At 39.1% G+C, this 144,179-nt stretch overlaps 9 protein-coding genes across 32 annotated transcripts; 2 read left to right on the plus strand and 7 right to left on the minus strand.

Annotated features, from left to right (window-relative positions):
* The first annotated feature begins 19,817 nt into the window (after positions 1-19,817).
* Positions 19,818-63,487, plus strand: LOC1272635 (uncharacterized). 14 transcript variants are annotated; one of them, XM_061660271.1, is made up of 15 exons: positions 19,818-19,911; positions 21,408-21,727; positions 31,278-31,590; positions 35,973-35,990; positions 49,558-49,683; positions 50,993-51,324; positions 51,531-51,699; positions 52,647-52,841; positions 53,344-53,410; positions 55,959-56,150; positions 56,835-57,372; positions 57,438-57,639; positions 57,714-59,075; positions 59,165-59,556; positions 59,852-63,487. In XM_061660271.1, the coding sequence occupies exons 3-15, from the start codon at positions 31,426-31,428 to the stop codon at positions 60,843-60,845; spliced, it is 4,752 nt and encodes a 1,583-aa protein (XP_061516255.1). In that variant the 5' UTR covers positions 19,818-19,911; positions 21,408-21,727; positions 31,278-31,425; the 3' UTR covers positions 60,846-63,487. The 14 variants fall into 14 exon arrangements, with proteins under 14 accessions (XP_061516255.1, XP_061516265.1, XP_061516259.1 ...); XM_061660269.1 differs by having other exon boundaries at positions 19,873-19,990; XM_061660273.1 differs by having other exon boundaries at positions 19,899-20,004.
* A 348-nt stretch (positions 63,488-63,835) lies between these two features.
* LOC1272634 (cytochrome P450 4c3) lies at positions 63,836-74,358 on the minus strand. Its single transcript, XM_559040.4, has 5 exons — positions 73,882-74,358; positions 66,433-66,548; positions 66,070-66,349; positions 65,753-65,822; positions 63,836-65,673 (listed from the first exon to the last, which is right to left on the minus strand). The coding sequence occupies exons 1-5, from the start codon at positions 74,087-74,089 to the stop codon at positions 64,755-64,757; spliced, it is 1,593 nt and encodes a 530-aa protein (XP_559040.4). The 5' UTR covers positions 74,090-74,358; the 3' UTR covers positions 63,836-64,754.
* A 1,538-nt stretch (positions 74,359-75,896) lies between these two features.
* LOC1272633 (uncharacterized) lies at positions 75,897-78,408 on the minus strand. Its single transcript, XM_311533.5, has 3 exons — positions 77,191-78,408; positions 76,701-77,121; positions 75,897-76,617 (listed from the first exon to the last, which is right to left on the minus strand). Exons 1-3 carry the CDS (start codon positions 78,035-78,037, stop codon positions 76,020-76,022), a joined length of 1,866 nt encoding a protein of 621 aa, XP_311533.4. The 5' UTR covers positions 78,038-78,408; the 3' UTR covers positions 75,897-76,019.
* A 254-nt stretch (positions 78,409-78,662) lies between these two features.
* On the minus strand, positions 78,663-88,189 carry LOC1272631 (cholesterol transporter ABCA5). 3 transcript variants are annotated; one of them, XM_061660284.1, is made up of 10 exons: positions 88,074-88,189; positions 85,916-87,067; positions 85,646-85,832; positions 82,416-85,577; positions 82,148-82,334; positions 81,791-82,065; positions 81,564-81,719; positions 80,798-81,468; positions 80,392-80,726; positions 78,663-80,315 (listed from the first exon to the last, which is right to left on the minus strand). In XM_061660284.1, exons 2-10 carry the CDS (start codon positions 86,815-86,817, stop codon positions 80,209-80,211), a joined length of 5,982 nt encoding a protein of 1,993 aa, XP_061516268.1. In that variant the 5' UTR covers positions 86,818-87,067; positions 88,074-88,189; the 3' UTR covers positions 78,663-80,208. The 3 variants fall into 3 exon arrangements, with proteins under 3 accessions (XP_061516268.1, XP_061516267.1, XP_061516269.1); XM_061660283.1 differs by having other exon boundaries at positions 87,690-88,189; XM_061660285.1 differs by lacking the exons at positions 78,663-80,315; positions 80,392-80,726 and having other exon boundaries at positions 81,325-81,466; positions 87,690-88,189.
* A 709-nt stretch (positions 88,190-88,898) lies between these two features.
* LOC1272630 (tetratricopeptide repeat protein 39B) lies at positions 88,899-101,174 on the minus strand. 8 transcript variants are annotated; one of them, XM_311530.5, is made up of 10 exons: positions 100,777-101,174; positions 98,645-98,925; positions 92,287-92,318; positions 91,594-91,701; positions 91,173-91,514; positions 90,918-91,083; positions 90,524-90,852; positions 89,952-90,458; positions 89,737-89,877; positions 88,899-89,669 (listed from the first exon to the last, which is right to left on the minus strand). In XM_311530.5, exons 2-10 carry the CDS (start codon positions 98,723-98,725, stop codon positions 89,558-89,560), a joined length of 1,818 nt encoding a protein of 605 aa, XP_311530.4. In that variant the 5' UTR covers positions 98,726-98,925; positions 100,777-101,174; the 3' UTR covers positions 88,899-89,557. The 8 variants fall into 8 exon arrangements, with proteins under 8 accessions (XP_311530.4, XP_061516270.1, XP_061516271.1 ...); XM_061660286.1 differs by having other exon boundaries at positions 100,703-100,902; XM_061660287.1 differs by having other exon boundaries at positions 100,642-100,902.
* Positions 101,175-102,226: 1,052 nt separating this feature from the next.
* LOC3291083 (WD repeat-containing protein 19) lies at positions 102,227-108,488 on the minus strand. The gene is made up of 11 exons (XM_061656502.1): positions 108,043-108,488; positions 107,809-107,966; positions 107,028-107,750; positions 106,470-106,950; positions 106,265-106,393; positions 105,612-106,188; positions 105,242-105,524; positions 103,928-105,171; positions 103,568-103,854; positions 103,427-103,503; positions 102,227-103,360 (listed from the first exon to the last, which is right to left on the minus strand). Exons 1-11 carry the CDS (start codon positions 108,055-108,057, stop codon positions 103,252-103,254), a joined length of 4,083 nt encoding a protein of 1,360 aa, XP_061512486.1. The 5' UTR covers positions 108,058-108,488; the 3' UTR covers positions 102,227-103,251.
* Positions 108,489-109,065: 577 nt separating this feature from the next.
* On the minus strand, positions 109,066-111,429 carry LOC1268809 (rab proteins geranylgeranyltransferase component A). The gene is made up of 4 exons (XM_061656503.1): positions 111,415-111,429; positions 111,099-111,288; positions 109,847-111,016; positions 109,066-109,774 (listed from the first exon to the last, which is right to left on the minus strand). The coding sequence occupies exons 2-4, from the start codon at positions 111,145-111,147 to the stop codon at positions 109,227-109,229; spliced, it is 1,767 nt and encodes a 588-aa protein (XP_061512487.1). The 5' UTR covers positions 111,148-111,288; positions 111,415-111,429; the 3' UTR covers positions 109,066-109,226.
* Positions 111,430-112,445: 1,016 nt separating this feature from the next.
* On the minus strand, positions 112,446-116,400 carry LOC1272628 (valine--tRNA ligase). 2 transcript variants are annotated; one of them, XM_061657058.1, is made up of 5 exons: positions 116,249-116,400; positions 115,990-116,182; positions 115,600-115,767; positions 113,575-115,518; positions 112,446-113,499 (listed from the first exon to the last, which is right to left on the minus strand). In XM_061657058.1, exons 2-5 carry the CDS (start codon positions 116,158-116,160, stop codon positions 112,645-112,647), a joined length of 3,138 nt encoding a protein of 1,045 aa, XP_061513042.1. In that variant the 5' UTR covers positions 116,161-116,182; positions 116,249-116,400; the 3' UTR covers positions 112,446-112,644. The 2 variants fall into 2 exon arrangements, with proteins under 2 accessions (XP_061513042.1, XP_061513040.1); XM_061657056.1 differs by having other exon boundaries at positions 113,575-115,521.
* A 1,479-nt stretch (positions 116,401-117,879) lies between these two features.
* Positions 117,880-120,657, plus strand: LOC1272627 (pyruvate dehydrogenase E1 component subunit beta, mitochondrial). Its single transcript, XM_311527.4, has 6 exons — positions 117,880-118,312; positions 118,639-118,800; positions 118,874-119,060; positions 119,184-119,528; positions 119,626-119,706; positions 119,792-120,657. The coding sequence occupies exons 1-6, from the start codon at positions 118,130-118,132 to the stop codon at positions 119,893-119,895; spliced, it is 1,062 nt and encodes a 353-aa protein (XP_311527.3). The 5' UTR covers positions 117,880-118,129; the 3' UTR covers positions 119,896-120,657.
* Positions 120,658-144,179: the final 23,522 nt, after the last annotated feature.

Here is a 144,179-nt window from a genome sequence, read left to right on the forward strand (position 1 = left end):
ACAATTAAAAATCCCTAAAATTACGAACAATAACGGTGTTTAACAATGGTAAAGTGTTGTTCAACAATTCGACTTAAAATTTTGAACAAAAAACATATACAATTTCACCTCAGATCTGCCGACAGATGCACTCCTGGCCTATGTGGTGCGCTCTAGGGAAGAAAGAGAAACGACGAAATGTAAATGAAATCAATCGTATTATGCTGATTATGTACTCGACCGTATTACCGGCGCACCACCATTCTGGATGTGTACGTGTGTTTCTGGCATAAGACGGCATAAGACACTTTGGCAGATTTTCTTCACGGCAGCTAGCCCTCGTGCCCGAAGTAGCGCTTTCGACCCCAACCAAGAAGCGCCAAACCAATTGCCGTTTTTTTTTTAAATGAACTCGTAAATCACTTTCGTTTTAATCGAAATGGAAATCTTTGAGCCGTGTAGCAGGGGGAGAGAGGGGGAGTGAGGGGGGAATTTTCCTCTTACCATTGCAGTTCCGCGACGAGGTCCTATCTTTTCGCTCCTATCACGCCATTTCTCGCGTGGCGTTTAGTAGCAGTGGTTTCAAATTCAGCCGCAAGACGCCGGGTACGGTGTGTTATTTATGAGCGTGTCATTCTTCTTTTGCAGCCAACGAAAGAGTGCACCGCAGTTAGCAGAGAAGGGTTAGAAGGAGGCAGCCTCCAATGAATTCTGATACATATGGTCGATGCACTGTGCCGATGCCCCCTCTCTATGGATGCTACAGGTTGATGTGGTGGCCGATTGGACACGAATCATGGCGGGGAAAGAAGTCAGAAAACGCCCCCGTTAGCCGGGCCCCGGTTTCATGGAGGATGGATATGGTACGACTTTCGCTTTTCTTCCAAATATGATTTTTATTAGAATCTAACGAAATCGAACGTCGCTATTCCCTATCCATGGTGAGCGTTTCAATAGGCCACAAGAAGCGGTCCCAGCGCCAGCCTTTCGTCGGCTTTGTTGAGACGCCCACACCTCACACGATCCGCTTGGGCGTTGGTCGGTAGGGATGCTTTCGAACTCTGTGCGGAAGTGTTTGCAAAGGAGGCGGTGGTGTGATGAAAAAAAAAAAACGCGCACCATTTGTTGCGCCGCACTGACGCAAAGCGATGCGGACGCGAAACATCTCGCGTTCGAGGTGGGCGGGAGAGTGTAGTGAAAACAGGGCGGAAGAGGTAAGAAAAAAAAGGTTCGCCATGGGCGCGTAGGCGCTGTAGCAGTTTCAAGTGGGGACAGGTTTCTTGGCAACCACCAGCGGCCTGTCACCTTCGAGTCTATCAATCAATGCGCTAACGTATGACTACAGATTACTTTTCATCGCAGCTGCCTCTCTTGGTGACGATCCTCGTGATTTCGGGTTGAAGGCTGCGGCCACCACTCTTCGGCAAAGGTAAGGAAACAGTTGACCAAACTGTAGAAAAGTAGGATGAATTTCTGCGGCTTGTAAAAGTATATCATTGATATTTTTTTAAATAAAAAGTCACTATTGGTAGTATCATTATTATCTCCACTGTTTGTTCTATGACCGAGAGGCTCTTCTATGAGAAAATATTTGAACCCTTTCTTGAGATAAAATGTCCATCACACAGAAGTTTCTGGTAAACAGCTCTGGTGAAGGTAAAAACACTCCAAAGTACAGCAAACCTGACCCTGCGTACTGTGTGGGATTCGTTGATTCCAACAACGATACTGTACCAAGTGTTTTGTTTGTGTCATACCTCTTTTCCGCGGTGCATTAGCTGTCAGGGTCGTATGGAAAGTCATGAAAATGAACTTTAAGTGTGTTCAAACCATAGTCCCACAGTACAATCCACTTATGACACTTTAACATAAATGGAATATTTAATATTAATTTAAATTATTTTTTTACTATTTTACTACTACTAAAATCCCAACCAAACACCCACAACCCACCATGCACCAGACGAAGGACAAAGTGACTTTTTTTTAAATAATCCTTATCAAGTGAGAAAGACTGCTTGGTTAGACCTACTGGCTAGACCGGTCCGCTACGTGTGAAGTGATGGGTTTCGAGGTATTTTTTTTTTGCGTGAAAAACCGGCTCGCAACTGTAGTACACGAAATAATCCCGTTTGTCCATTTCATTCATATGTCTCTGGCAAACGAAAGGGATCCGGTGGAGTTGTACCCAATACTGACAGTGGCGTATATGTATTGACAGGAGGAGCTGCTGGGTTTTTTCTCTATATGCTTTGTCAAGCAAAGTAGGCCGCCATTTGAAAGGCAAAACGAGCAAAAACGAGAGTGTGCTGCGGTGGTTGCTGCGGGGTAGACAGGTACGAGCTGAATGTCAAGTTCATAGTTTTAAATTTTTATAGGCGTCAACACCATTTCATAATTATGTAAAAAAATATTATTTTTCGAAAGTAAAATCAAGTTTTTTGTGAGGAATTATTAAAATAAGATTCATTCTTATACAGAACTCCGACAAATTGGTGGTTTGTAAAACACTTGCAAGTGAGTCTGTTGTACACGCCTTTCTATTTCAAGGTATTTTATTTCTTTAAATAAACGAAATTTATAACTTTTTCATAACATAAATATCAAGAAGAAAGATAGCAAAATAAAAAAAAACAACTCCATGATGTAGGAATGAGAAAATTGACTCACGGGCATGTTGGGGGAACGTTTAGAGTTTGCGCTCGTTAACCGCCTCCTGGTAATTACAACGGACGATTGAAGGTAGTTCCTTCCAGTCGCAAAGCTCACGAAGACAAAGGCGGCGAGCATATGTTTTACCAAACTAATGAATACTTTTAAATTTGCCTCTAGGACTATGTTACCTATGCCTGTGATAGCGGTGCAAAATGCAACGAAGCATCAGCAATGGGGCCCGTTGTATGCACACATCTGGCATGTCGGTGTAATTTGGTGGCACATTTACCTGCACCGTGAGTAAGAGCACCGCGGTAAGAGTATTAAAAAGCCATCCATGGTAGCTAGTCAGCGGAGTGTCATAGCTGCTCTGCTGGAAATCTACATCTCAAGGTTGCAAGTGCAATGTAATTAGCATACCGACCGGACTGTACTTTGTGCCTGATAACGATAATGGTGATCGTTACAACAATTGTTCGTACTAGTCCAAACGCAAGGTTACTGGTCTTTTATCTGCAGAGCATGTAACCGTAACCGGAACGACAATCAGTGGAGTTTGTTGGTGAAAAAGCTACACCATCCAGAAACGGTGCTTTTGTATGTTCACTGGTAAAGATTTTCGGTAAGCTGGTGTGGCTGGTGTCATTGTGCTTGCGATTCGTACATCATAATTTGTACGCTTACCCGCACTAGAGTTACGGAGTTAAGAAGAGTGCCAACGTTGTTTCGTTCACTGCGTGAGATAACGATACATCAAAAGCCGAAACCAACCAACACGGTGCGAATGTGTCATCACCATCATCCAAAGTACCTGGCGCAACACCATCAGCCCAGTGCAATGACGGTTTGCGGAGGTACCGATGCACTCGTTTGTGCTAGCACGTTACCACTAACGTAACCTTTTGCGTGGACACGAAACGAATGGAAAGTCCAATCTACTCATCAAGTGCTGCTGGTGTTTTTTTCTTTGGTTTTGTTTTTGCTTCCAAACGAGATGCCACTCTCGGGCGCATTAAGCAGTACATAATTTATTCCTGGCTTATGAACCGCGACACTCGCTCCTCGGCTTGGCACCTCGGCTTCAACAGCATAACCCAGTGCCCAGCCAGTGCTGGGAACATACTATTTTTGTTGGGATCTTACTCTATTATGACATGGGTAATTCATCTCGTGCATTGCAGATCACTTTTAAAACACCAAAATTTAGCACGCTCTGTAGTTGTTCACACTACGCACGGTTCGTAATAATTTATTGGGAGCACCATGAAAGAATAATTGTTACTACAATAATGAGCTCGTAGTAATTATGCTAAAATTGATATTCTATATCTGAGAGCAGTAAGGTGCATGCATAAGCCCATCACATAATACTCAAATAAATAGTTTAAATTGGAATTTTATCTTTTTTACGAATTTCTTTCCTTTCTCATGCGATGAATGGTCATCGTTTGAAAATAAAATCAAAATAGAAATAATGCAGTAAATGTACCGAAACCATAGTGAACACAACCTGCTCGTAGCATTTAGTTCCCTGACCATTACATCCGTATTATATTTATTCGATATTATTGTAATTTCCTTTTCTTCCAAATGTTTTATTTTAATATCTTACAATACCTTTGGATTCTTATTTCATAAAAAAAAATTTCATCTTTTTAACATTACGATCAACAATGTCACGCCTAACCTTCGATTATCTTGACTAGAACCGTTCCTCTCATTTAGCTCATATGAAAATTTGAACGATTTTATTTGAATGAAAATAACAACAAACGATTAATTTCTTTGGAAAATGGGCTTCTTATTGGCGTACCGACCAAAACGGGCTCAAGTCAGTCCTTGTTACGGGGGTCGGTCATATGAGGTTTGAATTCACAACGGGCATGTTATTAAGTTGCGGGGCAAGTCTTACGCGATGTTGGTACAACACTCCAATGAATGGAATGATGGTCATATTATTTAACATTATTTCCACCGCTTCTGCACGACTATCACATTTGAACGGAAGTGCCAATATAATGCCAAAGAAAGTGATGTAAAGAATCTTCACTTGAATTCATATAGCAATAATAAAATAAACAAAAATACCTGTAACCTGTCGTGTACCTGTATAAGTATGATATAAGGAATTTCAAGTTAAAATCTTCATTTACTTTAAATGATTTTTTTTAAATAATCATTCTCATACACTAATACTCACTACCTAGATACAAAGGCAGCCACAACGTTTCCTGTACGCAAAGGATAGCGCTTTAAACTTTTAAACACTTGTATTATTAATGCAAACCAGTGACGCACACAGAATTGAATCCATCGATTATTCATTTACTATGCGGTACCTACAACCTCATTTGTACCTTTACTTTCACCTCAGTAACGATGGATAGCTTTATTTTAACCTGACCCGTCCCCATGACATCCCGAGACTAAATCGATCAACACATTTCCTAACAATGATGCCTTTCCACTGATTGGAACCAATCGATGTACTACCACAGCACCAGCGTGAGGTGGGAAAGTATGTAAAGTAGGATGTGGCCTACCGATGCGTTAAAGAAGCGCTATGCTTCCAACAAAGCCCGGAAGCTTCCAATGCTTGCTCTGATGCCGTAATTCATCACGAAGGGAAACAATAAATTACTCTATCATTTAACTTTATGGCACCGTTTTTCGATCAGTGAACTGTTTTACTTTTTGTCCAATTCTGGACGTGTTACGCTGGACTCTGCGCGAGGCTTTTAATTCTGATAATGAGTTCGGGCATGTTTTGAACAGGAGTAGTCATTAAACCCCTTAAACAAATTTTAAGCCATTAAAAAAGGTTGATTGTAATATGAATCTTTGACTGAAACTGTTCCCCTACAATAAAAGCTTCGTTTAAATCATATTTATTTCCCAACGTATCTCAAAAAGCTCCTACATCTTCATTGCGTAAATCTATCGACCAATGCGTGAGTGATGAATGTACAGTATGAATAAAAAAACACTCAAAATTTCCAATTTGGTCATGTATATATGGTTTTTATCACCGACTATAATGGGCAGATAACTGATTATAAACGGCGACGTCAAACGGCTTGCATAGATTTACTAGGTTTGCTAATTGGACAGCAATGGACAGGTTCGTGGCATGCGCTGCTATATCTTAATGTCATTATCGATGGATTTTAAAGTAGCGTCAGCCTTGGCTTAGGCTTAAGCTCATTAGGATTCTATTATAATGGAAAGAAATACGAGCTTACATACGAGATCATATCTTTCAAGACGAATACAACCGCTTGAAGGCGTGTGCCAAGTGTTACACCTAAGATACATTTGAATGGCATTTGGTGGTGAATTTAGTGCTGCAACTGATTCGTTCGATGATTGATTATGGTTGAATTTGGTGTTATTTCAATACCGAATAAAGTTACGCTGTACTTTGAAACAACGCAACTATGCTCCCTACCAAGATGGCATCAGTGATGTGGATGTGTTTTTGTGTCGCACTGTGAATTAAACAAGCTTTGTGCAGGTGACCCTCGCATCGACACAGTTTCCTCAATTGCGCAAATATACTTTTCCTGCTGCATTATGGCGTAATAGGGTCATGTATGAACATTTTTCATGCTTTACTTTCATGTGCAGCGTTGCTGCAGTGAGAATAGGGGTAGAGAAAATTCCTCCGCAGAAAGGCAAAACGCTATTGAAAGCGCACATCGTCAGTCGATCTGGCAAAGCCACCCATACCCATACGGCGAATTGAGACCGATCCAAAACCCTGCTGTATGAACTGTTTCTCTTCCGATGTTGGCAACAATGGCTGGTGGTAGCACCGATAGCCGGCGGATTATGTAGAGGGTGGCTATAATAGCCTGGAAGTGAAGAAAATGTGCCTCGGAGCAGATGAATAGTGAGGGGTCTGATTTTATTTCGATACATCGTCACACTTTCCGACGACCTGATTGCGGTAACGAGTGATGTTCACGAAGGTACAGAGATTCCTTACATCGCTTTATCGAAAGCACAATTCCCTTGCACTTTTTGCGCTTGTCGTAAGCTGATAACGATCGCCTACGATGTGGTGAGAAAATGCATCCGCTTTTTTTTGCTTCCCTCTTCAATCGTTGGCGTAGTTAATGCGGTGCGGAATTATTGTTTGTGATGCTTGTTCTCACACTATCGCTTATTTGCGATACTTAAATAGATTATGTTCCCAATGTTGGTTTGACGTTTAATAAGTTGACTCATTTTTACAGACGATCAAGACTTACCATTTATGAAAGCTGTTTATGCTGTCAGATAAACACGCAAATATGATTACTTCTTAACAAATAGAAAGGACTACAGAAATGACAACGAACATGTGTATATTTCGAATGAACTCTTTTAAATGACATTATAAGTTAAATGCAATCGTTTGAGCTAAGAATAATTCTATTCATGCACATGAGCTAAGGAGGAAGTAAATTTAAAACCTCTCCCACCACGTGTTTACGTAGAAACATAACACGCTTATGTCTCATTTCTATCGATTTTCTATGCATAACCTTCCCTTAAAAAAGCGATAATTTATATTGTTTTGTCATTTACTTCCTACCCTTTATTCAAATTAATAGCAATTAAATCGACAGACTGCATTTTGCTCCTATATTAGTGTAAAATAAAATAATTCGCATTGAAACATTGATTTGTACCGACAGCAAACAAGTTAAACTTATGCTTAGAGAGCGAAACTCGTCTACGTTGCAGCTATCGTCACAGAGTCGACATAAAAAAAGAGTACGATAAAACGCAAATAAACTAAGGAAGTCGCCAACCGCTTGCAAAGTTATGCTTCAGTATGCAAAAAGCTGCGGACGGACAATATCCGGCGCAGGGACAAGTCACACACCGTCATCCGTCCACCGGCAAGTCATTGAAAACTTCGCAAACGACTGAGATAGCTAGAGCAATTTGTAATATGATCGATCCGTATACCGATCCGCATAGCGAACGCCGTGGTTCCGCTGAAAGGGTAAGAGAGACATATGTGTGACACCCTCTTGAAGCGAGCACCCTCTGCGGGAGCGTACAGAAAATATTGTTTCGAAAAGTGCCATCGTCATCAAAGAACTGTGTTCTGTTCACTTGGCTGGCACCCAATGCCATGGAATGTGCGATAATGTCGACCCTAGCAATATGAGGAGGTCTGGGTCGAGTTTACATTACAGGCGCAGATCAGCAGAGCCAGAACGATCACAGAACGGAGTTTGTCACGTCAGTTTGCTTTCCGATGTCATGCCGATCGTAAGTGAAGTCGTAAGTGATATCATTTGAAAAGTACGATTTGGCGCAACACTCTCCAACGAGTGTAGTTTTAACTACTTTTGCAAAGCTTTATAATAAGATTGTGTGTTTGTGATCCTATACGGTTGTTGAGGTTTATATTGTCGATCAGTCAACGAAAGGGTAAGTATAATTTTCGCTATTTTCCAGTACAGCTGTGCGTTAGAAACACTTTTGTTATACAACAACACATTCAGAAACATTGACCGTTTTTTACAAAAAAAAAAAGATTTAATGTATTGCAACTGAAAGTGGCTGTTTATTTTCCGAATTCTATTCGAAAATTTATTAAATCGCTTAAACCGACAAATCAATTGAGGCCAAATCAATACTTATTCAATCGGTAAAAATCGGTTAGAAGCACCTCCACGGCGATGGTTCCGTGCTCCGTTCCGTGAATTATTTTTACTTTCGTCAATTTTGCACCGGTGCTTCCACAAGGTGGTTTCCGGCCTTTTGGCCTAAATTTTCTTAACCGCATATCGTGCAAGGCTAGGCACGAAATAGGTCGCTTCCCGCGCGAGGAAATTGCGAAAACGTAAACCTATTTTTCTCGCACGGGGCACAGGAGCCCTTAAGCATCTCCCGTGGTAGCAACCAGCCCGCGCCAGCCCGCGTGTTGTCACCGATGGGTGGCTAAGCAAATTCAACAAATCGCTGTGGGTGACGCCTGGAAGATGGGTATTTTCGCACGAAAGAAACCAATTTTGCATCGTTCCCAAATGGGCTGTTGGAAGTGGCGAGGGAAGTGATTTGGGAAAGAAATTATAACGAAATAGACACGACAAGGTGCGAAGAAGTTTGCTTCTTACTCATTACTCGTGGACAGGGCGAATCCTCGAGCCACAGTGAAGTGGAGTGAAAGCGAAAGCGTAGCAACCACGCCAATTGACACCGCGTTGTCATGAGAGCCGTGTTAAATGAAGTTCACGATTAAGCTAAGCACTTGGTGCGCTTTAATGTCTTCATTGTAACGGAAACGGTGGATAAAGTAGTACAGAGTGGTTACAGTGCCTGGTCAAATGCTGTTTGATCAAATGCTACAAATAATCGATTGCAGAGAGTTAGAAACGGATCAGTTTGTTCACTGTTTAGTATGCTGAATGGCTGTGAAATATTTTGAACACCAACTCTGTACTCGGTTTCGCTGAACAAAAACTTTGCTGGGTGTTTTGACTGTTGTTCTTTATTGATCAACTAGCTTCTCTGCATAATATTCATTTCTACATGAAGTAATAGGAAATGCAACCACCATTTTTCCATCGAAAGGTTTTAATTTCCTATCTAACACCCTTTTCCGCGAGGCTCTATAGATTTTGTTGTTGTTTCGTTTCAATTTACAATACCACAATCAGTGTGCAATCGTCTCGGATCACCACCGTGAACAGTTTGATGAAAGTGTCTTCCGGCATGACCGCAGCTGCGCAGTGACAGCGACGATAAACGTTGAATAATGCACTTCTGAGAGGTTGCTCTAAAGCTTTCACTGCACCCTTCCTGGGAATCTTGGGGGAGGGAGGGGGTATGTGGAAGGATTCGATCGAATAGATGACTTCTGCCATCGCCACCGCACACCGTCAGCTGACCACAAGCGATGGTGTCAGTTCACCGGCGTTCCATGCAAAGATCAGATCATACGACCAACTCGAGACACCACGAACAAACCACGAGCTTTTGACCGGTATGTTACATTGGCGTTTATGTGTTACTTTTACTTAGACACTCAATATTTCACCTATTCTTTGTTCGTCGTTGATAGTTCATGAGGCATAGGTTCGAAGCATTGTCCATCAGCGCCTGTCAGGGCGATCGATGGATAACCATTTCAGTGTGGGTTAGGTCAACGATGAGATAACAGAACTGCAGACTGCTTGCTGATGCAATCGAGGTTCACTTTGTGTACGATGTAGGATGTTGTATTATTTAAAGAAAAATCTTTTACACCAGCAACTGTAAAGTTGAAGATTCCTTTCATTCATTAAGCACCTTATAGTACAAGTGCTCTTCATTGTAGTTTTTCCTTGCAAACTAGAGCAAGCACAAAGAAATCTATGTTAATCTTTTTAAACATACACCGTGTCCAACTATGAAGCATCACTGCCCTAGGCAACATTCTTTCTAGTCACGAACATGATGGCGCTTTTAGAGCAGAAATAAACAGCGATAACCATTGAAGGAATGCGCGAAGATGCTGATCTTGATTTGGAATTTTATCACGTTCTTACTACCAGGCTTCCAGCTAAGCGTATGCCTTTCGTGAAGGAGGAAAGAGTATGAGAGTAGACATGTATAGTCTAGACATAAGAAAAAAAGATTCCGATGAGCGACCAAGAAATAGTGCACACCAAGGGTTAATAACGCATCTATTCAATCCTGATTGCACAACCATTATCAAGTATTTTTCCCAACTTCACACGACCGCCAAACACTTATATTTGGTGTTTTATGAGGAGACACTTTTGCTTTCTTGAGAAACAGAGGTAGAAAGAAAAGTGAAGAACAAATAATGTCCAGAAATCAGCAAGGAACACCAGCTTGTAGAGCGTTCGTGCAAAAGTGCAACGTCTCAATAGATACTCGATGCCAGTCGGTTGCAGAAACGCAAAGCTAACGGGGGAACAAAAACGTTCACACGAGCTCACAGACAGCTCTCCAATGACAAGGTGCACCACATAATGCCCATCATCAGAATTTTGCTATGTGGCAGAGTTTCCTACTCGTTGGTGCGGAAATTCCAAACAAGATATTCTTACCCCGTTCCTTTTTTGCCAACGCCACGATCTCCTCTCCTCCACCCATTTCTATTGGCTGTTTCTCACACCGAACACCGGGGGGAATGTTTATTCAGCAGTAGAAAAAGGAAACCTCCTCAAACACGGCCGCACTGGCTTGACGTACCGATCGGCAGGATTTGCTGATATGACAGAAGCTCCTATCCTAGAGATTGTATTACGGACGATACGAAATCTGAGATAATTCTTGGGAAACAGTGCAACAAAGTGTACTTAATGTTAATGTACATATAACCTAACTTAATGCTACCTTACTTAAACCTTAACCCTTTTTTATCGTAATCATGGGGAAACATTTATGTGATTCTTGTTACCTCTGTCACCGTTCATATTAAATGTATATTAAAATCGTACAATCACTCTTGCTTCAAAGTTTATTGAATCAAATTTAAATTATAAACACTTACTTTTTCTTGGCATCAATGCGCCAAATGATCGCGTACAGGCCCAATTGATTGTAAGATTTGTATGTTGTATGACAATTAAATAGTATCTTCTCGAAAATGTACCGTCTGTCCAGTTTTAGGACAGTTGCGTGCACACGGTCACACACGTTCGTAGGCGTCGATTAGCCCTACTTCAAATAGTAATTCACCGTGAAGAAATGTAAATTGACATCGGCGCTTGAAGGCTTCAAGCTTTGCTTGAAAACTTGTGCCTAACGTGTAGCGCCACTCACGCAGCGGCCAACCTACCAGGTTACAAAACATGTCCCCTCTGCGGCGATTGAGATTCTGGCGGTGATTTTGAACCTTCGTAATTGGATGGTGGTAGCCCCTTCTTTCACAGATTGGCTGGGTTCCCAACACGTAACCTGACGGTATCAAGCGCCACCACATTCAAGCGGCTTTTCGTGCATCGTGCAGTAAGACGCTAAATAATCATTTAAATATCGGCACAAAGTGACCGGAGGGTTCGGTCCGCAGGCTCTGGTGGCAGGCTTTCGAGGAAATGGTAAACCAGACGTCCTTGCGCAGAGCACATGATCGTTTGTAGCAATCCTTCTCCAAATCGCGCCCCGAGGCGATCTGTTTGTAGATGATCGCAGGTCTTTTTTTTTGTAAACTGATGGTACCGACGGTGAGCCTTTTTGAAGTAACAAAAAAATCTGAAGGAGCTTTATCACCCGATTATCGTTGGGGTCCTATGTTGGGATCGTGGGTTAAAATCGTCATTATGGAAAGAACCCACCAAATTGTGAGTATTGATGGTTCCATCCGGTCCCAAAAATTCAAACTTTTTAAAGATCAAACCACAACCATCGATTGGAACCGGTAATGTTGTTGTTTTTTTTCTTTTCTCACTCCCATACGAAAACCTCCTTCACCCAAGTATACCTCCGATCATTCACAGACAGCAGTGGAAGAAGGTGGCACAAACCTCACGCTGGCAATGGTTGGGGTGGTAAGGTGGGTGAGAAACACAACAAAACATTCCGATTACTATCGCAACAACGTTTAGTGAGCTCCCCAAATGTTGCCGTGGCCACCAAACACTTACCTTGGCTGCTCTACTGTTGATTGTAAGTTGGCAGCTTCTCCTACAATTGGAGCATTGAGAGTAGCGTTAGGGCAGCACACACTAGCAGCTGGTGCAATTAAATCGTTGTTATTTAAAAGCCTCAGCTATTCGGAAACTATTGCTATTGCTAGTGGCCATGTTTCCTCACTGAAATGGGTTTTTTTTAGATCGATTATTGATTGAATTTTCTCACGTGTTTCCACATGCTAAGAAGTGTTGAAAAACACCGCAAGATGTAGGAAACACATCACGTTTCTAAAAAAAAAAAACAGGGTGGTTTCGTTGAATGGTAAGGGTTAGACTAACGGTTTGGGTGGAAATCGGTGTGTTAAAACTAGCATCTAACATTTTTAAGAGAGGCGAAATTTACTTATTCTGCTGGAGTAATGCAAACTGCTAATGGGTTTACTGTTATGCAAAATGTTTAACATTACATTAAATATGTGGCAAAGGACTGATTACTATGTGGTAAAGGACTGATTGACGAAATATATTTTTCACTCACACATACATCGTACGAGAAAAAATATATAAGAAAAAGTCTACTTTTAATACCAATCCACGCCTGGGTCATTAGCAGAGAGCGTTTAATAACACTGCATTACTTCTTCATCGTCGTGCCAAATTGACCACGATTTTGTACAACCATTTATTTTTGCCTGGAGTCAACGGTCCCAAAACGATGGGCAAGTTGGACGTAATGCATCTTGACACCTTGCCACTAACAACTCTACCCGATATGGATTAGCGATCACCCCGCATTTGGGGTGGGGATTACTGCACGACTCCACCGTCAATCGTCAACCGTGCGCTAGCTCAGCCAACCGTTTGGCTAGCAAAACTAGTTCCCTCGCACACTAGTGACACTAATGATTTTTGCTTCCAAACATTCGGCATCTTCGGGGGGCCGTTTACTGAAGTCGATGTACCGTGCCAAAAGCTACCGCTGATGCTGTGTTGTTAGCAACCGGTTGGTTGGACATTGAATGAAGATCGTCAGATAGCTTGGTACTAATAGTGATCGCTTAGCGTCTAACTGACGGTGCACATTGGACGACTATTAAGTCGAGCAAATAAACAGGTTGAATGTTGGCGTTGTTGTAAACAGTTTTGTTCGCCATTGAGAGTGAATCTTGCGCTTTGCATGATGGGAATCTACCTGGTAAACATTACGGAAAACATTGTTGTTAAGAATCAAGGCAAGTAGTAAGATTGGCGATAGATTGACGTTTATTAGGAGAATGAAAAATAATACATCTGCAAGGGTTTATTCAAGAAAATATGAAGAAAACATTTTTGCTTGATGTGGGAGAACCAAGCAGGTCTGTAAGTAAAGTATAACACAGATTTTTTGTTCTTATTTGGTGTACGCTATTCACAGTAAGATGAAATATTTCAAAATACGTTCACTTGGTCATATCCTGATTGTCCGGTTTTATCCAACACCCTCAACGTCTAAAGCAACAGCGCCTGATCGATGACAGTAATTATCCATAAAGCACTGGGAGCTAGAGCACCAGACCCGCGAAGGATGACATTGGATCGTACAGCATGAAAAAGACATGAACATGTTTGGTGCGCATACATCAGATCCCTGCAAACGTTCCGCTCCCGGTTCTGCATTACCAGGACTCAACTAGTCCAATCAAGCAGCGAAACCAGTGCCAACGTTTGAGCGCCAATCTGGAAGATTTTAGCCATCTACCTAGCTCGCGAACTATCACCGATCACCGGTGCTTGACCAAACTTCGATCGTACTGTGCGGTACGCTCGCTGGTTGGTAGATTTATTGGAGCAACAGCAATGGTATGTACCAGCTATATTTTCAGGTCCGCTGAAACGCAACATGGTTTGCAATTTAGCTCGATGACGAGGTTCGTAACGTCGCTGTGTTGACTAGACCCGCGTGCCTCCTCCCCACCACCTTCACCCTATGACAGGCGGGTGACGGGCGACAAAATGCAAAACCGCACGTGTTACTGGATCGAGTCGTCCACCGAAAAAGGGCCGCCAGTAAAGGGGACTCCCAGCAAAGCGAGGCAGCTTTTGCCGCGAGTAGATTACGGTTACGGTGAAACCCTCGCTTGCGGGTTGCGCTCTGTTGCGAACTCCGGTAAGCAATGGAATGCATCTCTCCGTACTGAACGAGGCGAGCGTGTGAAGGGAGAATTTAGCTGATTTGATTCCTTTTTCGATGAAAACGGTGTTTGGCAATGGTGAATTAATCTATTATGGGATGAATGTACATCTCGGTCGGGCTTACATGAATTATTTTAAGCTATCTTTACCTGAGACTCAAAAATATCGATTGAAGACGATATACTGAATTTATGAAACAGCCACAAAAGGACGTTGGACCTTAATATATTAATTTTATGTAAAAACATTTATTTTTAGTATGCCGCATTATACAAGTATGAATAATATTCGAAGGTTTCGAGCTTTAATTCTGCTGGATTTAAAGTATTGCGTAAGCCAATACAAGCGCCTCGACCGGTTTCGATGTCCTCGTAGAACGTCCAGCCATACAGTGTAAGTGACTAGTTACGGACAGTACAGTGGCCACGGGGGTACGCCGCTACGTTGCTTTCACTTGGTACGCTCGTATAGTATAGAGCTAAAAGTAAACATAGATCCATGTGATGTGACGTAGTGGTACCCTCCCGTGTCTATCACAACATGCCCGTTGAAGATTCCCGTTCGATCGTACACCTCACGATCGGTATCCCAGCAGTCGACGACAAGACGAGGGTCGGTTCACATAAGCCATGATTCTAGCCAGCAAGAAACCAAAGAGTTGCCTGACATCCGTGCCTGTGTGCATTTAAAGTGTGTATGTTCATTGAACCACATGGCGAAACGGTTGAATGTCCGCCCGTTCGCTCGGGTCCGAGAACGTGTACCGCCCGTTTGGAGCTGCATATTTCTCCCGTCCATCCGGTTTCAGCCGGAGTAACAACCGTTCGTGAAGTTCACGCTAGAATAGCAACTTCTCTACGTCCAGCCGAGGGCTGCCCGGAGGAGAAAGATCACCGATTCGATGGTCCCGTTAGGCCGTTTGTTGGCCGATGAAGTGCCCACGAGATCGCGCACGCCACATCATCACAGACAGGCGTTGGGATCGACGGAAAGAGCCCCAATCGACCAAGGTCGGCTCGGAACAGCTGGCAGCTGAGGCAGCTGGTTTCTAGTGGAGCTGTCCGCAACAAACGGTAAGGTGATAATTTTTCCACCACAGCATCAACCCCCAACCGCTTCACTTATATGCCTAATCCCTAACCATGCTATCCATGCTATTCCAGATACTTCTCGTCGGCGGGCACTGTTTTGCGTTGTTAGTCCGAGCAACCGGGAAAGGGGATGAAAAAAAAAACGATAGCACATCAAATTCTGCTCTTCCCTTTTGAGTTGCAGCACCCGATAACCCGAAGGAATGACCCCTACAACGAGCGGCTCGGGAAGACCGCTACGATGTATTAGCGCTAGACAGTACCGGTTGATCATCATGTAAATGAGTTTAATAAGATATGATTGATCATCGGTAAGCTAAGTTACATGGATCAGTTTAAGTCAAGCTGATGCACTTAGAGTGTAGATCCTTTTGTTTTCAATTTGTTGCCAATTATCTTACTTTTACGATGAACGATCGATTGTACTGATCGTTTAAAGTTGTAAAATCTTGCCTATATTCCCACATCAGCATAAGTATTGCTTACGTATGCAGAAATGTTTGGAAACGATTGTCGTTTTTCTTTTTCATATCCAATAATTTTACAAGTATTATAAGGAAGAACTAGTTAAGAAATCGGTAAAAAAACTATTACTTCAATAAGCACGATATATCGCCGATATATTTCCTCTATATGCGTAATATATACAGTGCAATTACAATACAATCCTCAAGATTGTACGTAGCACAATCAATTTGTCTCGGTACGAAATTTCGCCTTTTTGTTGTGGACAATTTGTCGAAGCAGCGCGTAGCCGCATAAATTTCTGCAATCAAATTTGTCTTCCCAATGGTCATCCAGCCGTATTGTCAAGAGCCGATGCAGGAGAAGGACGTTGAGTTTTTTATGACATAAGAAATACGTCAAGAGAAGAAGTCTAGAACCTGGTAGAATTGAGCATTAATATTAATTTCTGATTTACATTTCGTACGCGTTCGTTTCTTCGTGTGTTCTGCAAGGTTGTTTCGACCGACCCGAACTAGGCGGCTAGGCAAAGGATGTACATCATACATGATGCGTTGTTTTGGGTACGAGTTATATGGATCCATCCAGGACCTTTCCATACGCCCGAACGGTTCGAATCATTTTGAACTATCTTGTTCATGTTCTTCAAGATAAGTTTCCAGTTGCAGTCAGTTACAAATTGGACTGGACTGGTATGAATTGTTTTACTTTAATGCATTGTTGTCCCTGTTCTTTTGTGGTTATATGGTCTCGTTCGTACAATTATAATTGCATTACGTACCCTGCCTTGGAAACTGATTTCCAGGCATCTGGCATCGCAAGACCATATCGGGAAGAATTGTGTTCGGGGTTAATGTTAGTTTTCATCCTGTTTTAATGCTAGTTTAGTGTTGAATTAAAGGGTTAAAGCTAAAAACCTGTTCGTGCCAAAGTGTGTTGATAACTTTCTATATTTCTAGGATTCAAATTCATTGCATGATCTTATGTTTAAACTCAATATTTTTCTCTTCTACATAGTCATATGAATGTCATAATACGCACAAATCGAAACATAATTTTGCAAAAAAGCCTCAATACCAGTAAAAATATTACTAATGAGAGTGTATAAATTTAACATAAAAACGATTTATGGAACTGCTAGCCAAAATTAAAGATTATTAAAAGTCATATATCACATAGGAGTAAAAAGTAGATAGTAAGTAAAAAAAGTTTAAAAGTAGCTCTCTTTACACGTCCAATGTAAAATAACTTGTATTAATTGTTCATACATTACGGGAGTAAATGTAATATTGACAATTAAAGATCTTTTAGAAATCTTATACGAAATTTTATCATTGTTTTGGAATTTAGTAATTGCTGTAAATACACGTGTAATTTCTAGTAGCCGTGTTACTGTTACAGCTTATGCAAAGTATATACTAATGGTTTGGCAAACTTATGAGGCCTAACTAAATGCCATTTGAAACTTAAACAGAGCTTGGCAAGAATAATTATATTTTAGAATCTTATTTTTTTATCCACATATTTACCCTTTCATTGTTGATTACAGTCTCAAGGGGAGTTGGCCAGAGCACAGAAAAACACAACTGCACGGTAAATCGTGTTTGTCAGGCTTTGTAAAAAACGCTTTAAATTATTGTCTCCCCACAGGAGGTCTAGCCACGAACTCTTACACACTCGTGATTCGGACGGACGGCATATCCAAAGGTAGTGCAGAAACGTTGAACGTTGATTCCGTGTCCGCCTTCTCGATACGCCGCATCCTCAGGATGGAAAAGGTTGTCTGTAAAATGTAACGTACAGCTTAATTTCCCTGAAGCACGAAATTTTCCTTGAAGCGTTGTTTGAGTATTGCTGTTTCGTTTGCCAACTGGAGTCCAAAAACGATAACTTTAATATTGTATCTTCGCTTAGCCTCGCATCGTTTTGACAGTTTCCTGGCGGTGCAGCCATCACTCGTATTCTGATTCGTAATATCGCTGAAACCATCCAAATACTGACCTCCCGTGGTGAAGCATGAATGATTTCTGGGGATATAGCATAACATTCTTGATGCAAATGCATTATTTGTTAGGGACTGTTTGAGGTCTTTCGTTGGGGCTTTTTCTAGAAAAATAAACAAACCTTAATTGCATTTTTACATACGACATGCCCTTGATCTTTCTGGAACTAGCGTGTAAAAACGCATTGTCTTTTGCGTTGTTTTGTCGCATAATGAGAGCATCTGGTAAAATATATCAACAGTAAAAGCAATTGCTCAAAGTATTTCGGTTGCACCACTGCCATTCAAACATCCATAATGTAAACGGCAGTAAGAAAATTGGAATAAAAGCTATCGATTTCATTCATAACACAAAACCGTTTCAGATGAACCCGAATCAGCTTACAGAAAGGAGAAATTTCAAGGTTACCTCAGTTTGCTTGCGGTATGTGGGAGGATGCCGTTTGCATTGGTGTATGTGTAGCTTTTCAGCCACTGCTCGGTAAAATGTTTGTTCGATGATGAAATTCGTGAAATTCACTCTTTTGTTATTGTTACGTGTTCCAGGAAAGAAATCGGATAATGTGCCAAGAGTCTATATCCATCCGTAAAGAATGGTACGGTGAGACAGAAACAATCTTGCGAGAGGAAGTAACGTTTTGACCGCACATTGATAAATTCACGTAGCATCTTTAAATTTATCTCAAGTGTCAAATTCATGGCTAATAAAGGAAATCAGCCGCTGATGGAGTGCTTATGCTTTTAAAATAAGAAAACAATTGTTCACCTTTTAACTAATAACCAAATTAGTAAATAAAATGAATAACTTTTAAATTGTGTTGAATTTAAGCTTAATAAATACCTCATTGAAATGATATTATCAGGTACACGTATACTATTTTCGAATTTTTAACATTATCACTTAATCCTTCTCATCCCATCTTCGTGGTCCATCGTTCAAGAATGCCCTGTAGTTTTATTAAACAATTTAATTTAAGAATTTATATTTATGTACTAAAAATACTCATTTAAATAATTTTGTGTCGATATCATTATTTTTGGTCGCAATGAAATTTTATTAACGAAAATATGAATCAAATAATCATTTTTAAAAAGGGAAAAGTAAATCCAAATGTACAACAAGAGTAAATAAAATTTAAAATAAGCAAAGAATTATTTTTTTTACGATTTAATTTTTTTGTTGACCATTTATTCCATAGCTTATAAAAAAACGAATTTCTTATAAGTTTACTCTAGCCACTTGGTACTGCGGCTCATGAGCAAGTATCATAGTTAGGTTATAATTGAGTAAAGTTAAGTTACGAGAGATAAAAAGAAAGAGAGAGAGATAGAGAGAGAGAGAGAGAGAGAGAGAGAGAGAGAGAGAGATAGACAAAGCAGGTAGCTCAATATAAACAACTCGTATCGAGAATTCAAGAGCGAAAATATTCCATGAAGAACGTAAGAAAGGGACCGTTTATGAAGTTAATCGACTGTTCATGGTGTCTGTCGGCGTGAGCGAGAAGAAAAAACTTGAAAAACAGGTTTGAAGGCGTTTTTGCACTGTTGAAGTCAACCCTGGAGAGTCTTTAGAGTGCGATAGGTTGCATTTTCTCTCGCAGATGGCTCTCATTTCTCAGTTTTTGCAAAGGCAAGCAGTTTTGTTGAGCTAGCATTAATTTTTCCTTGCCGTTGTTTCGTGAGCTATTTCTTGATTTTTCAGAAAATAGAAATACGTAGATCAATTTAGTAGACTCCTTCTTCATTCACATTCCGTTGCTGCACTATGGCTATATTCTGTTTAATGTGGTTTCATTCACCTGTGTCCGCATTGGTCCCACTGTTTGAGAGCAGCGGACACCGTTCGCTCACGCAGTAAGCAAAGCAACGGAGCGAGAAAGAGCGAGAGGGAATGTCATTTTACAGGTTCGAAAGCTGACTAAGAGAGGAAAAAAATCAGTTCTCTCAGCGAGTTTGAACGGTAAGGATTGTGGGTGCACGTCGGTCGCTTTTCGTTCCGCAGATAGCCACACCGTAGCAGAAGCAATAGCAAATGGATTGTGAGTTTTAATAGGTTGGCTCAACTCGATAAGCATTCTAATCGCCTGGTATTTTGCAATACCTGTACGGTTTTTGTGAAATGAGTGCGTTTATTCGAAGCTCAGTGTAAATGGCGATTGAAAAGCTCCAGACGGATAAACAACAAAACAAATTCAACACAGCAACAAGAAGGCCCTGAGCATCTGTCAATCATTTTCGTCCTCCAAAAATTAGGTGCGTGTGAACAGCCAAACATTGTTCGACGGTGTGTCGATGTGTTGTTGTTATTGTTATTGGTACTTTTGGAATTCGTGTTGGGTACGCGGCATTTCGGATTCTGCGCGACCCGCAGGCTAATGTGTATGTGTGTGTGTGTGTTTATGTGCGCGCAGGTATCGCCTGCGGGAGATGGTAGATGGGTGAGCGAGTGAGAAAAAGGGAAATGCCAGCACAGTCAAGTTGACCATAACCGCCGGTGCACCGACATCAGAAATAGCGGCCCCCAGCATCAGTAAGATGATAATAAACAGAAAAAAAGTAGTATCGTCTAAAGGATTTTTGATGAGCGTGCGTACCAGTATATTTGGATGCGTGTATGTGTGTGTGTAGATATGAGTGTGTATGTGCGTTTGTGTAGTGCTAGGGTGGCTGCGTGAAAATGCAGACTTGGTGTAATTTTATTGTGCAGAATCCGGGTGGGTTTTGCTTGCCACTGTTCATGTGCAAACTGGCTGGCGTGGGGCTTGCAAAAAATAGAATAATATACGCGCAGTATGTGCGCTGCGTACATGTGTATTTATTTACCGGGCACCCGGATCACTTCTCACTTATCGGCGGTGATAGTGTGTGTCGTGTTCTATCTATGTGAGTGGTGAAGTAGGTACTTGGTGTCGACGAAGCCTCGATGCAAATGAAGTTGGCGAGGGTACAGGGCGCAGAAGGGTCCGCAAATGGGGTGTAAAATAAAGTCAAATAAAACGATTCGCTGTTAGCCTTGCAGCCGCCGTACCGGATGGTAATCTGTGACAATGAATTTGCCAGCAGCAGCAGCAGCAGGAGAATTGATTTTCGCTTTCAAATCTATATTCTTTTCTCATCACTGTCGTTCATCGTAAAAGAATAGATATTTATCAATACAGTAAAAAATCATGAAGGTTTCATAATGCTTATTAATGCGCCCGCGCCAAGCTGGCACCTGGTTATGGGGTTTTGGCAAAGCATAATACACAACAAATACAGATGCCTGTAATTATGAGGCTATGGAGTACTGAAAATTGTGCTGAAATAAGTAAAGTGAAAAAAATCACCTGCTAACAGGACGTTTAGTGAATATTTACTCCAATCCTGTCCTGTTTAGCTTAGTGTAATTGCGTGTATGTGTGAGTATGTGCTTTTCCACTACTAATGCACAGTTGTTTGGTGGCTTGTTTCTTCTAGCGATTCGTGAAGCGTGTATGTGTGTGTTTTAATGGTCATAGTAGTGTGCGTTTTGTCATGGTGTGTTTTGCAGAAGTGTTCTAGAAATTGGTTGGGAGAAGTATTCAAACGGCAAAAGTGATTTTTGGTAAACTTAGCCCAAAGTCTACGGTGTGTGAAGTCAGCACTGATTAAAGGATACAAACACACGATCAGTGCTGTTAAAAGGTAACCACTATTGAATCAACTTTACTGCTCGTCCTTGTGGAAGAAGAATTCAACTAAAAAAACGTAGAGTTCAGTTAAAGGACAAATATTCATTCATGGATGATCAGCAATAGGTGAGTATAATTTAAGTAGATCTGTTTTGGTTCAATAACGTAATTCACTGAGTTTTTATCCAAGGTATTTGATAATTATTATGATAATATCAACAAATCGGTTCTGCCGAATTTTGTAGAATGACAATCGATCTTTTTCTTTTTGCAAGGGGTTGTCCATCCACGGTTTAATTATTTCCGCCTGAGTTCAATCAACCGATGCGCAGAGATCGGAAAATAATTCTGTTGCAAGAATTTTCCCATGACGTTCATGCAGTGTGTGTGTGTGTAATGCGCCATGTTTAACCTATCGCGGAAACAAAAACAAAACATCATGTTACTTACTGTCGGCATGTAGCATACAAACACACCAAATGCCCATCAAAGCGTGATGATCCGCTCGAATAAACGCAAGTCAATGTCAAGAACGAGGAAGCTTGATTTGATCGAGACGGGTTTAATTAAAGCACATGTGCGCAGCATTATTTTTTTTTGCTGTGTTACGGTCACTTTACAGATTGTGTAATTATTCCCTTACACCATAACTATTCTATCCATAATTTTGTTGAGAATATTCTGGTCATAATTGTGTATAGCGACATTCCTCTAATGGTGTATGGTTGTTATCTTTATACAGCTCACCTGCTCAATACCTGGCACCTGTACCGACCTTCAAGTGGGGGTGCTTCGATAACACATTTCTACTCCCTTATCACCTATAAGAACGATCGCGACGGACTGGCTTCAGCGAAGATTCGGCAAGACCTCCTAGAGACTGTTAGTAAAACAGCAGTGTGTTCTTGTTTTCTTCTTGCAATGCCCTCGTGTGTTTATATTGGGCCCCAAATGCAAAGAAATGGGTCGGAAAACAAATGAACTAAGATACACACACACACACATACACATTGCCGGCTTGGTTAAACATTTACCCAGCAATGTATGCTGTTTGCGTATGAATTCGTGTACCGCGATGATGTCATCTTACACTAAGACTGTAGAGAAAATTGTCGTTTTGCGTAGTAGTTTGACTTCTCTGAAGAAAAAAAAAACGAAATAATTTTACCAAGAAAAATGTGAAAATGCTTTACATTTTGACATTGTTATACGCTAATCTCGATATGCTAAACGAATACTAGGGACGTTAAGATGTGAAATTATTCTAATCCGACGTGTATTATATTCCATCATTTGATCAGCTGAAAATGGGTAAGTTATAGCGGAATTGAGTTTGTTTTTGTTATACATTGAGCAAATGTTCACGTTGATGTGTCATACAGCAACCCTGTGGATACACCTTACCTGTATCTATCAAACAAGATATGACCCCCACAGTAACATCCAGAATAACATAACTTCATTGGTTATTGTAGATTGTAAATAAATGGCTATATTTCCATGGAAACGGTATGACAAAGGTGAGGCACAGTCTCTGCTAATGGCCAAACAACCCGTCTTCCAGTTATATCAATGTCGTAGGTGTTGGCGTGACATATCAGCCATTATTATGTAATTTCTTCCAGACCTCGTCCATGATATGGCCCGACATATTTTGCAATACAAAATCACTCACCTACTCCACATTGATTTGAGTCAATTGCTGTCGTAGATTCTTTTCCGATGATGTGTTTGCTAGTAGTTATCTTGCCTGTGAAGGTGTACTTTTTGTCTTTGTTTTTTGAGTTGAGATAAGCTTACTTTATTGCTTGCTTTTATTGATCTTTTCGACTGCAAAGATTCAATTGATTGAAATTTTTATCATTTTTCGTTGCTATTGTGTTCAGGAAGTAGTTGAATTTTGTACGTGAATACGTGGCGAATGGAATGCGTAGGTACAAATGGTACAAATTCTACCATTGAGCGAATATTGTTTGTAATGTGTTGAATGTAGGAAATGTTAAATGTATGAAATGGGGACTATGCCAAAAATATTTTAATATATAATATATTCATGTAACGCTACAATAGAGATGCAGCATTTTTATACGGGTTAGAATGTATCGTTTCCTATGTATATTTTCTTTTTCATTGTGACAAATATGCCAAAGGTTCTTTATGTGCATATTTTTCACAAAAGTCTGTTTGAACGATGTATACATTGAAACGCATCAACCCATTTGGTGAGCGAAATGTTAATTCATGTATGTGTTTATCGGCTTCTACTAGCAATACTACTGGAGTATGTATTAAAAACACACTATACCATAAAGCTCAAATATATATTTTTATAATCAAACTAGTAAAACTTTAAAACACGTTTTAAAAACTTAGAACTAAACTAAAAAGGAATTCCGTAATGTAAGTGAGTTAAGCTTCATTTTTTCTTTTCTTTTGAATGTTATGTAGGTTTTCCATAAAAAAAAATTTCCTACTCTAATTTTAAACCCCGTAATGGATAATCTTGTATGTTGCAGTCAGTAATTATAAACTAAACAGCTAAATCTAAATAGTTTCTATTAGCGAAGAAAAGTGAAATTATTAACCCACTGTTTCAATTCCAATCATCTCTGTATGACACGAATACTTATCTCAGAAATACATTACTACTACTACTACTACTACTACCGCATTAACTATGTTTCATATTCTTTTACAAGTATTAAAAAATGTAGCTGTTACTCTTAACTTACTTTGTTTTAGAATTCTGATCCCACAAAATAAAATCATAAAAGATGGCTATGGAAATTTTGAAATAAGCAATTTTCTTTATGATTTATGATTAAGAATGTTACTTATGTTGCAGTAACATGTTTATAGATGAATCCCCTTTTAAAAGGTTGATAACTTGATGGTGTTTGTTGTATCACGAACAGTAAACAATACTTACACAAACGCAAGTTTCCGGGCAATAGCATAAAGAGGATCCGCACCACAAATGGGCGTTTGCGTTTAATACTACGTACATGTCATCACACGAAAACAACGCTCCAAAAAGGATGGATTGTAGACGTGCGGGTTTGTTAGACACCAAACACGAGTCGATAAGGATGCGTCTGCGCTTTAATAAACGCATCCCAGCTCGGTCGCTTGTCGGTATTCGTGTATGTGTATGTATGTGTACGAACTGAATGTTTTCAGGGTTTGTACAAAGGATAGTGAGCGTAACTATGTACAATTTGCTGGGGGTCGTTCATCAAGAGCACAAAAAAAAAAAACAGAGAGGGGTGTTGATTGCATTTTGCTTTTTGCCTGTGAAATATATTTGAAAGGTTCAAAATATCTAACACAATTTGCCGTGAGAAATCAATTACGTTTCCTTATTAACTTTCTATGACTTGATCAAAGTGTTATGTGTGCTAAACTAGATTTAAGTTAATAATTATTATAATTTTTTTAATAAACATTTTAATCTAATATGTGCAGTACACCATGCTCAATGTTCAAATTGTGTGTGCGTGTGGTGTTTATCATGCAGACTCTACCAATGTTTGCGTGTGCAACTTTTCATTTCATCGACATGGCTAAAGCTTGCGAAGAATGAAAATGAAGAAGATTGTTATCACAGTACATATCACAACGAAATTTTGTTTTGATAATTGCTTGTACAATTTCTTGCTTGTTTTTGATTGAAAATACTGTAACATACCATAAGGTAATGTAGTGCAATAATGATAATTTACTAATATTTCTTTGTGTTTCTTCTTTTATCGCAATAGATGTAAAATAACTTTATTTACGTTAATTTGTTCAATGCCATCATGAAGCAAATTAACCGGCATAAATAAATAGAAACCGCGCAGTGCAAAGTTCTAACACGCAGAAATACTGTTCATTGACCTTTCGTACACTACCTGGGGGATTTGTTCCTCAAAACCCATAATCATCCACCACGAAGGGATGTGTAAAGTTCTTTCAATCGAGAAGCAGAAAAAATGGAAACGGTTGTTGATACTCTCTGATGTTGAACTTTCTTAGGCGGTGTTAATGCTCTTGCTAGCATATTTAGTTCTCTTTTGTGATAGCTGAAACACTATGTATCTAGTTTGATTGATAAAATTTAAAAGTTTTAAAATGTTAACACTCTAGTACTAGATAAAGGACTCATATTCAGTTTAATATGCAATACATTACTGGTACACGTTGTATTTTTATTTTGCATTTATTGAGCAATTCGTCCAATCATTATATTTAATCCGTCCATTTTTAATGTTATGAGTCCCCTGTGTAACACATGATTTCGTTCAATCTAGTCAACTATTTACATCCTGCTTGTTTATGACACATTTTGCAGTACAGTATGGCGGTTGTACGTTACAGTGTGGCGGTGACGGACGTTAGGGTGGTTTTGCCAATGTGGTAGAATATGGAGGAAGTTGTGAGAATTAAATAGTTATTCTTTTTGTTGCTTTCGCACAGTGTGTTAGTTTGGGAAAAAGTTTCCATGGTTTTACCTTATTATGATTTCTAGTATCAGCGCCACATTGAAAGTATAACACAGCTTAAATAATATATTATCCATAACAAATTGAGTATGAGACCTATGAGTATCGTGAAAGTAATTTAGTATTTATACCATATGTCGAATTTACTTTAATTGGTTACATATTATATATGCTTTATCGTTGTTAGCTTATTGTTTTAAACATTATACTTCAAAATAGATGCTAAAACTAATGTTTTGATTAGCCAATCACGAAAATGATGCGCTTCATTTCATTTTTTCATTATTTTTTAAATAGTTTACGTAATGCTTCTGCAAGATCTCATTACCTTGGAGGAAACGGTTTGATTTACCGTAATATAATAGATGCCTTGCTACTACCGCCGTTAAATCCCGTAGTGCGACCCAACTTTAAGTTTTCTGGCGAAAAAACCAAAATCATACATTTAGAGTGGTGAGAGGCACAGCCGCGCGAGGCACTTTGGAAAGTCGGACATTCCATTGGCAGGCGTTTAATACCTTTCTCTGTTGTTTCGATCATGCCTCGCTTGGTGTGAGCATTTTTTGAGAGCATTAGTGTTGCAACTGTAAGAAGAGCTAAAGACTAAAGATTATGTGTATCCGCCGACAAAGTGAACAGCCTCGCCACTCCTGTAGATAAATGTGATAGACACATGCCGAAAGAGGAAAGAATTGTTCAAACTAACTGCTGTGCTGTCTAGTTCGCAATTACGGTGGTTAAATAATCGTGAAATTGTTTGGTTTGTTTTGCGTTTTATTTGACAGTGTAGGTAGCGGGACTGTTATGGTGGGTTACAAATTTGTTCTGTTATTATCATCATTGTATTTTTTTTTATATTATTATTATATTTCTTTTTAACAAAGGGAGCAACAAAACCCCTAATGGGTATGGACATCATGTGAAGAAGTTGTGCGGCTTGACGACAAGCTTTATACAAGCTTTTCTTAATCAAAACGCACTGAGCACTTCTAGAATAAGATAATATACACCAGTATCATAAAATGTTGTTTTTATTTTTTTATAATATGGCAATACTTTTTGCAAGTTTTAAATTACTTAAAATTAAATGCTCTTAAATTGTAACCATAAGAATAAATGTGCAGTTACGAGGCTTAAGCAATGTTTTAAATAGTTAAATGTAAAAAATATAGGATATAATTTTATGCTGTTATTATTATATGACAAATTAAAATAATATATGATAAAGTTTGATTGTTGCATTACTGTTCGGTTAGTACATGAGAAACTGTTGCATATCAGGGTTAGATGGCATGCCATCTTGGGACAAATTTGTCTATTTATTTTTTTTAGATCATATATTTTATTATAATATGTTTGATGCAAGTGTGTAAAAATCTTAAATATTGTTGCATCTCTAAACAATAAAATTTTGACACAATTATTCAAAATGATGAAACGCTACATTGCTGGCTGCAACAGTCCAATGGACGTAAAACAATAGCTTTGATGATCGCTCGTTTTTTGAGGATATCAACGTTATTCGGTGAGAGTTTCAAGCTGACCATTGGGCATCAGCGAAATGGAAAGGAAACCGCCCAAAACCTGTTGCCTAAATTGATGGTGTCCTCCAAAAGTTGTTTTTTGTTGACTCGCTCTGACTGACAGAGAAACTGACAGAGAAGAAAACGACTAGTGGCATATATGCTGTTTTTTTCTGGAATGATTAACACTTTATGCTGCTAGTATAAGTAAGTTGATATACAATAGTATTCAGTCTGCCGAGGAATCGCGGCTAGTCACGGCTAGTCATACTGAAGAGAAAACGAAGTATCAATACTAAAAACTGTCACTTCATTGAGCCGTGCGCATTTTGGTGTGTTATTTTTAAGTTTATCTTTTATTGTTGAAATCATATAGCCTTAAAATAAATGAATGTACGAAAATAGTCCCTGAAAAAGTACCTGTCCCGTTGGTGATCTATTCGGCAACGAATGCTTCCGGCAGTACTTAAGACAGATTCATGGGGTTTAAAATTGATGGCTTGTTTATTTCCGTAGTGATGCATTTTTCGCCGATGGAGCCAGACCAGCTTGAGTTAATTAGATCATTTGTTATGCTTCAATGTGTATAAATGATTGGCGGGCGTGTCTTGCTTTCGGATAGTGAAGTAAAATGCATTAGACTACATTTATCTTGCTCACTTATTTTGACATTGACCGATACTCTGTAGTACTACTTTCAGTATCAAATTGTGTTTGCGCCTATGACAGATTTTACATAGCGATCAGATTGCGATAAAACAATATGATAGACAATTTTTTTTTCTTTATTTTATTTTATTTCGTTACTTAGCATAACGCGATGAACAAATTTAGCTCAAACATTGGTTTAGATTATGTAACTTATACGAGAGTAACATTTTTGACATAACGTATCAACATCAGTAAACAGGAAACAAAACAAACAGCAGAATATAGAATGCTTGAAAAATGGAGAGCAAAACCATAGTTGTAATTGTAACGCGCACCGGAAACTCCAGATGGTAGTGCATCATGCGAATTAATAGTTGTATGATCGCTTTTTCTATTGATGATAGACAGGAGAAAAAATTGGTTTGTGTGAATGATGTTGAATAGGAAAGAAAAACAGAGCGATTCAACGGAACACGGATTATGTGAATTTATTGAATATATTTTATTGTTTTATTCATATAAAAAATTATTATATATTAATATATTTTTATTTAAATAATTTATTTTTTATCTTACTTTTTCTCATTTATTCAAGCTCTTGAAGTTGTTACTTCATCGTAACTGCTCAGCTGTAAAGAACTTTGGAAACCCTACAAATACAAGGGTCGTCTTGAGTTGCAATACTCGTTTCCTACCTACCAAGGGACGTGGAAAAAGAAACACTTGTCACTGTAATTTTACTGTTTACTGGCCCTTGAATTCCACCTCTTCATGTATTATTGGAGAAGGTCTGCACGATCGCTGCCTAACCTTTGACCGTGTCGACGTCCATTAGAACTGGTTGTTCCATTGTTGGTTCCTTTATATCCATAGCGAGCGGAATGCCATTCAATGGTTTGAATTGGAAGGCGATTGGTTTGAAAATTTTCACGTGTTTCTGAGCTTTTGTTTTGACTGCCCTCGTTAGTTCTTTAAGTTTCAAACAGGGTTGGCTTGTGCTTTATAGCTGTCTGTAATCGATCGCTCAGTAAACGATTGTCCGTGTCACCAAGATCTGGAGCAGTTGGCGTATCGGAAGGAAGCACCTTAAGTGGTAGTATTTGCCTGTTCTTATGTGAAAGTTCGTTCTTCTGTGAAAGTAAATGGGACGATTCGTTTCAAACTGTAACCGTGGCACTGAATTAGTTCCTTAGATATTCCCGCTACGGTTGCCTAATCCGAGCTATGGGTGGTCGTTAAGCTATTGTATACATTCAAGTTGCTTTTTTTGGAGACTCAAATGTGATGTTTTACCAAGTTTTCATGTACTATGAGTTTTCTCGATCAACAAAGTTAGTGAGTGGGTAATCCAAGTGTAGTTCAAATAATGTTACGGTCTATTTAAAACATTGTTACGTGCATTAAACCTTCGCAAACATGATTCAGTTTTATTGTATTTCAATTTTATTTTATAATATTTTAATAAATATAACGAGCAACGAGAGCATGGAAACAAAATATGACAATGTGGTTCTAATGTGGGCTGTCCTTACGTTATATTTCTAGTATTTATTAGTATTTTGAAATTAGTTACTTGATATGTAATATGCCTAGATATTAACGAATGAATATTCATTTGAAATATACAATTCGAAAAGGAGAGTATTACAGTATTGGTCAAAAGGCTAAAGATAGAAGCTTCGGTTCTTGCATGTTTGGGTGTGGATCCTTTGCAACAGAGATCGTTGACCGCTCTGGATCAACAACGCTACCAATTTGACTAAACCAAACTCGACACGGGAATGTAACCATCATCATTTAGCAACCATTTGTAATGAACGAGTAGAGCAGCTTGAATACTATGTCAAAAATTGTAATTATTAACTAAACTTAAAAAAGATGTCTGAAATAAAAAGACGAAGTTAATCCCTCAGCGATTAAATTAGGGCCAGTTATAGGTTATGGATACCACGAAGTCGCTTTTGATTAGTTGTAAATGCCTATCTTATGCATTACTGATCAATAATACGTTCTATAGTTAACTCTGGGAGAGTTCTATATCTTCAGTCCTGCCTGGTGTAATTGACTGATAGTCATCAGATCTTTAAATCTAAAATCAAGTTGGGATGAATTATCTGTTGCAAGTTAATATGTAGCGCAAGGATAGTGTATCAAATCATTCATTATAGTGCGTTGGGTTAGTCAAACGAATGACAGCTGCCTGGTACGCTAGATTTCCCTCACGTTAATGTTCTATTTTTAGGCACGAGATATACCAATAGCTCCAGTGTTGGTCTTCCTATAATTAAATGAATTGCTTGTGGCTGGAAATAAATATGGCACAAGTTATTAATGATTTTGAGTTTGTATGCTGTTTCAATGATTCAATAACTCTACTTACTATCACTCTTTCCAGTATTACAACTTATTACGTACCAGGGGCGGTCCCGTGGTACAGTCGTCAACTTGTACGACTTAATAACATAGCCGTCATGGATTCGAGGCTAGAATGATCCGGACGTTTACTTAGGCTTATATAGGGTGGTACAGCGGTCGGCAAATTTTGCGACCGAAAGAGCCAAATTCCCGAAAAAATTTCTTAGACAAATAGCATAGCTACACCAAGAGCAAACCTGCCAAATAGAAAAACCAAGCAAAGAGCCGCATGCGGCCGCGAGCCATACTTTGACGATCACTGGGCTGGTATATCCGCGTACGACGTTATGCCAAACAGATGACCTATCACTCGTGTAATCTCGACTTTATACTCGAATGGGAGTGTTGAAATGACGTTGAGGATTTAACTAATCATCAACAATAATTGTGAATTGTGCCTCAGCGAAATATGCAATAGATTTGCATGTAATAGAATTGTAATAGCAATTTGCATAGAAATAATGTAATAGATTTTGCATTAGGTGAACAAAAACGGGTCACGATGTCACGGAAACGGGAATAGTATTATTATGTTTTTTATTCTTATGAATTGATCTTTGTTTAATTGTTTAATGATAACACATTATTTTCTTCTCGTTGCAGTTCTCGTTGCTAAATTTAGACTTGAACGATGAAGGAGAACTTCCAAAAAACATGAAATAAGAAACCTGCGCCCAGTACTTTCGTGTGAAAGTAAATACATTCGTTGGCATCCACGGAGCGCTTTCTTGTCACTACGTCATCCTCAAAAATGGACACAATGACTTTTGACGATGAGCCACCACCTGAACCCCGGGAAGGCTGGCTGCTTGTACGTGTATTCGTCCCTGAGTTAAACGTCCATAAGAGCCTCCAATTTCCATCGGATAAGATCGTGTGGGACGTGAAGCAACAGTGCCTTGCTTCATTACCCAAGGTAAGTAATACGAAATATATTTTGTATTTGAACAGTTAACCTGCACCATGCATGGGTACATATATATTTTACGATTTATAAGTATTCGAATGAGCCATTACTAATCCAGCAGTTCAAAGCCATAACCATTCGGCATGAATGACGCACAAGGTCAGGGTGTCAATGGTTGCTAACTTCTTAGCAGGTGTGTTATACTTTTCACTCGCAGTGATAAGCGTGCTCATTAAAGGAAGTTACTGATATACATTTTGTATTGCCGCATGTCATGTTCAAGAAATGTGTTTTAAATTTGACATTACCTGCGACCATCCATCATCCATAAAAAAATGAAACCAATCATACGTTCTTCGCCTATGTGGGACGGCTGATATGTTTGAGACATCAAACAACAATCTCGTGGTTTATGGTATTCAAAAGATAACAGTTAAATGGTCCTGTCAATGATATTCGTGGGTAGAAGGCATTGCTTATTCTGTGATAGAAATTTTTAATCTTTCTCGCTGGATTTGTCGCAAGTCATTAACAAACAAACTACAGTTGTAATATTCTGATTAATGCTATGCTGGGAAATTTGTTGGTTGCATATATTTTAGCAACTATAGTGAATTAGTATTTTTTAATAAATTACTTTCCCTAAAAATATAACGCCAGATACATGTTACTCAATATGTGATGGAACTTTACTTCACTGATACAAAGCTCTCAGTTTCATATTTATTCCACAACAAACTAAATGGACAGTTTGCAGTGTGTGAGTCAACGTCAAAGTCGAGAGAAACTCTATCCTCGCAAGAGCGTATGATGCGTTGTGGCATTGATTCCGTAGATCCATTTCTGGTTAGTGGAACATTTCTCACTTTTGTTCCTATGATTAAGCCTCAAAGTGTAGCTATGGATTCCCAGTTTCTTACGGCGATCTGTTAATGGTGGTATGTACGCTCTAGAATTGCGGTCACCGCGTGTTTGCCAAGCTTTGTGCATGTATACGAGAAGGAATGGCGGAAGTGCATCCATCTAAAAGCCATCTTGGTATTTGACTTGTTGTTGGTGAGTTGCTGTGGATAGGCTTCCAAATGTGTTGTGGTTATTGGCTGCAGTCTACGGAAAAGGGTCACAAGCTTTGACTAGACTCGCGCATGAGCACGATTGTCTATTTATCGAAGTTAGTATCCCAACTGGAATGGTATCAGACATCCAGCACAAACTCGTAATTTAGAAGAGGCAATATTAAAGCGATTTTAAATTTTATTGTTTCCGTCGGGCTCTTTGATCCGAAGGGAAACTTGTGATGAAAAGGTATGCTACTATCTATTCATTTTTAGATCACACAACGGTAGCACGCTTTTAATGATAAAAATGTTTTATTTAAATTGTATTATAATTTTAAATAAAATAGAAATAACCAAAAGGATTTTCCATCATTATTTTATTCGTGTGATATCTTAAGCCAGTGCTCCAATCTTGTTAGGATCGCGGACCATTTGCCATCTAGGCTTTGAAAATACATTTGCCGCGGCCTAAATCTATTGAGGGTATCTATTGAGGGTATTTTACAGACTTAGTTTAATGTTTTTAATAAAAAATATGTTTAAATCTTGTTCTAGACGTGCCTTTGAAAATGTATTCCAGATTATGGGAAAAATGCACGACACGTATAGTAAAAAGCATTTCTTTTTAAAAAATAAATTATTTTGCGGACTACGTCTGTTAGAGCTACACACCACAGGGTGGAAACCACTGTCTTAAGCACACAAAAGATGGAATTTATTGAAATTTATAATAAAACTTATTTGCTATGTATAGCACAGTGACAGGTATATTTATTTATTTATTTATATAATTCTTATTTTTTTAAATAAATAAAGATAGAAAATAGCTTCACATAAACACATATATATGACTTTTATATACATACATATTTGCATTATGTGTTGCTATAGAATTTCCTATTCTTCGGACCTACACAAGCAACCCAATGTAGCGGCTACGCAGCAATTGAACGGCATGATTGGATTTTACCCAATCACGTCACGTCACACATATATAAAATACCTCAAAAGCATTCATGGAACAGCCGCAAATCTCGGCTAGGCTTTTGGGTTTTGATGGCTAAGTCTGTGGAGTAGTTTTGCGCGTTATCCCATTGATAGCTAGTGGAGCGTTACAAACGTAATCGTCGAGGTAGATCGTTGGTAGTGACTGCTGCTGTCCTCGTCATCATCATCTTCATGATCGTCATTATCATCATCGATGACTACATACACATACTCTTCATACTCAAACCGGCTTGGAATGCGGGCCAGCTTCCAAAGCAAACCAAATTCACCAACACTTGGGTTGCGATCATGTACGGCCTACCCAGACGGCCCGCGGCATTGTAGGGCTGTTGGACAGAAACGTAGTCCACAGCTCTGGTTCGAGAGCTTTTAAGAGGAGCTGGATGGAAGTGGGTTTTGGAAAACCGGTTTTTGGTTTGAATTTCCGTTGTTCTTTTTCGTTTCGCTCAACATCACACAAACGGTCGTACAGCGTGGCCAATCGATAGCCGTTGGTCATGTCGCGCCATGTAAGTGTGCGCGCTCGCTCGCGGTTCGACGTGTACAACGCGGAAAAGAGAAATGGGTTAAGCTACACTGGAATATCTTTCGAATGTATGTCTCCAGAAAACGGTGGACACAGCACAGGGCTTTTAGCGGCTAGACGCAAGGTGTGTAATGGCCGGGAATTCGAGCGGTTGCCTATCCGTTGAGCGACCGTTTGAACATGGGAAGAAAACGTATATGTATTTGTTTGGCCATTATAGGGAACCCGTTTCGTTCGGTGCCTCTAACGACCAGCGGTGCGAATCTGAGGAAATGGCGTAGTGTCGGTCAAAACCCTCCTACGTGAGCTGAAAAAGGAAAGAGAGATTTTTAAATGTCCAGTCCAGTATGGTATGTGGTTCTGTTTGCTAAAAAGTGTAGATAGAATTTTCTGGATGTCTACAGTTGAATAACAACAAAAAGTTATCAATGGTCAAATAAAAAAGAGTTGTTACTGTTATTCAATTAATATGATACATTAATGCTATTTTTGTCATTTGAATATCTATTAGATTATTCGTCTTAAAATGCGTAGTTTAAATTATTATTTAGAATTAAAACATAGACTAGTTCGATACGTTCAAACATAAATAAAACGCAAAACAAATAGAAATTGAGTAACTCGAGTTGTGCTAACTAAAATTTTTCATGTAGCTCACTTGCAACACTTGCTCGATGTGCTTCATGTGCTATGTTTTCCTAATCTTATCCACTTGGGGAGACTTACATGTGGATACGTTTCTAGAATAGCGGCAAATCAAACGATATTGAACGAGTTTTGGTTTCAATAAAGATAAGATTTATTCGCCTATGCTCTGTAATTACCTTGTACTGTCAATAATCAAGTTCAGGACCTGCCAATGTTTGAACAGTATAATATTATAGGGTAATCAATAAGCTATTATCCTATCAGCTGATAAGGATTGAATCTTTTGTAGATGTTGGTTTCTTAGTGTCATAGAAATATCTGCTCCGCATATTTCGGTAATCATGTTAGGAAGTATAAACTATCCTTATTATCCAATTGTAAACAAAAAATAACAATTGTATTATGAACTCGAAAATATACCAACAGCAAATCAAGGAATAAAAAATGACGGTTTTGTACACAGTACTCGTGAGTAATTTTATTCTTATTATTTGGCACAACAACCGTTTTTGATACAGTTCTGCCTTTGCCACTTAAGTGCTGGACAATCTGTGACTGATTACCCATGGCAGGATAGTTAGTCCTGAACTATGCGTATTGATAGATAGCGAACGAAATCTGGATTGCACGTCTCAAACATCCTAATTTCTACTCCAGTTGCCATGTTCTATCTCAAATCAATAGCCAAGGTCGCTCGGACTTGTCTAATCTTATGAAAGGTCACAAACATTCAATTTACATTCAAAACGGCATGATGGCAAGATGTTTCCTTGGTCTCATTCACGATTGAATGTTGTTAATTTAAGTTTGTCCATCATTATAACATATTTCATAGGATGCAGTCATTCATATAACATAGAAATTAATTATACTTGAACGACCGCATGCACTTCATTTTATATTACATATTGTTTATAAAGTTGAATATTTTGTAACGAAATCGATGTTTATTTTACTGTTATTTCAATTTCTTTTAATATCTTTTCATTTTTGTGATACACTTTTTGTGTAATGCATATGCTATAATATGTCGTAAATATCCGATGCAACGGATGGACTCAATTCATCCATGCGTCTAAAATGCGAATTGGTATTTGTCAACGTTCAAATGAACAACGGTGTATCGCTTCTATACAATATTCGTCCAATAGGTGGCTTATTGGTTTTGGGTAAGAGAATCAATGTTAATGCATGCATATTTTTATTCGTTTATTTTATTTACTTATTTTTTTTATTTATTTATCATAAGTATATTCTAAATTAATCGTTGTCGAAAGATATGCGACCTTCAGCTTCAGCAGGGTAATTGATTTTGTAAAATCTTCAGCTTCTTATGCATACAGGTGCTCTGCTTAATCATTCATGTGATTCATAATCGATTCCGATTATTTATACCACAGTTTGTAGCAGTTTAGCGCTAGAGTGCGTATTTTTTCCAGTTTGTTTCAATATTATATTTTTAATCTAAAATTTATTGAACGTCTCACAAAACCATGTAAAAACTTTTCATTTTTGACATTACTACAAAGCAACCGTTCACTGCAAATCGAATATTCGATAAATATAGGATGAGGTTACCTGCAACCTTTATCGTTACAAATATCAGAAGGATATGATCATTAATCTTGTATACCTTACATATCTCCATGCATTGTTTGTTGTTTCTTGTGTTTATTGGATTCTAAAAGTGATCAAAGTTCCAAAGGACTTTATTTGTCTCTTTACTAAAATTAACTTACTAGCAGAGGACACAATTAAGGCATAAATTTTATTATTGAGAGCACAGGCATAGAAGCAGTAATAGTTATGATTAAATTGAAGTACTATCGTCATCGTATATCTGTTTATACAAATGTTTATTCAAAGATTGTTATTAATTTAGGTAAAAATGGAAGTAAACATGTTTTAATCCTTGCTCAGCGAAAACACAATTAGCTATACAAGCATATTCGTTTAACATTATTAACATACTGTTTTGGCGAATTCTGAAATTGGCGATGTAAGAATTCTATACAGAGTGGTAAACATGTATGCTTCTATTTTTCATGTTGATTTAACTGATCAAGGATCATTTGTAGTCACTGCCGGATGTATCCAATCAATTGTAGCATTGTAACAAGTAAAATGGAATCAAACGAAGAACTCCCTTCATGATTGGCCTGGGAATTGTTTATTTCGTTGACACGATGCTGTGATGAATTGAAACAGGAGTGGTAATATTATACAACGTCAGATTTTTTAACAAGGTTGCACTGTAAAATAAAATTAATGCTGCTGAGTATGAGTTTATATCATTTTATATTATCTGCAATAATACAGGCTTTACCTCGCACGACTTAACAACATGTCTGCCATGGGTTTCAACCTTTGAATGGAACGTGCCTCCCGACCTCCTTTAAAAAAAATGCCAATATGTGAAATGGTATAAATGCATTAAAAACTGTATTTTTCTGTACAATGTATAAAGGACATTTGCGCATAAAGTAAATACTTCTTGTTAAGCAGATTAACATGCCACGATGCCATGTTTTAGTTGCCTGTGGCTTGAAGCTATGGTTAAACTCAACAAAAAAGTACGTATCGGACGGTGAAGAAGTACCTTTGAACGAAACACGAGAAGGACGATTGTTGACAGCGTTCATACTTGTCACAAGGGGACACATACACTGTATTTTTAGGTACGGTAACTCATGCTTACCCATATTATGTTACTGCGCAGGAAATGTGCACATCGGTTGGGAATCTTGTATGATTTTTGGAGATAATGTCTGCATTAAAAATTTGTTAAAATTGCTGTCGGCAAAACATGAGTGATACGTTCTATAGTGTTTAGCTGTACGATTCCCAAAAAAAAAAATCGTGATATTTTAATTTGATTTAAAAATCCTACCTTCCAAAAAACATTCTATATTGGTGGGGCGGTTCCGTGGTACAGTCGACAACTCGTACGATTCAATAACATGTCCGTCATGGGAACAAGCCTAGAACCGTCCCCCGTAGTAAGGGGGCTGGCTAATGACTTTCTGGCTGTTTGGCATTGAACAATTCTTTTGTAATATACATTTGACGCGATATCATGCTTTTATAATTTTTATAAATAAACTTATTCGTTTATTAATATTGTACATCCAGATAAAATAGATATTTAGGATGATTTTTTTTAAATAGACTAGTGTTGAGAACTGCTGCAATATAAAACAGTGTAACATTTTGAAATATGCTAAAAAAAGAACTGCAATTTCTAAAACAAACTAAATAAGGTTAATCTAATAATAGACTGTTACGACGTGTCGATATACACTTTCTAGTACAGGCTCGCTGTACAATTTTGGTCTCAAATTGGTCGATAGTTCTTTTTTCACGCTTTTCTCACATCCGCGTATAACTTGTTATTCGTTGTCCAGACGTTGTCCATAATGTGACCTCAAAAGACAGATTAGATTAAACTAGGCTAACAACAGCGTTAGTAGTGTCTAATTTTTCGTGCTACTAGTCGACATGCGGTCTGATAGGTATACTGGGCGAAGCCGAACATTCGCACCATGACCGTTGTTTTGCTTCTGCTCGCTTGAACATCAGATATCTTTGTGGTTTGCCTTTCGCTAACTTGGTGAGATTCATGGTTAGCAGAGCAAGTCTTGATGCAGTGATAAATTATGAGAGGTTTGTTTCTGGAGCATCCAAGCGGGAATTACACGTAGGTGAGATGTATCAATTGTGATGGTTCGAAGAATGTGTAGTTAACAAAATTATAACTTACGATATTTTAATAAGTGATATGAGATGTCGTCACTATGATGTTCAATATGAATCTTTGGATGTTAATCTTTTCTTAGGGTGTGCAACACGGCCTAAGGGACAGCTGAATAATAAATCCAGTCTATTTTGCCCTTGTATTACAGAGCTAATTTTAGATTCAATTTCATACTTTCATCATAAATGTTCTATTCGTTCTGAAGAAGGTATCATCGTGCTTGTTTTTTTATTTTTTTTATGCTGCAATAGCCACTGTAAGCTCAGTTTGCTATAGCTAGTATTGCATATTACATATACTAATAAGATGTTTCTGTGTTCGTTGTAGATTACATGCCAGTGTTCAGTTTATATTGTACAACAGAGCAGGATGCCTCCAATCATGTACAATAAAGACAATGTTGCCGGAAATGTCATAGAAATGTGTTTACTGGAGAATGAATACTCTGCTACCACAGCAAAGTTACATGTGGTTTTTGATATTTGAAACAGTACATATTAAGCATACAGGGGGCACGTCTGAAACTGTTTGTATGAAATATCCTCATCCATAGCGGGGGGATGTGAGAAACATTAAATTGCGGCAAATCTTATTCCGTATATTCGCACCATACTGACCATATGTGTTATTTTTTGTCTAGATGCTATGGTGTTTGTAATTGTAGTTTATTCTGGTCTATTTTGTTTTTGTTCGTTTAAGCGTTCAAAGATAGTATCTTTATTTATTTATTTACGATGCGTTGTTATTTGTGGCATATAGTAACCCCACATAATAACATTTTCACTTCAACTCCAATATACATAGATATTGGACACTGATAAGCAAATAGGTTTGATTAAAGAATGGAAGATACGTTACGTTTCACATAGAAATAATATGGGTATACAACAATTTGTTATAATGCAATATTTATTTATGGACTGCACCTTTCCTTATGTACTTAGTGATTTAAGTGTCTTGAACATAAGCAATACTCCAGCAATTACAGCATTGTTTACTATAGCGTGCTTAATGAAGATAATCAAGATGTGAATTTCAGTAGCCGGAACGATGCATCTCGCTTTTCACACTGTTCCAAGCATCATGTGCTAAATTTACAAAGGCAGCCTAAACGCAATGCACATAAAGAGAGAGTTTGTATGCAGTGCGAATAGTTTAAATGAAAGTTTAGACTGCTTTCGTGCGATTAGTATCCAGCCGTTGGAAAAGCTTGGTTTACTGAACGTAATTATCTCTACTTGCTTGAAAATAACCGTTATAAATCTGATTGGTATGATGCCTTTTTCGCCAACTGTACAATGAGGTTTGGTTGAGCGAGCGATTTATTTTTATGTTTCAACGGTTAAACCTTCTACTCTTTTTTTATTTTCCACTCTCAGGATGTACAGCTCAAATCGCTTTTATTTATCACGAATGAGTTAAGGGTCGTCACTTATCATTGCAACTAGTTAAAAAGCTATTCGATTTTGATAAAGGAACCGTGACTACTGTCTGAAAAATTGCCATCAAATTGGAATGTTGTGGACTCCAACCATATTTTATAGTGTTCCGCAAACTAGTTTAAAGGTTTAGTGTTTAAATCATTTAATTACAATACGTTAACAGAAAAAAACACGATGAGTACGATTTGCAATGCTATAACATCATGCACATTTACATTGTCAATGTTGTTGCTTATTTGTAATATCGTAATATTTACTGAAATCAAGCTCAATCCTAGTGCCTTTATACTTCATGTATCACGTCGTGTCTGCGATCGTGTTATGTGACGTACATCCACGTGATAAACACGATTGTAATTCTAAACTGTGCTCGACTAATTATCCATCATTACCATTTGTTCATTGCATCAAGTTGATCGGAGGCAAAAAAAAATCAAAGTGTCTGTAAACAGTAATGGCTTACCAACCGGTTTTGAAATCGTTGTTTGTATCAATCGGTCTTGGAACTATTAATTTGATGATTAGGGATATTAAATGCAATGAATGTTACGGATTATTTCGTTATTTTTTCAATTATCTATTTTATTGAATATTACTTGGTGCATTTAGAAGTTTACAAGCTTTAAAGGTGTAAAATTACATTATCAACCAAATTATTCACGTATTAAATATTTTTCTCGTTGAGTATTGCTCAATTACCTTTTTTGTAAAAAGTATTACATTATATTTGCCGGTCTCGTGGTCCAGTCAACAACTCGCACGACTTAACAACATGCCCGTCATGGGTTCAAGTTCCGAATGGCCCGTGCTGCCATATGTAGGACTGATTATCCTGCTATGGAGAGAAACCAATAAGTCACTGAAAGCCTAGACCACAAGTGGTACAGACAGGCCTTGACCAACGACGGCTGTTGAGCCAAAGAAGAAGGGAAGCACATTATATTCTTGTAAATATTATTATACGTTGTAATAATTATCTCTTTTTTATTTAGTAAAAACGATCCAAAACGGCCCTCTTGATGGTTGCTATTTACTCGTTACGTAACAATGATATTAATAGTACGTCATTTTTCAATATTATTTCACTTCATTTGAAAAGGTATCATTTATAAAGAGTTTAAAATTCCTTGAATCCCCTAACACACCCTATTGAAACATTTGTATGTTCACATGCTAACAAAATGTTGACCACGCAAAGAGTGGGAGAGTTCAGTTGTTAATGTTGAATATTCGGGGCACTCTCTTCATAGAGTGAGTCCTCGTCACTGTGTCGCTGTTCATGTGACGTTTCATGATTATACAGGCGCTAAACTGCACCAAGGAGGTAGTATATTGTTAGGTAACTTCATCATGACTGACGCAGTATCTCGTGAACGTTGAGTTTGGATTGAAAACACGGGACAGCTTCAAGAGTTGAAGAATGAAGAAATCTCCCAACACCAATCACCTTGAGAAGGCCAGCCGTGGGATTTCGCACGATGCTTTTTTATATCATTTCCTCAGTTGCACCTAAAACAACAATGGTCCTATTCAAGACACGCCAAGCTAATGTGACTCAATGTGGTGGTTTTGTATGTAAGTTTTTCTGCCACTTAATTTATTGAACAAGTGGTCACAAGTAGTCTATGCAAAGCAAACGGTACGACTGCAGCTGATACAGCATACCCAATTTTTTTTTTAAATTCACAGTACAACCATTGATTGATACAGCATAGAGAATAAATCTGAGCAAGTTTGTTTATTTATATGATAAGCTTCTCAATGTTATTTTTATAAATGTGCCAAACGTACTTGTACCACAAATAAACCAATACTTTTAATGTAATTATTCGAATTTGTCAAACATGTTAACATACCAGGCTACTTGAGATCTAAACGATGTCAAGATATCTGTCTATCATTTTCGTTAATCGGAAAATGTGCGTCATCAGCACTATTGCCTCATCAGAAGGCTGGTCTATAATCTGTATCGTAAATACGCTTCTCTCTTTTACACATTCATCCAAATACGTTCCGTAAAGTAAAGTAGATCAGTCAAACTACTTTTCACAGCGACTCAAATTCGTGACGAATGATTCATTATGACGCATATGCTGAACAAAAAATGTTCCGCGACAGTATTAAAAAATACCGTAAGAAGTGTTCTTCCCGTGATCAAAAATAGCTGTAATGATTCTCTTAAGTCTACTTTGTCTAGTTCCATTTTTCAAAAATATGCTTTAGTTTTTGCTATTAAACCTTAATGTACCATTACAGTACGCTTGGCTATATCCTATACAATGAATCAATTCTCGGTTCGGTTAGGAACACCGTCGGAATTACGGTTTAAAACAAACCTGTTTTTATTCGATTTTATTCGCATACCCTTTATACAAAATCCAGGTGATGTTTTGGCGACACATCGACTGGTATTACTGTTGGATGCCAAAAAGCCGCGGTTAGACACTCACCGGTCAGAACAAGCTGTCGCTGTGCTAGATCAAGAATGTGACGAGAAACGTAAAGATTTCGCTTTGATTCTCCACTTGACAAATGGACTAGTATCCGTGCAGCAACAGTGTCTCTGTAAGATTCTGGATTGGTTGATCGGATTATGGTTTGCGTCATTCGAGCAACATACCCAATTGAAACAAACCAAGAGACAGACTCGTTGTCTACCTGGTTTTGCTTAAAAATTCACCTGCACATGATCGACAATGAGAAGAAGAATGAATGTTAAACGCTATTCCGTCACTAAATTGTCGTTCGTAAGTAGCAAATCTTTGGTCTCTGTGTATTCGAAAGCACAGCAAATGAAATATAACTCGGACACGACTTATAATCGATCGATTTTACCGTACCGGATGACCAAATGATTCCTTTTTAAAAACTGCTAATATGTATCGAACTTAACAAGTAAAAACGAATAAAAAATATTTATCATCGGTCATTTCATAGCTCTCGTGGCACGAAGACTACGACACCAATGTTTGAAATGCAGTATATTGTTGATACAAAGATGATTTTTGAAATGCAATGGTTGTTGTTGCTATTTCATGTGCAAAAGACGCTACACAAAATTTTGTTAATTATTTTTGTATCGCCGTCAACCTGCCTCCTCTCGTGATCATAAAACCATCCATTCATAAATTAACACTAACACACATGGGATGTTTATGCGCTGCTTAGTGTAGCCGAAGTTATTTCTTGAGAATTATTTTGATATTCCGTACTATGCGATATATTTAGCTTGATACGGCCTAAACTAAAATACACCTTCAACGTGTAATGCGCATTTACACAGACAAAAAACTCATGATCATTATACAAGTGGATCTTTTTATCTTTTCACAAATACTATGAAAAAAATTGTATCTGCTATACACTGTAAAGTAAAAAACTTTCTCTTTTAAATGATTGTAGTAAGTATGTATGTAAGTAAGTAAGCAATTTATTGAATTAGTTTATAACAAAGTTCCGATACATTGGTTCCGATCGATTGACCTCTACCCAATAATCTGATTCTTATAACGCTTTGCGTATTTGGATAAGTCGATAATGTTACATGAAATGAAATAATTTGGGAAAAAATGAAAAAACGCTCTGAATGTGTTTACATTAAGATAAACCTATATACTAAACCTTATTCCTATACTTACATCTATATTATAATCCAGCTATTTTCAAATGTGCCTTCATTGGCATTTGAAAACTTTAGTGTTGCGAGCAAAACTTTTTACTAGTTCAAGTTCAGAATAATTCTATGAAAATCATACATGCTATGCCATGGGCGAAAAACATTGTAGTAAATGATGTTTTTTCAAAATAAAAATAATTTTTATTTGAGAATTTGAGTGCATTAGGTATTATTCGTTCCTTCCGTTAGAGGAGTGTGTTTACAGTACAATTAATAGCGAAACTAATGTATGGCATATTTGTTTTCTAATGTCTAGTTTCATCACGAAATATAATTGATTTTTTCTGAAATATGGTTTACTTGTTTTCAAACGGAAAATTACAAAAAGGTATCAGAATCAAGATTTAATGTGTATCATTTAAGACTTCCGTGCAAGGTCAATGCATAATTCGTTAGAGGAGCTCCTTCAATGTAATGGATACTTATGATTCTATACTCCTTTGTTATTACTGTATATCGTGGGAAGTTTGTTTGACCTTCTTGTTTTATTTAGTCAAGAGAACATTCTTGATTTCCGTCAACCTTGTGCAATGGCATATTTTTCTACAAATAGTTATCTAAATTATTGAGTATATTTAAGAGATTTTTGTTCTGAAAATCCTTGGCTCATAACCTGCCTTAAGATTAAAGACAATTGAATTTCAATTTAATAAAAACAACAATTTCGGTTGACAGGTTTTTGGCTCAAGACACGTACATGGCATGGCATGGGTGGTTAGATCATATATTACACTTTGCTGAGCTTGAAAGGAAAACTTAAAGATTTCTTGTACACCTTCACAGAATTACGTTGGTGTCGTTGGGACACCGTATGTGTATTTGTTACAAGCGATACAGTTTGAGTTATTCCAGTGAACGCGCAGCGGGCACCTACGCACTGATTGTGTGGATCCACCGATGACGCGGATTTGCAAACCTCTTTTGGCGTTGTTCTCGTTAGTGTTGCAGTCTCGCTTAAGAAATACTCAAAGTGAGAAGGTGTGAAGGTGTTTGTCGTTTGCTTGGAGTTGAGAGTAGGAAGAAAATTTGCAAAATCTACATATCGTATAGACAGGAATACATCTTGTCTCGTCGACTATTGACCATGATTCAAATCAGTAAGGTAAATGTACCTATAGTGGTGGTAGTACCAATAGTGGTTGTAGTGTACTAAAATACGTTCTATACGAAATTTAGAAGTAAATAAACTATTTACGCTAGTACGAAATTTATTATAGTCCTTTACAAAGAGTTAAACCTCCATAAACAAAATTTGTGCATAAACCTGTTAGATATGCAAAATGTGTAACTCCATAGAAAAAACGTAATTGCTATTATAACTCTACATTACGTTTGTAGCCGGTTACATTCGATTCTGCTGATATGTTACAATTAATATAAATGTGCGATTTGTTGTTGTTTTGTTTGCGTAAGAAGTTATATTATAAATATATTTGTAATCTAATTACCTGTGTAATTTTAATTGGCATTAGCTTGAAAAGACTGTCCATGTGTTTATCTCGCTTCTCAATTCCATGCAACAAACCACGTCATACTACATATGGTTGATATGGCTGCAAAGGCCTATATAAGAAATATTCGAACGATTTGAAATTATTCTCTCATTGTGCCCACTCCAAGTAAAGCTCTTCTCTTTCTTTGTCAAGGAACCTGTTACCGTGTAACCTTGCTGTCTGAGTAGCGTCTCGTATTCAACCTTTGATATTGCGTTTCAACACTTAAATGGCAAAACGTTTTCACCTTTCGCCAAACGTTTGTGTTTTATTTTCGCTTATAGTGTTGTGACCCTCGTAAGAAAATGGAAATATGCGCGCGGCAGCAGTACGATTTGTCGTCGTTTTGTGGGAAGTGACTCAAAAAAGCGCTGGAGCTTGCCTAACATCAATATTTTGTGAACAGACCATTTACACTGCGAGAAAAGGAGCGAGTTTCGCTCTTGGGCTTAAATGGTTCGAAAATCGCTCAATATTCTTCTCTTTTCAAAAAAAGTAGCCGATGGTGTGAACCGAAAAAGACAACATTGTTGGCTTTTTTGTGGATCATATTTGAATAAAGGTTGTTTTCCACGTGTTGGACGTTAATTAAGCAAGAACATTATGTGGCTCAGTAAATCAGTGAATGTATGAATGAAGCAAAGCTTTAAAAAAGATCATGTAAAAAGACTCAAGAAGTTTGTATTATCCTGTTCAATATTATCCAGAAACTATTGTCACTACCAATAACATTGTTGCATCTACACTAACATGGACCTTCATTATGATTCTTGGTTTAACTGAAGAACGTGAGAGATTTAACACCAGTTTGTGCATCCGTAATATACCGGTTACCGGTGGATTGAAGCAATGATTCCAATTCTGGAGCCTAATCTGGTACAAATTTGCATATTGCATACGCATCTATGAATCGAAGTGTACATAAAACCAATCAGTACCAAACTCAACGCCTCAAACGAGTACCTTTCTGAAGAAAAGTGTTTTTGTACGCGATGATCGTTAAAACGGAATAAATCTCCATGCTCGGTAGGGAGATCGAGAGATAAATGCAGCTATTGTTAAGAAAAATGTTGCGTGTCGGTATGTCTATGGTATGTTACCAGTAAAAATAATTTCACATTCGTAGGTAAAATGAATCTCGGAAGTGAACTTAATTCTAGTACTGTAAAAACATGCATTGCAATCATTGCCCAAATGGCCCGCAAATCGGAGCGAGATTTGCTTTTTCGCGCAGAGGTTATAATGTTTTACGCTTACAGTTCGACTGTCCTACTATCATGATATGCATCAGAGCTCAATGATGCGTGTAGAAACACCAATGGCGATGGGAACAAAATGCACGACAATTTGTACTACCGACCATTGGAAAATAGGGGTGTAACAATTGGCTTTATGCTACCACGGATGATTTTAGATATACCGAAAGAGAAGAACGAAAACGGTTTGCAAGCTGAGTGGAAATATGCAGTGAATGAGAGAAAAATGTTTACCAACCTTCGAACGAATGAAAGCCAATGATGCGTTACATTGCCTGAACGATGGTATATGGCTATGTTTTCGAGGGACAGGTGAGGCCAACGAATCCCATGATACATCCGTAATGGTGTGATCTCTGGTCCAAAGCAGACGGCCGGTAATTGTTTCTGTTTGTAAACGAAAAAATAAAGGGTTGGTCGCTAGGTCATCACATTCCTGCGATCAAACGGTACAATTGAACCACCCGTCTTCTCTGTTTATGCAATGGTCATTGTGACAAGTCCCTTGGCCAGTGGCAAGCATTCGGGGTAAGCCCAATTTTGTGACTGTATCGGAATTTTTGCACCATCCACAGCATCGATTGAAGATTTACAATATTTAAAATAAACTAATAATTAATATTATATTTCATAGATTGGACATATCTTACTATCATGCTATACATTAATGTTCTAGTTTGTAGTATTTTCTCTTGATCGATGTGTATCAGATGTTTTCTTAATAACATTTGAATCGTTGCACTTCGTTGTTTGCTGTACATTGACAGTTAATTAATACTAAAGGCCAGAGTGTATTGATAATTAGGTTTTATTTCAAAAGAAACAAATTTGAAAATCTGTATGAATGATACAAATCTGTATGAATATTTGTCCAATATATTTTTTTAATATGTGTCGTTTACATACATTGTCGGGTATATTTCATACAGGGTATGTTACCGAATAGTTGTGCTAACTTTTATACCTTTCTAGTGACGGAAGCAATTGTGTTTCGTTAATTTTTTTGTGTTGCATAAGGCTTAGTCTGGAATGGTTGCAAAATACTTGCAGAGGTATTGCAAAAAAAAGACCACCATCCGACGCTATGCTGTTGTGAGGTTAGTAGTTTCAGATGGTGCTTGAAAACAATAAAAACGCCACAACTTTCTGCATTGTACGTGAGCGAAATATAGAACATTAGTCGTATGACAATGCTGGTTACCGCAACGAAAGAAAAAAAAAAAAACAACGCAGCACTGGTTGGTTTCTGCTAGCAATTTTCTCAAAATCTTTATCGCTAGCCATAGTGGCAAACAAGGAGCTGTTTCAATGCCGTCGGTTCATTATGCTCCGCATCCCTAGCGAATGGTGTTATATTTGTCAGGTCTATCGCATAGGTCTTATTGTTATAATTCTTTGTTTCGAGAGCGGGTTTCACTGAACGAGTGTTTGAGAAGATGACATTGTTGTTGTAGTTTTGCATGAAGGAATGCATTTTAATAAGAGCAGGTAGTGTGGTATTGGATCCAGGAACGTGAGATACGTCTTAAAATGGTTTGATGCAGCAGTTCGCTTCTTAATATTGACAGAGCTTTAAATATATGGGGATTTTAAGCAATATGGGAGTTATAAGCAGTTTAATACATACTTTTTTGAATTGAACACTTAATTAAACACATAATTTCAACACCAACATAACGTATAAATATCTGTAAAACTGTAAAATAAAAGTCGATGTTTGAAGCGATGATATGCAAGCCCCGAGGGGCAAAATGGGCATACATCAACAAAACATAAAACTTAAAACATTGGGGCATTATGGACCACAACGACAGCGCTTTTATGCACGTATCGTGAAATGTTTTCTCTTCATATATTTTCTACATCACCTTGCACCATTTAAACGCTTTTTACACGTGTCGATAAAATCGGAAGAATTTGAACTGTGCCGTTAAGCGTTATTGTGTGTATGTATACAGCATAATAACCGCACCTAGAGCTATACGTCAAAAGAAGCTACTCATTTTGTCCCGCATCAAGCTTTTGAATATTTTTTATGATTCATCTTAAGACAAATCATATAGAAATACAATACTTTTATAAATATACCATGTAAAAATTCATTCTTTCTTGTAGCATTCATCAAAGCTTATTTTCGAAGTGGTAAACAACATCCTTTTACAGTTAAATCTTTATTCATAATTATTTTGGTTGTTGTTTTATATCAGGTTTTAAAACCTACATGCTGTTGTTATTATACTTAAATGAATACGTTTTGAAAATTTTTAGTTCTCTCGTGTCGATTTTGTTTTTCATGTCCATTTTGTCGTGTTTTTTTTACTATTTTTGAAATGGAAAAATGAATGACCAATAATGTCGTTCAATCGGCCCAAATCTTAAAGTAGGAAAATGCGTATGCATATGTCCAACAAAAGTTCTTTAATATCAAATTTCTGTAGAACGATGAGTACCGTCGGGTGGTCTACGTGCAACAAGATGTTCAATCGCTGTTTCAATTAGGCGGGCCCGGAAACAAAACAAATTGATTAATTTGTTCAGGTTTCATAGTGCTTCGAGAACCACATTTAAAAATATTCTTGACACAGCATGAGTCAAAAATGATGTTGAGGATAAGCTCTGTTTGTGTGAAATTGCAGACGGAAATGTTGTTGATGGTAGTCTGGTAGATAATTGAATGTAATCGAATCATAAAAAGCGTCTTTTTTATGCTCAGAAACTCTTCACTCATTGGTGTTAAAAGAACCGTAAATTATTGAATCAGTAGTTTTTATTATACTCCCACGACTTAACACCATGTCCGTCATGGGTTCATGCCCCGTATGGACCGTGTCCCTCATAAGTAGGATTGGCTATCCTGCTATTGATCATTGATAGTTAATAATTATTTACAATAACTCCGCAATGTTGCGATGGATCACGAATCTCAACTCAACTTTAATAGTCTATTATCCAGACTGGTGTAAATTTTTAAACAGGAATTACAGCTCAATTCGAAAAGTATTTTATTTCTTTTTTCAGTTTAATTTGTTTTGCACATTCTACATGTTTAACGCTATATTCTCCAAATAATAGTTTGAGCGGTCAACATAATATCGTTGTTTTTTTTACTTTATAGGAATTAAAAGAAAGCTTCAATTATGGATTATTCTCCCCACCATCAAACGGTAAAGCTGGTAAATTCCTGGATGAAGAACGGCGATTAGGAGACTACCCTTTTAATGGACCAGTGGGCTACCTAGAGGTATGTTTAAACAATATGTAAAAGAAGTGCTGCAATATACTTTAATGAAACATGAATTATTTTGTTTTGTTGAATTAACCGAGCACGTACGATCTCATTTGTATGATCTATCTCTATTTTACGTTCGAATTGCATGGTTGATTAGTTTAAGTACTAATTTCCGGCATCCATGGGGTCACTCACAGTTTCAGAATATGGATGCTTTCTTACAGACAACTCGTTTTAAGACATGCTAACAATGCTACGCCGTAGAAAACATGATCACTTGAGCGACGCACGTTGATTGTGTGTATTCAAGTTTCTCGTAAATGCAGGGAAAGCCCCTGTAATCGGCTGCATTAGTACGCGTGCGGTTCTATCGGATCTCCGGGCATCATTGAAGATGCAGTTCAGTGAGCGCAAAACAAATGCACTATAAGTCAATAACCGTAATTTACATATGCTCTCACGCATCTCGTCAAATAATCGACCATTCGTTTGTTGCTCTCTATAGAGGCAGCATTTTGTCGCGGACTACAGCACCGCTATCATGCGAAACGTGCAATTTATTGTTGTACGTGTTAGATATTCGTTGTTTTGTTGGTTGGTTTCTTCCCCCCCCCCCCCCCACACATTTTTGCTGCTCAAATTCAACAACTTTCTAAGTACATGCGGAAAGGTGACGTTTATCGTATCGGGGAATCATATTTCAATTATTCAAACAATTTCATGATGAAAAATACATTACATTACTCCTATACACACCAGATTTCAATTTGTTTTAAATTTATATAATGCTAAAGTTATTTCGTTGAAGTTTATCTGTGCGAGGGTGATATGTTTTCCTTTTTTGCGTTCGTATTATTTAGTCAATTTGTTTGTGATTTATTGAATTAATATTGTCCTTTTTAATTTTTTTTTAAACATTTACCAAATGTTACGATATCTGTTAGAGCAGAAGTGCATATATTGCTCCCATGTATAGCTATAATCTGTAGAAAGAAATAACTAATTTTTTTTTTATTCAGAAAGAACGGCTTCGGCCGTATTGCTTAATGTTAGGGTACAATTCAAATGATTGCGAGACATTTCCTTCTCGCAATTATGGAAGGACACCTTATTCCGGGTGTGCTCGGACAGTGCAGATATTATTCAATCCAAGTCCTTCTCGAATGGCCTATTTTTTCGTAGCAGGGGTCGAGATCGTGCAATCCGTCGTCGTCCATTCCAGTTTGTTTTGTGAAGTCCATTCGTGGCAGGGGTCGAGATCGTGTTGTACGTTGTCATCCGGCGAGAAATAACTAATTAATGTTGTGTATTTTATTCGTAGCTCAAATATAAGCGACGCGTCTACAAGATGCTCAACTTAGATGAACGCCAACTGAAAGCTTTGCACACACGTGCTAACCTTCGACGCTTCATTGAGTGCATCAATAGCGGTCAGGTGGAAAAAATCGCCAAGATGTGTGCCAAAGGATTGGATCCCAATTTTCATTGCCAGGAAACGGGTGAAACGCCACTTACTATTGCCACTGGTTCAAAGAAGCCGAACAAGCTACTGATCGCGCTCGTAAACGGTGGTGCTCTATTGGACTATCGAACCCGTGACGGCGCCACTGCGTTACATAGAGCCGTAGAACGCGACAGTCTAGAAGCGGTCAGGTAAGATAATAATTTTTCCAACATAACTGTGAATTTGTATTGATTCGTAATTTGTATTGTTGTGGTCAAACAGTTCGCATAAAATCGTTTTAATATATAAGACATTTTTTCTCGACTTTCTCGTTTGCTAGTCAACAATCTCATTACACATGGATTGATTTTATGTAAATAGATTTTAACATTATCACATTTGTGTTTCATTTTAGCACGCTTTTGGAATTAGGAGCATCTCCAAACTATCGTGATACGAAAGGCCTAACACCTGTTTATCTATCTGTTACGCGGAAAACAGATCCCAAAATCAGTGAAGTACTTTTACATGATCATGCGACACTAGGCATTCAAGACAGTCAAGGGTGGCAGGAAGTGCATCAGGTATGACAATTATTACAATTTCTTCATATTTTTTTATTTTTTTTTTCTCTTTTAAAAAAAAGTGATACTACCATGCAAATTATGGTAGCATTAAATTGTAGTCTGGGGTCTGTAATTTGTATTAGTATTGTTTTGATCTTTTAACTGATTTGTTGGTGATTGGGCATAAGGATTCTTAATGGGAAAATGAGAAGGAACTTTTAAAACTATAAATAAAATGTATCACTCCCCTTACACTCCCCCAGATTCGTAGTCGACATTTGTCTTCGATTATGAAAATGAATCCAAATAATCACTGTTTCTCATGTTTTTGTCATGTTTCATTCCTTTATTTTTATTTGTGGTATTTACTCGAATGATGAGTAAAATGAAACAGTGATGGGATGAAAGATTTATTGAATTCGCTCTTAAAAAATAGTAAAAACATTCTACTCTCTCAGGATGTATTCTATGATGGTTTAATAATGTTTTCCTTCTCCAAGAAAAAAGAGTCCTCAAAATATGTATTATCTTCCATTGCTTTCGGCAAACTACGTTGAAAGCAACTCAGTCAAAATTCTTTAGTTTCTTGTATTGTTTTTGTTCCATTATCTAATGATGCTCTTTTTTCTTCTCTTTTCTTTCTCTCTGCTTATTCTTACATCTTATTACGAAAAAATACATCACTCAAACACATACTTTACAACTACTTTCACAATCTACCTTCGACTGTTACGATTCCTTACTTTCGTCGACATTGTTGTAAAACAAACACTGAACAATGTTTGCACCACAATCAACTAAACGTTTCTTGGGAGCAACATTATTCCTATAAAACAACACGATCAACTACTTATTTCCCTCTAATTATTTCCATTTTTACCAAATCCTGTTCAACACTTGACCTTCACCTTTTCATTACCCTTAATGACTGTGGCGCGTGTGATATTGCGTTTGCGTGAGAGTAGGCTTGTCGGAACGGGTTAGTTCATCATTTAGAGCATTTATTGTTCTACGGTGCGGATATGGATGGTCAAAACGCTTCCGGCAATACGCCGCTGCATGTTTGCGCTGTTAACAATCAGGAGGCTTGTGCTAGAATGCTACTTTTTCGTGGTGCCAACCGAGGCGCATTAAACTATGCCAACCAGACGCCGTACCAGGTATACTATCACTTTACATAAATTAAAAAATATAATTGTTTCATCGTACGTATAATTTAAAAGTAGTTAAAAATGCATGCCCTGCTGATTTGTACATTTTGGAGTTTAAATAATTAGTGTGTTTGCAGAATATCAGCAAACCCAAAGAAATTAGCATTGTAGATTAGAATATGTTAAGATCATCATGTAATGAAACAATATGTTTCCCATTTGATTATATTGTCTTTTGAAATGAGACCGTAAATGAGCATTTATCGTTATTATTTTAAATATTATATTTACAAATTTTAATTATCTTTTATTTGTAGCCTCTTGTATATAAAATTTCTTCTAGACTAGTGAATAGATAAGTTTGTTATGTTTTTTTTTTATTATTTAGTATTAGAGTGTGTCTATTGTTTGTGCGTTTTTGGTTTACAATTTTTAATAATTTCTTATGGTCTTCTTAAAAATCTTTACTAACCATATAATGTTTTCCTATGTATCTTATTAAATTTCTTAGGTTGCCGTTATTGCCGGTAATCTAGAGCTGGCAGAAATGATTCAAAATTACAAAAACGAGGATATTGGTAAGTGGTATTAAAATAAAGACGAAAGCAAAATAGCAAGAAAACATAATATAATACAACCTTAGATACAAACATACTGTTAAAGAAATAATTGAAATAGGAATTGCTAACCAGAAACTCTGCCCAACTCGCTAGGCGTTCCTATTAAAGACGCATGTATTTTTCTGTAAAATACATATGTTACAAGCTTTCTTCATTTCAAACACTACAAACCAACACATTGCACATTGCACACATTTCACCATCTATCCTAAGTGCAAATTATTTGTTTATTTCGTGCAAACTGTTGTTGCATTTTCTAGTTCATCTTAACATAATTCATTTCTTCTTTACTTGTTTTGATAGTACTTGTTTCTTGTTCTGCTCGATCCTCCTACGCTCCTATCATTATCACCATCTACATCATCATCGCCTTTGTCATCATCATCATTCTTTTGAATGTTATTGACATGTTTCATCATGATTGTTTTTTGGTTAAAATTGAATCTACTATAGAATATTTTCCGATGCATTTAGTGCATTACTAGTTTTGGTTAATACTGAACTTTTTTCATGACGATCTGCATTAGATTTTTGTTGCATTTCGTTGCGATTTTGATAATACAATAACTAGAAACAGGTTTATTGGTATCAATATATGTCTGTAGGCTTTTGACTAATATTTTATTTTGTTTTAAAACCAGTTATGTTAAAATTAAACTTTGATTTTGATTAAAACAAAATATTTGTTTCCTTATGAACTCGATTCTTTATTAATTGCAATCATCAAAAAATGATACTGTTTTTTAATATTTTCATATAAAGAAGTAGCTTGCTGTTTAATTTATTTGTTTGGCTTGCAGGCGTTGCTTGATCCATGTATGTTTATAAAAAAAACAAAATACGTGTGAAATGATAATAGACTACACATTATGCACACATGCCAACCACAATAATTGTTTTTTGTATGCTCTTTTACATTTTTGTTGTTGATGTTCCGTGTTTAAACTGTTGTCTTTTATACGTTTAGGGTAGATTATTTTAAACATCTTTAACGTTACGTTATAATAAGATATGTTGACATTGAATTCAAAAGCGGATTAAAGCAAAATATTCGTTCACTATTCGCTATGGAAAATTAATTTATCAAAGGTTTACTATGTGGTTAAAGTGTTGTGGTTAACAAATGACAACAGCTGCAGTGCCGAATCTAAAATAAATATTACTTCTCGTCTACTAGAAGATTGAGCAATCTTCAATTATACGAGATCATTTGCTAGCAACAGACATAGCAAAAATTATGATACAAAATTTATGATTTAAAAGAAATGTGTGTTTTAAAGATTATTTTAAAATAATTATGATATGCGTAATATTTGAAGTGCTAATACATTTGCACTTTTCAGCTTGTATGCGCTTATTCAATTGAAAAATAAAATCATGATCAATGATCATGATCATGATCATGAAATCAATCACGAGCTGTTGTTAATACCTTGTTTTGAAAAAAGTTTCTACAATGTTTAATATACCTTAACGCTAACAAACTCTGTTCAAACAAAATCAAGGCTCTCAAAGATAACACAGATTGTGGCGCTTGTGAACTGCTTAGGAGATCGTTGAACCATTCTACTTGCAGTAAATCTGCTTCATTTTCTCGGGTGCAGATAGCTATCACTTGAACGCTTAAGTAGGTAGATTAGTTTATATGGCTCGACAAACATAACTGTTAACGTATTTAAGGCGTATTTCCATAGGTTTGATAACAGAAGAACACGTTATTGAACACGGGTTTGAGTTGTCACTGAACGGCCTATATTATGTGGATTATGTGGATGTTCTCAAAAATATGATTGAATCCTGCGTTTTTGACGATCTTAAAAAAAACTCCCCGAAACAGTCCAAAGAGCAATCCATACATGTTTTTTCCGTGGATCGAATCCGCGTACCGGGTATGCCCGTAATATATTTGATATTTTGATCTATTTGACCGTCTAATATTTTGTATCGGATTTATTAACGGTATAATCCCAAATTGCATTGATAACACTGTTCATTTGCACACTCTTCAACAATAATGGTTAATTTATCACGGTTATAAGTAATTTTCTTTAGATAACATTATCTTAATAGCTGTAAAATATCTTTTTGTCGTATTTGATTTCGACTTGTATTACAGTCACGTTATATGCAAGTAATACTGTGCTGCAGTGCCTGTTTTTCGTGATGACTATTTTATGCATTAATAATACGGATTATTGCCCCTTTTTTAACCAAACAACCGTCTATTACAGAGGCTGCCTCATTATGTTAGGCAATTTCGTTAACTTCGTGACGGTTCAATTGTTGGTTAAATGAATAACTCATTCTTCTGGTATTTCAAATAACAATATTCCTTGTTGAACGTTTTGAATGTTTGAAATACTGTTTAATGCAATCATGATGATGATGATATTTTAGCTGGGGAACAATTAATATAATACCTGAACTTGAGCAGCACAAGAAACCGGTGCTATTAATTTAGAAGCATTGGTCAAATCAAATCTTATAAATTAACTTCTACTCGCAGTCCCGTTCCGTGGACCACCACGATATAATCCCAGGCGTCGATCCGGGTTAGGCTGGGGATCGACGTTATCTCGCATATATGGTGGACCACCGTCCCCCTGCCCGTCCGAGCATCCATTCAGTTCTGCTAGTTCCAGCCTGTCTGAGGGTTCCAGCCATCGAAGCCATGAAGATGACATCAGTATCGTGACAGGTAAAACTATAGTAATAACAAGGTTATTTGACCGCTTAATTTCAACTACAAACTCTGAACGACAAGAAAAAAATGCAAGTTTTTCTTCGTACTGGGAATTTGGTTGTGAGATATCCAATTTTTTATTCTTGGGACCGGCAGGTGAGATAATACATATATAATCACCGTTATGTTCAAACGTTCGTTTGCGCAGTACTATCCATGGAGGAGACGATACTTCATGAATGTGAAAGCAATATTTTCATCGGTGTATTATTCTTACTACACATATTTATTACGAGCATTCTAATTCCTTACATGTCCTCATTTCTATCAGTGTTTGTTAATGTTGCATGAAGTGTTTTTAGATGGACTTTTTATAGAATTTTTTGAAAACTATTTAGCATAATTAGTTAACATTATTTTAAGCATTTCTTTGCCTTTGAAATATTCATTTCGAAACTCTACAACCAACTTTGCATTGCCTGTTTTGCCTCTTCATAAAAACGATCAGTTTAGGACATACTCTAGAATCGGTTTTTCAATTGAATGCCGTAGCAACACACATTTATTCATCAATACACTATACATTAAACAATTTTTTTTAAAGAAACAACGTATCGAACATATAATGTGATATCTATTGATGTAGTTGGATTATTGCTCCAGCTTTTAAAAGTTTTGTTTCTGCTTTTCTAACTGCAGATAAAAGCCTGGGAGATACAAGCGATATCATCAGCGACTCTTCTGGTGTCGGAACAAATTCTGACAGTGCTGCCTGCTCCATAGGTCATCCAAGCACAACTGTTGTTTGCATGGAAGGATACGATGCCGGGCTTTCAGGACATATACACATACAACCAGGCGATGTGATTGAAGTGGTCGGTTCCACCGACTGTGGTTTACTGGAAGGTTTTGTACGTGGTACAAACAAGACGGGTTTCTTTCCGGCCAGCTGTGTGCAAGAAGTGCAGTTTCGCCAGAAGAGTATTATAAACGTTTCCACCTCAACACCTCACCATCACTATCTGATAAATACTAGTAGTAATGAAATAGTCAGTCATAATCTACAACAACAATTGCATCAGCAACAACAACAGCAACAACAGCAACAGCAGCAGCATCAGCAGCATCAGCAGCATCAGCAGCAACAACAACAACAACAACAGCCATCTTTGTTTGAACAGCAGCAACACACTCAGCTTCATTATAACAGCCAAACAGCACCAAGAATGAAAAAATCGTAAGCATTTAACAATTCTAAATGATATAATTTCACTCACTAAAATGCGGCCTACGTGTTTTTAGAATTATTGGAGAGCCTCGGACAGTAGTGCTACATCGTGCCAAACGCGGTTTCGGATTCATTCTTCGAGGAGCAAAAGCTTCTTCGCCATTGATGCAGCTCAAACCATCGCCACGTTGTCCGGCATTGCAATATTTAGATGATGTTGATCCAGGAGGTGTGGCAGATATTGCTGGTCTGAAGCCAGGGGACTTCCTATTAGCCGTAAGTTTTTAGAGGTTATGGGTAAAAAGGTGGATACAAATTACCATTTTACGTTTATTTTACACACGATCTAGATTAACAGTGAAGATGTAACATGTGCATCACACGAGCACGTGGTTGATTTGATCCGCAATTCCGGTTCGCTGGTGTCAATGACGGTTGTTACACTATCACAAAATCTTATAAACTCTATGATGCTGGAAGCATCCGAGATAGGAAGTCAACATTCCTCCGGATCGGGCATGAGTACTCCAATATCATCCCGACAGTGTTCGACGCTTCCCCGGCGTATGAATAGTGGCCCACCGGGAAGTAACTGTAAGCAACCTGCGCCAATGCCTCCCCGTCGTGACCCAAAGACTACACTGAGCGTAGGACGAGCGCGGGCAAAATCGATGGTGGCAGGCTTAGAAGGTGGTGGAGAAAAAGGTACAGACGACGATGAACTATTGAGTGCGACCAAATCAACTTCCGCGGAATCGATTCATCAAGCACAGACTCAACTGTTGCAAGCACAACAACAGTGCCACTCGGCTATTGGAACACCCACACAGACAGGACCGGGTACGCCCGTTCAACCTCGTACAGCTAGTATCAAGTCGCGTCCAACATCTAGTCGAATAACGGCCGCGGAATTGGAAGAGCTATTCCAGCGCCAACAAGGGGCTGATGCAAACCGCTGTTCTATGCTAATGTCAAGCTCAAGATTCCAATCAACTGGATTTGACAGTGGTGCTGGTACACCGCCGATTTCACCACAAAAGGGACCGATCGTGTATGCCAGCGTTGCTGAAATGAAGCGCAAAAAATCATCCAAAGCGGGAATGGGCACGCTAAAAGGACGTCCTATACCGATACCCCAGGTCGGTTCGGATCTAAAACGGACCTTCCACAGTACACCTGATCTAGCATCAATGTCTTCGTCCAATCAGAACGGTGGATCATCGTTGCACTATGGAAGCAGTTCCGGAACTGGATCGCAGCTGGCAATCAACGCTAACGGGTGGTATAACACCGTTGGTCACAAGGGGCACCGATCTCAGGACGATATGCACAGTCTGCACATGTCCCTGCAAAGACTGAATCTTCCACCACCAAACCATCCACCTCCACCCCCGCCAGTGGGGCAAGTTGTAAAAGTGGATGTTTCTCGGGGCTCCGAGTATGAATGTCTTACCGCCTTACGGAAGCATATAGCCCAGAAAGCCAAAGTTCAATCCCAAGTGCAGGAAGCAGAAGTTATGTCCAGTTTCAAACCAGCATCGAATGCCAAACTGTACGCTTCCCCTCAGGATATTCGAAACGTTGGTTATCGTACGGTTAACGTCGCTGGGGCTACTACTTCACCATCACTCACGGGTTCAACATCGGCTGCTGGAAACAACAGTGCCTCTTCTTGTGGTAGTAATGGAAGTAACACGAACTCCAATGTGGAGGTAATGATGGTTTGTCACAAGACAATAATTAAGGAATTATTATACATATTTTTGTAATGCGTTTCATGTATTATTCCTTCTATTTGTAGCTCTGCAAATCTGGTTCACTTCGGTCAAATGCTAGCTCGACGATCAACATAAACTCTAGCGCCGTAACAGGTTCCGTAATTAATAACGTGACAACAGTAACGATCAGTGGAAATGGAAACGTTGCCACTAATAGTACGTCTTCAAATCAGTACGCTCAACCTGGTCGCCCGGGCGCAGATACTCAACAACAAATTGCCCAACCACAAGCACTTTATAAATCTCCACCTAATAGTGCACCTCCACTACCCGAGCCAGATTACAGTTTGAGTGAATCAGATCCGGATGAGGATAACTCGGTACGTTTGGTGCGTACGCATATTAAAACAAATGGAGATCTTAAAACACAAAATCCAGGAATGGCAGCCGAAACAAGTGGCAACAGTAACACAAGGTAATTGTGCTTGAATTCTTAAATTTTCAGGTTGGAATGCTCGCTAGTTGGAAGCTTTTATACTGCGAATCTTTTTAATGGGAAGACGCTAAATAGTCACACATTGACACTATTCACTTTAAGTGTCGATTTTAAAGGTTAATTTAATTTCAAAATTTTAAGATGTCAAAAGTTACACTTTTATTCAAATACGGATGCTTTACAATTTGATGCATTACTTCGACAGTTTATTCACAGTTTCACAATTGATTCATGAGAAATACAAAATCCACTATTATGTGTTATATATTTTCAGTGGTAGCTCGACCGGCTCCAGCTCTATGCCCCAATCATTCTCGGTGGAAGAAATACAGAAGATTCGCACGAAACTAAAATCGTCTAAATCGTACCCGAACGACTTCTTACGGCAACAAAACAGCCAGCCATCTCAACCGGGTGTAGAACACGGTGCATCGGGCGGTGTGCCTCACGAAGAAGGCGATAATTCATCGTCTGGTGTAAGCAGCGATCAAGAAATAACGATCACTTGTAACGATACAGCCAAGCAGCCAAAACCGTCATTCCCCAAGCAGATGGTTGGTACCACTGTTTTAAAGACAAATGTCACCACCTCTACCCTAGCAGCCGCAGGAACTGGAGCAAGTGGCTTGATTGAATCAAAAAAAGTGACATTGCATCTAGGGGCATCCGCCGATACGAAGTTGCAACACAACAACAATCTCACCGAACGAAGAAATGATGCTGCTGATAATGATGATGCTGATCAAGATGATAATGATAGTCCTAGCCCACCTGCGACTGGATTCCAGCGGCATAATTCACTCACCCGGAAACAGGCAGCCACCATTGCCGCAAATCGTGCGAAGGCAAACCAACAAAATATACAGCAACGGCATGCAGTAACGTTAGCTACCTTACCGCCCCCAATTGAGGCAGCCGACTCCGACGAAGCTGACACTTGGTCACATCCTCTTCAATCTTCAGGTGGTGATGGCGCCGCACAATTAGTCGAGGGTGCTGGCATGGTGGTTTTAGCACCACCTCCAGAATTTAGCGATTCAACCGTCAGCCATATTACTGGTCCAATTTCCGGTGGTGTTAGCATTAACGTGCAACCACATCACTCCCATCAACATACGCATCAGCATCATCAGCATCAACATGTACATCATCATCATCAACATACGGGAAGCGGCGGATCACTCGCGCTTGGTGGTCACAATCCAAATTGCAAGCGCGTCCGTATTGTTGGTGCGGTGCCGAAAGTAAATCGTATGAACAGTCAGTAAGAAAGAGTCTGATCTGTGTCAACCGAAAATTATTTGTCGGTAATGTATTTAAAGAACTGTAAAAAGACATCAAAAGAACATACTATATGACTTAAATTTAGTAACGTGATTACAATAGAAACTAGTTGTTTGGTAATAGTGATGTAAGCCAAAAATTTCTTTTAACTCATTCCTTCCTCCAGATGGATGAAAGGAATGGTGTTGAGATTAGTTTTTGTTTCACAATAATTCTGATTTTAATGTTTGCAATCAATTTGTTTGCAGGGATTGAATTATTTTTTTATATAAAATATGAAAGAGCATTCTTTATGCGTGCGTTTGTGCATAGTTTTACTCAATATTTTGCTCTTTCAGTGAATATTTTGTTTTGGGGTATGGGACTGAAAAATACAGGAATGCAACCAGATATCCTACGCACTCATTAATTACATTAATTAACAAAGTCAAATACGTGCGCCCAGGTAACTAGTTGAGTTGCTATTGCTTACCGAGCAGGCCACTAATAAGCACTGAGATGTGTAAAGAATCACAATTTTAAGACCCAATCGCGCTCCGCAAGCGATATGTATGTGCAGTTTTTTTAATAAAAGGTGTTTAAAATAAGTGTTTTAAAAGTGAAGTAGAAGCAGTCTTTTCGTAACAATAAGGGTGGCGTTATTGGTTGGTCAGCGCATACTCTCGAAAAAATATAACACAACGTTTAAGGGCAAAATTTAGTCGATGTATCACAAATAAAAGGCATCAAAGATATGTTTTGTGATAGCTACGATAAAGCAGCAACAAAGCATAGCACGATGTGACGATGCATTTGCGCAATGTATGCCAATCGTTTGACTCTTTCCAATCTCAGGCAAGATGAATCGCACTTTGTAACATTTCAGTTTGAGTAAACACCATGCTGTACACCATGTATTATTGAAACAATCGGAACCGAACCTTTTTTGATGAATCATAAAGCATAAATTAATTAATCATGGCTAATGACATGATACTTTTACGGGGTGGAATATATGGAGATAAGAAGGTATAACACAAACACACGTAATCTAAGCTAAATTTGTCTACACATGTTTCGACTGATTGGGCAGTCAGAAAGATGTAGTAACTTAGTATCGTAGTAAAACTCCCAAAAACAGCTGCACATTGTGTGTCGTTTTTGTTGAATTCTAAGTACTGCTGTAATCTTATGCACAGCATTTATTTTCGTTCGTCGCAAATTCATATCCTTTGCAAAGGTTTGTTTCAAGTAATGTTTTGATTTGAGGATAAACAGTGAATTAACATTAAAACAGTTTTGATATAAAAAATAGTCCATCACACACATGTATCGTGCAATGAGCCACTCGTTTATATATCTGCATGAACCAAACAACCCAAACAACAATAGGAAACATAATTACTATTCTGGGATATGGTAGGATCATAATCGAAGAAAACACCTTGAAATGGAAAACAGAAAAGAGGGAACTGCTAACTGCGCATCATTGTAGGGCCAAATTGATAAAACTCAGCTAGGAAGTAAAGAAAAGTCGTCACGTAGCGTAATGTAACATGGAAATGGGTGACATACATTGCGATATTTTGTTCTTGAAAAATTGCTAGGTAGTACGCCGGGAAAAGCGTAATTAAAACAAAACCGGAACTAATGTTTTTCTACATACATACATTTTAACGCGAACGTACCAAAACACACGTATTTATATAGCGAGGGAAGAGTTAGAATAGTGGTTGTCTGCATGCTAGGAATAATTATCGTCCCATTTTAGAAGACTCGATCATTCTAATGCCTATACACCACCATACACCATTAGCAAATGAATCGTAACGCGCTCCCCAGAACCTAGCAGAAATAGCTCATACAATGATTCATACAATTCAATGGAGGAATTCAGGTCGTTACAAAGTATTAGGGAAATTCGCTTTTTTATAAACACCAGCTGAGCACTTTTCTCACAACTGTATGACACAAACCGTACATGACGAAACAATTGGTTTGCAATTGGTCTTGCTTTCTATTTCCCTCCGTGACAGAGTCAGAGTAAAGGCTTCGAACTGAGCGCTCGAATGAAGCTTAGCGATTTGTAATGCAGTAGTTGAGATCGAATAGCAATAGCAACGAAATATACATAAACATAAAGAAAAAAGATAAACGAACAAACAAAAAGGTACTGCAGCGTGCTGCTCCGTCGTAGAAAATTGATAACCATAACAAACAGAACTTGTTGCGGAAAAATGCGTACGATAGTACTAAATTTTAATAAAAACCCATTTCTCATTGCATTTGCATAAGAAAAAACAAAAAGCATTAACATTTTGATCCCAACCGCCAATAGTGTATTCTGGGATAAAGTATATTCGTGTTAAAATTTCGGAAGTTTCCAAAGACGGCACAAAAGCAAACAGTTTAACAATATGGCCACATGGTAGAAAAATTAAAAACAGCATTCACTCGCTATCAGACCCACCATCCTCCCAATAAGGCAATGTGCGACATTACACAGGCAACAATCTCCTTGATACACAAGATTCACAACTCTTTGAAGTAAAAGCTATACACACACACAAATGAATATGTCAATGTTCAATTGCATATTCTTCCCCACATTGGTAAGATATTGAAATAAAAAATATTGATAAATAAATGCAGAAAATGCAATTCTTGAATCCGAAAAAATGCCATTAGAAAAAAATTGTACTACAAATTAGTAGCTGGCTCAATCAATTCAAAATGTATACTTTGTACGACTACGACTTCGTACGACTTAACAACATGACCGTCATGGGTTCAATCCCCAAATAGACCGCGCCGCCATACGTAGGACTGACTATCCTGCTATGGGGGGGAATCAATTAGTCACTGAAAGCCAAGCCCACAAGTGGGTACAGGCAGGCCTTGACCGACATCGGTTGTTGAGCCAAAGAAGAAGAAGATACTTTGTAGTAACTATTTCGGACGGTTTCCATGAATGTACTTTTGAATTTGGATGTCGTTCTTTTGTTCATAAAACCTTTATTCTTTAAAACGTGTTGAACGTATTCTATCAGTGTGGATAGTGAAGTATGGGAAAACAGCCTCTCCCACCCCTGATTAACAGCTACAGGAAGCTCCTAATACTCGATGCATGAGCGCTAGCATCAATAATGAAGGAAAAGTAGGCGCTGGTTGAAAAAGGTTTGAGAGCCACTGTTTTAATCACGCCGACAGTGTGCACAACACACGGTAATCGCCTACCCTTTTATTGTTTTATATAAAACGAAACAGTACAGTAGGTGACCGCTAACTGGATGTGTTTTAACTGGAGTGCTTTTTAACTGGAGGTTCGCTAACTGGAGTGATTCTCAGTTAACGAATACTTAAACGTCAAAACATGAAACATCCGGAATCTCATGAAGAGAAATTTGTCGCAAATGTGCATTTTTCAAACAAATTTAGGGTTTCTTGCCTACGTTTGCTATTAGTTTATGTTATTACACGAATTACTATACTTTATATCAATATAAATGAAAAAAAAGTTTGGTATGTTTATTCTAGTCAACACCGATCAAAACAATCAACCCATAGAAACGTCACTCCAGTTAGCGAACATTGTTCGTTAACTGGAGCTTGTTTACCTCTCAGTTAGCGGTCACCTACTGTATTATACGGACGTCACACGAAGCGTAAACTTTGGCGTAAACTGGATTTCAGCCATGCAACCCTGAAATCTTTTGACAGGAAGTTTACGCTCTCCCATACAAATCAAGCGTAAACTTTTTGAGTTTACGCCTCGTGTGACGTCCGTATTATACATACAAGTGAAGTGGTGAAATAATAATATTTCTTGAATGTTGGAGTTATTGCCGTTTTGCGTTTCGATTCATATTTAATCTCGATTAAATATGCTGTAAGTTGTAGGCATTTTTTTCTTACTATATTCTTCTTTGGATGCGTATCTTAAGACCGCCTTTGGTACGCATAACCAAATCGCCGTACAGTATCAGATCTTCCCGACGGTGGACTGATTCGATTTTGTAGTTTCTCACCACCGCCGATATCACCGCCTTCTCCTCAAGTGCACCAAACTTCTGTCCAATGCAGTTCCGTGGCCCGGCACTGAACGGAATATACGAGTAGGGATGACGATTGGTGCTGTTTTCGGGCAGGAAACGATCCGGATAAAACTTCTCCGGATTGGGAAAGTACTGTGGGTCTCGGTGCAATTGGTAGAGCATGATCACGGCGTTCGTTCCACTCGGTATGTGATGTCCTTCGATGTCCACCCCCGTAGTGAGCGTGCGCGATAGGATGGGAATGCTGGGGAACAGTCGCAAGCTTTCCTTGATGCAGCACTCCAAATATCTCATCTCGGACAGCTCTGCCATCGTTGGATGGCGCTCCCTATCTCCACCCATGATGCCGTCTATCTCCAGGAAGACGCGCTCCTGGATGGTTTGGTCCGTGCCGAGCAAGTACAACATCCACGCCAGTGCAGTGGCCGTCGTATCGTGTCCACCCAGTATGAAAGTGTCCACCTCTTCGCGTATGTCTGCATCGGATAGCAGCTGGCCATCTTCCGACAGCTCGAGCAATAAATCTAAGAAAGCAAGCTGTTTTCTCTGACCATGCGCCTCCTCGCTGTGTGGTGCATTATCAGCGGATCCAGTTTCCGACAGCATTGACTGCTTTCGCTGTCGATACATTTCACGGCGCTTTTGGATCATGCTGTAAGCAAAATCGTGCAGGATTTTCAAACAATGCTCGTGCTCGGTGTAAGCTTTTGTGAAGCGGAATATAAAATCAGAACGCAGCCAAAACTTCTGTAACCGTTCTAGAATAATTTCCGATATCCTACAAAATAGACAGAAATATGTAGCATTTTAGAGAGGGTCCTTTTTTTGTTTAGAAACTAAAGCGTGAAGATGTATACTTCTCATGTGCCTTCACGTATTCCGAATCGGACTTTTCCAACGCGTGTATGGGATAGCCCATGGCCGTTTCTATCAACGAAAACAATAGTAGGTAACGAAACCAATTAGAAGTGTTGTTTAAAACTTAAAACTTTATAACATAGCTTTTAAAAATTAGGTATATAAAGAAACATTGAAGGTTTAGATAATTTTGGATCAAATTATATAAATTATATATATTTAATATGTCCTAAAATCATAAAAACTCTCAAATTTAAATGATATGGGCACTGCATGATTGTAGATAGTAAAACCTGCGTTAGTTATTTATTCTTACCGCAAATAATATCCAGCGAAGTTAGCGTAGCATAGATCGTACAATCAAACCCTTCGGTGTTGTTAAGCTGTTTTTCCAGCTGCCGAACCAGAACATAGCTTTGCTTGTTCATAACCTCAACAAAGTTCGCCAGTATTTTAAAATGAAACGTAGGTGTCAGCATCTTACGACGCTGATGCCATTTGGCGGCATGACTCGTAAGCAGACCGGTACCAATCCACGGTTTAAGCAGATCATAATCGCGACCCTTTTCAATGTTCTTGGAGCTAGAGAGAATTCTCTATTAACAGTAAGAAAAACACACTTTTACACAGAGAACATTGTACGAAAGGCATATAAAGATAGCAGAAGATTGTGCAATACCTCAGCGGCAGTAGCTTTCGAAATGAGAATGTAGGGCTTCAGTCCGGCCCAGACACGATTAAATCCTTGCCTCCGTCCGTACAGTAACCTTGCGCCATTGATGGTACTGAACATTTCTGCAAACAAGAAACAATGTGTTGTTTAATTGAATATATTGTTGTTATGTTTTCTTAAAGTTGTAACTCCCCGATATTTCAGACAGTGTATTAACCTTAAGTACATATCCAAAAAAATCAGTGATAAAAGTACCTTGATATCAAAAATTGCTCATAAATTAAGGATAGGAATGAAATGTATGCTTTTTATGAATGTAGGAATGAAATGTATGCTGGCAACAGGAACCACAAAGCATTGGTTTTCTTCATTGCATGGTTTGAGTTATAGTTCATGTTGATTTATGGTTTTTCAACGCCCCAAACCATCTGCCAAGTGGCTAGCAAGATCTTTCCATAACCTCCAAATAGACACACCGGAATACCATTCGGATTATTGTTGCCTAAGGAAGTGTCTCAAGCAGCCCTCACCGCTTAAAAGAGTATGTTCTAGCAACTGGACAACTTCACTATTCAACCGAGTGTGAAGCTAGACGGCAACTAATTATTCAATTGAAATCATTAATTGAAGGATTTTCTGGGGATGCAGTATACGCTTTACGGTTGCGGGGTAAGCAGAATTATTCATAATATTTACATGTTTAGGCCATCGCTACCCACAAAGATCGCTATTAACAATGATAACAGCAAAACGGAAAAAAGAAAAAAAATATTATTTTGAAATTTATTCACAGTTTAAAAGTAGAAGAGCATTGAAATTCAACTCTAAATAATCTTGGTGTTTTTGAAAGTATGGCATGAAAAATCAATCGAGACGGGCAGTAGAAATGGCAGTAGGCTTGACACATTTCTATGGAAACCTCTTAACCGCTATTTGATGGTGTGTACAGTCGGAATTTAATAGTTTAACGCTTTTAACTGCCATGATTTTTAATTGAAGGCCATGGTCAGACACACCGAAAAACCACCGCATCGAAAACGATATGATAACCGAAAAATAATGCTTTTCAATGTCAATTACAAAAAAGCTGTGAATTGTTGAGCCCAAATGTGACAAAAAAAAAAACAATACAAAAAAATACTAGAACTAAACAAACGTTTGGATTTCGCTGCGACAATTGGTTGAACGAAATTGGTCAACCGAAAAACGAAGCGCTACGAAGCGTTACATAACACCTGTACATTTTTTCGTTACGGTGGTTTTACAGTGTGTCTGGCCTCAGCCCAACGCTCGATAGTTGGTTGACAGTGTGATTAAAAAGCATGCGTTTGTTTAGAAAATCAGGTTTACCAAAAAATCTCATGGCTCTTTACGCAGAATTTCAAATTTTTTGGTTTGAAAAACCTGCGAGCTATAAAGCACAAATTCAATAGTTGATATGAATGCAATTGAAGTTCCACCAGTGTGGTGCCACTGTTGTTTAGTTGCCAAGGTTATTTAAAAAAAAAACTAAGTTTAATTTCTACAGCGCTACAACCGAGCGCCCCATAGCTGGATGCAAATCTCCATACAGTGAGCCCAAAAAGTATTCGTCTACCTTAATAACTTACAGAAAAAGGCGAATTATGGCAGCAATAAGCATGGGTCGGTAGAAGTAATGATGATTTTTGTTAAAAAGATACACACAAGATTCTTTGTGTTTAAAGTCATTGTATAATTGTCTAGTCCGATCCATCCTTGAGTTCAGCTGTATAGCGTGGTGTCCTCAAACTATAGGGCTCTGTGCGAAAATTGAATCGGTGCAACGTAGGTTTACTAGAGTCGCGGTTCGTTGCCTCCCTTGGAGGGGAAATTTTAATATGCCTGATTACCGCACGCGGTGTTTGTTGCTTGAACTGCAATCTCTAGAACATCCGAACTTTGTGCTGAAAAGTTGCACAAAGTGTGTTTGAAGCCAAGCTGCTGAAACATGAGATTGACGCGCCTGAGTTGCTAAAAAATATCCCCATATACGTATCAGCCAGAACGCATAGACAACGTGCATTTCTACAAAATGAGTATAGAGGAACTTTAGCCTCATACAACGACCCTCTATTGACAATGTGTAGACAATTCAATTCTCATTTCGAATCTTTTAACTTCCATTTGATCACGCAGAGCTTAACATATGGAATCTAAGTAACAAGGGTCATAGTCTATGTAGTACCAGACCCTAAAATTGTCTAATCTAATCTAATAATATGAAAGTAGTCTATTAAAGATAGGAGATAGCACTAAATTAATATTTCGATGAGGAGCAAATCAGTGTAGCATATTGATTTACGAAAGGAAGGTTCACATTAAATATATGAAAAACTTGAAACTCTTGAATCTGCAAGGCAATGCATCTACAAAGTTATGGAGATGAATGAGCGCTTATGGCACGAAGTCTTAATCATTACCTTGCCAAATATGGATAAAATGCATGTTATCAACATGTTGAAACATGCTCAATAACCAAGCCAGAAACAAAAATGGTCAATCAATTCGAAGCAGTAATTATTCTAGGCAGGCCAAGACCGCAAAGCGGTTGTAGCGCCGGATAAGTAATTATTGTACAAAAATAATTAAAAATGTAGTAAATTTTGACTTCTCCTTCATTCTTGATACTTTTAAAAGATTAAGAACCTCTTAAATTATGAAAAACATTAACTTTATCTTTAAAATTACTATACTACTACTGTTGGAACCTTGCAGAAACGCTATTTGGCTGATTAATGCCATAGAGCTCATGACCAGGTTATTTAATACGCTGATGACCACCCAAACTAGTCGATTGACCTTTAATGACTGATATCAAATGATTTTAGAACCATATAGGACAATATTGGCGTGCTACATGGTCATTTTGCTATGAAATGAAGACTGTCCGGTTTTCAGTGGACCGCATAAATTTCATATGTTTTATCACATTTATGAATGGAGTTCCGGGATTTTAAACGATATCGGTCTGATTTGCAGTGACATAGCTAAAGAGTGTTCTCACCGATGGGTGAAAAAAGTTTCCCCGATAAGTGGGCTAGGGTGCCGCAAAGTCACATAATAGGTGAAAATATGAGGTGTCCGACTTTGGGTGGTCGCCACTGTATACAGTCAGTTCAAAAAGTATTCGTTTAGCTGGATATTTTACAGAAAAAGTCGAATTTTGGCCGCAATAGACATAAGGTGGTAAAAGTAATGATGAGGTTTAAGCAATTCATGTGTTTTGATGAGGAATCATCAATACCCATGTATTGGTAAAAAAAAACTTTTAATGGTTGCAATAACAACTAAATTATTTTAAAAACTAAAAACAGTTGTTTGATTGGCGCGCAAAAAATATTCGTCTATCTAGCTTTTTACTCATTTACGCTGGCCAAATACTACTAATGAACATGCATTAAATTTATTATTATCAATCATTTCTGTTGTTTCAATTGCACTTCGAGCGGTCAGAGAGACACTAAAGGCGGGGAAGTTGAAGGAATGGAACATGATGGCGAAAATCGTATCTTAATCCTATGCATAACCTATCCTACCCATTTTTAAAGGTTACAAAACATGTGGGAGGCCTCATTCCTTCATTTGATCAGCGTTTGGCCATTTTTCTGACACTAATTTTGTGTCAAACTGTCAACTAAGCAGCCATTCTTTACCATTTATCTAACGAAAGAAGCGGTTTAATGTCCACAAAATCAAATATAACCCAGGAATCAGTGCATTTTATGATGGCTAATAAGATCAGGAAAAGTTATGGGTCACATTTGGTTGATGGGTCATGTTTCAATTCAATGTATCTGGTCATGTTATGACTTGAACGCATGAGTTGTTACAAAAATGTTTTGTTTAGATAATACCATCCGACGAATGTGGCCAAATCTGGTAATCAGCATCAAATAATTAATGAATTCATTTGAAATTAGGCTCTACTAACATATTGAAACAATTATAACTCGTCAAGGTGATACCGCCGCCGTCCAGTAAAAAGAAAATAGTCTATTAAGATGCAGCAGCATAATCTCGCATAATGGTAGCACGATCGTATCATGATACTGGGGCTCAGTGAGGAAAGGTGAGCTAGAAAAATGAGTCAAATAGAAAGGAAACAAGATCCTGAAATATATTCTTCCATGTTTTATGTACTTTGAGTACCAGTTCGGAGAAATTGTGCTTAAACAGTACCACATGCTTCAAGGTTAGTAGAGCGGGAGAACATACATAGCATTGTAATTTGCCCAAAACACCAAACCAACCGAAACCAAACGATGAAAACAGTATAATAGACTCTCAATGTGATATCAGTTTTTTCAAAGGAACTTATCCACGTGGTCCGGAAATGCAATCTTTCTAACAGAGATTAATTGGAACATGTCTTGTTATAGTTGTAATAGTTGTCAATAATAAACAAGATCATGACATTTTTTGACATTTTTAACCTTTGTTGTCTAACGCATATTACGCCAAAAACCTGATAGACAAATACGACTGTTTTAGTTTTTTAAATAATTTAGTTGTTATTGCACTATTGTAATGCTTATTTTTTAGCAATACGTGTGCATTGATGGTCCCCTTGTCAAACCTCATCATCACTTTTAGTATCCCATGCCTGTTGCGGCCATAATATACCTTTTACTGTAAAATATTCAGCTAGATGATTACTTTTTGGACTGACTGTATGTAATACAAATTTAGTGACGAAAGAGTTCTTAAGGACCAAAGTCTCTTTAAATAACTTTTTATATAATCAAATGTACTCGTTGTCTCGAGCTCTATAGTATGTAAACTTTCAATTTAATTATGAGAATTCATTCAGGATCAAGTTAAGTTTGGCCATAGTTTCGTTTGTGAAATTAGTCAAAAGTGTTACTTGTCTCTTGCAATAAAGTCGGAACTCACTGGTAAGGATTCGATTGCGTACTAGTGGATTCACACTCGATAGTTTTTTTGACAGACCGCAATTGTGATGAACAGAAATAATCTAGAATAATTTTGTTCAAAAGCTTTGTGAATATTACCCGTTCTACAATAGATTGAGCTAGTAGCTTCTATTTTAGTTGAAATATGTTTTCATATGTACAAGGACTTCAGCTATGTGTTGGTTTCAGCTATGTAAAGTAATTAATTTCCACATATACTGAAACGAAATGAGCATGTAAACTCAGATAAATGTGTTAATTGTAAATTTCGTATAAATGAATGCAGATACCACCTTTTCACCGCATCATGATTTTGGCTCGCATCTCACTTTCATTGGACCAGGATGGCCCAACACCGAAGCTGTGAGGCAATGCTCTGAGGCAAAATAACCTTGCCAGTGTGCTTTAATCTCCCAAAGCTCAAGGTCGTGCAACACTTACTGCTGCACACATAAACACACTTGTTTATTCATTATTCATAACGGAAGTTACAGCAGTTATGAGTAATATACCTTAAACATTACATTGGCAAGTATTTATACGGAGTTACCTTTCTTGCACCTGAACGTTAAAGGGCTGAATGGGGCTGTTTGACCATTCGGTTAGTTTAATACCAAATAACCGTTACAAGCGCACATGAAAGCTGTGTACCATCCACAATTGATGATTACTACGGCATCACCCTGAATCTCAAGAAATCCCCAAACAAAAATCATTACAGGTCCTTTCACTTTACACCTTGTGCAATAATGTAAAAAACATAATCGGCTTTTGCTTCCTTTCATTCACTGCCTCCCGCTATCCTTACCTCACCGCCAGAATGCAAATGCTTCTGTAATGCGAACAATTGTTGTAAAACACTTTTGTATGGCTCTATTGTAAACAACATAACATGCATCTAACTATACATTTGGAACAACTTAAATTGTCGGTTATCATTGGAAGATATGTGAGAAATGATAAAGTGGGATACGATAAGAGAATGAAGGAGTGAACGAGTCGCACAACATATCGAAGGGGTCTACGCCTGTTTTACCTTGGTACATTTGATTGCTGGTGTCTCAGTTTATGAGCTGGGCGGCTTTACCAGATTTTTAACATTTATACTTTTAACTGGAACCACGACCAGGCGATCACTGCTGTACGCATATGGCTGCGACGCAATTTTGCGCACATGGTGTACACAAGTTTATGGCTGGTAGGGTTGTGTCGTTGGTAGGAAGGAAGCTTTATCATCAAAGCAATCGGGTAACGGGTCCCAAGATCGTTGATCCATCGGGTAACAGTAGTATTTTGCGAAGCGGGCAATCTCAACAATTTTTCAAGGTCCTGATGAATTTAATGCCCCTGACCGAGCAAAATCCTCATGGCGTTGCACTTAACAGGAAGGATTGGAGTAATCATTGCACTGCCAGCATTGCATTGCATTGGTTCTTTAATTGCAGTACTGGTTTTAGTGATCCAAACCACTGGCTGTTTGATACTATTTGATGAAACAACGAAAACTTGATTTGTAAAGATTTGTCAACAATATCAAGTACATTTTGCTAGTGTAATTATTAGCTTAACATTGCCACACAACTCGCAGAAAGTTATTTTCTTTTTTGTTGTTGTTGCACCAAACACTGCGTCGTAATTTCAGTATTTCAGCAAGGTGACGTTATTGGTTTTATTTTTTTCTGTTGAAAGAACCTCCTCGTTAGTGATCTCATTAGGCATTAGTTAAATAATGGGATCATCAACTTGTTTCGTAAGGCTTAGGCCGATGCAGCCTGAAAGGTGCCGATCATCATTAGTCACACCTGATGGACGCACTTCCTCCCATGATGCTTTATCACGCAGGTGAAACGTATGAGAAAATGTTTTACCACTTGGTTGGGCCAGCCAAATTATTGCCTCTTTTTTAAGATTCATTTATTCACTGTGAACGAGAGGTTTGAATTAGACGAAGCTTTATCTTTTTACTTGTAGCTGAAGCTATTTGCATACTATTCTATAAATCATGATGATTTATTTGCTCCTAAACGTCTTTGAAAAAAGGGCGATTATTTTTTCTAACATGTTGTGAATGTATGTTTTGCGTTGTTTGGGGAAGGATGTATAAAAAAACCTCACCACCTGCAGTTTTGTTGTTCATTTTCGCAGTTACATAATAATGATGCTTCACTTTGGGTATACAAAATTCTTCACGTACCACCAGCATTGAAAATTAATAAAATAAACAATTTGTTAGCGTACAAGGTTTCGCGAAAGAATCTTACATCCTGTTATCGTAATGTTTACGTAGACTGTAGAATAAACTAAGTTTTTTGCTCTATTTACCTACGATGACAAACCAAAGCGAATAATAAGGGACAATGGGATTTTTTTTGTTATGATTCTCAGACTGCGTTATTCCTCCCACACATCAATCTATTTTGCATAATTCACAACACCATGCCAACCAATTCATTCTTCAGTTTTTCTGCGCATTCTGGCGGTGGCACCGATAGGCAGTTACAACTCACGCTAATTTGCTTACCATCGCGATCAACCAACCATTGCAAACTGTTACCCAGCAAAGGTAACGCAGGAGGGCCTGGAATACGATTGATGTGTTTGGCGACCTCCGCTCGCTGACGGTAGAAGATAACGGTGGAAGCTGCTACTGTCAGCATCACTATCCAAGCAGTCGGGGACAATAGCTGAAGTGCATTTGGCACGAGATCACTCCACAAGATCGAACTCATCGCTACAATATTGATGTGCTTCCGTTAACAGAAAATGCTATTATTTTCTTTTATAGAGCCTTTTCAAACAGTCAAATAAATCATTTACACCATTCACACTATACATTCAATTGATCCTTTCGCACTGAATATACATTTGGGGAAGGACTTGTCCAGCATCCACTTTAAACTCTCCTCTTCAGCTCACTGTCTTAATCGTACTAAACGTTGCTCAGCATCTCGTCGTTGCCTTTATATTGGCGTTGCCTCTTGCTTCAGCACCATTGGCGCACTCGCGGTAGTATACGACAGCGGAATCGTGAGCATGACCATCGGGTGAGCAGCATTATTATTATTTGAGAAATGGGTGAAAATGGTATAAGCAAACGAAGCTGCTCAATGGATAATGTATAATTGTGTGTGTGTGTGTGTGTGTGAGAGAGAGAGAGAGAGAGAGAGAGAGAGAGAGAGAGAGAGAGAGAGAGAGAGAGAGAGAGAAATACAGAGATAGGGCAGAAAAAAATATCTCACCTACAATGATAAGGATTGTTTGGTACACTTTTTGGTTTCCTTGAAATTGGATAGATCTCTCATGGTATAAACAAGTTTTAGAAATTGGTTTTATTTAATCAAGCTCTGGACACAATTACACCAGCAGAGAGAAAGACACAACTTCTGTATCATGCATAATTACCCACAGCTTTCATTATCGATGCACAGCTTAGCTACAGTAATAATTAAATGAGGATGTTGCTAACGGTTGGCAAATCCTGGCTGCAAACAAAAGCTGATAAAAGATGATAAAAAAGTTAAAATTGTCCTGTTTTATTTCGTGTATTCGTTGGTAAGTTGCATTTGCACCGATTTATTTATAATCAACTTCTACTCCTAACGTAATTACTTGTTTTTGGTAAATACAAAAGCAGCAACAAATCGAAGGAATTGTGTCCTTTATACATATTACGTTGAAGCAGAGAAAAATGAAAACCAGAAAAGTAAATTGATAATAGGAGGGTACTGGTTCCTATCGCAAAGGGGGTTTGCTGATCGACTTCTTTTGTAGTGGCGCCATCTATTATAGAGTAGCTGTACTATATGCATTTTGTGCTTGCGGTTGCATGTTCATTTGCTCTATTTTGCTGCAAAGAAGATAAGACTTTTTTTTCAATATATTCCCAAACTGTACATGAGTCGTATTTCCTATTAAATATGACGTTTGGTTTGTGTAAATGCGTACAAAAATGTTCAAGCAACAAATATTCCTGCAAAAAATCTATTGGTTTGTCTTGCAGCAAAAAATGATCTTGATTGGTCTTCCATACGACTTGATAACAAATGATTCCCTATCATTTTCATACACGCAAGCCCAATCGAATAATTTTTAATGTAAATTGCTCAAAACAGCGCACAGAAGCCCTTGTTTTGAGTGAAAAGTTCTAAACAGAATGCCAAACCACCGATATCACTACCGAAACAACCGATGTCCTTTGTTACGGTTGCAGACACTTGATTCTAAACCAAAGATATCAAAAGGAAGCTCTAATATAATCTTTAATATAAGTTTGTTGCTAATAAAATAAGTAAGTAAAGATAGCGCTGGACAAATTCAAAGTATGTTTAATTACCTTTCTTTTTTTATAAAATCTATAGGATGGTCAGGGAAACTTTAACAAAATTCATAAAAGATAAATTTTAACAATCTAGAATTTGTGAATGGTATACTGAGTTTAAGCTTGCGCTGATTTCTCTATATTTTCTTCAAATATTTATATTAAAAACTAAGGATTGATTAACACTGCTTAAACAAAATGAACAAACACGAATAACATGTTTTATAGGAATTGTTTATTGAAATTTGATTCAACTGGCAAATAGTATTTTACCTCGTTTTAACCTTTTTATTTACTTACATTTTGAGTATTTACGTCCAGCTGAAGCCGATACGCCTTTCCTACCCACGTATATTATCCAAGATCCATTGCAAATACTTGCTGATAGCAATGTACTGTTCTGGAACTGAACAGTAGCTAATGCCCGTCTGCAACCCGTAGAGCAAGTATCGGTTAGATTTCTTCTCTATGGCCTGTATCGCCGATCCTGGCTGATAATCATTGCATTGCGGCGATCGGGAAGGATCGTTTATATTGCGAGCGCAAATGGTTCTGCTATCGATCTGCTTCGACGCTTCGGATGCATAGCTAGATGCTTGAAATTCGGCCCGACACTTGTTCAAGTCGATTGCTTCCAGCAGTGCTCGTTGCAGTATGCGCGCGTCAGATCCACTCTCCTTCCAGCCCGTCATGATGTACCGGTTGTACAGACGTTCACGCTGCTGAGGAGTGACCGGCAGACAGATCGACTCAATATGATCTCGCCGACCGATCACAGCGGGAACGGTTAGCCGGGCTAGTACTAGATTATCTTTGCGAAATAGTTGCCCCACGGACACCGTCTGCACGCCGGATACACATTGCTCTCGTCCGTCTATAGTGCCGCAGTCCTTTGTCTTGCTCGTATCGTAATCGCCTAGTGTCACACTGATTTCATCCCTGGCAGAAATGGCGCAAAATGCATGGTGATTGAAATTGGAGTATTATTATGGTATGACCCCTCCACTGTATCTCATACTCACTGTAAATCGACACAATTGGTCGTGAGAACGTAGTTTCGATTCAGCAAGACTCCGTTACAGGGGACGTACTCGGAATCAACGAACGGGTGGCGCAGTGTCACCATCCAAGGATATTGCTTAAAGATGGGTTTACGATCCTCACCGAACTCGTATATATGCTCGTTCCGTCCACAGTTCCCCTGGTTGATGAGGCGGATGTTGGGATGTCCCAGTATCGGATCGTCGATTCCACTGTTTGGTGTATTTTCGTACAACCAGTCGATGTATTGCGAAGCGTCCGTAAACCCGATGTATTGTTTTAGATTGCACACTCCGGTAGCATCAATAGTATTGCTAAACGAAACCACGCCCTTCAGATACCACCGGTTTTGAAACTGGAAAAACATTCCACCCCCACTGTCTCCATTGCACACTCCAGTCCCTGTCGAGGCAAAATGCAATCAAAAATGGGTTAGCATGGGTCCTGCCCACACCCACCCAGGTGACATACCATTTTTGTATCCGGCGCAGAATGCTTTGGAGTACAGCAATCTTCCGAAAAATGCCCGATCGCTCGCCAAACACGTCAGCGAATCGACTACCGGCATGAGTGCCTCGTTCAGGACCGCGCCTAGCCGATTCTCTTCCGAAAGTCCCCATCCAACTACCGTGCCCGATTGGTCGTGGACACTCGGCAAGACGAACCCATCGTCCCGCTTCCAAAGACACACCGGTTGAATGTAATCATTGAAAATGATGGGAATTTCCACCCGCAGGATGGCGATGTCGTTCTCGAACGTGGTCGGCCGAAAGCCCACGTGCACTATCGTTTCGATCACGCTAAACTCTTCCGCATGCTCCTCCGCATCGTTCGACAGATTGAACCGGCCCATCTTTAGCTGCAAATTTTCAGTTGGAATTTTCCGTCGGCTTGCCGCAAACGTGACGCAGTGTGCCGCCGTTAGCACCAGATACCGATGCACAATGCTGCCACCACACGCATACTCGAAACCATCGCTATTGATGCCCCGCTGATAGAGCGCTACATGCCACGGCCAGTCACCGGGGCGCGTAGAATATCCACCCTTCACTAGCCCTTCGCGCTGGGCCAAACGTTTTCCACACTCGTTATCATTAAAGTCTTTGATTTGTAGCTCGTCCTGTGCGAAACTGTAGCAAACATTGTGCAGTAACAGTATCGCAAATATACCAGCCACTTGCCACGGCACCATTTCACGAACCATGCTACGATCTTCTCCGACGCACGACTGACTTCGTACTGCCCATACGTCAAGTAGTGAAGCTTGATTATCGGTTTGATCGTTGTAAAGGTTACGAACCTTGGGGAAATACAACATTTACTTGCTGTACAGGTTTTTATTATAGGGTCAAAAGAAAAGAAGCTTATGAAAAAAGCAAATCTTTTGAAATTTACATTTTAAAGAAATATTACATTCGCTTTTTAGCACATTGCATTTTGCAACTGACAAAGCATGTAAAGAATTCGTCAATGTTACAAGGAGTGTTGCTTGCAAAGAGAACAAGAGAAGGTACTTTGCGTGCAACCTATACACGTTCTGCTAATCCAGTTCCATCGACAGGGCCAGACATTGTTTTGTTTGAAAGTACTTAGAATGTTTCTTTTCTTCCTTCATAGAAATAATCAGGTTTTGGTGCATCGCTTGTCCGATGCGATGCGTTGGTTTGCTCCCGATGATGACTTTGAACGGCATTGAATAGGATCGCAAGCAGCTGAGCAGAAAGTGCTTCCAACATTGCTTGAACAGTTCCCAACCATTTTAATTTAATAGTGTAGACACACACACACACACACACATCCATCTCTCTCTCTCTCTCTCTCTTTCTTCCAATGATGGGAGATCCCATCTTACTGGTTGGAAATTTTGTAATAGAGAACTTTGTTCTCACGGCGTTGTAACTGCCGGCTCCTACGTCATCTGAAATTCATTCAAACGGCAGTGGTTTTATTTCAAGTAGCTTCACTGCTGAAGATTTATTTGAAAGTGCTTTACGTCTCTCTAAACCTATCTTCACTCTCATTACATTTCAAGAAAAGCTTTCATTAACTTCGGTGACGCTTATGCCTTTTATCGATCTGCACATCTCACTCGACATGTTTCGTGTTTCGATAATGGTTTGGCATCGGTGAGATGCAACATTAGCTGGTTTTATTTCATGGTTTGCTTCAGCACTACTCTGGTTCTGTTCACGGTGCACTAGCAGTTGGCGCATCGGTTCCTTTCATGCTTACTGTTCGCTCAATCGACACTCTGCATTCATCGTTGGCGACAAGGAATTCATGTGTGTAATTTTAGTTATTAATCATTTATCATTAGTTTTATTTTCATTATTATTATTTATCTATTTTTCCGTGTCTTTTTTGTCCTGCCAAACCAATATTTCCACACTTTCAACTTTAATCACAGCTTTCAAGTCAAATTTCTTTGAAATGTGTTTCTGTTTCATTTGTCCAGATTTTGCATCGTACATGTGATAACTTCCGCAAAAGATGAATTCCATCTGCATCAACCTTCGTGTTATGATTATACCCATCCAATGCAATCATCGTATTGGTTTTGAATTTTCTTTTTTAGCACTTCCATACGCACTAAAATTCCATTGCACATCGTTTCATGCATCATTTTTAACCAGTGTCATGGTTTGCAGTGTTTTGACATCTGTATCAGATTCTTTTTCGTTTCCTGCCTTACTCCTGCACATCAGCTCACTTAACTTATTGTTTAATTCACTTGCCCCCGCTATAGCATGTTTGCGTTTTCGCTTACTTGTTGTTTAAAGGTTTTGACTAGGTTTGTTTTAAATTACAATTTAAATCTAAAAGATTCCTCAGCAAAAACTTGCATACAGAGAAGACGCTTCAGCTGCTTCACAAAAACAGCGCCGTTTTCGTTTACTGTGAAGTGGTTTGGTTTCAAATTATTGTTATATTTTACTAACCTTTTTCCCTCGCTTTTCTCTTTTTGCTGTCTAATTTGTGTGAGTGTATTTTAATGCTTATGTTAATGAGTTTTACTGTCGAGTTCACTATCCTTATCTGACCTGCAACACCAATCTGCTTTTTCGATTTTTTTATCATTACATTACAATCATTTTGTGTATAGTTTAGTTCCTTCAGATATCCCTTCTGTCACACGAAACTATTGCACAAATGGTTTTACTTTAACCGAACTCTTTTAATTCTTCACAATGCACTATATGCTTGTATTCCGCGCCCTAGGTTTATGTTTTTAATTAACTACACATGTTTTATTTTGCGTGCTCAATTGCTGCGACTTTCCTAGACAGCTGTTTCAGCTCACCAGGCGTCCTATACATGCACACAGGCAGCCACTTCCAATCATTATTTGCAAAGTGACGGTATTAAGGGTGATATTATTAACACACGCGCACCACGATAGAGCAGGGGGTTTGCCAAATGATTCTTCTGAAGGACGATTCAAAAGGATATTTTTCGCGCTGATGATCTATGATCGAGATCGGCATGATCTTACTGCACACTGGACGTTTCCTCGTCGTAGTGGGCAAACTTTAAGAACACTTGTTCTAGTGTTGTTTGGCTGAATGAGTATTCCTCTATGTCTAGCTCGGTCTTGGCTGCAAATAGAAACAATTACAATAGGAACGTTGTGCAGGTATAACAATTCTCGCTTACAAAACAACACTCCCTTACCTTTTTCGAGCCTCGAAAAACATTCAGCTAAGGAACTGACGGCTTGTTGCGGTACCGAGTATACTAGCCGATCGGCGAAACTCTCTTCCAAGGTGGCACTCGGAAATAGATCTGTTACAAAGTTGCGCAACGCCATCGAACGATTGTCAATGCAGTTGCTGATAACCGGTGCAATGTGGTCCGTACTTTGGTCGAGCTGCAGCTGCTCCTGGCTGCTGCTCGGTTGGCTTTCGATTGGTGTCTCACTATACACATTTTCTATGTGCTTCAACTTAATCTCAAGCGTGTAGCCAGCGCCGTATAGATTTTTCAGGTGTTGCGTCGACCCGAGACATCTGGAAATATAAACAAAGTGTCATGGATACCTCGCCTCACGCGCAAACAGTAGGTCGCATTTCAAACCTACCTTAGCTCTCCTTTGACCATGATTCCTACGCGCGAACATAGAGCGTCAGCTTCTTCCATCGAATGTGTCGTCAGCATCGCGCAACGTTTTCCGTGGAAGCTGGCAAGGATAGTGTCCCACAGGAATCTTTTCGATTTCGGATCCATCCCAGTTGACGGTTCATCGAGTAGAACTACTTTGGGAGCACCGACCATTGCCATAGCATAGCTAAGTTTACGCCTAGTACCGCCGGAACAGTGTTGGGTTTGCTTATTAGCATGCTCGTTTATGTGCAATCCCGTGAGATACGTCGATATCAATCTGTTCAAATCTTTGCCACGCACGCCCCGGATGCGGGCATACAATTCTAGATGTTCGCGAACAGTAACGTTCTTCCACAGAGCGTCGTGTTGGGGACAATAGCCCAATGTCTTGAATGCGTCGTCTTGATTGATAGTGATACTGTGACCTGCAACACGCACCGTGCCACGCGTTGGAGCCGTTTCACCTGTCATGATTTTCATGGTGGTCGTTTTGCCGGCACCATTGTGTCCGAGCAAACCCAGTACCTCCCCAGCGTCCACTCCGATTGAAAGACTTCGCACGGAAACCTTTTTCTTTGGTAGCTCATCATCCGCACAGCAGCAACAGTTGCCACACAAAGATTCCTGTGAGAACTCTTTACGAAGGCTCTGCAACGATTGGCATAAAAAATAAAAAAAGTAAGAAAAATTGTCGAAATTAGATTACACGTTCTCCTAAAATGGAAGAACCGCCATTTGCTTACCTTTACCAACACTACAGGCTGAGCCAACGGACCTTCCTCCTGTTGCGATTGCTGTGGGTTCGATGTAAGCCGAAACACGCGACTTCGCTCGTTGCGAACGTCTTCATCTTCATACTCCCCAGTGCATTGCTCTTCAGTCATAACGTCCTCTTCGCTCTGTGAAATAAAAACGAGGTTAGATTTTTGTTGTTGTTTTAAGTATACATCACGTCTGTACGAAAGCTTACCGCTGAACGATGAAACAGGTCCCGCATGCGACCGCCACTTTTCATCACATCAGATACCCGCAAACAGAACGCCCAAATAGGAATGTGCAAAAGGCACCCGCATGCCATCACAATCACCTCTTCAGTCATGTAGTGGGCCATTGAAAGCTCTGCACATGCGGAACTCAGCCGACAAGCAATATATACCCGATCGACGAAGTATACCGTTGCGTACGGTATGTACATTGGGTTGATCAAGGAAAAAACATAATGTAGTGCAATCGCTGCCTTCACCTCTGAATAATGGAATAGCATGTTGAATAACAAAAAATCAGAAATGGTTACAGTTTTACATTTGTTTCGGCATATCGAACTTACCAATACCCAACATATCCAGGAACACAACCAATATGAACGGAATCAATCCTACAAACGTTAGTATGTTTGGTAGAATCGATTGTGCTGAATCAGTACGATCAAAGAAGTAGGAGAAACACGTTGAACACAAAATACCTGCCGGTGAGTAAAGAAACACCAACATTCCCAGAGTAATAAGGGCCGGTGGCTGGAAAAAGAAGAGTGAAGCAGATATACTACACCATTTACCACCAAAAGTGTATGCTATTACAAAGCCACCGTAGCTCACCTGTCGGAATGAAGGTATATCGAATATAAACACTAGCCCAAGCAATGCGGCACAAATAACTAGCATCAGGCCAGAAAGCACGATAAAGTACGCCGAAAGGTACAAGGACGAAGAAAGCCCATTCACACGCAGTTGATTTTTGGCTTTCATCTCACGATCGTACACCATGTCAACGGCGAGTGAGACGGGAATCAGTACAAAGATCATGCCCACAAAAAGGGCGGACGAAAACGTGCCTATATTGAACTCCTGCGGTTGAGCAGTTTGCTGAAACGGATGGGACCACAGCTCAATTCGCAATATGGAGTCGCTAGAAGAACGATCTGGAGCCGCGGAACCAGATGTTGATGAGGTCGTGCTAAAACTTGTGCTCGAAGGTAAGGGTTGAAACGCTATATCATCCAAAGTTTCACCATCCGCGGCGTCGTCTTGGTAGTCAAACGTTGACTGCGCATTAGACGTTGGTGCTGGGCCTTTCCGACCACCGCCGGCACGCTGATACAGCAGATGCTGAGAGTTAATAGTTGCCGGCGAAAGTTCGGCATACACGCGCAAAAGCGTGTTGCTGATTAGATTCAGGATGATCGGTAAGCTATGCTGAGTGGTATCGTTGTATAGAGTGGTGATGGATACATTAGACCAGGATATAACGTTCACATTGAATGCGGCCATATGCGGGGCAATGTCCAGTAGCGAGGAAAAATTTCCACTGAAATCCTCCGTCACATTAGCCGATCGGTGCAATTCCGACAGGAAGCGACGATACAAATGAGCCGCTTCCTTCGACTGTTGTTGCTGCTGGTGGTGTTTCTGATGCAGAAACTGTGGTATCGGATCATAATGCTTCTGTGATTCACGCTTCTGCTGCTTGGGCTGATGGTGATGGTGGTAAAGATAGGCTGCATGAGACCAGACCGCAGGATTCGTATTATCGTGTATGGCGATCTTGGTGATGTTGCTCCCGTAGGTAGTATTATCTAGCAAAATGGAACGCATGATCGGAGACAACACTTGTATCGAGTTCAAGTACAGTCCCAAGGCAGTGAATGCCAACGGAAGTATTATCAGCAGATACAACCGCTGAATATCACGAAAAAGAATCGTCAGTCGTAACTTTAGCAAAGCCCCGATTGTACTCCATCTCGATGGATAAAGTGGAATGTCGTCCAGATCCATCCAGTTAGTTCGATTTTGACTATTGAGCTTCACTGCCGAAGCTGAGCCATGCGTTTGCGTCTGATCCTCGTAGACGCTCTTGGTACTTTTGCTAACTCCATTTCGCGAGGAACGATGATGTTTCTTACGGTGAATTCGTTGAACTTGTGGAGAATTAACGGTGGAGTTTTGACCACAGCCAACGCCACCCCCGCCCATCGACACAGGGTGCGTTCCGGACCCAGCCGTTCCCTGACTAACCCCGTCCGATCCAAGCCCGTTGATGGGAATGATCGTGTCAAACTGCATACGATTATCCTGCAGGGACGCTTTATTATCGGTGTTTTGTTCGTCGAGCAGGGTTTTGGTGTCATTCTTTAACGACTGATAGCTGTTACTGCGTTCCTGCAGCGACAAACTTCTGGGGAGACCGCGAGTTTTCATCACTTTGCGACTCAGATTTTCCGACACCGGGTATCCTGAAGCTTGCCCATCTTCCTCGTCCTCCTCACCTTCTCCTTCCTCGTCTTCGCCTTCTCCAGTGGCACCGGCCTTCTGTTCACCTTCTCGCTGCGTTTCCAGGTGCAGAAACACCTCTTCCAGCGTTGTCATTGACACCCCGTACGAGCAAATGCCAAGCATCATTCGTTTAGTTTTAATCTCCTTTTCGATATCATCGAACAGGGATACGAACGAGTTGACCGCATCGTGTGGCAGGATATAGCTCAGTTCACGCCCGTGTCTACGGGCTTTCTCTGCTTGCGGAACGTGATCGTTGACCAGCTTCGTGATGGACGTTTCACAGGCATTGGTATCCAACACCAGCGTCAAATGATAACCGATGCCGAACTTGTTCTTCAGAAAGAGGGACGATCCGCAGCAACGCAGTCGCCCGCGGGAGACTACGGCCTTTCGCTCTGCCAGAATGTCTGCTTCATCCATAAAGTGCGTCGTCAGAAGGATCACCTTGCCGTGCTTGCGATTTTGCAGAATCGACCACATGTGCCGCCGCGAGTACGGATCGACACCGGCCGTAGGTTCGTCTAGAATGATAATTTTGGGATCACCAATGATGGCTATGCCGACGGAAAGCTTCCGTTTCTGACCACCGCTCAGATGCTTCACTCTCGTCTCTGCCGTATCGAACAAGTCGATATCACGCAGCGTTTTTTTCACTTCACTGTCAACCAGTGATGGCGGAATACCGCGGACGGCCGCGAAGAAGTACAAGTGCTCTTTGGGCGTAAGCGTTTCGAACAGTATGTCGTGCTGCGGGCACACTCCCGTCATGCGCCGGATCATGGTCATATCGTTGGGATCGCGCACATCATACCCGAAGATGTATATTGTACCGGAAGTGGGTGACGTCAGTCCAGTAAGAATATTAAACAGCGTACTCTTGCCTGCCCCGTTATGGCCGAGTATAGCCGTTATCTGTCCTTCGTAGATGGTGAGGTTAATACCGTTGACGGCATTCACTGCCGGTTTACGACATGAGTGAAACGTCTTGTACAGATCCACTATGCGTATTGCTTCCTTTCCGCGCATCTCCCGAGACACGGGTTCCACATCGCGTGCCTGATCCTCGAGCGCATTGTTGAACGAATTGGCCGACTCGCCATTTAGCAGCGGTACTTTTGGCACTTTTTTCTTGCACCAGTAGTTCCGGTTAAAGCAGAAGCAAGGCCTCTGCTTCGTACCATGGTCTGATGGAATCACACAGTCGAAATAGAACGCCAGTGCAGCGTACAACAAAATATCCACAACGAGCATCAGGATGGAACCACCGATTGGGATGCCGGGTCCAGTCCAGAGGTTGTGCAGCGTTACACCCTGTCCGGATATGTCGAGCACGAGTATTTTATCCATTGCTAGTGCAAATCCCGTTGGAGAAATAAGTGACACTGTCCATAATGCTGCCGAGGTATGCGTATCGTCGATGAAAACTTGCAAAAAGTACAACAGCGACATAATATTCACCGCAAAATTGCCCAGTATGCCAGCGGTCTGGAAAAGAATAGACTCCACAGTTAGTATACAGCAGCATAGTACAGTTTAGCATCTTGCCCACTTACCCGCGAATTGTCAAAGAACGGTGTTATCATAAAGCCAATCAGAATAACCGAAAAGCTGTATAACAGAATAAGGATAAACACGGGCAGGTAGTTGGTATGCTGAAAAACTCCCAATGAAAACACGAGAATTACGGAAACAAAGCTCAGAAACGTTACAAAGACCGCGTAAATGATGAACCAACCGCACCTGAAAGCAACGAAGCAACGATACAGTATTAAAACAAAACGGCGCAACTAAGCATAGATGTTGCAAAGCATGAACTAACGTACCAAAAGACGGAATCTCTCAGTCCCATAATCTTTAATCCCTCCTTTATGTGGTTCTCCTTCTCGCCGACGATCAGGATCAGCAGATATGTAATGAATTGTGACAAAGCCATCACCATGTAGATCGGAATGACCAGCCTAAATGCGACCATCCAATTGCCAGTGTAGGCTTCCTTGGGAAACATCTCTAGCGTAATATGAGGTATCTGCAGTTCTTCATTTTGCGTCACGATCCGGATCTTGGTGTAATCGAGCAGAGTTTGTAGCGCAACAAAGCCCGAATAGTAGTACTGGTTCACCGGGCAGGAATCACCGGTTTCGATCGGTATTACCGCCGACCAGTAGCTATCCGATTGTCTGCACGTTACCAGAGAGGAGTACAGCTCCGTCGTTGAGGGTGTCACGAAAAACGATGGATTCGTGCGTATTTCGTACCTCAACGGACCGAACAGCGGGTCATCCGAGTGGAATATCAGCGCCAAGGGCATCTTGCTCGGGTCGCGCCAGTAGGCTGCTAGCAATTCTTCCGGCGTTTCGTACACCATCCACTTGATAGGATGTATGCCCGGTTGGTGCCGTCGATTCGACATCCATAGCTCGTTCACCTCACTCAGAAAGGGAATCGTAGTAGACGAGTTTGGCTGCGGTAGCACGGCAATGGTATGGGCTTTATGGTGTTGAAAATGTTCGAACAGTGTTGCTGCACCACGCGGCTCCGTGATAGCGGGAAAATTTGGATTCGGTATGAGAATTTTCAGCACAATCAGCGTACCCAGTGTGTAGAGGGGCAGGAATACTTCCGCTATCGTTTTTCGCGAGTCTCTGATTTTCAGTTTGAAATTACGAACCAACGTTGCGCCAAGCTGCTGACAGAAATTGCTACTGTTCATTAGTTCCTTTCCCATAGCTGAGTGGGTTGTATGCTCGGCACACAGTTACGATGAGTGGTATGAAAAAAGGGGTACGTTTGTCTACGACGATTGCTTCTCGTTCTCGTTGTAATACTGTTGAAGTAGCAGCTGGTCTTTTGGGAAATGTGGAGACACGGCGATGATATTCGCTACGGATGACGTATGATAATGGGTTGCCGTGGTTTGAAATTACTGTGTCTTACAATACTGCTGCTTCCATGTTCTTGCCTCGCTCGATTACGCACTTTGAAAGAAAGAAAGTAAAAAAAATGAAGACATGAAGATTATGAAGATATGAAAATGCTAGATTCCTAGGTTGTACAAGCATCTATAAATATACGCAGAATGGCCCTGCGTTTATTTTAATGCACTGCTTTCGTATCATACACAAACGTCCCAAATCATACTAAACTAAAAAAAATGCAAAGCATTCTTAGATAAATAACAAACAATCCACGTGCCATTTGTTTACACTTTACCACGCGGTTAGTCGTCCGCTTCGCGTGGTTGCCATAAAATTTCCCATCCCATACACTTATTGCCCGCCAACGCAACCGGTACTGTACTATAATTTTTCGCACTTCACACATACACAGACGCGCCCAATGCAAGCCTCCCTTTCACCATTCACACCCGGTGAGGCTCCTTCGTGCCCTCCCCAACAACTATCTTGACATTGCTTTGCCGATGATGGGATGATTGAAAAAATTATCGATTTTTCGCTAAGTGTCAAACACTTCCGGATGTCTCAAACGCGCCCACGGCAAATGAATTTTCAACCATGTCTATCTTATTGCACGGTGCACCACCAAGGAAATGGAGCTTATTTAATGTCGTTTCTAGTAATTGTACCACTAAAAACTCACCAATTCGTTGGGTCTGCTACGTGCTGCGTGCGCGCAGAATAGGAATGCAAGCTTAACGATTATTTCGTTAGCTGGTACAAAGAATCACAAAAAATGTTGATTTTCTTATCGGCCGAAGTGCACCTGTCTCACTATAGCTACTTCAGCTCCAATTTTAATGTGTGCATGTTCATTTACTATTCTGCACCCGTAATGGCCTGAGACTGACATTAGAATATAATTGATTCACTCTTTTCCACTGCTAGCGAGCGATGCTCTTTTGGTGACCTGCAGTATTGCAAATTTTTCGTCGGAAGTTTTCTTCGCTTAAATGTCGGAAAACAGCGCGACCCCCCGTTGGCATTCGTTGAACCGGAGATGATGATGATCGAATGAAACACTCACTGCAGGAAACCTTCCCGACGCCAAACTAACTAGAAAACACATCCCACATCACGAATCACTCGCGTACAGGACATTTTCACTGCCGATAGCTTTTCTTCTCAGGACACACAATGACAGTACACCATTACCCCCCCCCCCCCCCCCCCCTACCAGGTTTTCAATTTTCCGAGCCTCCTCCTTTTCTATCATTGCGGTGTCAAACGGTGCCCGAGAATTCTCACTAGCGTTCTCTGGTGGGGAAATTTAAACAGAGTTTTGCAATCGTTTGTGGTTTTCCACGGAAGAAATTGTAACCGAAAATTCGTCGTAATATTCAATTCGCACTGAATCTACAAGCTCAAGATGGTGCAGCAAATTGTACCAAACCATAAAACGACCATCCCATACATTCTTTGAAATGATTGTAAAATGTAAATTACATGTTTTATAGATTATTAAAAAAACTATTACAAAACGTTTACTAAACTGTTTCCGTACAGTTTCGTAACGGTAAGACATTACTACATGAAAAATATTATTATAAAAATTATATTCCAATGTATTATTGTAGAAACGTGAATTTCCATTCTTGCACCGGATGTTTATCCTCACTGGAACGATGGTAGTATGACGCATGCGTGCGCATTAAAGCTTTAGTATAATTTTGAATACATTTTGGTGGTCGCGCCGTTGTCGCCGCCTTATGTCGGTTGCCAAATGTATGAATATTCTGTTTTGTTAAGAGCAAACTCGAAATACAACTTTGTGCCAATAAGATAGCGTACGAATAACGAACACGTTTAATTTGGTTACAGCACCACATACATTCGATTACACCAATTGAAATTATAGTTTGCATCACGTTAGATACTTTATTTATTTTTCATATATACAAACAGAATACAGTACGACCCATGAGTTATGCTTTGATCTTCTGAATGATATAAGATTTTATTTTTTTCCTATCAACCAACCCTGAACATAAAAACTTTGAATCTAAGTTTTTTAATCTACTACATTGCTAGTGTTAAACCCTTGACTAGCGAAACTATGGGCTAGAAGATGTATCTACAATCTGCCACACGTACAAAGTACATCAATCAAAATAATACCTATGCCGTCAAATCTACCTATTCTGTTTGGTATAAGGATTTATGGTTTTGAATTATCTGTACCCGAATTTATAATATCGATTTAAATTGGAAAGTGAGCAACAAATAAAAACAGTTGTAATGCTAAAACAAATATTAAGAGCTCGTATCGTAAATGCTTGAGCTAGATGGTCACTCTGCGATATCATGACTAGGAATCGATTCCGTATGACGTAGAATTAGTACTATGTCCATAAGCTCCTATTCATGCAGAAATTACTTTGGATGAACTTTTAAAAAATGACACATTTGGTTTGGTCTCACTTCGAATACTCGTTGTTTGGTTCACTTTCTGTTTCGTGTTTTATTTCATCGTAGAATAGTGTCATGGTGAAGGCGTCAGGTGCTGCTCCTTCATTCTGCCCCAGAAGGAATGTTTTCGTAGCTTTTGCCCTTTAGCTCCATCAGGGCCGTGTGTATTCGGAAGTGCAACCGTGACTCGAGCGAATATCCACTGTAATTTTTCCTGCAAACAGAAAAAAAAAAACATTAGTTTTGACCAAAGCGTGCAATATTGTGCTGGCTTGGCTTACTTAGCATCCTCTAGAGCTAGTATGGCTTGATCTTTATTTCCTTGATCGATGTAGATCAATGCCAGCTCTACAATTGCATAAGGTACCAGATAATGGTCTTCTTTAATATCTTTGTACAGGGCAATCACCTCCTCAAGGCACCTAGAACGAAAGCAACCATAATATCACGGTATATTTTTGCATGTTTACGATGTTCTATTAAATGCAAATCGTACCGTGTGGCTTGCAGCGGACTGTTCATCTGCCGCAAACAGGCGCCTTTCAAAAGCAACAGCAACGCTTTATTATCCGCCGCATAAACGCCAAACGCCGGGTTTGACTTGGAGTTGACACGTTCGCCGTAATGATTGAGATTCTCCTCCACTATTCGATAGACGCCGTCCGCTAAATGGAAATGTTTGCCCAGTATCTTGAACAGATTCCACACGAACATCAACTCCAACGCGGGTACGTACAGGAACGACTGCTGAGCGAAGAATCGTTCAGTCTTTTTACAGGCAAACTTCTCCATCGGCAACGATTTGCCCGCTATCCGTTGCTTGTACTTTGGCACCTCCTTCATCAGTGTGGCGATTGTCCGAATCTCGCTCGAATGTAATTCCTCCGTCTTCAGCATACACATGATTGATGCCTTCTGATATGTGTAGATCGTGCGCGACCACTTGCTGTTCTCGACAAGGTACGTCGCGAACAGTAACGACTCACGCCAATTGAGCCGTAAGCTGCAATTCCAAAATATGTGTTAGTCATATCATTTTAAAACAACGCGGGTACGTGCATTTCTTACCAATTAACCCAAAGCAGTTCCCAAAAGCACAGATGATGAAACTGTGGCCACACGTTTTGTGACTTCCAAGATTTCTTATACCATTTAAGCGCATCGTCGAGATTGCCCTTCATAAACTCCAGGCGACCTTTGAAAAACAGGAACCAAACGCCGTCCGGATACTGATTCAGCTGTTTTACCAGCAGTTCGTCGCAAAAGCGTAAATCACCTTCCTTATGGCTCAGCACATAACACACAATCAGATTGTACCCGAGTAATGTCATCACACACAACACCTGTCGAATGCCTTCGCTTTGTGAACCGGTAATTAGGTCTTGCATTCCCGATTGCTGCAACGAACAGGATTATTATTAATATAACATCACACGATTGCGCGAACCACTTCCATATATACCTTATTGCCGGAAAAGCCAATAAACTCCAACAGTTTTATAATCCGCGCCGGTAGCAAAGATATCATAAGATTAAACGTGCCCAAGCCCATTCGCACGCCGCTCTCGAAGTGTAGCTTCGAACTTTCCGATTCCCATTGGCGATGAGTAAGAATGTTATTGCATTCCCTAAAACAATGCAAACAGCAAATAGTGACAGTTACACGTTAATTTATTATCCAGACTATTCCAGTACTCACTGGTTGTTCCAAACTTACTTGTACATCGCAAAGCAATTGCGAATCTTCATTCCGCCCTTAATCAAGCTGGTTAGAGTCTCATCCTCAATAAACGTCAGCATCGCTTTCAGTAGCAAAGCCTCGGCGGAGCAAAGCTCTGCGTGTGCTTCCAAATCAGTATACTGATCATAATTCACTTTCTTAAAGGTTTTGCCTATCGTCTCCGTAAGCGTGCTCTTCTTTCGATAACGATTGCAAACGTTTAGACACTGTTTAAGCGCTTCCGACGCGGCTGCTATGTGTTGCTGCTCGAACGTAAGCATAGCTTCCAGATAGGTGAACACACTGTGTCCAACGGAATGGTACATGCTTGATGTCGCCCTGTGAAATGTAATTGAATATTATCACTGTTTCTGTAATAAATACAATCATCAACTTCATACAATTGTGCTTCACTTACAGTGGTTTCATAAGGGCTTCTGCTTCGTTGAACTTATTGTTAAAAAATAGATCGACTGCTATCTTTGCCTCTGCTAGCGCTGTATCTAAATCTAGAGCGCAAGATCCACTGCAAAAAAAGAAAAGAAAATATATTACACGTATTACGCTTTGTTTACAAAAATGTAACATAAAAAAGGGAAATTTGTTTTCCGTACACAGCTATCGATAAGCGATCTTCCCAACAAACGCACTGATATGATCATTACAAACAAAGATGATTTATTTTCAATGTATGTACAAAACAAAGAGCATCAATCCTATCATTGGTGCACGATTAGCTGATAAGCGATGGATAGAAAACAAATTGAGAAGAGACACATTTCGCTCCGATTCCAAGAAAACCATTAAATTTAGTTTTGCGATTCGCTTGGTAAATAAAGCACAGCTAACAAATAAATAACTGCAAACATGATTTCCCTGACGACAAACGACCAACAGCAACCAAGCTGTTGCTGGCCTTTCGTCGCAGCTTCGCCGATTGTGGTTATCTATCGCAAAAAGGTCGATTGTGTCGCTTCTCAACTGGTTGAAGTGCAAACAAGCAATTAGTAGACTCATGAGCATAACGAACGGCGAGATGGTCTAATAGATTTTACAAACAGATCGTACGCCCGTAGCGTTTGTGCGTTGGGCAGTACTTGATTTTACTTACGAGGCAGTTTCAGCATCACATGCATCCTGGAACTGTAACGAAGCAGAGGAAAAAGTAGAAATGATTATTAACATTTTATGTAAATAAACAAATGAATAGTAAACATATTTATCATTGAAATATTTGGAATTAGGTCAGATGGAAGATTGATTATCAAAGACAGTCCAATAGCGTATTGATCGAGCTGCACAGCGCTGACTTTACTGTCATTGGTAAATCAATCCAGTTATTGATACCCAAACCCCATTAGTGGCCAGGACATCAAAACAGTCTACGGTTGTCGCACCCAATAAGACGCGCGTTTGGTGGATTTATTTTGTCTTATTTATTCATAGACTAAACCAATTTTTAGCTTTGATAGAATAATCAGATCAACGTACAATCAGCTAAAGGTTGCGCAAATGATATGGATATGAATGATATGAATGAAGGGTGTATGTATTTTAAAAAAATGCAATCCTCTTCCGGATACTGGTATCACATTCTATGATGGCTTTAACAGGTTTAATGTCGAGGGTATGATGAGGCAACTAAATGACCGGTAAGACAAACCTGTCAACAGTTTCACCTATAGCTAAGCTAAACTTCTCATCTAACCACACCGTTCACCGGCTACACCAGCCAATAATCACACCGGCTTAATTGTGGCTCCAATCGTGGGCTAGGTAGGTTCTAGGCAAGTTCAAGTGCAGCCGCTTCCCCACGCTGGAAAGGGGAGGTTAAATTACCTGGACCGGTCGAAGGTTACCGATTTGCAAGCTGCATCGTGTTGCACTTTCGCGCCCCACGCATAACGAAACAATACACCCGCTCCCGATACCCATATAATGTAAAAATTTCATTAAAGCTTACAACTACTGCCACGATAATTGCTGTTATCATTTGCAATGGCGCATGCATTGCTGCAAACAATCAAAAATAAGAAGAAACAAATCTGACTATGAGCCTCTGCTTAAATGTAAACTGAAAATGATGTTAATATTTATCGAGGGGCACGTATTGCAATATAAATAGTTTAACTACTATTTCTTTGTAGTACTAGCACTACAACAATACTACTACAACGTGTTAGGTACATCGAAGGATATGCCTTAAAAGGATGTGGAAATCTATTGCGTGGAAATAATTTAGCGAAGAAGGGATAATATTTTAAGAAAATGCTTTATTAACTACTTAACTAGTGACCATTTAACAACAGAGCTTATACAAGAATCGGTAAACTTTGGAATAAATAGTGAAAGCTTAAAAAAAACGCGATTAAATTTTTTTGACCGATCCTCTAATCACTACTTTATGTTGTATTCATAGTCATTCATCTTTTATTTATATCTTCATATGAATTTCATATCTAATCAACCCATTTTTCTTTTGTTCTTGAAAACAACAGAGCAGTGGTAAGAGGTAGCGTGAAATTAAAAATTAATGTTATTTTTTAATCATATTTATTTATATATATGCCATTTTATGTATTCAACAGTGGATAATTCTAATCCACATGTAATATTTTCAGTGAAATCAAACTTAGTTGTATACTTTTATAATAATTTTACAATAATTTTAAGCATACAGCAGTGTAAAAATAAGAAAATAATAATAATATAAATTTTCATACTAAAATTTTCGAAGGAAACTATTGAGAAATTGATTTCCTATTGTATTTCAGCAAGTCTACTTTTTTCGCTATTATGCCACCTTTAGTCCATGATTTGGATTGCAGTGGTGCCTATAACATTAAAAAACAAACAAACAAACAAGTTCATATTCATTATCTTTTATTGCTAAATGGACTCCAGGCAGGGCTGCAAAATGTCATGAGCATCTCGAGATATTCACCAACGAAAACAATGAACCTATCCGTGGTAGCTTGATGCTCATTGCTGTTACTCAATGAAAGGGCATCATGACATGCCGAAAACGACATGCAAGTGCTAAAGTCAAACGCAATACTGACAAGCTGAGCTTAATGCCGGTACAAGCATAATCATGATTTATTCTAGGTGTGAACAGAGCTGCCAAATGCCACTGTTTCAGTCACCAACACTCATGACTGAAACGAAGCTCAAATCAGATCACGTACACAACTGAGATGATCAGAGGTGAGACTCAAACAATTGGTCGACCAATCACATGCTTGATGACATTTTGTTTAGCACCCAACTTTTGGTCACTCACTTTGTCACGACATTTTCTGACGGTGATAATCACGACATTCTTGGCCTGTCATCCCAAGCAACAAAATGAGCATTCTTTCTCGCTCTGACTGCTTTGATTGTCTGTCGAGTCAAACAGAGCAAGAAAACATGCTAATTTTGTTTCTTCGAACCACTCGCAACCACTGCGGTGCATATCTCTCATGACTATCGTGATGATCACCGAAACAAAATGTCGCGACCAAGTGATTGACCAGAGGCTAGAGCGACCACTCCACTCACCGAAAACCGTTCGTCGCTCACTTCAAATTGAGCGTACAACACAAGAATTCGCGACGCAAACCCTCGCGGATTTCGTCCCATACAAACGGGAACGAACGGATCTCTGGAACGTCTGGGAACGGACAAATGAGTGCAGATTGGGTGTCGAACGGCTTTCGTCATGATCTGGCCGCAAGAGTTGGTCGCACAAAATGATACCAATCATGTGATGGTCACACCAACTGTTTGATTCTCACCTCTGATCATCACAGTAGAGCTCGTGACGATGACCGGATTTGGTTTCAGCCGGAATTTGTCATGATTATGGCAGTGATATTCTGCAACACTGATCACGGTGTCATTTGTCACACCAACCGTTCTGAGTATCACCTCTGATTATCACAATTGAATACGTTAGGCTGACATGGATTTTGTTTCAGTCAGATTTTTTAATGTCATTGACAGTGACATAGAAGACAGTGACATTTGCAGCACTGACTTTAGCAAAGTAATTTCGTAGAGAATATACCAAATACTAGCATATGCAAACTTTGGTTAAGAAAAAAAATCAGCAGTCTCACTACAAAGTTAACGCTAGAAGTTATAAGTCATTATGCCTCAATAACAAGCACCAAATAAGAAGAAAAGGATGATACTGCAAGCGCTCTAATCGATCTCAAATCTTACGATTTGCTATCGATTTGTATAGGCCGATCTCGTGGTACTGTCGTTAACTCGTACGACTTAACAACATGCCTGTCATGGGTTCAAGTCTCGAATTGATCGTGCCCATCCGTAGGTAGGACTGACTGTAATGTTATGGATAAAGCAATAATAAGACACTGAAAACTAATCCCTACTCGTGGTTCAGCCAGGCCTTGATCGGCAAGGGTTATTGTGCCAAAGCAAAAAAGAAAAGAAGATTGATTTGTACAACTCAATTTGCAGGTTGAAAGAAGGAAATGCATAAAAACCTGTGCTCTTCATAATCGACTAATTAGTTAACTGTATGGATAAAATAATCTCGTATGCTGTATGTGCCTGTGGGCCTTAGATTTGCCATTTTTCCCGATCCCCGATTTAAATGATTACTGCGATATTATAGATGTAATATAAAAAACTAATAACTCCAAATAATAGTATATTTTGCAGATTATATGTTGAGCGATATCTAAGAATTTGTCTCATAACAAAAAACAACATTGTCGTACGCAAATACCTCTTTGCTTATACATCAATCATAAAACAATCTGAACGACTAACCACACAGTTTCGATCATTTTTTTTGCTTTTCAATAAAACAAACGAGCTACCCTTCCCTCGGAGGAAAGCTGTAATCAAAATAGCACATACCGATTCGCGAAGTATGTACATTGTACACACCACCCGTGCAAAGCTAACCATTTCACCTGTCACTCGCGTTCGCCTGGTCATTTTAGCCATAAAGGTAAGCAAACAAAAGAGCTATCTCAGATGAAAAAAGAGGCAGTTCCGGGTGGGATAGAAAGTTTCCATGCAATGAGACACTCCGAGTAATGTTGCCTTTCAAAGCTCCTATGCTATGGATACATAAAACCTTCAAATGAATGACGTATTTAATGGCAGCCGCAACAACACATACTATTGCTATGATTTTAGAACAAGGTATATGTTGGGGATCTGTTTATTACTTTGCGTCCTGTTTTAAAACAAGATTCTTTGTATGCAATTGTTTTGCAATGCCGTAAATCCAATTTACACGTCTTACCTCAAACACGAGTAAAATTTTGTATAGAGCAATCCTTCTCTGCACATTATTATTCGAATATGAGATAATTATTGTATCCAATATATGCCTGGGAGCGGTTCGGTTTTCTTTTTTGTTCTAGATTCTATCATAAGGCAATGCCTGCACAAAGCCATAGCTTCAAAGTATTACAACGGAGTTTTGATTTAATCATACGAATTTCTAAATTAATTCAATTAAAGCTCATGTTATACTGCTACTATACTGAACAATATAGTTTTTTTTTAATTTTTTGTGGTAATTTTATTAGTTGCTAGATATTTAAATTGTATAGTTCAATATACTGTGAAATGTAAGATTATTGCTGGTTATTGCCTAACAGCGAACAAAGCAATGACCAGTACAAGAGAATTCGTAAGGTTTCGGAAACTCGTGACTGGTCGCGTCCCCCAAATGTCTCACGTGAGCTGGATAACAAAGGGAAGAAGAACCGGCCGTACGTACAGTCAGAAAATCAATCGTCCAAAAATGTGGCCGAGTGGCTCGTTCTGAATTCATTCGCTGCGGCCCGCTGTTCCAGAGGACGGGTAAGGGCGATACAAAAGGACAGGAAACATAGGTTTAGGAGGGCTGGGCAGACTGTGTCATCGGAATATAGTATGTAGGTAGCTATAAGCGGGATCCTAACTACAATCCATATTGCCTTGTTACTACGTGCCCGAAGGTGCGTCGAACGTGACCGGACACTTATAACATACCATAGTTATGAACTAGAACATAACGAACGCACTTTTATGCATTTTCCACCTAAACGAAACGAACATATTAATCTTCAATGAAGCATTTGATTTCATAAGATGGGAACAGTGCCAGGATAGACATACGATCACTCATAATGAACGATTTAATACGTGTAATGTAACAACTGAGTCGTATCTTCGTATAGAAAACTGTATACCCTAATATAAAATGTATTTCCTACCTCGATGCAATTAAATCATAAGCTACGACATTTAGTTAAATTCTTAAGGCCGGGCTACATTGATCGTACTCTCTGCTGTAATTTCAATTTTCACTAGCGCATCTGGCGGCGGCTGGAGGAAGCTTTTTTTGGTCGTCGAGGGAATGGTCGTGCCGGATCTCAAATTTAAGTTGTTTTTTCATCGTTTTTTGCCATGAAAATGGATGCAATGCGTACAAGACATGTGCATCTACCTTTTACAAAACTTTTCTTGTCCAAATTAGGTTAAAATCATAGAAAAATTACATATTTTCTGAAGCGGCTTCAAATTGTTTGGAAAAATGCTTCGGACAGCCGCCGCCAGGTGCGCTAGTGAAAATCAAAATTACACCAGAGAGTACGATCAATGTAGCCCGGCCTTTAAGGCCGGGCTACATTGATCGTACTCGCACGCGTAATTTTGATTTTCACTAGCGCATCTGGCGGCTGCTGACCGAAGCATTTTGCCAAACAATTTGGAGCCGCTTCAGAAAATACGTTATTTTTCCATGTTTTTTACTAAAAACGGAGGAGAAAAGTTTTGTAAAACGTAGATACACATGTTTTGCACACATTGCATCCATTTTTGCAATGGAAAACGATGGAAAAACTACTTAATTTTGAGATCCGGCATGATCATTCCCTGGATGACCAAAAATAGCTTCCACCAGTCGCCGCCAGATGCGCTAGTGAAAATCAAAATACGCTTGCGAGTACGATCAATGTAGCCCGGCCTTTAGGAGAAGCGTGAAACAAAGTACTGATTCTTAAGGCCGGGCTACATTGATCGTACTCCGTAGTGTAATTTTTGTGAACGCGTACGCCATCTAGCGGCGGCGGGTTGAAGTTAGAGGCTGGTATAATTTATCTGTCAAAAAACGTTTTGGGTCGAGGAGGCTATAATTTTACCCAATGATGCATATATATTGGAAGATGGGGAAAAATGTTGACCAGCGCTTTGTATGAATGACGATTTGTCCAACAACAACAATTAACGGCCTACTTTGTTGCAATTTATGGATGTTTATCAAAATTTCAAACGGCAAACAGGTAGCCTGGTCGAAAATTGATGGGACACCAAGCATGAATAATTTTGGCACTTAAATTATACCCACATCTAGCTTGCGCTGGTCGCCGCCAGATGCGCTAGTGAATATAAAAATTACACTTGCGAGTACGATCAATGTAGCCCGGCCTTTAAGCCGTGTTTAAAATGCTTACCTCGTCATCATCGTCGTAAGTTTGCAGATGCTGTTGCTGATTGCTAGACGAAGCGGACGTGGCTGCCGTTGCAGTAGCCATAGCAGCAGAAGAACGCGTTGGTTTTGACACTAGTAAACAATCACACTGCTCGCACTTTTTATTGCACCGCTAAAACAGGCTTTAGTGAAACGCTTTATTTCCAGCTGTGCTACGCGTTTCCACTCACAAACTTTAAAACGTTTTCCACGGTGTAATTCATTTACCGCCTGCACCGGCTGTTGCTACTTCCTGCACTGAAACTAGAACAGGGAAGTTTGTTTTAATAACGCACAGATCCGCCATTGCGGAGTTATATGCAGTGTTTGCACAATTTTTGAGTTTGCTGTTTTCATTCTAGGTATTTTATGGCCAGGTAATTTTTTTTGCTGACCAGCAAAAAGTTCGATACCTTCGAGCCGCGCACTTGATTTCATTATGATCATCATAAAGTTGCGAGTGTAAGTAAGGTATCTTACCTGTCCCGCTGGCAAGTTGTTTAAGCACAACGCCGTTATTTGTATCATATTTGACACGAAACACGAAGATTATTCGTTAATCTTTGCGTCCGAGTTTATTTGAATATTTAGAATAATATCCAATATTAAAATCATTTCCATTGAAAAGTGCGTGTATTAAAGAGTGAGTAAACAAAATAGTTCCAAAGATCAAATCCATGTAACCATTTTTTGCACCTAAAAGTGTCTATTTTAAATTTAGCTTCAAGTAACTTTAAAGCAAATGATATTGCTTTTTATACCAGCAAACCTTTGCCGCTTCTGCCGTATCGTGTTATGTTTCATATTTTGGAACGATAACAACTGTTCACACCTTGTTAAGCGCGGCCTATTTGGAGTTCAAGATAAGAAATCATATAAAAGCAAAATAATAATAAAAAAGCTTGATTGTCGAAAAGCAAAAAAAGGTAAAAATCTGGTATCTGACTCAACCGTACATTTTTTATAGTTTTTCTTTATCTCTGCACAGTACTTTCGGGTTTTTACCTTCGATTGCATATTGCACAATTGGTCATTCTTCTGTAACATGTCATTTGCTTCCAAAAGTCTTATCAATTGCAGTCTAGCACGAGATAGCAAACCCAGCTACGGCTACAGCCGGCTTACGCTTTTAATTAGACAACATTTGTTTTTGATCTTCCGATTTTAGTGAACAAACCAAATAGGATGCACGTGTCGTTAAAGTTATTAAAGTTATCAAACAGGCAGGAAATTGTCCACCAGCATAACGTTCTGCCATGCAAAGCTGATAAGAATCCAAAGCGGAAAACCCCAGTTTCGTCACCCTGCGGAGCACACGCAATGCTTTATACTAAGTTTTTTTTTTCTTTATTACAACAACTAGTGCAGTGATATTTATTTTTGCGAATAAATATTTAAAAACATGGTCCTGTTTAACATTAATTTTAAAAACATTGCGTATAAAAATTGGTTCTAGTAGCAATAAACAAATACTTCCATCGGGTTCAAAATCGATAATGCCTGATGCTTCCTGAACGAAACTTTTAGAGGCCCAATGAAAGGCTAATGTCCTTTTGAAATGTTAGGTGGCACATTATACTCTGTAAGTCTCTTTACCGTAATGTAATTTTGTATGTTTCAATCGTTTTACACGTCGTCCATAGATTCGCCACAAGAAACCAACATAACAATAAGCAGAAGAAAAACGAAAAATTGGTCACTAGCATAAAGCGCGATGTAAATATCATCTATTTTCCTCGCATTTTTCCATCCTGACCTTGCACTACACAACGCATGCTTTGGGTATCGAATTTTCCTGACGTATTTGTTCGGGATTTCCACAACAGAAGCAAAAAAACAAAAACACTTTTCACCTTCCTACTCACTGTCCCATTACACTCTTGCCACAACTTGCCGCAAATTTGAGTTGAAAATAATCCCAGCAACCTTGGCTGGTCATGCATTCACGGTGAAGTAAATATTTAAATAACACGCACGTACAGAGCACACCCAGCGAAAATAGTATCCCTGCCGATATCCTGCATTCACATCTTTTGCACACCTTTGTTTTTGTGTTACTCTCTAAGTAGAAAATGTTCCTACGCCAAGCTCTCTTTTTATGCAACTTTTCATTACATTTCACGGTGGACACTTTTGTTGGAGTGTCGTTTTAAATGCCGCTTCACGGTATAGAACAAACACGACGAACATACGAACACGTCCGTCCGGTTGCACTTGCTATATTTTTCTGTTTTCATCTCCTTTTGCGTTTGTGGAAGAAAAGTATTACAGGGGTTTTCAGCGGTGCTCATAATTTTGTGACACTTTCTTGATTCTTGCTTATAGGAAGTGATCTTTCTTTGTCGGGAATTATTATCTATGGTACCCTTTTCGACAGGCTCATTTGGAATTCAAGAGGAATTTACAATATGCCTACCTAAAATAGATGCCGTAGTGTCCAATTCCCGTCGCATAAAGTTCATTTTCCGTAAAAAAGAGTCCAGAAAGCATCTCAAAATTATGAGAGCCCCTGTAAAGTGAGCTCGCGGCTACACACAGACAAAACACAGCAGCGAAACAAAACATTTGACAAATCAATTGCGTCTGCGTAACTTCCAAAGTGACCAGACCTTACCTGGTAGGGTATTGTTTAGATGTTTTGCCATTTTTGCCAACCAACGAGGTAGCTTTTATAGAACGAACGCCGAAATTAGGTTTGGATCACAAAGTATACAAAAAAATGCATATTCCTACCGATGATTTACAAAACAATCTGGTCACTCTGGTCATTAGAAAGCTTGTCAAGACTCTGCTATACGTGGCGCAAACTAGGGGAAAGCGGGGCAAAATGGGCATGTGGGGCAAAATGGGCACCCTCTATTTAAGCATTATTTGACTACAAAGCTACTTTCCAATACTCAAAATGTATTCATTAGAGTGTTTTATGAACACCATGTAAGTTTCATAACCCTAACACAACAAATAACCAAGAAAAGTGCAAAATAAGGTTTAGTAGCATATTGATGTAATTTTTGTCACTTCGAAAATAAGCTTAACCCAGTGTCACAGGGATGCGTTGAAGTTTTACATTATATACTATTAAAGATATGATATTTCTATACAATTTGTCTGAAGAAAGCAAGGCGATCGAATGCGTATTTTTACTAATATAACATAAAATACAAAAATGCTTCACGTGGGGCAAAATGGGCAGTTACGCTTGGGGCAAAATGGGCAGATACTTTTGACAAATGGCGTTTGGTGAGGCTATGGTGTTGTATTTGTCGCCTCAATAATGATAACAGACACAGCTTCAAAAGAATCGATTTTGTAGATTTAAACGTGTAAAAACTGTTTTAATTTTGATAACATATTTTTGGAAGAATTTTAAGGGCTTTCCTGACCAGCAAAACAAAAGATAGAACGAAAATACAATTCACGAAACGGTGCGCAAAAGCATAGACCATTACCTAAGCGCAGTTGTTGTGGCCCATTTTACCCCAGTGTTTTGACGTTTCACAGTTTGTTTACATATGCCCATTTTGCCCCAGGGCTATGCCCATTTTACCCCGCGTGTCAAAATAGCTTCTCGTAAAACATCAACTTTTATTTTACACTGTTTTCATGATTTTAAGTTGTTTTCATTCTATGTGGCAATTTTAATCCATAGATAAATAGTGGAGTCATACAATAATGCATGAATAATTGTGTTTTGTGGCATATTCAATGGAATATTCAGTAAACTGCTTAACATGCCCATTTTGCCCCGCTTTCCTCTACATATAGTGCATCTATGCACCAAGGAGCATCCAGACAGGAAATGTGTGCGTGATAGAGAGCGTTTTAGCTAAAATATGTTTATTCAATCCAGTTCAATGTAAATTTATGAAAAAGTACATATACTCAGAGAAAAGGCTGTGTGGAAACAAATTATTTAGCTATTTTAACATAAATATTTCATGTTTCATAAATAAGATTATCCAATAATCAGTTGTAAAAACTGTGAAGTCATTTATTTCCCAACGAATGTGTAAAGTACAATAATTATTATTGTTTTTTTTATGTTTAAGAAAACAAAGAATGTGACCGTTGAAACAGTTTAACATAATAACGGCTATTAGTAGAGCCATTTTTTAAATAGTTGTCAAAACTAGAAAAATTGATTTAATTTTTAATTTGAACATTGCAGTTTATATTAGATTTTGCATTATACAGTTTTAAGCTTTCAAACTTGCTGACTACCCGGATAGCCCGGTTGCCTAAAATATGATGTTTTTTCGGCTGCCGCTGGCAAAGTTAGTTCACTGTGATGAATAAAAATTAAATTAAATGAATTATTTAGATTAGTAGACGTTTCTGAGCGTTTTTTGCAGTTAAACGATCATTAAAAAACTTCTTTATAATATGTATTACCGTTATCGTTACCGTTACCGTATTTAAAACGATGTTTCGTAGTTAGAGAAACATATATTCTCGTTTTCATGGTTTAGTTTTATACATATTATACATTTAAACTAGGTTGTGTACTTTTAAATATAAGAAATAAAAAACTTGGTACGAGAGCTACTAATATTAATTCAATTTTCAATCACAAACACATCATGTGAGATCTTAAGTACCAGCGTTAATGTAATGTTGAATGTCATCTATATCTACCAGTCTTCCAGCATCTATTTCTTCTCCACACATTGCACATTGATTATTGGTTGTTTCGAGTATCCTGTAAAAACGGAGACAAGAGCGAAATGAGCAATGGGCTGGATGTATAAGTAACAATAATAATTACTTTATAAATTCCACTTTCATTGCAGGGAAATCACACTCGGGGCATGCTGCTACTTCATCACGAACAATGTGCTGTCCCTAGAAAGTAAAATGTTTCCACTATTATTTCAATGAACTCATCTCACATTATGGAGGATAGTACCGTCGCAATACAAATTGGTAATGTTGTTTTGCACTGCCCGCAAACTATATGCATGTTGGGTAGCGGTGTTTCACAAACTGGACATGGGCTCGACTCTTGCTCGCCGTCATCCTCCATCTGTCCACGCGGAGCCTTTCTCACTATGGATTCAATTTTCTTGATGTATTTACTGTCGATATGGCTCCGATGTTCGGAGCGCATCAACATGACCGCGTACTCAAAGGCAGATTTTCGAAGCCCAGTTCTATGGCATTCTATGACGGTAGAGGTCAGAATAGGAACAACATCTGAAAAGATAAGGAAATGTTGGTTAAAATTGTGATACATACCTAGATCACCCATGACTCCGCGTATACGTACGTGAGGGAAATTGAGAGATGTTGTTTGCGACCTGCAGCAATAACTTTGCTGCCAGTAAATGGTTTCCCCGTTTCACATGAATTCTGACCAATGTGTATCGGTGGAGTAGACCGAGCGTCGTTTTCATATCCGTTGCAATGGCCAGATGGTTGCGTTTCAATTCTTGATACATAGAAAAGAGCAAGTCGTGGGCACTGCGATAGTTGCCGGCAATCTGCTCTTGATTGGCAATAATCATTGCTGCCTTTGCCGCCTCCTTGAACTGGCGTTTGGCCATATATAGCCGAAACAACAACTTTGGATCTTTCGGTACACCATCCGATTCTCCCAGCAGGTACTCAATTAGGACGTTGGACAATTTTTCGTCTCCTGCCGATGCAACGCAATCAATGGCTAGCGACAGGGCTGTATTTTCCTCATTTCCCACCGAAGCAGCTTTCAGTAGCAGTTTGAGTGCTTTGGAATATTCCTTCCCAAGGAAATAGTACTTGCCGGCTAATAGCGTGTACTTCTCAGTATCAAAATGTCCGCCCAATTGCAGAAAATCGCCCGGTTTCGCAGCAGCGCTCTGCTCTAGTACCTCTCCATAGTACACTATTTTGTTCTGCTTTTGGGCTATGCTGAATGCTTCCGTTATGCATCCGCACAGTATTAGAAACTGTATTGCAGATTCATAATCACCGTGTTGCTCAAAATATTTCGATAACATCTTGGAACCCTCTACCGATCGCGTCTCAAGCAAAATCTCCGAAGCCGAATGGGGATCGTCTAGGTGCTGTAGATATATTCGAACTACACCGTCCAGATCTCCGGCCAGCTGGTAACTATTGATTGCATCAGCGTAGTGGCCTTCAGCTTCTTTTGCTTTACCGTAAGCTGCATGTAATTTAAGGCTCACAACGTTGGGCAAGATATTGTCGACCTTTTTCCACTGTTTCAAGTTAATGAATATTTCCGCTGCCTTGTCCCAGTTTTCTCCCCTTTCCAGCATAGATGCTGCCTCAGCCATGTGCCCTGCTGCGACCATTGCTTCACCACAATCGTTGTACAGTTGTTTGTCGTTTAGCTCCAGTGCCAGCTGAAGTCCGCGTCGCACATCGCCACATTTGATGCTCGTTCGAGCAATGCCGGCCTTGCAGAGCTTCACGTGCTGCTCGTATTGCTGCTGTTTCGATTCCGGCGATCCTGTCTCAGTATGCTTAAGGCCACGCTCAAAGTTCATTAACGCTTCTGCGTGATTTCCTCTGTGAACAAAAACATTTTCGTCTTTACAATTGACACGAAAGTAAGCAAAACAATTTCCACAATGCTTACGTAAATTCTAATTGTGCTCCATATTCTCGCGCCAGAAAGGGTAGCTGTTCTGGAGCAAGCGTACTGGCCAATGCCATGGCTTGTTCCCATTGGAGTAGATCCCGGCACAACTCGAGCGCCTCGGACGGGTTGCCACTTTTAGCGAACAGTGTTTTAGCCTCCTCGATTTCGTTCCGAAGTACAGCACAAAAACCGGCCAGCGTGTTAAGGTCTTCGATTTGGCTGAGGTCCTCTAGCGCATACACCATTGCAACGTCCCCAATGTTGCGAAAAACTTTCATTGCTGTATAGGTTTGATGAACAAAAAAATATGCAGTAAACACTCACTCACTTGCTTCACAACAACCGGTTTTGTCGATTTCTTACTTACCAAATGATATGTTTAAATCTGCGATTGCAGCCATTCCTAGCTCCCTCCATTCGTCAATATCATTCATCAGTTTACATAATTCCCAGGCATCCGGGTACTTGCGCATGAGTTTCGTCGTACGTAGCTGCTCCTTCACATCCCGGCCCGGCTTGTTGGCGTGCGTGTCCAGTACGATCGAAGTTAGCTTTCCTCCGCTACCATGCAGGCACAGATCTCCATCGTAAAGCATGAGCGGTGTCTGTTCACTGATCAAACTTGTCGTACCGACCTTTTCAACCATCTTCCCTTTAACAGACACTCGCACAAATGCATACGTGGTGCATGTGTTTCGATCGTTGGCCACAAAAATGTGTGGCTGAGAATAGTCCCATAGTACACCGGGGCAATGTTTGGGGAAATCTGGTATTCTCAACGTTTCGTCACATGCTGCAATAAAAAGATAACCCTGACTGTGGTCGTCGATAAATACCAGCCGAGTGGCGTCAACGTCCGGATAAATTGCACGAATGCCAGCTTGATGGCGAAACTGCAACACTGTGGACCAGTTTTCAAGCGAAAAGTAAATAATATTTCCAAGCTGAAATTACAATAACAGCACAAGGTTTATGACGAGCATTTGCATAATTAATAGCCGTCGACATAATTTCACTTACGTCTGTAGCAAAGCATAGAAAATCATTCGTTAGCCCAAGGCACGTGATAACCGACTCTGCTATACCGCGTATTTCGTCGGGAAATATTTTTGGTTCTCGATTCTGCGATGTTTCGGTGGAAGATTCGATCTAAATGTAATGTTTAAAGTCTAATTATTAACTTCTAATTATTACTAGTTTTTTACCGCGCCCTTCCAAATCTTACCGTATGCAACATAATCTGTCCACCACAAAGAACAGCACAATATTCTGAGCTAAGAGCGACCTGTTTGATCTCCGACATGTACTCTCGATCACCAAGTAGTAGCGGAGTGTCAGTCATCGACCGGCCTAGATCGTAGAACCAAACGTGGTTGTTCATACCGCATGCCATGTGGTATGGACCGATCGTCAGGAAAGATGGTTCAATTTCCAGCGTTATGAGCACCGGTGGCGATTTCTGACGATCGGGCGTGTAGTGATAAATTGCAATCTCCGCCAAACTCGACAAAAGCGCTATCCGTGGTGGAGCAACGGCGTACAGGGAATGTAGCTTCGTTACAAACACGCATATTGCTCCTTGTGACGTAGTAACACCAAGCAACTGCCCGTCAGCGCTCCATTCGACGTGCTTTAGCGCTGCTTGGTCCGGTAAACTGAGAATCTTGACAGTTTCTTGTAGATTAGTCATGGAATGGATTTTTACACTACAAGTGGAAACCAAATGGATAGATTCTGGCGGTTAGATTCATACAATTCGGGCATACTAATAACGCTTGCTTACTTGTTATCGCCGCAAGAAGCAATTAGCTCCAGCTCCTTGCATACTGCAATACTGTTGAGCGAATCGCGATGGTTTTTTACCTGCCATAGCTCCTGTCCTACCTCACGCGGGTGAGTCGAAATAGCTACAACATGACCAAGGCTAAATCCCAACAATATATACCCATCGGCAAACCATTTATGCTGCAGTAACGATCCGTAGCGCTGCTGAAACCCAAGCTCCGTAGGTGAGTCCGGCTCGGGCAAGTGGTAGAGAAAGAGTGTCCGTTTCCCCAGTATCATACTGATCGTATTTTCTCCCGGAACACGTTCGTCCGTTTTCATTTCGGCAAAGTACATATCGCTCGGACAATCTCGCAGCTGGATCGACCGCAACGTGTCGCCCTCTTCGTTGCTGAGCGTAAGGTACTTGTCCTCACTGCCCAGAGCTAAAATATTCTCCGTCGACCATGCACCGCAGGTGATGCGTTTTGTGTGCTTGCCAAGTATCGGTATGCGTTTCGTGGAGATGTGATTGTAAATCGACAGGTTGCCGCGAGCCGTACCTACTGCAAGAATGGCTATCTTTTTGGACCATATTATACAGCTTGGTAGATCGCGAAGTCCTATGTCTACCGTTTGTTTTTTCTGCGAATTCGAATCCCATATAATAAGCTGGTGCGAACTGGCCGTTATCATCGCTAGAACGTCACCATCCCGATCCCAGGCAAATCCAGCACATAGCCTAGAAAGTATAAGGAGGTTAGAATATTGGTTTCAAGTGAACCCACAACGCAGCATACCCTTGCAGTACAATCCGTTCCTGTAGTTGCCCCTGGCGGTTGTATATAGCCACCGTGCCATCGCTACCGGTGCTAGCCAACAGTTGTGCCGAGGCGCCAGTTTGCCACAAGAAGTATACATCGCCTTGACCGTGCGGCTCCTCATGACGATAAAGAACCTATACCAAGCGTATAATGAACCCCGCTACGTTAATTGCCTGTCTAAAATTACCGGATATGCTGTGCACCAATTACCTTTTCGCTGCTCATTTTTATCTTTACGCTTAGTTGGAGATGATTCTAACACGGCTCTTTTTTGGTTCAACTATTTCGCAATATTAATCATATTTCTTTAAATTTAGTTGTTTAGCCGATACCGAACGAAAAAAGGTTGCGTATCCAGTCAGACTGAAAATATTCTGTTTACTTCGAACCATGAACATTGGGTTGCTATGGTAGCGATGTTCTGCTTGCCGAGCTGGACCGCCGATTGATTGATGAACTGAATGTACTTCTTGAAAAACGGCTCATTTGTCCGCTTAACTACTCACTGTAAACTTTTCAAATAATTATAATTACGTACAACACATAACTTTAATTCTCTATATCGTTTAGAAACACTTTCAAGTTGTTTATTGAATGAGCCGCTTTGTTTGAACGCCACCAAACAGGTGCAAGCCGAACACAAACAACAGGTAAACAGGTACAATCATCCGATTAACTTGACAGGTATCGCATCTGACATTTGGAAATTCAAAATTTCAAACTCGGATTAGGAAACTATTTGTTCGTTTTTATTTTCTGTCTTCTGCATCTGCTTGTAGAGGGAATAATGCGAATTAATAAATAAAACCAATCCGTCGAACCCATTGTAAAAGACCCTTCTTTGCCTTTATGGTGATTATTTTGACACTGGGCTAGGTGAAACCCGTTTGTTTTCTGTTTTAAGTTCCTTCTTCTAAACTCAAAGCAACTCAAATAGTTCTTCTCACAAATACATTCTTTGTATATGATCTGTCTATGATTTGGTGAAAGCAATTCCTAAATACATTCGAGAAAAAATGTATTACCAGACCATTCTTCCCTTCTCTAGCTCACACCTTCTAGTTACCTACCATATATTTCGTCTGTCCATTTGGAAAGCAGAAAAGCCAGCCATTGGATAGTGAGCTACAACTCAAAGCAATTGCCATCGCTGCAGAAGATATGTAGGTAGCAAAATGTACCATAAATAAATATTCTGCAGCACTAGTATCTATGTATTATAGAAACACGTTGTCAAATATTGCACAAGCTCAAATGCTCACTTTATTTAGAATATCGGCGATGCTGCGACGAAGCGATAGGATTTTTATATCTCCCACTTTATGTTAATAATGTTAAACAATGTGTATAGTTGGCAGTATATTTTTTTATCTCCCGACTATGGTCTTTTGCCATTACTTTTGCTCAGTGCACTCTTCCGCTTTATCGACGGCATCTTCCTTCGCTTCCTGCGCGTCGGTAGATTCAGATTCTAATTCACGACATTCACTCGCATTGTCAACCGGTTCGTTGCTGTCTTGGAGAGAGTCTCCCTGGTCCGGTACCGGCTCTTCCTCGCCGATGATAATCTCCTCTGGGTCTGGTGCTCTCGGCAGAAACTCCTCGTCGGGATAAATTTCGTGGAAAACTGTTTTAGCTTGCTCTATGCTTTGATCATAGTCTAGCTCGTGATATGGACCGCATACGAGGCGTACTCCCACAGGAAGCGAGAAATTTGCATTTTCAGCGCATGCAAGGCAGCTGGGAATGTTAAAGTATGCTTCATAAAGTATGGTTGAAGAAGTATTTTCACGATTAACGCTTTCCGACTCAGTGTCACTGGCATTTTCATTTGTGATTTCCGGTGCGGGCAGGTAATCCTTGCTGAGAATTTGTGCTACGTAGGGTTTCAGATCTTCTTCCGGGTTTTCCGTCACAGCTAATGTGGTCACGTGTATAAGATCTGTAAAAAAGTAATACAATAAAAAGCCATTCTATAATGTTGATTTAAGTTAACAGTTTTTATAATGCTCACAAATTGCTTTGGGACAGGTTCCACTGGGATGGGACATCTGGAGTATGGTAGCACCTTCCTGATGATTGTTTGCGGGAGGAAGCTTCATGATTGCCACCCCACCCCCTCCCGGGTTTTGCGACGCACCACCCAAAGGCACATTGGTAAGGATGACGGCACGTGCCAAATTCCCACACAATTTCTGAGCTGCGCCTTCCGCCGGTGTACTTTTACTGAATACCGCACGCGACATATACCCTTGCCCTACGACCAAACCCTTCGATGTAATGTTTTGTTTTCCACATTTAACTGAATCGTATTTGAGGCCTTCGTTGCACTGCTCAAAGTGTATGCCTTCCACAGCCTTATTCAAGCAATAGATTCCACCGAAAACGGCACACAGCCGGCAGAAGCACTGCGGTATCTCTCCGCACCCGTACACCGGGAAAAGGAACGGACTATTTCCATAGTGACCGAGACTCATGAGGAATTTTTTCACAGCCGCTATACCTTCCCGGCATGGCGTACGAGCATTTCCCATCGCTATTGCACACAGCACGTAGTGGGTTAGGTTCGGTGTTAACTTGTGGCTTTGCAAGTGTTCCAGAAACGTTTTCCCGTCCAGTTCCTCCTTCGCTTCTGAATCCTCCTCGTACGTGACACAGCTCTGTAGGAATTTCATAAGGAGCCGTTTTTCAACCACATTCACCTCCTTATTGGTAAACACATCCGATCGTGAGCACGGCACCGTCGTAATGCGTCCATCCCAAACGGTGGCGACTCGGTCTAACGCACGAAATTCGGCGTAGCGGCAAATGTTGGACGATATCAAAAGTTCCACCATTGAACCACGCGCATAAAGTAGCTTTGGAACTAAGTCAATGTTAAACTTGCGAAACTCTTGCTCAATTTTTTCCCGGTTCCAACCATCTACATCGCCCTTTTCGGTGAAATTGTACCATTGCTCTTGGACGTTTCGTACCAATGTTGGTTGTGCTTGCAGTGGGAGAAAATTATTATTGATCGCCTCTACCGCGGTGGAAATTTGAGTTGCGCTCGAGTTAAGATACTTTCGAAATGCTTCCAAATTGAAAGAGGCCCAGTAGCCACCGTAATAGTCATTCGTATCTAAATGCAAAACCGTTTTCCCAATGCGACTGGCTGCAGCCGCTATGATCGATTCCGTGAGGCCTATATGGAAAGAAAGGAGTCACACACGCAAAGTTAATTTGTTATCACAAACGCACTACGACTTGTTAGAGCGATGACTCACCCGTTCCGATTACAATTAAATCAAACTCTGTCGGTAAATCTTCTTCCATGGCTTTTGTTGCACAGCTCACAAGTAAACTAAATTGGTACACCGCAAATCGGCTTATTCCACAATAAATACGGAGAATAGATGTAAATATATTTTGTGCAGTATTTTTCCTCAGTACCGAAGGACAATAGATATGGAAATGCTATTTGATGTCAACAAAAAGAATCATTCATCAGGTTAGACCATTAGTGACGAGGGTTGCTTTTGCCAATAAACGTCATTCTGTGTATATTTAAACTGTAGAAATATTGGAGCTGTAGTGTATTACCTAAAAAATGTGGGTAAATTGTTATTAAGAAATATTTTATCAAATTATGACATTTTTCTCTCTCAAAGACACAGTAAGGCGGCGCTCTGGGACCAATCGAACGAGACAAACAAACACGACTCTGTTCGATAGGTGCTCTGTCAGCTGTTCGATGTCTTATAGACCTGTCATGATGCACTGCAATACGCCTATCTTATCATCTCGAAAATGAAGCATTTTCATAGTTTAAATGAACATCCATCTGCAGGGGGAAGATTTAACAAATAATATACTAGTTATTCATATCAAAAATAACATAAAAATCATTCAAATTTATTATTGAAAAATGTAAACAAACGTCCATGCCAAAACACATACAGTGCATACACATGCATTGTGTACACGTAATAGTTTTATACGTTTCAAACCTGTATATTTGATGTTATAATTGATTGTGAAGCATTGCAAATATTATTGATAGCTATTCTAAATATTGTGTACGCAATTTCAAGAAGAAAAAGAGACAAACTACGTAAAAAAACTTGAAAATGTCCCGCATTGAATTCTATCTACTGTAGCTGTGAAGCGTTTGACAGCCAAGGTACTCACAGCACAGGTGGGTATCGAACATCACAGACAGAATCAACTGACATGTTCGATTCGAGGTTTGTCTTGTTTGTTTGTTTGTGTCTGACAGTGCACCTCCATATGATTATATGGGTTTGTTCGTGTCTTATGTCGTGTTCGATTGCTGCTAGAGCGCCGCCTAACAATTGGCTAAGGCATAGTGTTTCATATCCATGAAATGAAACTAAAATGTCAGCACTGTTGTCACTTTCACAAGACGTCCGACATTCGACAAATTTCACGAAAGATTGAACGAAAGGTTAGCTTGCAGTGTTTATCTTGGCAAAATTGTCCTGGTTTCGTTGTACGGTTTTTGTTTTGAATTTTATTCCTTACCCCTTTTTAAAATAATCCCAATTCCAATAGGTACCCACTTCCAGTTCTTTAATACGTTTTACATAGCAAAAAATAAAATTAACACATAATTTTGATAGTTACGAAAACAATCTTCATCAAACTAATGATATTAGCGTTTATTGCCAGCGAGAAGTATAACATTCAGGTGATAAATCATCCTTTTATGTAACGATTGATTATGAAGGGTAAACCGACTCCTTAATAATGTGCGCGATGCAATGAGGTTGATTGTGAAAATAACGGCAGCACGTGCCAAATGCGCTTGGATTACATCAGTTTGAGTGTATCGATTGCTGAAGACAAACGTTCGATTTCTACCTTTGATTGGTCTAGCTTTTCGACGTTAGCTTTCCGCACATCTTCCGGCACTTTGTTCGCGTAGTTCGGGACAGCCATTGCTTGCTGCAACTTTGCAATCGTCTGTTGCAGGGCTTCCTGCTTCTTCGTCATCTTTTCGATCTCCTTGTCAACCTCGATCAGGCCTTTCAGCATAAGGTGCACCACACACTGACCGGAAATGGTCAGAATCGCGCAGCCTGCCGGAGGCACAGTGCCAAAGTGCACTTGCGAGAATGCCATCGTTTCCAGCTCGAGAGTGAACCGTTCCAGTGCGCTGCGTACTCCTTCATCGCTACAGATGAAGTATGCGTCGGTTTTGGTCTTGTTAGGAATATTGTAGTCGCTGCGTGCCGAACGTATGTCCCGAGCCGTTTTCTGCACGAATTCGAATCCTTTTTCGATCGATTCATCCTTCCAAGGGCTGTCGGTCTGCTCCGGATAGGATGCAACACAAATACTAGCAACCGTGGCAAAATCGCCCCTGGGCAGTCGTTGGTACAATTCCTCCGTAATAAAGGGCATGAAGGGTGAAAGCAATTTCAGACCCAAATTGAGACACGTGTACAGCGTGCGACGGGCGGATGCTTTCGCTGATTCATCATTCGTTTGGAAAACGGATTTCAAACACTCCAGGTAAACGTCGCATAAATCGTAAAGCCAGAAGTTGTAGCAAGCGTTTGTAGCCAGGGCAAACTCGTACTTTTCGAAACCCCGGTTTGCAGTTTCAATACACCCGGCAAGGCGTGATAGAATCCACCGGTCGAGGTTGCTTTCCAAACCATCCTGCAATTGTGAGAGAAACGTATGAAACGATTAAACCCAGCATTAACGTACCCAACAACGCCTATGTAGACCTACCAGTGATGTGATGATGTCGTACTTCTCCGCTCCGGGGAAGTACATCAAGGCAAATTTCGTCGCGTTCCACAGCTTGTTGCAGAAGAAACGGTAGCCCTGTACGCGCTGAATATCCAGATTGATGTCTCTCGCTTGAGTCATATACGCACAAAGCGCAAATCGAAGAGCGTCAGTGCCACACTCCGGTATACCGTTCGGATAGTCCTGTTTCTGTCCCGCCTTTGCTTTTTCGATCTCTCTCGGGTCCAGATTCGAGTCGTACAGTTGCTTATGCAATCCCTCGAGCGAGATACCCGTTATAACGTCCATCGGATCGATTACGTTACCGAGCGATTTGGACATCTTGCGTCCGTGAGCGTCGCGTACCATTGGGTGCAAGAATACCTCCTTGAACGGTAGCTTGCCAAGCAACGTTTGGCCAAAGAACACCATCCGGGCAACCCAGAAGAACAGAATATCATGACCAGTCTCCAACAGTGTCGTAGGATAGAACAGCTTCAGATCGTCCGTATTGTCCGGCCAGCCGAACACGGAAAACGGGAACAAACCCGAACTGAACCATGTATCAAGCACATCTTCATCCTGCTTCATGCTAATCAGCGCTTTATCCACCTTCAACGTGCTAGCTGCCTTCGAGAGTGCTTCTGCCTCAGTACGGCCAACAAACCACAGGTTTTCGTCGCTCAAATTTTTCGGTGCTTTTGCCGGATCCTTGAAAACCACTTGATAGGCCGGAATACGATGACCCCACCATAGCTGGCGAGAAACGCACCAGTCGCGGATTTCATCCATCCAGTGATACCAGATTTTCTTGTGCACATCCGGTGTTATTGCAAGCGCACCCGTGCGCACTGCTTCCGTCGCATTGGCAGCCATCTCGCTGCACTTAACGTACCATTGCGGTTTAATAAGCGGTTCCACAATGTCCTTCGATCGAGAGCAGACGGGTACCACCATCGGGTTATCTTTCGTGTCACGGTACAGACCTTTCTCTTGCAGAGCGACCAGAATGGCTTTGCGCGCATCAAACCGCTTCATGCCAGTGAAGCTTCCATAGTCACCCACAATAATTCCATCATCGGAGAAAATGGTTATAAACGGTAGATTGTGCCGTTTGCCAACGTCGTAATCATTCGGGTCGTGTGCGGGGGTTATCTTCACCGCTCCTGTTCCGAACGCCATTTCCACAAACTCGTCACATACGATGGGAAGCTTGCGATCGCAGAACGGATGCTGAACGAATTTACCATGCAGATGTTGGTACCGAGTGTCCTTGGGGTGCACGGCCACGGCCGTATCGCCGAGCATGGTTTCAACGCGCGTCGTTGCAACTACTATCTCATCGCTTTCGCTCCCAATCACTTTGTATGCGAAAGATACAAGCACACCAAACTCGACCTTGTCCGCGTACCCGGGAATGCTCAGCTGCGTACGTCCGCTCACTTCTACCTTGTCTACCTCGATATCCGAGATAGCGGAGCGTAACGTGCATGACCAGTTCACCAACCGGCTGCTTCGATAAATCATGCCCATCTCGTGCATCCGCACAAACGCCTCCGTGACGGCTTTGCACAGCTTTGGGTCCATTGTAAAGCAAGCGCGATCCCAATCGAACGACGAGCCCAGCTTCTTCAGCTGATGGTAGATGCGATCTCCCTTCTCGTTGCGCCATTGCCAAATTTTGTCGATAAACTTTTCACGTCCCAAATCATGTCGCGTTTGTTTGTGCTCTCTCCAGAGCTTTTTCTCTACCACGACTTGCGTTGCAATTCCGGCATGGTCGCATCCCGGGACCCACAGAGTCGTGCGGCCCTTCATCCGATGCCACCGAGTAATAGCATCTTCGATGGCATTGGTCAACGCATGACCAAGATGCAACGAGCCAGTAACGTTTGGTGGCGGTATAACCATCACAAACTGTCCCTTCGGGTTGTTTAGCTTGCGCTGCTTGGATAGTAGACGGGAAAAAGCCCAATGAATAAAAACGAATATAGCAGGAATTGAACACAGTTATATGACACTTACTCCATACTCAGGCTTGAAAAAGCCCTCCTTTTCCCACCAGCTGTACCATGCTGCTTCCACATATTGCGGACTGTAGGCGTCGGGGAATGGACCGGATAGATCTTTCTTCTCTCCCTCCTTGGTTGAACCAGAGTATACTGCAACAACCTTAGTTTCTTTTACTTTTTTCTAAAACAAAAAAATGATTTTAACATTGAATATTAGTTACTTGAGAGACTAATAGCAGAAGCATTGATATACTGTGCAGAAAATAGATATACAGAACTGTCCACGCTGTGGCCTTTCACTTTTGGGCTTTTGGACTTTCTAATTGACAGCATTGCAACGTACGTACGTGGGTTATGTTAATAGTACCATTAGCATGATGCAATTTTCTGAAATGTAACGAACCTCAGTTTTTGGCTTTTCGGCTGCTTGCTGCTCTTGCTGTTGCTTTTTATTCAGCTTTTCCTGCAGTTTTGCCAGCTTGGCTGCCTTTTCTGCTTCTTTTTTCAACTGCTTTTCGGTTTTCACCGGGGCAGCAGCAGCCCCGTTGTCCTGACCGCCAGCCGGATTCGTCATAGTATTGCTGTAATAAGAATTTCTACACCTCGTATGAATAAATTATATAAACGACAATGAACTAATGTACTTCTTTTTAACTGCATACCTTTCAAAATTAAGACAAAAAACAAATATTTGCTGGAATTAAAAAAGGTTTTTCGTTGATTGCAAAACAACTGACGTAGAATGGTAAAGGTAAGCAACCACGCGAGCGTGTATTTGACAGTGGTGTGTTGTCAATAACATCCCATGCAGTGTGGCCAGATTATTTTGGCGGAATTCGGTAGGAGCACCAACATTTTTTCTGTAGTTTTCGGTAGGTTTAAACTCGAAACTCCAGGGGGGGGAGTGCTAATGCGTAAAATGAAAGTACAGGCGCCATTTTGCTGTGAAAATTTTGTGAAGTACTGAAAAAAATATTTTTCACATTTTGTAATTACAGTAGAACGTCGATTATCCGGGGACGGATTAACCGGCGGGCGGCTTAACCGTGCGCATAAATCTGACAGCTATTCATACGTACGGCGAAAGTTTGCAGCGATAGTCAATTCGGTAACCAGTTTCTTGTGCAGCTCTGTAGTGTCTAGGGGTATTTTCGAAATTCATTTTTGTTCATGAACAGTTGTTAAACCTACAGTTATTGATTAAAATAATATTCTACTAACGATTAATCGATTGATTCTAGGTGAATTAATAATAAAACTAGTGAATTTGATATGTTTTATATGCGTTTGACATTTCTTGGACCATTATCCGTGCAAATCGATTAACCGGCAACCCTCCGGTCCCGAGCTGCCCGGATAATCGACGCTCTACTGTATTTTCAAGAAAATCCTGTCAACTTTGAAAAACTATAACTAAAAAACGGTAGCGAGTTGAACCAATCTATGAACAGTTATAAAAACTGCATTAGATTTTTTAATTTTCATCAGAATATTGCACCAATATTGGATTACGCATTCAAAAGTTATAAGCTTCCAAAGTTGCTGGCTACCCGGGTAGCCCAGTTGCCTGGAATAGGGGTATTGAAAAATTTAATTTTAAAAAACAGGTTAATTATACTAAAAAATTCTACGAAAAATTCCAGTAAAAGATGGCTGTGGATTACACACATATTCCAAATTTCAAGTCAATCAGATTCCTAGAATCAGAGAAATGAGCAATCAAAATCGATTTTGTTACCCGGGTAGCCGGTTGCCTGGAATAGGGTTAAAGCCGCTGCAGTGCTCCATCGGATACAATTTTATCGTACGTGCTGTCATTTGATGTTTGCTGGATTATTTAGACTGATTTGATTGTTTTGCTGAGTTTTATAGTTCAATAATTAAAAAAATTGAGACTAACCAAGTTGTGTATGTTAAGAGGGTGTACGAAAATCCGATGGAATCATAGCTGAACCTAATTCCCCAAATTTTCATTTATCATCCAATTCAGATCAGATAGCAGATGTTATTTGAGCAAAAACGTTGATACAAAATAACACCCTTACAACGCGCGTGTGTGCATATTTACATTGCAGCCATGGTCAGCTTAAAATGAATCAAATGCTTAAACTGAAATTCCCAATCAATCATGCCGGTATAGTTAATACAGTTGGCATGGAGTTTTCACAATCTGAGTTCTAAATTGCTAAAATTCGTATTGTCGCATTGTCGTGACCGTGTGGAAATGGTTTTATCTATAGCATTTGCATTTGCATTTGCTAGGGCGCAGCCTCATAGGTAGGAAGTATCTATAACCACCTTGGGCATGTCTGTCAAATGTGACGTCGATTGTGAAGTGTTTCGGTATGGTTGTGTTTGTGTTGAAAAATTGCAGACTGTGTGCAGTGTGTACGGTATTTCATAAGTCAAAAGCCGAATCGCGTAGTAAAACCGCTACGAACGACTGTTCCTTTCCGGTAATCGGGTACCTCTGTACAACTTCCATCCTCGATCAAGGGCGCAGTGGATAGCTGCGTTGTTTGAACTGTAACTTCGACATTGCTATGATGCTCGCTTCCGCCGTACGTAATTTGTCCCGTCGGTCATTCTCGACCTCCAAAGCGGTTTCGGCCCAGCAGTTGACCGTCCGCGATGCCCTTAACGCAGCGCTCGACGAGGAAATGGAGAGGGACGAGAAAGTGTTCCTGCTCGGTGAAGAAGTTGCCCAGTATGATGGTGCGTACAAGGTAAGAAATTGGACGTGGAGCACAACTAGTCGCTGGTCTCCCTAAGATAAAGATGGTCTCTGATTACGTAAACATCTCTAGTGACAATCCGACGTGTAGTGGTAATAAAAAAAGAATAACACAACTTGAGGGCAAAGAGGGGTCATGATGTTCACGAGCAAAAAATCAAAATAATACATGAACATAAGCAAAGGTTATCTAATCCATCAAGAGCAAGTCAATGCACAAAGCTTTCTTTTCACTTTGCCGTGCATCGGGTGCAAGGGGGTTACTATGAATGTCACGGATTCTGATGCTGGTGTTTGTTTACATTCTGATCTTGGCAGGTTTCTCGAGGACTATGGAAGAAGTACGGCGATAAGCGAGTAATCGATACTCCGATTACGGAAATGGGATTTGCCGGTATTGCCGTTGGCGCAGCAATGGCCGGACTACGCCCGGTCTGCGAATTCATGACATTCAACTTTTCGATGCAGGCCATCGATCATGTACGGACGCAACTATTAGCACAACACGATGGCAAACGAGAATCTAATTAGGTGACTGTTCTCTCTTTTGCAGGTTATAAACTCGGCAGCCAAAACATTCTACATGTCTGCTGGTACGGTTAACGTGCCGATTGTGTTCCGCGGTCCTAATGGAGCAGCGGCAGGTGTAGCGGCTCAGCATTCGCAATGTTTTGGTGCCTGGTATTCGCACTGTCCGGGCCTGAAAGTTGTATCGCCCTATGATAGCGAAGATGCGAAAGGTGTGTTATTTAGATAGATGATTTGGTTTCCCAGTTTAGCGACATGTACTTGTTTCATAGTTCATTCGAAGGATGTGTTTTCATAACTTTTCCCACTATTTCGTACTGTTTTCTTGCCTACAGGTTTGTTGAAGGCTGCCATTCGCGACCCAGATCCGGTTGTTGTACTGGAAAACGAAATGGTGTACGGTGTGAGCTATCCTGTTTCGGATCAAGTTTTGGACAAGAACTTTGTGCTGCCGATTGGCAAGGCCAAGATAATGCGCCCTGGCAAGCACATCACCCTTGTGGCTCACTCAAAGTCCGTCGAAACCGCCATGCTGGCAGCCAACGAACTAGCGGGCAAAGGTATTGAAGCAGAAGTCATTAACCTACGATCACTGCGTCCATTGGACTCGGAAACTATTTTCAAGTCCGTACAAAAGACTCACCATCTCGTAACGGTAGAGCAAGGATGGCCCCAGGGTGGTAAGTATTATTGGTTTTAATATCATTGCTTTCATTTTATTGAATCATTATTTCCCCTTTAACACATTTACTATATTCGTTTTTCTTCCTTTGTCAGGCATTGGTTCAGAAATTTGTGCACGTATCATGGAGCACGAGACATTCTTCCACCTGGACGCTCCGATATGGCGTGTAACTGGTAAGTAACATACGTAAATTATAACGACTATACTGACCTCCCTAGAAATCTTGCTGAAATATTGGTTTTTCTTATTTATCTCCAGGCGCCGACGTCCCTATGCCTTACGCTAAGACTCTTGAAGCTGCTGCTCTTCCACAAGTACCTGATGTTGTCACTGCCGTTAATAAGGTGCTAGGTGTGAAGTAAATCTCAATCCTATCCATTCAATAACGTGTTCTTCGCGGCTTTGAAAAAAAGATAAAAGAAAAGAAGTTAAAGATGATTTCGATGATACGATGCATATTAAAGTTCGATTGGCAACGATATTCAGGTGATTAGTTTTGGCTTAATTCTGTTGTTTTTAAAGCATTGCAGTTTTTTTTCGTTTGGAATTTGAATCTTTAAGATGTTGCAGAATGTCTACATTGCTCGCGCCGTAAATAGCAAACTGTGTATTTCATATGAGTCTTTTGAAGACTTAGGATAAGATATGTGAGAGACCGAAAAAAGACCTTGCTGAAACTATAATTTATTATAATTTGATAGAGATTTTAATTTTCCTACACATCACAATATGCCAAGGGCATTTCACAGTCGATGCAGCCATGTACGAGACGTGTAGTCTTTACAAAAAGAAATACTAGTATGCTTCATTGCATTGGGAATCTTTTTTTTATGCCTAGAAACTCACTCATAAGCCAGCTAGCTATATGCCGCCCAAGAATATAACGATCCATTATTCCATCAAAAGAAATAAGGTAGCAGCGGACAACAAATTGTAAATAAACTAGCTACGTTACACTATCGAGCTGTTGAATGAACCCAAGAATTCATCTAAATTACGAACAAACAACACAACGCAGTACAACGGAAATGAAAAATCTCATCAACTGTTTCACTCGGTACGATGAATGCAATAGAAGCTGGGACTAATAAATCTAGTTGAAAGATACTATGCTCAGGACTATATTTGTGTCATTTTGTATATTTTTACTTTTTTTTATTTAATCACAGCTTGCATCCTTACTTGTCTGGAGCTACGATCGCTTTGCGGTCTTGGCTTGCCAATTAGTTCTCCCAGTCTTAATAGGGGACATCTCCATGCCTCCTTGCCACCTCAATTTGGGCCTATCACGTCCCCTTCGTCCTTATGGACGGCCGAAAAGAACTTTGCGTGCTGGATCGTAGAGTTCCTTGCGTATAGCATGGCTAGCTCACCGGATCCTGACAAGCTTGATATGCTGCACGACAGTAAGATCACCGTACCGCTCGTATAGCACATCGTTTTATCGGCAATTTTCTTATTCTGTCATTTGATACGTCGTGGTGGGAACAGTGATCAATCCATGATGGTGCTTTAACAGGTACGTTTCAGATACAAGAGGGGATGAATTTTATGTGGTTCGTTATAGTTTTCTTATTTAATGGAGCACGTCGTCGTGACGTGCAAGGTCAACAATTATTCTGCAGTATGCCTGGTCCCCGGCTGCAGCCTCCCATCCATGTAAACATGCGATCTCCGACAGGTCTTGCTATTTTCATAGCCGAATTGGGGGTTCCTGTCGAACACCTTCTTGGTGGGGCATAAGTCCGACATCCTCCTAACATGCCCCAGCCATCGTATCCTGCCAGCATTCGCCACCGTCAGAATACACAGCTCAGCAAGCTCGTGGTTCATGATGTCGTTGTCCGAAGTAACGATCGTGCCAAGATAGCAGGACTCCTTTACTACCTCGAGATTGTCGCCGTCAACTAATACACTGCTTCCCAGATGGTCTGAGTCTCTGGCAACCAGGTACTTTGTCTTCGTCGCATTGATTCTCAATCCAATTCTTGCTGCTTCGCGTTTGAGTGAGGTGTACGCCTCACACGCCTTCCTTGTTATCCAAGGAACATGATGTCGATGTCATCCGCAAAGCCAAGAAATTGGAGAGACCGGTAGAATATCGTGCCATGGGTGTCGTTGTCTAGCCTTCGAATGACTCCTTCCAGGGCGATGTTGAAGAGCAGGCAGCAAAGTCCCTCACCTTGCCTCAGACCCCGCTCCTAACTTCCGAGGATGCCGCTGCTAACATGGAGCTCAGATGCTCCCAAGAAGTCACGGAGATCATTCATCGACCCTCCCCCTCTCAATTTAGCCATACAACCCATCCGCGCAAGGGGTTTGGTTTCCCGTATACTCAAGCAACCCGTAAGCTTGGATAATTGAGAGACATGTTACCGTGCTGTATGACGGGTACGTATTGAGTAGGAGTAGGAGCTGGAGAGCCTATGTTAACCTTCTAGAGGTTTCGGCTTTACCCCCGTATCAGCTAGGTATTTCTACAACACTACCAAGCATGATCGCGACGAATGAGCATATAAGCGCATCTCGCAATAGGAGCAAAGATAATAATCACAAACAACTGAAACTAGATAGTGTCACTCGCAAAAACATGTAATATACGCATCTCTTAATAGGAGAAAATTAACAATAACATTTCAAACTAAATATGGGTTCAAATAAAAGCATAAACATATTAGCAACCAAGAGCAACCTCAACCATAATAATAATAAAAAAAAACAAATCATGTGGATCGAGCATCGATCAAATTACGTACCTAAAAAATATTTATTTTTATATTTATAATTATATATATTTTTTGGGTACTGCAAAACTAAAATGTACAATACAAATACTATTAGAGTTGAAATTTTGGCACTAAATCGAACTGTTCAGCGCAAAGTATAACCAAGGCGTAGTGTATGGTCAAAAACACATTCAAACTGCTAAACCTATACAAAACACTTCATATGTTGAAGTTTTTAATTCTTATCCCCAATATCGCATTGTGGTTTCGGTTTGTTGTTGTTTATTAAAAAAAAACCGTTTGCAACAAGCGCCGATTGTAGCGTCAGATAATTAGAAAAGTTTACCACAAGGGCTTATGCTTAAAACTACCCTTATTTGATAAAAATCTTATAGGAGCCGAAAAAAAGAGAGAAAAAACAAATAATGAACATAATAAGAAAATATAGCTACAAAGAGCAGGATAGAAAAATAAGAGACATTTTCAGTTTTTAGGAAATTAGAAAATATTTTAGAAAATTATACAAGTAAGCAGGTAAAGAAGACGATAGATGATAGACATGCTATCGTGAGATTAATAACAAACTAACCACGTGACTAACGAATTTAACTCTTTTGTGTTTTTTTTAAACGGATGACATGAATAGCTTATTTTTCGACATCTTAATACCGCCATTTTACGTTGATTTTACAAATCGTGGCTTCAGCTTTTATACGTTTTATTAGTTTTAACTATTTTAGAATAAAAAGGGTAACGATGATGAAGTATAATGTATTCTAACTGTTCATCATATACATACCATTTGGAGGAGACTATTCCATCGTGGTGGTAATGTTGTTTCAGTAGTTGGAACACATTCTTCAACGATGAAATTTTTTTTTGTTTTGTTTTTGGATGCATAATTTAATGCCATTCCAAAAGAGTAAATTACGCATTGACATAACTTCGCCAGAGTGTGCCGAACACCGTGTCACTTGCCATGTGACTTTCGAGTGTGTAGTGTTTTCCAGTCGGATGCTTTTTAACACTACATTAGCATCGTTTGTTATTCGACGGTTTAAATGCTAGGGAGCATCCTTGTGAATTATACACTTTTGCACTTTTGCCCCATGCACAATGCTGGCCTAGTGGGATCCTTTTGGTTAGCTGATAAAACAAACATAAAATATTTCTAGAATGTTTGTTTTTTGTTTAAGAAATATTTCGTTGTATTTATTTACTCGAACAAAATGCAATAAATAAATGGTTAAATGGCGTCTTTAGATAGATTAATCTTTATGTTTCCGTCAACTCAGAATTGAGTCTAAGCGGTCTTATGCATAACGTAGATATATTTCTACAGCTTGATTGAATCATAGGTGTGCATATATATATATTAAGAAATTTATTTCATTTTTATAGCCTTTTTTATGTGAATCTTTCCGATATTGTAAACGAACAAAACAACGCACAACATACCATACCGAACCAGGTGAACTTTTGAATGTGAAAAGGTAAAATATTAACATACAAATGAATAAAAACAACACATGTACGAGTTTTATGGTTAAACGATACATTTTTTCCTTCGTGTGTGCTTTCCTTCTACGACGGGTTTTGGCTACGGGACGGTATTTGATTGTTCTGCTTTACGAGGGTGAATGGCCGGCAAGGGTCACACGTAAAATTTGCTTTGATGATACGAGTCCGTGTTTCGCTGGTTTTGGGGCAATTTCTTCAATAATAATGTTGTAAATATTTTGTGCTGCTGGCGGCATACCTTTTCATTTATATTTATGATCCGATGACTGCTGTGTGTTTGAAACAATCTGCCAACCTCTAGCGAATGAGTCAGTTACATAAAATAATAATGCAAATGAAACAATTGAAAATAGAACCTGATCGAGCAAAAGGACCTGCCTTGAGCAATAATTACAACAAAATACAGTTATCCTTTTGAAATCCTTTTGAATTAGCTTACGGAACGGGCTAACTATAAGAAGGTGCAAATCGCACATGTTGAAAACATAATAATAAAGGACATGTCCTTGCACATCAGTGACGTAGAATCCATAGGTGTTTAAATAAATACTAGTTAAGGCCCGGTAAAATCTACCGGATGTCCTCAAATTAAGAATTATTTTCAAACACTACACGTACAGTGGCAACAACCATAACTCAAAGACCTATTTGTTCTTATGCGTTACACCACAAATGTGTTAACCTTGTAACTTCTTGGAAAGTTACTGTACTTTGCAGGAACGTTAAATATCGTTGAGGCTACTTTTGAGCCAAGTCACGCAATTTTGTATTTTCGAACTGATACGTTCCATGCCTCTGTTGACACAAATGTATAATTTTTGGATTATTATTTTTTAGTTATCGGCGTGATTTTATGGAAAGCATAGCTAAGTAGTAACCTCAACAACGCGATCATTGAATAACATATTGATGTGCAGTGGATTAAAACAATTAGGATGCCGCTAATACATATACAACATGTTTAGATCCAATCCCAATTGCGTACTTAAAAACATACAATTTTTGAAATGCTCACTTCTACTTCAATCCATTTTGTGTTTTTTGTGCCCATAGATGTAAGATTGAACTATAAAAATATGATATTGCACGTGGTTCGAATTCCATTTCTACTCTTTTTTTCGACTTATGTTTCATACGTTAGGTAATAAGTAATCGATGCTTAGAACATTTTCAATGTAAATTTTCCCGGTCTTAAATTTCAAAAAGGTCATTGCCAAAAACGCCGTCAAAATTTTATTTCATTATCCTGAAACTGGTTTTGAAGTATTGAATGGAATTGGTATTTGTGTATGAGACAATTGTTATTGTTGCGCCAAATATCAAATTTCAACAGTGAACATATTCCCTCAAATAACCATTCCAAATGTGTAGTTCTAATATTCCAATCTATACTGTTATAGAAAAGAATGGTTCAACACTGTTATAGCCTTTCCAGATCAATTAACTAAATTCACGTTTACTTGCAAACTACTTTATTTACTCTTGACGACCCACATTTTTCAGATTTTGCTTCTAATTTGACGTGTCCTTGATTATAACGTGGTTGTTCTTAATCAACACCATAGTACGGTTATAGCATCACATGGTAGATATCGCCATCACTCTTGATAGATACAGTCAGAATCTTTTCAGCCTTCTTGGGCACGTTACAGTGAGCATAGTTTCATTGTCAATCATTCTGCAGTTGATGCTGATCCGGCTAAATGCAGTGCGCACGGTTGTCTCACCTAACGCGCAGTACTATATGTTGCAGTCATGTTGCACAATGAACCATCTCTCCCTTTAGTGCTTTGTTCCGGAAGGACATCCTGAAATAAGTAGTTCTTCCCGCCCGCGAGCAAATCGTTACAAATTCAATTTTAACTTTCAAGCCACCAACATCCTCCGCTTTCTTGCTCGGAATTTCAGCAAGGCTTTTTAGCATATGGCCGCTTAGGGTCTCTCGGCTACATCTGCCTCTTATTGTCATGCGTTGTTCTTGTCCCGACTCAGCCAATATTGTGGAGTAGTAGATTTGAGGGAGTAGTAGATTTGGGGCGGTCCCGTGGTACGTGGTCGTCGACTCGAACGACTCAATTACATGCCCGTCATGGGCTCAAGCCCATGGACCGTCCCCCCGTAGCAAGGATTGACTATCCGGCTTCGTGGTAATGAATTAAGTCTCGAAAGCCTATACAGGCCGGCATGTCCGCATAGCACGTTACGCCAAATAGAAGAAGATTTGAGGGAGTGTACATGTTCGACTTCCTGGGTATAGCCACCCGTTTTACAGGATATTCTGTAACACACTTATCTGCCGATGACGACGGTGTAGGTAGTATTCGAGGTGCTTAAGCAATAATGAGTATGGTTGGCTTTATTAATGATTGAATGAATTCGAATATCAACCATTTCACAATTAGGCTAATTTGGATAGTTTTCAAACATTTTTTTTAAATATTGCCTTGAATATCTTGATTAATTATGGGAAGGGGTATGAGATGGGATACTTTATCATCAGGTAGCTAATTTGCAACTTTAATTCTTAAAAAAATCATTATATCCAATACCATGTGTTTTCAATTCAGTTTGTGTAAACAAAAAATCTAAGTAACCATTGCCCTCATTACCCGCGGGCTGGCAGTGTTGCATGGAGCAAATCCTTTCGCAGCAACGCGCGTTGCTAAGAGAGCTCTGCTCTCACCGCTTTCTCTCTCTCGCTGAATGTTTACTCTCACGTCATTATAGCGATTTTCGATTTTATATATAGTGAGAAGACCTACTCATCCTTATAAGTAGCTTAATAAATAATAAGCTTATTATCTTAATTAATTAGCTTCTTTTATCAATAATTTGGATAATCAGTAAAACAGTTCGTATGAAAACTGAGCAACTTCCAGCAGGTGCCATGAACCATGATCATGTCTGTCGAAAAGATCATAGACACGTTCTTCATAAATCTGTTTCTTATCACAATCGCAGAACCATTGTGCTTAGTATAAAATAATAATTATTTCTTAGTTTGGTGATTGGTTTTCTATTGCCTTAATATTTGTATCCAAATGGCATGACCAGCTGGGGGGGGGGGGGGCGGTGGTATGAAATCTCATGTTCTAATTATACCATCAATCTTATACCATCGTCTCACGTTACTGTGCGTTTTAAGGACCAAGGCATATCTACTCAAGAGAGATTTAATTCGTGCCACGCAGAAGAATATGAAAGCCATTATTCATATCACGTGGAAGTAATTAAAGACAAGAAAATGTTTGAAATGCTCGCATCTTGTCCTTATTATGGTAGGCTAATGTTTAGTAGTGTCGCTTCCAGCTCGTTAGCGAACAAAAGTGTTTGTATTACGTATTGTGTAGATCATAAGAATGCTCATTTGTTGACAGTAAAATAGATTGTATATGAAAAAGGCTAGGAAATACTCAGCATATGGCAGGTTTGACAATTTATAATTATATTATTGATTGATCCAAATTGCTACCTACGAATTAAGCTAGCTGGGGTAGCTATCATAGTGACAAGAGCATCAGTTTGTATTAGGTCGCGTTTATGTTGTGCTTCACATTGTGCGACTATCAAGCAGCTCTTCGTTTTATTATGAATTATAAAAGGAGTATGGAGGATTCTTGCTTACAGATGAATGAATATTTTATCGCTCTAAGTAATGTTTGGTGTTTTAAGACCCGTCTTCCCATACGCGAATGCGGGGGATTTTCCTTCCGCCACAAGGGACTTGGTGGTAGGTGGTGATGTATTAAAGAGCATGATAAATGCGAACAATTTGAGAATTTGTCAACCATTAATCCCCTCGTCACATACATATAGAGAGTGCTAATGGGGTGAACATGAGGAGCAAAGTTATCTTTACAACTACCATAATTATATGTTAAACATAGAATATATAAAAATATTTTGTGATATCTTTTGAACAAATAAATTGAAAATACTACTGTTTTTTTTATTATAATGATAAACATTGCATGTTGCAACGTTTACATATTGCAATAAGGCTAGGGTTTTTATTCAGATGAAACGTTACAAACAGTTCTGGTAAATAAGCCCTTTTTAAGTGTGTCAAGTTTATGTGTAATATTTTACTTATCTAAAATTGCATCTTGCCTATGTCAGAAGTAAGAATTTCGTTTGATCTTTACTTGTGCTTTCACCGTTACGATATAAAGTGTTGTAGCATAAAAACTGTTCGATAGTATCTACGACGACGAAGGTTATCATGATGTGCTATAGCGCCTTTCAAGCTTGTTGACTTTATCTTTTGCATTTAGATTGCAATAAAATTGTTCCCCAGAAACTTGCCGTTAGAAGTGCATTTTTTGTGCAGTTGCAAATCAACTGAAATAGGACGTGATACAGGCAATGTTATTTCACTGTTTGTTATTTGGTTTGTCTCTGTTCAGCTCAATATAGCTAAAGCTATTTATAATTAATTTAATGAAGTTTATGCCTACTTGTGTTACTTGAATTACTTACAATTGACGACTGATCAAATTTGCTTCAAATAGTTTGAATAGATTCTGACTTACTTCTGTTTTGATGTGTTTGTCCCTATGAAACATTCCCAGAGACTCGATTCACAAATGACTTTGTAGGATATTGCGTCTGTACCATTTGACTACCAGGTTGTCCAGAGATTGTTTGTAGAAACTGAAAAAACATATAACAAACTACTATTCGTAATGCTCGTATAATAATTAATCCAATATTTAAATTGTATCTTTGTTCACACTTTTTTTATTGATTACAGAACCATTTATGCAGTTCTGTTTCTGTGTGGAGAGATTGTTCCTACGCGATAAGACATTTCTTTCAAACGTGTTATCTACAGTTGACGGTAGTAAGCCCGCCAAATGATGGGTATTTCGTGTAAAGTTACGTTTGCTGGTAGAGAAAAGCCGGTACCCGGTTGGTAATTCCAAAAGTTCATCCCAACCTCATTACACGTAAGATTTTGATCTCGTGTATCTTATATTTGGTTTCACGTGGATCAAACGAATAACTTGTTCGGCAAAGTGTAAAACATAAGCCACAGAGTTGCGGATCTACACCCAGCAACTGGTTGAAGGAATTATTTAGCGATAAAAAAGGGAGATATCCCCTTTTCAATAGGAACTTTCACAATTCACTTAAAAAGGGATCTTTTTATTGAGTAGATAGGTGTAAGAAGATATACAGGAAAAAAGTGTGTCGAATTGTTCGTAATAAAAACGATGCTATGAGATGCAAGTGATGCGGTTTAAAAAGCGGGTAGCTATTCTTGAAAGAAAAGATCCACATTAGCTCTTGTACTGCAACTCGCATTCAGCGAACAGGTCAGCGAGCATTTGTTATGTACTCTAACATTTTAAAGTCGATATAGATGAATGAATTACGCCTGTTTTTCTTCGTGCTAGCAAAACAAGTCAAGCGTTTTTAGTATTATTATTACGTATCTGAGTCGTAAGATTTAAATGAATAGTACTACGAATGTATAAAGAATGTGTAAAGAATGTTAAACGGGTGCAGTATTTCCAGAGCAATTATTTAGTAATTGAACAAAACCTACGCTATTGTTTTAAGTAAACACATTATTTGCCCATATTACAAAGATATATCAATTTGGTAAATAATATTATAAAATGATATTTTTTAATCTCGATAAATAATAGGTATATAAAAAAGTATGGATGTATTAATAAAAATTTGGGCCGAACTTTAACACAATAGAAATAAAATACATATTTTGAACAACATAGAAATGAAAACAGCATAAGTATGCCTTTAATTTTTGTTGAATTAAATTTATTTCAAGTGTAATAATGCATAAAAACCGCAAGAGTTCTGATAAACGCTAAGAAAAGCGGTATAGCGGTAAGAAAAGCGAGACTATTACCTGCTAATGTAGCAACTCATATTCAACAAGAATATTTAATAGTAAGTAAACATAAAAAACAGGAGCTTCATGAAAATAACATAAGGATTATTGACAACACGCAACCAAAGTTAGATTACCTAAGACAGACATTTAAATGTGCACGCTACCAAAAGGAAAGAAATTATGTTTTCACTCTTGGTAGTAATTCATTTTCGCGCATTCGTGGTAAAAAGAAAAAGAAAATAAAAAAGTTTTCCCTTCAAAAATGGTAACATTCTAGCGTACTTACGGTTTGAGGAGATTATATTCATCACAATTGAATTGAATGTTTTTTTAAGAGGTTGACTCGCTCGCCCGAGAGATTTGTTCAAATGTGCGGAAACATACTTTACAAAAAATCGTAACTTTTCATGGATACTTACCCAAAGGAATGGAATTGTTTTGCTATGTAACGTGTATGGATGTAAAATAGTTACATATTTTTTGACAAACTAGAACTTTTAAAACAAGCAGATTACGAACAAGTTACAACGGTAGAAAGAAGAATGGAATTCAGTTTCAAAACTAAGGGAATATATTAGATCAATTTGTTTATATTAACCCATTGGCGTAATAGATAGTTTATTTGTTTAAAATTTAGTTATCTCTAGTTAAAGGGAAATTATCTCATTACTAATATGTAATTTTGTATTTTTATGCAATGTTTGCATAAATTTGATTTGACTCTTTTGCTTTGCTAGCGCATCGCAAGAACATTTGATGCTAGAAAATAATGCAGAAAAGTAACTATTAAATGCTCTTATTATATACGATCACAACGTACAAAACATAATTTTAAAAGATTGTTTTATCCGCTTCATACCCGCAGGATACTAAAACCTCGCGCCTGTGGTATATTTCTGTATTATATTTTTTTTTGTTATTTTCAACCAACACACAAGCATCGAGATACCAGGCACTTGGTTGAAATGAGCGATCTTATCGGAGTGTTGATATTTTTTCTCTTTTTTTACTAACGGAAAATGTACTTGAAATCAATTCTTCATTCAAAAAGGATGAACATTTCCAGCCTCATCACGATGTTGTTGATAACACTCATGTGTTCATCATCTGCCTCTTGCACCTATTTTTTCTCCGCTCCTTTGGTGCTATGTTGCGGTTAGTGATAACGAGGGCTTCCGACGATGCCACAACACTGCGAGATGCTTCTCCTGCGAGCATAAACATCATACATATTTACGTACCTTTAGAAAGGGAAAATGATTTTCGCATGCTAAGGCAAACCGCATTAAACGCTGTATACGGTTGCACGGCATGAAGAGCAATGAGTAACGATTAAAATTGTACTCGACGGTGCTTGAGTAGGAAGGACGTGAAATGTTTACATCCCTAGCTAGAGCCGGATTGCAACGGATGACGCCAGAACTGGTCGAGGGCTTGCGTGTATACATGTGTACGCGCTTTCTGGTTTAGAAAGCAGTAAAAACCTAATTTATACCGAATAGAAATTTGTTGAATTATTTTCGGTTTTGTTGGACTTGGTTTTCCGGTTTCGTTAAACATACAAATGCTACATAGTTTTTTACGTGCTAATGCTTTTAGCTTTTCAAAGTTGTGCTTGGAGAAATGGATGAAAAGCAAAAAACCAGCAGGATGTATGTTCTAATAACTATTAGCAAACATAATAACTTGTTTCTATTTTACAAAAGAAAAGTTCAATTTATGTTTCTATAGGACTATACATTTCATATAAAAAATGGGCCGGTCTGGTGGTACAGTCGTCAACTCGAACGACTCAAGAACAAGCCCGTCATGGGTGCAAGTCCCGAATAGACCGTGCCGCCACACGTAGGATTTGACTATCCTGCTATGGTAACAATAAGTCACTGATAGCCAAGCTCACTTCACTAATTGGTACAGGCACAGGCCATAACCGACAGCGGTTGTTGTGCCAAAAAAGAAGAAGAATAAAAAAAGAGGATATTAGGACGCTCAGGCAAGTTCTATTCCCTTTCTGTACTTAGTTCATCCATTGTATTCTTCCCTGACTTCCCATAGTCGTAAGTATCCATGTGAATGCTAACAACAGTAATAGAAATTTATGAAACATTACAAATATTGAACATATATTGAACATAATCATAAGCAAAAAAATAATTATCAGATTTTGTAGAAGCAAGACGTGAAACTTGTATGCATAAAAAATATAAATTTAATAAATATATGAACTACACTACAGTGACTTAAATGGAAAAGTCTTATTTCTCATGTTTCCTATACTTGATGAAAAAAAAAATATTTTTTTTTTGTAAATATACAGTCTTGAACTGTTCAAGAACATATCATGGTGATGCTTCACAAGGTTCAAGTCACTGCTTCTTTCATATTTCATATGGTTCTGAAGAAATAACACAGGTTTGACGCTTTCTTGTTGTAAACTTCCTGCTAAACAAGCGAGATTTGGGTAAGTTAAACCACAGGCATATCCCCAATACCATCGGACATTGTGCCTGTCCAAATTTATAAAACTGCTATTCTAATAAATAACGTTCTAAACCTATGTTAATTCCATGTTGCTAAACATGATACCATATACCGATTCATAATCGCACCTTGTTCTAGCTAAGCCAACCAGGACAAATAAACTGAATTTGTTGAGATAAGCTACAGTAAAGGGTGAATACATGAATAGTAAACAAAGGAAAACACGTAAAACGATGAACAGCAACCACTTGAGTCAGCCCAAATCTAACATATGAGCTATTATCCTCAACACTCATACTTTGTATGAATTTAGTGTACCGTTTTTTCAGTTAAAAACTGCACTCTATTCAAAACTCATTTATTTCCCAAGGATTTGCGTTTGTACAACACATCTATAGCGCATTTGTAAAATTGACCACATCTATAACGTAATCTTTCTTACTTCTCGTGAAACGCCTCCTAACATAACATGGCACCATTTAAAATAAATGTTGGACGGATTAAGATTTCCCTTGAAAGCGCCTACCAGCACTACTAATGGACATGCCAGTTTCAATGATGGCATTAGCGGCTGAAAGGACTACCCCATCCCTTAAATTGTGTTTCTTCATCTTCTCTCCTTCTTCTTCTTTGTGTTTGCTGTAACGACCTTTTTGGTCAAACAACGTTTCTATTGACTTAAAGACTTTTTATGTTTACCGCATAAAAGGGTAGATTTAGATGAGATTTCCATCCCAGCACCTATGATACGCAAAAGTCGGTAGGGCAAACCATATCTGATATACTACAGCAGCAAGAACAGTTCAAACAGCAGCTACTTCCAATGGCTACAAGTGAAGATAACGTATGAGTGCCAAAGAAGGATACTATCACGACCATTCAATGTATTCGAACCAGTTTCAATTTACCATAACAGTAAAGCAACCCCTAATAAGGCATTCAATCTTTCGCTGTTGTTGTACGATGCGCAGCGAGCAAAGATTAAAAGATACATGCAGAAAAAAATGCAAATAAATTACGCTCCTTCATGATTGGGTGTGACTGATGCAAATGTGCGTATAAAATAGTCTTCTCATCGGCCTATTAACATAAATACCAAGCACCGATCGTACTTTAAAAGTATGATACCCGTACTTGTATGGATACTGCAGTCTACAAACAACTTAATTCTTTGACTAGGAGAGTGGTCTCGCATCACCCGAAGAGCAGAGTGGATAAGAAAGATCGAATTGTCTGTTAATGTGCCAAAGTTCCTGAGGGATCACAGTGACATAATCATAAACTCTCTTCTTTTCCTGCGATATTAGGCAAAAACTATGCTTCCATGCCAAGGGCTCGTTAGTCCATTTTAACAAGTCAGATGAATGTGCCAGAGAAAACCTCATAATGACATAAATTTTTGCATGATCATTCCAACTGAACAGCATCATGACAGCTGTATCATAAATCGGGTAATGTACAATGTCATCTTTAGAAAAGTTTGCCACACGTTTTATTTGCATTATAATCATAACTGAGTTTATGATAAAACAATATAAACATAAAACATAAACTGAATATATATATATATGTATATTTATACTGGAAGAAATAAATGGATATCAGCACTTATGTTGGCTTATCGTCTTAAAAATGGCCTGATACGGGACATATAATTATGTGTAATGAGGAAGCAATATTATTTAACTATTCTAAGATAATTGCATAAAGTCAAAGTACATAATAATTCCTTTGTTCCAAAATGAAGGCATTCGTTGAAGTAAATGTACATAATTTGGCAATTATTACGAAGCATAGAATTGGTAGCATTGCTTAAAGCGTAACCAGCGTTTTCACGATCTTCTAGTAACATAGAACAAAATCTAGACAAAACAGCAGGATGATTAATTTTTGCTGTTTTTTCTATATAGCATAAAGATGTAACGTTGAGATATAAAGAATCAGTGCTTTCAAAAAGTTATGAACGTGGTTCTATGCTTTGGTATGGTTTCTAATTTCAGGATAGTTTGGTCAAAACAGCACAGGTGAAAAGTTTTCTTAGACCAACATACCAATGTTGCGTTATGAAAGCTTGCCATGGAGTTATGACAGTCGGGATGGGAATCGAGCCACGTTCTGCCTTGCAGGACTCGGTTACTGGACTACCTGTTACTTAGGCAACAAAGCTGAAATCAACAAAAAGAAGTTACTCAAACAATCTTGTTTGAACATATGTCCAAAAAGAGTAATATTTCCAACTTTTATAATTTACCCAGCTTTGAAGAGTAAAAAAGAAAAAGAAAATAGAGATAAAGCACATATCAACACAGATTGCGTGTCGTCGCTTTTTTTTTACTTCTGAATCCACAACTGTGGAAATCTAAGTGTCTTTCTACGTAAAATGTGGTTCTACGAACTCGTCTGTATTCATAATGATTAGTCATCCTTGCTAGAGCTATATGTGTGAATCTGGGGAATTGCTACAACGTAACGCACACGCGCGAGTTGTAAAGTTTTTGAGCCCAACAGGGCCAAACGCCGTTGCCGCATATAGTGGTGTTTCGAGGGACACCGCAATAATAAACTTTTCGTCCCAGAAATACGTCAAACGGCAAGGGACTATCGCAGCCGTGGGATTTCTAAGTACGTTTCACAATAGCTATCATCGCCGTTCGGTGTGCCGGGTTCTGAATAAACGGCATGGGTCTCGTTCAAGCGTGTGCTAATTTCACTGTGCGTTCTATGGCATCCGATACGCACCGCTACCAGCTACCCAGGAGTTGGTTAACCTAGAGAGCAACATATTTGCACCGTGATGTGTAATGGTTCGAGTGCAAAGTCATATACGTTCTGGTTCAAAAAATGATATATTGTGTTGGCTGTTCTGCGGCAACGTGTCCAATACCCATGTGCATTTATTGCCAGGGTGACACATTTTAGCGCACGAGACTAGCGAGAAATGAAAATGTAACTATTGATGACGGGTTTTCGTTCATTTTGCTTACTATGTGCGGTATGAAATCTGTTTTAAAATGGTTAAATTTTGTGATAGTATACAAACTGTTTTTTTGTTTAAATAGCTCAACCGAAGTTATCCAAACAATGGCTTCCTCTAATGTTAGAATGTATTCGACAATCGTTTAATTTCTCGCATTTTCGTTTAGTCAAGATCAGAAATTATGTCTGAAGGAAAATCGATTGTTTAACAATTATGAAACTCCATACTGTACGATGAGTTTATTTTAGACCCATAAATGACCCCAAATAATGCATAGAATTGCAATTATTTGAAGTATTTTCATTCGTCACCCACAAAAAGGCGTCTTATTTTGGGATAGTGATATAATATCCTTCCGCTAAGCCATGTACACAATACATTGTTGCGCGGTGTAGCTGAAATTAATTACATTCTCATATTTCAATTAATAATTAACATTGAAAAATGTGCCTCATATACTACCCACGCATTCATTCCCCTACCCTCATTCCTTTCCCATTTTCCCGCTAGAGGATGGCGCCGGTATGTGCGAGAACTGTCGGCTGGCGGTTGATATGCAAAGCAGTATGAATAATTATTTAGTGAAATTAACATTAGCCCCCTTTTAAGACGCCCGTATCCGCTGGTGTAGTTGGCATGCCAGACGCTGTCAGACATCAAGATGAGACTGTGAAAAGGGTAATATTGTACCTTTATTATGCAAGACGTCATTTACTTCCAGTCAATATTTCACTCTCTTGAATAGCATAGATGTTTTTCCGCCTCTTTCTTTTCTTTTACGTTTCGTATCGAGTAAAACATTTTGATAGTTTTAATAACCATTTCCCTGCTCAGAAGCTGCAAAAAAGGAAGCATAATCATGCTGCCCTGCGGTAGGCGTTGGAAGACTGCTTGGGTGCCTCATTTGCATTATTTACCGTAATTGGTTGCGGTGGGTGCAGAGTTAGAAAAAGGAAAAAAGGAAATATTTTAAAATACATTTTAATCATTCTATGTTTTGTAAAAAAATCATGTCACAGAAGCAAGGAAAATTTCTTATAATAAAACTGAACACAACTTCACAACTGAATTAATCATTTTGTTTAATTTACATTAAAATTTGAAGAAAACGTATAGCTTGTGTAGGGCCCGGTACCGTGGTGTAGTTGCCCAGTCTAACTACTTAACAACATATCCGTCATGGGTACAAGTCCTGAATGGACATAGCGCACATACGCTGGGATGCAGCAACAAGTCACAGATAACCAATCTCACCAGTGGCTTAGTAGGAAACAACGGAGAAAATTGGTATTGTTAATGATTTTGCTCTGCATCTCATTGGATAAACCACTTTACACTGATATTTTGACGGCAATCGATGCTTCAACATCTTATTCATGAAAAACAATCAGAAGTTGGCGCATTAATAACAAATTCAAATGAATAAAATGAATTTTAAAAATCAACATCAAAAGTTGATAAAATGTATTATGCGGGGTAAAATGGTCTCCCTATGGGTAAAAATGGTCATACACCAAATGTCAGCACACACCAAAACAAAGGGGCAAAATCAAGGACTGTAGGCTAATATTTGACCTCGTTCCTACGCAGTTCTTGGGCAAAATGGACTACAGCATTGGACTTAAGGCTTTGGTTTAAGCGCTTGAATCTAGGTAGAATTGTGAGAGTAGAGATTTAAGTTTAGTATTAAAGTGTTTTGTTATATAATTTAGAAAAATGCTGGAATATTTCAATAATTCACGTGTTGTCAGTCATTTTTCTTGTCGATATAGTATACATACAGCACAGTTTTATTTGTGTATAGCTAACATATTACATATTTATTGCTTTATATATTGCACCAAAATATTGTAGCGAGCTTAGCTTACACCACAGCCTAATCATGTTGCTCCTGTCAAAACATACAAAACATTTCGCCCCAAGATGAAACGAACATTTTTCCCAAGCTAAAATTAAAAAAAAATGAGTTTAAAATCTTTACATTCCATTAAAACTCTTACTTGTTTCACATAAATCATTGATAAATGCTATGTGCATCGATACACATCCTTTTTCTTCTATAATTATTTGCTAAGATTTTACTAAAGCTTTAGAAGCGAATCATTAGAAGTCATTGTAAACGTCATTGCCCACTTAACCATATTGCCCCACATTCCCTTACATAGTGAAATTCTATTTAAGTTATAGATTAGCAGTTTGCTTTTCATCTCAAATTTGAATTGTTCATATATTTGTTCATTCACGCCATGTTGAAACGGTCATTCATCAAAATTTAACATAAAAATATGTTTTCATAACATAATAACGGAAAGTTCCATAAACGATAATAAACATTGAACTTAAATTCTTCCTGCTACATTCCTGCTGCTACATTTAAGGTGCTCGCTCTACATTGTGCCAATGCTATCTGTTTTTAAAGCCTAACTGTCCAAAAAGTATTATCTTAATATCACAAATTTTGCTATTGTATATTTTGGCGTTGAATTATCTGTTTGCAACACGAGTTTAACTCAAAACGAGATAAAATACAAATTTTAATAAACCAACGCTTCAACCCATCAAAGCTCGAATGAACGATGAATGTCAAAGTAATTATTTGGTAACTATGTTGTGCAAAAGTGCTTTTGTTCTCGAAACACGAATTGGCTCTGTGAACTGTGTAAGGAGGCCCAGTAAGACATTTCACAAAGGAGTAGTGTGATAAAGGCAGTCCTTAAAGAAACTTCTTCAGCTGCTCGTCAGTGCATCATCGTACGGCAACATGCGCCAATATGATTACTAATATTCATTATGACAAACAGCGACCGGCAAAGCGTTCGATACAGTTTAATTAATAACTCTATCTTCTCGGTTTCACTCTCCAAGTATACTGGTCTGTACGTTGCATCTTGTCATCAAGGGCAGCTGCCACACGTAACCACATCAAAACGATAAGCACACGATCTTTCAACGTTGCAACGTGCTCGTGGGAAATGCATTTCAAAGACCTTTGCGTGTGTACACGCGTCACGTAGCAAACGGATACTCTGTGCTGCCAGGCAGAAAGAACGCTATTGCTGGAATTATGCATCGTACGTAGTACGTTAGCGGTCCGGTCATAACATGTCGTTTCAATTCGTTAAGTATATGGTAAAATCTTCATCGTGGATACTGCCGCCGCGGTCGCTGTAGGTGTGGTTTTAATTTAATTTCAATCTACCATCAATCATACATCCTGCTGATCCCGTGAGAGTTAAGTGTTGTCTGCTAGTACACAAGTGTATTGACATCATTTTAAAATTTTTCCATTCAACTTTTTAATTGAATGGTTAACTAGAAAATGATGTGCATTGTTCGTTTTTGTTAAGTAACGAGGTAGCATTCTGAGTAAAAAAGCTATTTTAGTTGGGGGTTTAAACTAAAAGACTGATTTTTTACCCTTGTATTAACAGGATGCCTTACTGACATCGGGTCCTAGGTGATTCATCAGTTTTTTATTCTTACATTCGACGCTGATTGTAATATTGGTCCAATCGATAAGCATAAAGTCTCTTAAATTGCTAGACATTCTATTTCTAACGTTCAGAAACAAAACAAAACAAACAATAAAAGTATAAATTCCATTATCTTCCCTGTACTGTTGTAAAATAAAAACAGCTTTATAAAACAAACAGATTAATAATCTTGTACACTCTAAAATACGGACAAAAGCGCCAAAATGCCGGTTGACGTGCATACTGAGCATCAACAATACTTCAAAAGGGTTGTGTGAACTGTAGCATCATTGCCATGTGACTGGAGACCATGTGTTCTGTTTTTTTCCGCTCGATTGCTTTTAACACTTCATTGTTCTGGATTACCGCCGTTTGTCAGTGTGCTGAAAGAATCCACAAATTTGTGCTCGTGAACTGATAGGCCGGTATCTGGTTTGTGCAACATAAATATGAACTACGCCACGATGGATGGCGCCTGATGTATGGGGTTTGTCGGGATATTTAAATTATTATGCGGTTTAGTGCACAAGTTGGCTCCAGAACAGCCGGTAATCCCAACAAGTACTGTTTGTTCCAGTACTTGTTTTGCATGCAAATTTCATAAATAAAATAAGTAAAATGAGACTTGAAAGGGAAAAATATGATTATTAGAATATTTAGCAGTACAACAAGATTTATAGAGCGAATCTTGACCGATGCTTAGCAATTTTCTAACTCACTTTTACTGCTGTATCACTTTTTCGACAATCAATTCTCCTTTTGGTAGGCATATGCTCTTGTTATTAATCTGTTCATGCAACAAATGGTGTTAGAAGCTCAAAACGTCAGCACCGTTTTCTCACAGTCATATGGAATTTTGTTATTTGAATATACAGTGAACCCTCTCTTATTTGACACCTCTCCAATTTGAAAAACCTCTCTTATTTGAACATTTTGCACAGTCCCTTGATTTCCAGTACATTTTTGTTCCTTTAATTTGGAAAACCTCTGAAATCTGTGTCCCTCTTATTTGTGTATGGTGTTGCCATGGTTATTGAAAGATGTATGCTCAAATTGGCAATCCTGTTCGCAGCTTCCTATAGCAACAGTAAAGGCTGCATACAAAATGCTCTGTCTTTTTCTTGTTTGGATGGACCTTTCATTCACTTTCCACCTCTGTAATTTGAAAACCCCTCTTATTCGACAGTCCCATCGCCTCTCAAATAAGAGAAGGTTCACTGTATACTGTACCATGTTCATGCTTAAAAAGACAATGGTAATGTTGACTTTGAACAAAACTATGCATCAATAACACATGGGACGGCTTCGATGCCCCAGCACTGTAAATAGTGCTCAGTGCGATGGAAATAGTTTCAAATGCTCTTATTTTGTTCGACAACGTAAATACTGCCTAAAGTGCACACGAAACTGCACAGGGTAACGGATATTTAGTTTTAATAAAATAAGCGTCAAACCAAACATTTGAAATAAGTAAATTGAACAAATTGAGAAACGAGTCACACGAAAAGTAAGGAAAATGTCACAATTTCAAGGCACGTGCATTAGTGCAATCACGTAACAGGACTTTAGCATGCTCGTTAGCGTCACCCACGAAAGGTCAGTTATTTTTTTCTATGCAATCAGGCAGCGCTTTGTACAATTGATGCTCAAAACTTCTTCTAGTTGCATTCAGTTCAAGTACTTTCCGTTAACGATGTGAATTTCAAGTGGCGCGTTCGTTTTTGGGTCGATCGTCATGTTAGGAGTAAATTGTGTCCTCAGAATAGACTAGGAAATGCAAGGAACTCTCTGTTTTTTTAAATACAAAAATTCAGCTAATATAAAAATAATAAAAAAGCAATAATTTAAGTAAAACAAATTAAACAAATAAACTACACGATCACTTACATATAAGACTCGAAACAGTTAAATAACTATGTAAATACATAAATAACTATCATTAAACGATAGAAACATGCAAAAAACACACATATCTGGAAAGTAAACTGACAAGACAGAACTCGATTCAAACAGAACTGAAATCAAAATCAAACCAAAAATCAATATACTACCACCAGTTTAGAAATTTAATCATCCAAGCAATCAAAGTCGTTTTATCGTCACCGTTGTGTAATACCCAATTCTAAATAAATTTCAAGATTGAAATTGAAATTCATCGCTTCATTAGTTTGTACCTTTGCTACAAATCAATTACAAAACCAAGCTGGTTAGGCTAAACATGATACCAACGGTAGCACCCGAGGCCAATTGATACTTGCAGAAGTTTAAAATTAAAATCGGGGAAATTGCGAGCTCTGCTCTCCTCTGGATGAGAGCAACTTTATTTATTTTGCTTCACGCTTTCAAACATTTAAAGGCAAATAATATGCAAGGAAGAAAAATGTGATGAATAAAATATAATTAAAAGAGAAAGATACACAACGGTTGATGTTTTTTTACGTGCAGCGGGTTCCGAAAATTATTCATTAAATTGTTCGTTTGAATGACAAATCATACATTTACCTTGCATTTCGACTATTATGCTGCATTGAAAATACTACAAAAGCTGCACATTCTAATCATACATGTCTAATCCATGTACAATGATGCTAGCCAGGTTCAGGACAGGTACATATATTATAATTATAATTTTCGAATGTGCTTGAACATTCTTGAAATTGTTTGCCTATAACGGAGACGTATTGTAACAATTTAAATCATAGATGCACTTGCTGCCACAAGCGAATATCAAATCACATTTGGTCTGGCCTAAGCTTGAAAGTTGTTTCAATAGCGTATTTCGTTTTATACAAGAATATAATAAGAATGTAAATAAAATATCTACAAATATATATTATTTCCTTATAGTTTTTTATTATTGCAACCGAACCCAGTGTACGGGCAAAATTACAATTTACTTTTTTCGTGCACATTCGTATCATGCAGCGAAAACAAGTAGCCCATTGAAAGATCCTAAAAATGCCGAACGCGTGCTTACAACGTTGCTTTTAACTCGCGAGTGAGAGAGTTGGGCAAAGTGTGTACTAAGTAGGCCGGAGTAAAGTTATTTCATTAGTTCTCGGTTATCCCGACTGGCGAGTTGTTTTCAACCGATTGCAGTGAAGAAGGAAAAAAAAGATGATTGTTATTACTTGGAGTAGACTACCAATAAGGTTGGTTATTTGAAAAGCAATTAGTATGGCTTACATTACACGTTCTGACCGTACCGATCGTACCGTGGTAGAACCGATTATATTGCACATAGAGAAGTATGAACGTTTATAAAGTGTGAATTAATAACAAGAATCTCGCTGGAACATGTATCATCAATGAATCAAAGTTGAATCATTGAGATAAGTACTGGAGAAAGATTAATATTGTTCACATATATCATTATTCAAAACGTATACAATGAACAAATATTGGTAATTTAAAAAAGCTTGTTCATTTTGATTTCTACAAACATGTTTACAAAGTTTTATATATTAAAAACGTTTTTTTAACACATGACACGTAAATTAGATTTTCATTTTGTTGCAAACTGTAATCAATGGCTACGGTAAACACTGTGCTACAATAGATTGGAGTAGAAGATGTTTTCTATTACATTTCAAAATCCAAACAAAAATCGTATTTAATCATTGAAAGTAAACAATCGAATTACTTTTCCTGCTGCAAACCGATTGCCACACCAGTTCGCTTTCGGATCTACCACTCTACCGGTGGCTCGGTTTAATTTTCTACCCATTTCCCATGACTCGATATGTCTCAATACTTTCACGAACGAGCATTTTATTGCGTCGTTAGTTCTTATGAAAATATAAATGAGCTTTTCCAAAAACAAGCGCACCAACATTGTTCTCCAACATTTTGATATGTTTCGCTTCGTTTCACAAGGCTGCAAATTGATTTTCTTTTGTCAACATAATTGAGTAAGAAACTGTTATGTGTAAAAATGTCTCAATCTGGCAGAAAGCACTTTAAACGAACCCATTACTTAGCTGGGTTTCATATGTATATTTTTTTTTGTTTAAATAAAAACACAAAACAAAGCCAACGTGTTTGAACGTGCGCGTGATTATTTAGTGTAGTGTTTGTAGTGTATAATAAACTTTAAATACTACTTAAAATGTATTATGATTCTTTTCAACAGATACACGACCTGGTCTATATTAAAATGTACATTACAAATACTGTACAAAATATGTTTTACATATTCGTTACGAATCGACAGTTCGTTAGACCAAAAGAAGAATGTTATAAACTATCTATAATTGCATGACGCGTTGTAATAATCAAACAAAGTGTAACGTGATGAATGTTGTTTCTAATCCAGCACTGCTAGACGCTAAAACAATAAAATATAATCGTCAAATAAAATGTCGCAATGTTGAATGAGGGAACTTCAGTTCGTTCTTCATGCTTTCTTACCGAGGTGAAGCAATTATGTTGTTATCGTTAATTGTTGGTCAAACATTAGTTAGTTCGAAAAGTGGAGGAAAATTGAGGCGGACGATGATAATAATATTGTGATGATATACATTACTCGCTACAGTATCCAATCTCCTTGATCTTCTTGGACGAATAGATGAAATCATCTACGTATAAATCCTTTTGCGAATACTTTATAATTTTCGTAATCCTTCAATGTTCAAATATTAACTCACTAACAGGAGTAATATTAGGATCAATTCCAATCTAATATTTAAAGGCATGTAAAGGAACGGTCAGCCACAATTATTGTCATTAGGGTATCGGAGTATCGTCGTTTAGATTCCACAATTAACCCATTATCAATGTATAGTGCATCAAATGTATAGTGCACAATGCCGCAGTGCTTTAAATACGTTTTGCTGTAGGTAGTTATTTTGCAGCAGACAACCATAGTAAGTAAGAGAAGCTTTAGTCATACTTGTCAACCAGACCATTTTATTCAGACTCTGTTCATTCGAGACTTAGCCGGTCTCGTAGTACAGTCGTCAACTCGTACGACTTAACAACATGCCCGTCATGGGTTCAATCCCCAAATAGACCGCGCCGCCATACGTAGGACTGACTATCCTGCTATGGGGGGGAATCAATTAGTCACTGAAAGCTAAACCCACAAGTGCGTACAGGCAGGCCTTGACCGACATCGGTTGTTGAGCCAAAGAACAAGAAGAAGAAGTTCATTCGCGAGACTTTTTAACAAACGATGGGTATGTTGAAAGCACCGTATCGTTAGTATTATTGTACACTGCAAAGACCGTTAACAAGGACTTTTTATGGCACAAATTTTCTAGCTTAGTGAAAATAACAAACGAACCACAAACGAACGAATAGAATAAAAGAAATTAAAAATGTTAATGACACTACCACAATCGTTCAATTCTATAAATATAAATATAAATGGTACCATGAAATGAAATTAAAAAAAAAAAGATTGAAATTGAATCTTACCTCCCTATTATCTTCAAACTCTATAGTAGCAGGAGGAGAGGAGTGTCAATATACTTATTTTAAAACTGTTCCATACAAGCAAACATTGTTGTCACTTTACTTTTAATTTTATGACTGAAATTCTTAGTTAAAACTTTGGCACCCTCTCGTTTTTAACATCACCAGCTTTGGTAGCCGTTTTCACCAA

This window comes from Anopheles gambiae, chromosome 3, assembly GCF_943734735.2.
Source record: "Anopheles gambiae chromosome 3, idAnoGambNW_F1_1, whole genome shotgun sequence".
NCBI classification, from domain to species: Eukaryota; Metazoa; Arthropoda; class Insecta; order Diptera; family Culicidae; genus Anopheles; species Anopheles gambiae.

Bases quoted from the DNA above. Each gene is read 5' to 3' on its own strand.
- LOC1272635 (XM_061660271.1), top strand. From the start codon at position 31,426: ATGGACACAATGACTTTTGACGATGAGCCACCACCTGAACCCCGGGAA. The intron at 57,640-57,713 runs GTAAGTTTTTAG...CACACGATCTAG, and splicing joins CAGGGGACTTCCTATTAGCC to ATTAACAGTGAAGATGTAAC. The intron at 59,076-59,164 runs GTAATGATGGTT...TTCTATTTGTAG, and splicing joins ACACGAACTCCAATGTGGAG to CTCTGCAAATCTGGTTCACT.
- LOC1272634 (XM_559040.4), bottom strand. From the start codon at position 74,089: ATGAGTTCGATCTTGTGGAGTGATCTCGTGCCAAATGCACTTCAGCTA. The intron at 66,549-73,881 runs GTAAGCAAATTA...TCTTGTTTGCAG, and splicing joins ATGGTTGGTTGATCGCGATG to AAATGTTCAGTACCATCAAT. The intron at 65,674-65,752 runs GTATACATCTTC...TCTATTTTGTAG, and splicing joins TACGTGAAGGCACATGAGAA to GATATCGGAAATTATTCTAG.
- LOC1272633 (XM_311533.5), bottom strand. From the start codon at position 78,037: ATGTTGTATTTCCCCAAGGTTCGTAACCTTTACAACGATCAAACCGAT. The intron at 77,122-77,190 runs GTATGTCACCTG...TTGCCTCGACAG, and splicing joins CTGCGCCGGATACAAAAATG to GGACTGGAGTGTGCAATGGA. The intron at 76,618-76,700 runs GTGAGTATGAGA...CATTTCTGCCAG, and splicing joins ACCAATTGTGTCGATTTACA to GGATGAAATCAGTGTGACAC.
- LOC1272631 (XM_061660284.1), bottom strand. From the start codon at position 86,817: ATGGGAAAGGAACTAATGAACAGTAGCAATTTCTGTCAGCAGCTTGGC. The intron at 85,578-85,645 runs GTAAGTGGGCAA...ATTCTTTTCCAG, and splicing joins CGTTCTTTGACAATTCGCGG to ACCGCTGGCATACTGGGCAA. The intron at 80,316-80,391 runs GTAAGGGAGTGT...TTCTATTTGCAG, and splicing joins TTTTTCGAGGCTCGAAAAAG to CCAAGACCGAGCTAGACATA.
- LOC1272630 (XM_311530.5), bottom strand. From the start codon at position 98,725: ATGGCTACTGCAACGGCAGCCACGTCCGCTTCGTCTAGCAATCAGCAA. The intron at 91,515-91,593 runs GTAAGTGAAGCA...TACATTTCACAG, and splicing joins GAAGCCCTTATGAAACCACT to GGCGACATCAAGCATGTACC. The intron at 89,878-89,951 runs GTACGATTTGCA...CTTTCGTTCTAG, and splicing joins AGTCCGCTGCAAGCCACACG to GTGCCTTGAGGAGGTGATTG.
- LOC3291083 (XM_061656502.1), bottom strand. The intron at 106,951-107,027 runs GTAAGCAAGCGT...TTCCACTTGTAG, and splicing joins GCTTCTTGCGGCGATAACAA to TGTAAAAATCCATTCCATGA. The intron at 103,361-103,426 runs GTAATTATTATT...CCGTTTTTACAG, and splicing joins ATGAAAGTGGAATTTATAAA to GATACTCGAAACAACCAATA.
- LOC1268809 (XM_061656503.1), bottom strand. From the start codon at position 111,147: ATGGAAGAAGATTTACCGACAGAGTTTGATTTAATTGTAATCGGAACG. The intron at 111,017-111,098 runs GTGAGTCATCGC...CTTTCCATATAG, and splicing joins TTTAATTGTAATCGGAACGG to GCCTCACGGAATCGATCATA. The intron at 109,775-109,846 runs GTGAGCATTATA...ACTTTTTTACAG, and splicing joins AACCTGTCCCAAAGCAATTT to ATCTTATACACGTGACCACA.
- LOC1272628 (XM_061657056.1), bottom strand. From the start codon at position 116,160: ATGACGAATCCGGCTGGCGGTCAGGACAACGGGGCTGCTGCTGCCCCG. The intron at 115,522-115,599 runs GTAAGTGTCATA...CTACTATCCAAG, and splicing joins TTTTCAAGCCTGAGTATGGA to CAGCGCAAGCTAAACAACCC. The intron at 113,500-113,574 runs GTAGGTCTACAT...TCACAATTGCAG, and splicing joins ACGACATCATCACATCACTG to GATGGTTTGGAAAGCAACCT.
- LOC1272627 (XM_311527.4), top strand. From the start codon at position 118,130: ATGATGCTCGCTTCCGCCGTACGTAATTTGTCCCGTCGGTCATTCTCG. The intron at 118,801-118,873 runs GTACGGACGCAA...TCTCTTTTGCAG, and splicing joins CGATGCAGGCCATCGATCAT to GTTATAAACTCGGCAGCCAA. The intron at 119,707-119,791 runs GTAAGTAACATA...ATTTATCTCCAG, and splicing joins TCCGATATGGCGTGTAACTG to GCGCCGACGTCCCTATGCCT.